We start from the raw sequence: 144,179 nt of genomic DNA on the forward strand, positions 1-144,179 counted from the left end.
GCGCAGGCTGCGTGGGCGTGTGCCAATACTTTGAGTGACAACACTTCAGCAATATCGTCCTAGAAGAGTTGGCACACTGCCAGGCTGGTGCCGTCTGTAGATGCTAAACGACTCCTGTCGTGAAATCTCGGGAAAGGGAACAAAAGTATTGCAGAAAGTGATCGCTTAAAAAAAAAAAAAACTGGAAAAAAAAGTGGCCTGGTCTAAATATTAAGGCCCATTATTAAAAATACGAGGCCTTGTATTTTGTACCATTTGGGAAATTTACACTAAACAAAAGAAAAAGCAAGCAAAGCAGTTAGTTGAAGATTGCGTAAATTGGCATGTTTTCAGCCGGAATGCAAGTTTGCACTCATTGGTTAATGTACAGAATTTGTTCTTCAGGACCATTTAATACGGTCTGCTGCGCTTTCTGCGTTATTCGAAAATTGTTATTGGCCAACATTATTTCTTGTAATTGTAATGTTCTTTTGACAAACATATATAATTTCCACCGATACTTTAATATTTAAAAGTTTTACAGTCTCTATACAAATTGCTTTCATTACCAGTAGATTTAGCTTGCACCACAGTAACCCTTTAACCAGGGCAGGGCTTGTGCATTTTGCCTGCAAGCTCACCTGATATTGTGCAATGCGGACACGAGAAATGATTGTCGAAATTTTGCAAAGTTTCATTCCTCTGACTTGCATGCCACGTAAAAAATTATTGCTCTGCTTGGTGATTTTTGTGCACCCTGAGCAGCTTGCATTTGAATCGAAATTACTACCTAATTGCAGTTAACGTGCTGCACGTTATTAAGTGTTGTGCAGCGCCTGGCAATGTCGGAAGAGCACCGGTGCATAATTAACCTTCTACACTGTCACACATAACAACTTGCACACTGTTATAACAGGTGACCCAGCATAAAACAGACTTTAGTTGAAGGGCGAGTGAGTGAAACGCTATATAGGGTGGCCTAGGTAGCGATCTTGTACATGCTCTGTAAATGAACGAACATTTTTTGCAGCACATGATTGGTCGAGCCTAGTGCGTACGGGCCCTGTTGCTGACGTTTGTACAAGCGCACAGTGCAGAAATGTTCATTTGTTTATGGAATATGTGAAAGTTGTGCACCCCTTTGCTGTTTGCATCGCTGGCGAGTTCTGGGATGAATGAGCTTATGCATTACAATGTACAAAGAATGTGAGGGTCTTTCTGGTGCACTGTGAATGCGCTTGCACACCGAAGTGATCATCACCCAACATTCACCGATCGTGCAAAATGTTTCCATCGCCATGCAGGCCGAGTATCACATTTCAGTAGCCGAGCTCTCTGCAGTGTGCCCAAGGTTGTATTTAGTTCAGCACAGTCGGTCCACGAGTGTAGGAAACACTGCGTAAAACTTACTCCATCTATATTTGCTCAACATTGAAGAAAACAGTGAGGATTTGCTTTATATTGCATAGTACAGATTTATTGCAATTGTGAAACTCAGATTGCTTTGGTAATGTGTACTAGTAATGTAGACGAAGTCTAAATGAAGAAAAGCTTTGTTGCAGTTAATTTTTCAATCATCAGCACTTAGTTGTTGCACACAACTCACTAGGAACACCAGACTAACGCATAGGTGTTGACAAAGCACACCGTTCTCATGAGGTGCTTCTGACATTGTCAGCTCGGTGCTTGCTTAGAGGCGTGGCATTCCCTTGTTAATTGCCAATAATTATCAGCTGTAGCTGAAATGCTACTTGCAAGCTGTTCTTGCGTGAATGTATCAAAAAAAAAAAGATTGCGAGAAAGAAAACAAAAAGAAAGGAAAAAAAGGTGTGAGATGTTACTACGTTGGCATACCTTTTTTTGGTTCCCACGATTTTCGCCCCTGGGTTCAAGTCTCTTCTTTTCCCCATGCATTTGGTTCCATTACCCTTTGTCTGTATGTGTGCGTGTGTTGTATACTCTTGCAGGTAGTAAAGCATGAGCCGTGTGTCGTTTGACCAGGTAAGAAAAGGGGAGGTCAGGCCGATTCCCCCAATTGGCCTTGCGCCTTTCCCTTTTCCATACTCATTCCCTTTTTGATTGATCCTGCCTACCTTGACGGTGTTGCTTTGGACTGGGTTCACTCTTACGCTTCACCATATTGCGACCACACCCATCTTGGTAACCTACACCCTTGTTACATGGGCAACTTTTAAACGTGGTCAAACCCAACGGGGGTTTACCTCGCCAGACGTAATCCACCGGAGTTATGCAAGCTATCCTGTGAATGTAAAGATGCGTCATGTCATCGCTTGCGTACAGCTTTCATCTTGAAACATTGTTCTGGAAAATTTCGTTACATTTAAGATACAGTATTTCTCAGCAATACAGTGCAATAATTGAGTTTCAATGGCCTGCATTGCACTTGGGCAACGCACCAAGCTCCACTTTGCTGGTTTGTGAAACGTCGGTTACACTGAATCGACGTTGCCGAGCTCAAATAGCAGTCGCCTGTGGGTTAGTGTTAGGTGCTGTTGTCATCATGCCATTAACCATGAACAAGATAGTCTGCATAACTGTGATGGATCGCGGTTGGCATTAGCCGCGGTCGCATGTTTCAAACTACCGTTAAAGTCGGCTCCAGTTAAGTTGCCTGTGTAACGAGGGTACTAGAAATGCACCTTGCTCTATGCACCCGATAGTCATCCTGTACTGCGCATGTTTGCAAAGCAGCAACAGTGTGCATTGCAAACATAAGTATTTAGTGCTGTCATAGCTTTTTTTTTTCCATTTTACACATAAGGGCACAACTAAATGACGTTTGAAAAGGCATTACTTCAATGCAAATTTATATATTTGAGCAGCGTGCTCACAATTTTGCACTATATCCTGCCTAATGGCGTATGTTGGATGAGGTGCACCATGATGGCTGTTTCGGCGTTTGTAGTAGGACTTTTTAGTAAGACCACATGTAGAGAAAATAGTTAAATTGCCATAGTTACAACAAAGTCATCAAATACTTTTTTTATGGCCTCAAAGGCTTTATAGTCACTATAATATGAAGACCGGATTGCTTTGTTGTTTTGTATTGCTGGAAAAATCTTCACGACAATATACCACTTGGTCTGGTAGACTTTTTTTTTATAATAGATACATAGATATACAGTTCTAGAATGTGAGATGCTATAGCGGGTAGCTAATCTTTAGAAATATCCGGCAATAAGACATACTGTGCGCCTAGTTCACCTATGATTGACACTTAGTGACAGTGATCTGAACACACAGGGGGCTCCTGATTATTTAACTCTGGAAACTTCGGAGGATCAGTTATGAGCACTGTGCTAATGCCACATGCTACCTTTTGGGCATCATCGTCATAATTTTGTGCTTTGAGCACTGCACGCAACTACATGACTGCTACGCACAATTGACGTAGTGCTACCTCATTTTTTTGCTAGCATTTTGTTTTGTTGTCATAACTTAGCACCGCACACTTGAATTTGCCGAAGCACTCAAAATGCGTGCAGTAAAACCTGCATTGCCTATACTGCATATAGCTTGCGCATGCGATACCTCCCCCCCCTTCTTTTTTTTTCTTTTTCTTTCAGCATTTCAGCACATGGTGTATGATTTCATTACATATTATTTACATATCTTGAGTGGACCCTTACTGCTAGCAGTTTAGTTTTTCATTTGAGCAGTATAATGACTCCTTTTTAGTGTTTTTCAGTTTTGCTAAGATTTCGTAACAATTTATTCATGTAAAATTTTTCCTGCTCCTACATGGAAGGCTGAATTAATTGCATGTTGTTCACTAGCGTGTTGCTTTGTTTTTGTATCTTTATTAACACTGTTTCAATGCCTCTTAGCTAACAATCAATATTTTTAATAGTAGTGCGGTTATTGTGGCAGGTTTCACTGCGAACACATTCAGTGTGCATGCTACTGTATCATGCAAACGTGCGTGCACGTTAAATATACTTAAATGAAAACCTGCTTCTATAATAAATGTTGGTTGCGTGTTTAGTCAGTGCAGGGCCAAACTCATGAATCCAAGAAAGCATAGGGGACATGTTTTGTAGTTTTTAAGCGTAATGTAATAATTATGACATAAATGGAAATGAATTATAGTGGACGATAAACACCTTTGCCATCGGTGGGGCCCGACCCTACAATTTTTTGTGTAGCATTGGCATTATCTCAATATCTTTGCATGCTTCACTAGTCATTGATAAGAAAGAGGGCATATTTTCAGTGTGTTGCATCTAACTGTGGTTGAATTTAAACTGGTAAAGGCGCTGCAAAGGTTAACTTTTATTTAAAGGTTAAATTTTTATTTATAATGCGCGGGTGTAACCCCACTGGTTCATTAGAAGTGCGTCCATCATATACTAACCTAACCCTGCACTGAGTGACCGGTAGAACGAGGCCAGTGTTTGATGAGACGATGCTAAAAAAGAAAAAAAAAGACACGCACCAAATGTCCAGGGATGATGAAATGGCGAAGAGGTTACAGCTGAGAAAGATAGGAGTGATCTTTGTTGACATAAGACACCTAGGTTGGTATAGTGTAGCGATTCCTTCTGCTATATTTTATGCCGCTCTCATCATCCACCATTCACGACCTGCTGATCCCATTGGTGACAAGAGACGGAGCGTCGCACTTACCACAGACGAAGCTGGACGAGGGGCATTGGAATGGAATCCCTACACTATGCCGCCCCTAGTTGGTTGTCTTACTGCTCCGGGACAGCGTGCAAAAGTTGTAGTAATGTAGAGAGATGGCACAATGTGTTGTAGTTGACCGAACAAGGGGATCAGTTTTTATAGAAGGCTTGCTTGTGCTAGTGAAATGCTAAGCTAACAAAGTATTGCTCCGTGGCTGTTTGCTATAACAAAGTCAGAATGCTACCTTGCAATATGCTACCTTGCATACAAAAGAACAGAAAAAAAAAAACCGAAGCTGAGAACCTACATTGTACATAAATGTAGAGCCAAGCAAATGTTCTAATCATTTAATAAAACAGTACTATTCTTGAATACTAGTGCAGTGGAGGTAAGCGTATTCAGCACAATTTGAGCAGAGACGTGGCCACTGTGATAGGTGGCTGCGTCTCGGATGCCAATCTGAAGCCATCGTATCTTGGCATTCCAACGCATACAAAACTGTAGGGCTGTTCCTTTGCTAGGTAACTGTAAAAAAAAGGTTAGTTGAAGTCATTTGAATTGAGGAAGCTTAGAAATGGACGATGTGTGCAACGGAGTGAAGACCTGCAGAAACGGGTCTGCTTATTGAAGAAAATGAAAGACTAGTGCCATGTTTCAGCATGCATTTTGATTGCAGGGAACGTAGCAGCTCTTATGCAATACACCAGCTTGTCTCTTGTGCTTGTCTCTACTAGGCTTTCATTGTAACTTTCTTCACTCGTGTGGGATGCTTTTGAAGTGTTTTCTTGTGTGTATGTGTGTTGTGTTGTGTGTGTGTGCACCTTGTGCCCGTCTGACCATACGCGTCTTCATCCCACTGTGTGAATAGCTCTTCCTACCAAAGGATGGACTCATGGAGTGCCTTAAAGCAGTGGGGGCTGCACCGGGGCCCTTGTCTTTATCACAGGTGAGTTTTTCTTTGGTTTTGGTTGTATGTACAGTTTAGAAAGTACAGATTCCATCACAAAGTAATTGCACATTTTCAGCATTTTCACTGAAGTTGTCGATGAACGTAGCTAGACATGTATATATTATGTATGTTTACGTATTTATTATGTGTGCATTACCTATTAAATTTTGCATTGTGTTCAAACTTTATGTACCATGTATAATACCGTATTTTCGCGATTGTAAGCACCCCCCGATTCTAAGCACCCCCCCTGTCTTCGCTAGAAAAAATTGGGAAAAAAGTTTGCTTGCGAATCTAAGCACCCCTCCCTTTTTTTTCTGCGAGCATGGCGCAGCCGCCATGCGCGCTTTCTCGCCGCCAATCTCGGAAGCCATGTCTTGTGTTGCTACGTTCAGACAAGAGATGGCGGCACAGAAGTCGGCGGCGCTTGGTAAGTGCGGCAAGTCCGGACAGGTTGCGCTGGCATCGCGGGTGCGGAGTCGCGGACGGGCGTCGTGCCGGCGTGAGTTGCTTTGTCAGTTGTTCGTTTGATAGCCCTAACGGCAGTATGAGTGCGAAGAGGGCTTCCTACAACTTGAAGTTCAAGCGAGCTGCCATCGCGTTTGCCGAGGACAATGGCAACCACAGTGCTGCAGCGGAATTCGGCGTGGATCGAGCCTGCATCATCAGGTGGAGGAAGCAGCGGGACCAGATTTTAAGGGCGCCGCGACTCGTAAAAGTTCACGGGACCGCGCAAGGGCCGACATCCACAACTTGAAGAGGAGGTCTGCGAGTTTGTTCGCAGCGAAAGAAAGAGGGGCTTCGCTGTCACTGCCGATGCGATCCAGACGAAAGCGATCGAGATCGCGAAAAGAATGCAGATTCCTCGCGCGGTGTTTCGTGCCAGCCGCGGCTGGGTGGAGCGCATGATGAGGAGGAATGGGTTTTCTTTGAGGCGCCGGACAACCATATGCCAAAAGCTGCCCGGTGACTTTGAGGATAAACTCATTGCTTTTCAGCAGTACGTTATGGATCTTCGCAGACAAAACTGCTACGATCTCGGCCAGATCGGAAACGCCGATGAGACGCCAGTGTTCTTTGACATGCCGAGAGCAAGCACTGTCAATGAAGTAGGAGCCCGGGAAGTTAGGGTAAAGACGACAGGATACGAGAAGCAACGTGTCACGGTGATGCTGTGCATCACAGCCGACGGCCGCAAGCTTCCCCCCTACATAATCCGGAAAAGGAAAAATATGCCAAAAAATGAATCCTTCCCGAAAGATGTCATCGTCCGAGTGCAGGACAAAGGATGGATGACAGCTGAACTGATGGAGGACTGGATCCGAGTCGTGTGGCAGCGGCGCCCGGGTGCACTGCTTGGCGGACCTTCAGGCACGCGATCTATGCTTCTTTTAGATGCATTTCGCGGCCACCTTACCCCCGAGGTAAAGACCAAGCTGCAAAAGACCAACTGCGACTTGGTCGTCATTCCAGGGGGCATGACGCCAGTGCTACAACCCCTGGACGTCTCGGTCAACAAGCCGTTTAAGGCCCACCTTCGACAGGAGTATGAAGAGTGGGTCCGGAACCCCGACCGGCAAAAAACGCCAACGGGAAAGCTGCAGAAAGCGTCCCCATCAGCGATAGCTACGTGGATTTCGGACGCGTGGAAGAAGATCAAAGTTGACGTTGTCGTCAAATCGTTTAAGAAGTGTTCTATAACTAACAACTTAGACGGCACCGAAGACGATCTGCTGTGGGACACCGAGAGCGGCAGCTCAAATGGTGCGACGGACTCGAGTGGTGCAACGGACTCCAGCGGCAGTGAGAGTGACTGACCGCAGACACAAGTGGTGGGTTCACTGCCTGCACTTATTTTTAGCACTTATATTTTTTATTTTTACTGTTTTCGAAATAAAATGTGATTTCTCACACCCATCTCGTTGAAATATAGCCGCGAAAAAGGGTTGCGCCGTGCGGTCATTTTTTTCGATTTCTCGAATCTAAGCACCCCCCTCACTTTTAGTATCGCGATCGTGAAAAAAAGGGGTGCTTAGAATCGAGTAAATACGGTAGTTTGTTTTCTTGTTTTGGTAATCTTTAATTTTTATATAATGTTGTTATTATAGCGCCCCCCTTAACAATGCTCAGTGTGCCTGTAAGGTGTTTCAGATAAATACATGAGTTACAGTTTTTTGGTGGACAGCAATATCGTTACAGATTTTCAGTAATTTTGTAACCAAAAGCGCATGAAATTGTTCAGTGGCAGGTCCAGTGGCATCGGACAAAACAAAAATGTGCACAAACGCCCAGAACTCTGGTAGAAGCTCTTCAGGTTTCTTAGTGACCCATTTAGAGCAGCTACTGCAGCTTTTGGCACGGTGTTCTGTTGTGTGAATGAGGTTCTGGATTGGATTCCCGGCCGTGGTAGCTGCACTTTGATTAGGCCCACTTTGATGTCCCTCGCAGCCTTTGCATTGCTTTGCATTGTTCTAAGAGCCAAAGCCAGCAGGTTTACACATAAAACAAGTTAAGCATGAGTTGTAATGCTGCAAATCGGGTCTGGATTTCTTTTTTAGAATTTATGCCGAAGTGTTATTAACTTTTTCTAATTTATTTTTTAACATGCATGCGATGTAACTGACATAAAATATACTTAAATTTGGCTTGTGATTGAATGCCTACAATAGAGAAAAAAAGCATTGGCAATAATTTTACTTTTGTTTTGACAGTCTGGATAACTTTTGAGATATTAATTGTAGTTATCTCATGTGTTGCCCTTTCAATGAATTCATGCTTTGAGGGGCTTTCTAACTGTCTTGTAGTAGGTTGAATAGACTGACAGTTCAAGACATCTTTGGTGTAGGTCAGAGTGTCGATATGAAGCCACTTAGTAATATTTTAATTGTGCAAAGAAATTACATCAGTGCCAACCGTATCAGCAAAAGTGGCGCTCACCAGAAGCATCTCCCACATAAATCGCTTCAGAACTCGCTCTTTCCATAATTGGTATAGAACAAAGTTGCAGGCAGCCACTACTGTGTCATGAAATCTTGCTTGAGATTTGATCTTAGTTTAGTTTTTTTGTACTCTTATATAAAGTGACCGGCAACCAATTTTTATGTTGCCCGTTTTTCTTTAGTGCCACAGAAAGCTTGCTGGTTGGAGTGTCTACTAATGTAGGAATGGTAATGCGGAAAACGGTGTGAAACATTTGTAATCTAAATTTTTTGATCTGCGGTGACTGTGAAGTCGTATACGTACAACTTGAGCTACAAACAGTGGGAGGTGAACACGAAAGTGGTTAGTGTGTGTGCGCGGCAGTTCTGCGGTCATTTGCTGCAGCTCAACATGTTCCACTAGTTGCCGCGAAGGAAGTGGTGCTGCTTCTCAGCATGCAATCCCTTTTACCTCTTAAGCAGCACAATATAGAGCAGGATGGATAGTAATATACATACTCTTAATCTTGAGCACTAATTATGGCGCGTGGAGAAGCATCAGACTACGTACAACAAACTGAATGACTCCATACTGCACCATCAAGGGTCTTCTGCTAGGCTGCTTGGTATACCAGTCTTTTGTGACCATTAAACGTAATTTAAAAATATAATCTGACTCAAATTGTGAAAAGGATGTTTGAGCCTGTCGCTATAATTCAGTCTTCACATTTTCACCAGTGTCTAATTGCATGTTCTCGCCAGTTGTCGGTCCCTTTGATGCAAACAGATAACGGTTGTTAAGGGAAGAAGCACCACAACTACAAAACACTGCTAGAGCACTGGCTGCTTTTTAGCCTGTGGCCACTGAGTATAGAAAAATGCTTTTCTTCTCACCTATGTACACTGGTCAGCAGCCTCATTTTGTGTAGGCTGCACACTCGTGAGTGTTGTTCAAGCGGTAAAACTTTCTCATCTCAGTGCACTGTTGTTTGTTTCCTCACCCTTTTTGTGGGGTGTGGCTTCATCTGTGTTACTATGGCAACGGTGTGATTCGTACGGGCAGCCATGCAGTGCAAAGTTCTGCTATGTAGGGGCTTTGAACTCTTGTCATTCACATTGGTGAGGCAGAGAAACGGGGACATGTGGGCCTGCAAAATTCGAACTTATGGGAGGATTTCCTTTTGTGTGTGTGTTGTGGATCTTCTAGACTAAATAACTTTGAATTGCATGCCCTTATTGACTGCTCCTCTTTCTTTGTTTACCTGCCCATCCATCAGCTTATGCAACCTGCAAATAAAAAAACAAACTAGGGCTTGAAAAGTGTTAGAGAACTCATTTATCAGTGTTAAATATGTTTGTTGCAAGTAGTGGGGGTGAGAATCATCTCCTCCTTCTAACGCTTTGCCTGCCTTTGCTTTCCTCCGTGCATATTTCCTATACCGTCGAACCCACACGTAACGAATTATTGTGCATATCGAACAGTTGTGAAATCCCTGTGGATGCGCACAGCCATGGTACTACCATAGCCATAAACAGGCATCGGCCTGTTTAATATCAAGGGCCATTAGTGTTGATGTGGAACTCTCGACAATACATAGACTTGAAGTTCCTCCACGTGCCACTCCGCGAGTCGCGTAAAGTGCCTGCCGAATGCATAGACTATGCTTCAGGTACCACATATAAAAGAAAATAAAAAAAGAAGAAGAAAGAAGGCATAATAGTCACACTGTGAAATGGTCGTCCACAGATAATGCTCGTGTAGCCTACAGCCATCACAAAGCGATGCCTCTTGTGTGTTTCAAAGTGCTCATGGCATGTTTTGATTACAAAACCAACGAAGTGCAGTGGCAAATCAGCATGTATGAAAACTGTGCTGCGTGAACGCCGGTGGCCACGAATAAAATGCCCTGCATGCCTGTTAATGGCGTTTAAACTGGTTTGAACCACGGTGTAAAAATATTCAGGTGTTGACACTGCGCGCGCCTAAGCGGCCAGAAAATGTTCGGTCGTCGGTCCGTTGAACGGTGCGCCATCTAGTGGCTTGAGGCGGAGTGCGCCGCGCTCGCCGTTCCCTCTCCTGTTGCTCTCTCAATTTCGCCCCTCGACGCCGCTTGGCGGATGCACATTATCCAACAAAATGGCACTAAAAAATGCACGTTATCAGCAGCATGCGCGTTGCTATGGAAACGACTGCCCCGCTTTTCGTAGCGCCCTCCAAGACGGCGCCGATGAAACTGCAAATCATCTGATAAGAACCCGAACATTATCTGGACGCGCGTGGATTGCGGTTTCCCGTGCGTTGGGGGAAGAGTGTCATCACCTGGGTATATTCTTACACCGTGCTTTGAACTATGGTCTTTAGTTTGAAGAGCCGATATCGTCTTCCATATCTCAGCTTGCAGGATTACTGAATTGATTCCTGCACACTTTTTACAGACCGCGATCACCTGCATGAATTACCAGCGCTCTGTATGCTCTGTCACCAGGGGTCCACGAAATGCAAAAATTTCTTGGCGCACACTAAACAAATCTTTAATGCTGCTACCGTGTGGGTCTCTCGCTAGCCGCAGACTGCCGATGTGCGGTTGCTGCATGCGATGGCTTTGTTAAAGCGAAAATGAAATGCAAATGTTTTTGTTTAAGTCGATAAAACAACAGGAGTGGGTCGCATTTGTTCTGACCGCTCAGGGATCCCTAAAATGCCCTTCATGGATCTCCTGGGTTCCGTGGAAACCATTTTGAGAACCTGTGGTCTAAACTGTTGCGAGCAAAGTTCAGCGTTTTTCAGACGGCATTCTTACCTTTTTTTTCTTTTTGTATGCTTTGGAAATGCAGAGCCCCCTTGGATTTCAGAAAAAAAATAGTGTCAGAAGTTTTCAACACTCCTTAAAACCTGTGGTACACGAACATGCTTTGAATTTCTCAGTAATTGGTGGTGTGCTGGTTTCTCTTATAACAATCGGCACATGTGATCTTATGGTCAGTTTTGAAATACTTCACACTTTACTTCATGTGGTGTTTAGTTCTGTAATGATGCAGTGCTAGAAAATAGATCACAACCATGTTACTGTTGGGATTGTAGATAGTACGAATGTCTAGATTCGGTGCTGCAGTGCAAGCTAAAAATGGCACCATTTATATTAGCTATAGGAAATACCATAGTTGCACTTTTAACGGGCACATTTTTTTTTTCTTTTTTGTGCTAAATCTAGACATCAGTATTGCGTGCGTGTTACAGTTGGGCTCAAAAGCGAAATCTACATCAAGTTGTTATTTTTTTAATTTCAATTTTCCTAGTGTAAAATCACCTGCGTGTTACAGTCGACGTGCTGGAATCATGCAAATACAGTAGCTCCTGGTGAACTGTCATAAAATAGTTTGGAATGGTTAACTCAGCTTGGCAAAAAAAGCAAACTTAGGCACGATTTTGGTGATTTTTGTGGCCTGTTCGAGCTTTCTTGAGGTTTACTACCCCATTGAAGTTCTTGTATGACCCTCGTACGCTCTGTCCACATGCAGATTGCCGTTATTATGTTTACTAGGGGCCCATGGAAAAGGAGTGCATGATCTTGGAAAATGCAACATCCTGTAACGAATCTTTTGCGTATGGAGAAAGTTTTATCTCTGTAGGATGTGAATGGAACATGACAGAGCACTCAGTATAACAACTTAGTTTACTGATCAGTAGGCAGGTTTATATGTGCATAACAGAAGTGAAGTGCATATGATGTGCAAGGTGTGTGTTCACTTTAGGAGGCCCACACATAGTGTGCGAGCTCCCATCTGGCAATTAGCTACGTGGCTGGTGTTCCATAGCTTAACAGCTGGGACAACACAAGTAACAACCAGGGTTTTACTGTATTCTGCGGAAAAGGGCAGCTTTTGTTTTTTCAGTCTATCGCTACGTTGTGATTGTAGACTATGCCTCCTGACAACGCAGATAATGGACCACTTGAAACAGTATATCATTGAGCGGCAGCTCGTTGATGCCAAGTTGCCAAGCGCAGTCATCTGTGGCCAGGACCCACTGGGCAAGGTGCTTGGTGTGGAACGTTTTCTAGTCAGCGAAGTCATGTAAGTGGTCCCCTCCTGCGGCTGGGCGGGACGGCCGCATTGTTTCTTTTTTTGTTTTTGTGCCTGTTATCGCCGCATCTGAGCCCAACAGCACTGCTCTAATGTTTGGTTGCTGATGCAAAATAGGACCAGGTTTTGTCTTTTTCAATCAGTCAGTGGAACTTTATTTCAAAAACAAAAATTGCATATACAAGGATTATTTGGACCGACAGCTCGAAGTAGCTAGTGGCCGGTCTAATACAAAATGCAACAAACTATGTACAGGTCAGCTAAAAGGAATGAAAAAGAACATTCTGACACACACACTCACATACTCGCAATACCCATATATATTTGCTCTTTTAGTACATAGGTGCTTATTAAAAAGAAGACAACATCAACTCAAACAATTTCTTCCCACATACACACAGGTATACATGCCTGGAATTGACGGAAAAAATGGCTTGCATGCTAGGCTGAAATGAGGTGCAGTTGTAATCTCAATGGGACCATGTTCCATATTTTAGTTCCAATAAATTCTATCAGTCTTTCACCGTAAACATTATGACATTTGGGCAGATTAAAGTTACCGTTTGAAGCATGCTGCGAAATCATATGAAAACGGAAAACAATATCAGTAGGGAGAGGCGAGTTTCTGTGAGTTATCTTATTGATTGAAGCGGTAATTTTCATAGTCGTGCAAAATTTGTAAAATGCATACGTAGTATGGATGTCAAATTGCATGTTCTTAGTGTTCGGAATGTGCGAGTCTTAACATATTCTCTATTGAAACAAAATGCTTAGGCGCTTCATGACTGCACTTTGCTTCATACATAGCAGAATGCACTGTCAAAGAAACAGATGTATAGTAGCCTCTCACTTCATTTCACAGTGAGGTCGTTTTTGAATCCTTGACTATTTAAAAGAATAACTGAGTCATATCAAGGTTACCTCAAACCACTAATTGCTTGTCCACGTTTACGCTTTTAGAATGTGACATGCCATGTTGTAGTCACGACAAGCAATACTGCTGGTTTGCAAAAAGAAAAGAAAGAAGCGTCATTTCACATGTTTCCTGATGGCCGATGAGTTCAGATCTTTGACATGCTGTGTGTAAAATTTTACGTTTTACTTTGCAAAATTAAGGTAAGAGTTAAGGTTACCTTTAATTGCTTGACACATATATAAATGTCTGTTTTAGTTGCGTCACATTTTGCAAAATTAAGGTATATGTGCATATAATTATTTCTTAAGCATTATGTAAGTTATATGTTCTTTTGTCATAAATGTGCTCGGTGGAAATAAATGTTTTGTACTGTGCGTGAGGCGGCAGTGTTTTCATTTAAATACCATTGACACTGTGCGGTTGCTTTCTTACTGTGGGCCGTACTAGTGTTCAAACAGTGGGCTTTTCATTTTTTTTAAGGTTTGAGGAGGTTTTTTTTTGCTGTGAATTGAGTCTACAAAATTATACTTCACCATTGTAATTTTGTGTGTCTTACTTTGCGACCTCAGAAAAGAATAAATTCAGACAGTAGTTTGAGGGCTTCGTCTTGTTCATACCAAATGAAAAAGCAGTAAAGAAAATAAGGAGAGTAATGGATTCAACAGTGCTTCTAGGCTTTTAACCCTAGTCTCGCTGATTAGCCGTCATGTTTTATTCCGTACTTTAGTGTTTAGGTAGCTGTGTTTTAGCACCTAAGATACATCCATTGAAGGCATCTGTGGGCTTTTGTAATTGGGACCAATCATTGGTAGTGGTGCTGTTGGGCTAGAATGACAACATGGTTTGGAATATCTACATGCGTTTTTTTTTCTTTGGTTGCTGCTGTGTACTCCAGACCTGCCAAATATCTGCATTGTGTTTGAGAAGCACTCTTGTCAATAACAAACAAACAAAAGACGTTTGTGTAGCAGGACTTTGCAACCATTCGTAATTACATGTGTCTTTTAGTGCAAATTTGTCTAAATGTAACCAGTTTATGCATTATGTAGAAATGTAGTGGTCTACCACAGTAGCATTAGAATTCTAGCTGTGATATCCTGAACCATAGTGGTGTGTTCCCCGAAAACTTCACAACTTGACACAAAAGAGATTTCAGTCTCGTAATCACTTTACGACAAACTTAGAGGACCTAGTAGCTGCGTAAATCGCAATCCCGCAATCCTGCATTTGATCCGTTCTTCATTAATATGATTGGCACTGCTAGGGCCCGTGGATTACTGTACTGGACTGCAGATGAGGCTGCACTTACTCCTTATTACGAAGGAACCTGGAATAGCTAGATTTGTTCATTGTCAGTATCCTGTGCAGATTCGCTGCAATTCCACACAGATACTGCGGGAAGCAAGTTAGATGTCGAGGAATGAAAGTCATCTTGGATGGTATGGCAGCAAGATTTTGTAGTGTAGAGCAGGCGTTACAGTTAAGTACTGTTCCGTGGAAGATTGTATTTGTTACAAGCAAGGATAACTTTCCATAGCACAGACGCTGCATCACACTATGATTAGAAAGCAAGCAAGCGACCGCCTAATTGACCTGAAAATGTGATCGCTCACAGGAATGTGCAGGTCTGGTGTGTACAGCATGCAGCAACCAAATATGGGTCACTCTGGTTGTCATCAATTAATTATGACTCGTTTCTTGTTCACATTCGTTTGTCACATCTTCGCTTGTTGCACACACAGCAAAAGGTATCGTGCTTCTAAAACAGTACAGTAGAAAGCAGAGGCTTGCACGTCAACTTCGAGAGTGCTAGGCAGCACTGCATGCCCATTTGCCTTGCCATGGGATCGCTTGCAAACATCGTACAACTCGTGTGCCTGAGACTTTAAAAAGAAAAAAAGAAGTTCAATTTCACATATACAATTTGTTAATTGATAGTCTGAACCCCAGAACTTTAAACATAAAGTAATGAGAAGGTTTGCAGTTTTGATGTGACTGTGGGTGATAGAAGAGCCATTGGAGTGGTCTACAGGTTAGGTAAGTAGGCAGTTTTCAGTAACTAAAGTAACGAAAGCAATTTGAAATTGTTTGCTAATGACAAAAAGCACATTTTTCATACTTGATAGGTAGCACTTGTACCAACTCACTCGCGCTATAAAGAAAAAGAAATGCCTAGTTTTATATGCATACGTATATATTCACACAAACAGTAGCAGCGGGCATTCTGATATGCATATTTAGCAGACAAACTGTTCATCATGTTAAGCTGATTTAGGCGGTGTACACAAGTTTCGCCTTGCGTTAATAATCGTCTGTAGAGACGCATTTACAATGCTAATGCTTGTCATACCAGGAATCTTAAGCAAACTTTGATAGGACCCTTCGTGCTTCGTTAACTAATTACTTCTCTGGCTCAGTGTTCTGGTGGTTACGTTAAATCTCGACTAGTCAAGATGCGGCAAATGAAGTGAACCTTGATGTGCACTGCCTGAGCGTTTTGTTTTTCAGTCTGCAGCAGGTTTGTATCGCTCTCAGTGCTTTGTAATTTTTTTTTCTTTCTATTCCTTGTGTTTCATACGTAGCCCAAGTCACGTCAGCTTCTCTGATGCCTCGGCATGGAATGTCATGAATTATTGGCAGTGATAAGAATTGGCTTTAATCTAGAATTTAGCTTGCAATTCCAGGTTGGTTTTGCTTGCTGGCATGTGCTCCTTAACTATGACTTGATGGACTTTTCTGTCGGGGCCTTTCAAGGATGCTGATGTGATGACGGCATGTTGTGGTGGGGCTTGCAACATGACAGGTAACAGATTGGCAAGAGCAGTTAGGAAACACTAACTGTTATGGAGCAATGTCTGTGTTAAAAGTAACCATCATGCATTGACACAGCCTGTTGGTCTTGCCTTCATTGATGGTGCTTCTGCCGAGCCATTTGAGTGAGCATTGAGTAAAAAGACGTGGCAATACATTTGTACAACGCGAGCATCTTAGAAAAGCCATTGAAATCAAATACAGTAAAAGCTCGTTAATTCGAACCGCAAGGGGAAGCCGCCTCAGTTCGAATTAACGAAAGTTCGAACTAACGAAAGTGAAGAACAACAACAGTACACTGCAACTCAGTAGGGCATAACAATTTATTTTTTGAAAAAATCTGTCATCGCGGTCTGCCTTCTTTCCTTGAAGGCAACAGCCAGCACTTTTTGCTCTAACGAACGAATTTGGCGGAAGGCCTCTTCTCCGCCTTCTTCAAAACTTAAGAAGAGACGGGCGGCATTCAATCCGGCCATGACTTCCGCAGCAGAGGGCCGCACTGGTGCTTCGTCCTCCTCCTCATCATCGTCACTGGCAGCGACAGGTTCTGCACTTCTCACCTGACATATTATGACGTCATCCGTCAGTGCACCACACACCACTGCACTTGAGTCCACATCGACATAGTCTGCAAAGCAGACGTCTTCCAAAACGTCCGCCATGGGGGCAGTGATGCCGTGTTCGAGCACCGGTGGCTCGTCAGCTTGCAGAGCTTCGGTGCTGAAGCCACAGTGGCGATAGCAATTTGCTATCGTAAGCGCTGTCACTTGCTCCCAAGCACGCACAAGCATGTGTAGTGCACTTAGGAGCGTCACTTGGTAGTTATTGCACAAAATAATTCGTTCCAACATTTGACGCCGATAGAATTAAAATTTTATTTAAATTTTTAATTATACCCTGGTCCATGGGCTGCAGTACCGCTGTCGTGTTTGCTGCAAGGAAGGCCAGCTCAATGGCCTTCGTCTCAACGTTGACTTTATGAGCCGAACAGTTGTCCACAAGAAGCAGGACTTTGCGGCCACAGCGTTCGAACTTCTTGTCAAGCTTCCCTAGCCACTGCGCGAACAATTCCCCCGTCATCCAGGCCTTTTTGCTGGCCGCGTAGTCTGATGGGAGGGACCAGATGTTCTTGAAGCAATGAGGACTTCTCGATTTGCCTATCACGAACAGCGGCAACTTCTCGGTCCCGGTCATGTTCACAGCAACCATCACAGTTATCCGTTCTTTACTTTTTTTCCCTCCCGTGCACTTGTCGCCTTTATATGTGATAGTCTTGGCGGGCAGCAATTTGAAAAATAAGGCAGTTTCATCCGCATTAAATATGTCATGCGGAGAATACTTTTCCATGTAGCCTTGAAGCACCTCGGAGCGCCAACCTTCACATGTTTCCATGTTGACGGCCTTCATTTCACCCGACACAGCACGGAAAACGAGGTCGTAACGCTCGCGAAAACGGTGCAACCACCCATCTGAAGCAGCGAAGTCGTCGTAGTCCAGCTGCAGGGCGAAGTCCGCTGCCTTTGCCAGTATGATTGGGCCACTCGGTGGTATGTCCTGCGAACGCATTTCCTTTATCCAAATGAGAAGCGCTTTCTCGAGGTCAAGATACTTTGCGGGCCGCAACCTTCTTCTTTTGCTCGGAACTTCTGCCTGTAAGGCATCTTCAATAGTCCTCTTATTTTTTATATAAGTAGATAGCGTCGTTTTCGGTATACCATGCTTTTTCGCGATTTCTTGCTTAGGCAAGAGTCCGGCGTCCACTTCCCGCAGGATATCAGCTTTCTCTTGAAGTGTTTTGGCACGGTATTTGCCGCGGGCACACGCCATCAAGTCGCAGCAGCATAATCGCGACAGACGGAAGCTACTCCCGGTGCTAACAACCTAGGCGTACGACGCACGCCCGAGACGGAGACTGCAGAGATAAAGGCTGGGCGAAGCTACGATGCACCCGATTTGCTGTGTGCTGGTCATGCCATCTGTCATTTAACAGCAACAGCTACGCAGGATTTGCTAAGGCTCCGATATCGGCGCTTAAAAAAAACAAATCTTGGAGGTTACGTAGGATGGAGAGGAGGCAGCCGCGGAGAGAGAGAGAGATTGTGGGGGGTGCGGGGGGGGGGAGGTTCTGCACTCTGGCCTCCACGCCAGTTTCTCTCCGTTTTTCTCTCCGCTCCCTGTCAACGCCGCCTTGTAACTCGACAGCCGCCCTATCGAGTGACTAGCCAAGCCGCCGGTGCGGTGGCGCGTAGTTCGAATTATCCGTGGCGGAACCTACTCGCGTTCGAATTAACGGGCTTTCTTATTCATAGGCTTGTATGGAGCTTGGCCGGACCATAACTTACAGTTCGAATTATCCATAAATTCGAATTATTGAAGTTCGAATTAACGAGCTTTCACTGTACTAACTGTGATAGACATGCAGCACTCACTGCATCATTTCTGACACACAAAGTATTGACCAATCTGATGCCTTTCTTGTTGCTTTGTACGTGTTGAAAGTTGAGGGGAGGAAAAGATGAAAAATAAAAAAGAATACTTGCACTGCTTTGTCTTGTGTTTGAAACGAACTCTTTGCAATGCACTCGTCGTCTTTTTTTCCCCCTGTGTTTTTTCCTCAGGGACGACGGGAAAAATGGGAAAAATGACGTTTTGAAAAATAATTCAGCAGACGACCCTGCTCTACTACCTGTCGTCTGCATCTTCTTCAGTGCAAACATCATCTTCTGTGCTGCCTTAGATGCTAATTTCTGTCAAATTAACTTTTTTTTAAAAGAAAGAAGAACTGCCTATTGAATTTGGCTCGTTGAAAGAATTTGTGGTGCTTTTGAATTAAGCGAGGGATGGAGAAGAAAGAATATGTTGACTTCTGTGGATTGATGGATTGAAGCCGTCGTCTGCTGTGTCTGCAACGCCTGCTGACGGCATTTAAGAGGGGACGCACATCATTTTGGAAGGATGGTGGGACGACGGGAGTGTGTGAACTTCGGGAGGACTTACGAAGAGAAGGAAACGAAAGATGTCACGTTCTTTCCATGTTTTTTCTTCTTCTTCTTTAGCGGTCTTCTAGTCAAACAAATGTATGCTGTACGACCGCAGCATGTAGTAACACAAGGTAACTATACACAAGCGGTGGTCTTCTTTTTTTTTTTGTAGCCGTAGACTTAGGAGTTTGAATTATCACCGTGCTTTGCTTGAGATGCGATGGACAGCCGAAAGTTCTGGCTGCGCCGTTGCTTGTGGGGCGCAAGACGGATGCGAGAATGTTTTCTTTTTTTTCGTTGCTCGGCTGTGGTTCGTGGTCTTAAGGAATCTCAAGGGCGAGCAGTAGCTTTTGTCTGGTTGGCGGTAATTTGCGCCAAACCATCGACAAGCGAGCACACTTTTGCTGCTCTCAACGCATACTGCATTGCGGTGGTGAGCCCTACCATGAATGAAAAGGGCAGGCAACATTGTGTCCTGGAAGGTATTGCGAGTATGATGCAGCAACCTTGACATACTTGCAAAGTGTCCCACATCATTGCAGGTATAGAAAAGGTGGATGTTGTTGTACAGTAGCATTCACCGAGTTGCGCTAGTGCAGATGGTAGGGTACAGTATCATTCACAGAGTAGAACTAAGGCAGATGATGAGGTGTTGTACCTTGCATTCTCTTAGTTGCAGTAAGGCAATAACATGGGGTACTGCAGCATTCACCAAGTGGTAGTCAGGTGTATGATGGGGTGCCTCAGCGTTCACGAATTTGCATCAGCCGGATGATGGGGTACCATTGCCACAGCATTCACCAAGTTGCAGTCAGGCACATGATGGGGTGCCGCAGCGTTCACGAACTTGCAGTAATATAGATGATTGGGTATCGCAGCATTCACCAAGTTGCAGTCAGGCTATTGATGGAATAGTGTGGTTTTGACTGAGTTGCAGTGAGCAAGTTACGCTCTGAGCACTCCCAAGTGTGGACTGATGATGCTATGTGTACGCGAAACGAAGCGTAAAAAGTAAATAAATATTTTGAGCATTTCACTATTGCAGCTAGGAAGGTGAAACCCCTTCCACTTATTTGCCAGGCGCACCAAACCGTGCAACCAGCTTGATTCTGAGAGTGTTTTGGGCCATGGCTTGTCACTGGAAGTCATGTTGAACAACATTCAAATGCGATCTCTCAGAACCTATCTTTGGCTCTCTTGGGTAATGGTTCCAAGTTTGCATAGGCTAAGGTTTAACTTCAGCATCACTGTTGCCTTCAATGATGAGTTGCACTACTTGCCACTACATCTGACAGAACTTGACTTCCACCGTTAGCTGCATTGTTTTGCATGTTCGAGTCATCATTGATGCTCTTTTCACCGAGTCATTTGACTTGTGAGCCCAATAAAGTAGGTAGCAGAGATTTCTGCAGAAAGCCCTGGTTAGAAGAACAGCTGCTGTTCCATCCTAGTGCAGACTCTGAAGCTGACGGCTCCCGATTTTTTTCTTCTGTTAATCGCTGAAAGCGTCTACCCTTCATGTTGAAGACATTCATTTGTTGCTGGGGAAAATGGTAGTGAGTACCTGTTTTCTTGCTGGTGCTCATTTGTGACATCTACTCCCCTCTCCTTGCCTGGCATGGGACTTCTGAATGTGTAGCTCCAGATGTTTGGTATTGAGGTCAAAGCGTTTTGGTTGAAGTAGTGATGCCTGTTAGCTCTTATATTTTTGTGAAATTCACACTGACTGCTGTCCATAAAAGGTGCCTTTCTTTATTCCCTTCCGTATTTCTTTGTCAATTGTGTGCTGTTTTCGAAGCAGGAGAAAGCTTTTGTGAGTGTGCTATCGTTTTCCTGTTTCATTTCGGTAGCAGAACATGGCTTTCTTTTAGTTCGCTTCATATCATTTTTTTTCAGCAACTTCCAAGCCGATTCCACTGTTCAGTGAGACATTACTTCAGGCCACTTAGTAAAATCCATAACCCTTGGATTTTCAGTGCAGAATAGGGCTGACGACAGCACCTGTGCCTTTCGCTTAGTGTTGTCCTATTAGCCACTAAAATTCCATTAAGTGCTATTCGGCTTTGTTCTGTCAAAGTGGACATGATGAGAGATGTTCACGAATAGCATCCTTGCAGCCTCTGCTAGCTTTGAATCTGTTTCATCTTCATTTGCTGTCTTGTTTTCCAAGTTTAGCGCATTGCCTCGTTTCGAGAGGGACAGATTTGCCTTGGAATTTGCATAGCCCGAGCTTCGCACATCATTTTATTTGTGCCGCAGAGCTCTTTGGGAGTCCCACGGGCCACGCACACGCCGAGTGACGAGCCGAGTTGTATGTTTGCCCATACCGTCAACGACTTGGTCGCAACGGTAGAAAACTTCCCGAGGCTGAGAGATTGACCGAGAATCGAACGCAATGCCAGGGTGAAATTTTCATTCGGAACTGCTTAGGCAGCACTACCCAAGAACTTAAAAAGACAGAAGTTCAGGGGATGATGAAAGCTTAAAGAGATGAAAAATTTGTGAACGTGGGATGTCACTGGAGCCAACGTTTTGACAAACAAACTTGTCGACTTTGAAAGAAGACAAGTCCGCTTGTCAAAACATTGGCTTCAGCGACACCTCGTGTTGAAGATTTTTTCGTCTACCCAAGAACTAGGAACTCGAGTTTGCTTCAGCTGCTCAAAAAAAGCACGATGAAGCTGGGTAGACGCCACGTGGCTAGCGTCAGCGCATCTGGTAAATGGTTTGAAAATTTGGAGCTTTTTGTTGTAGCCATGTCAGACGGGGTGCAGTAACATTGCGGGTGCTTCGAGACTTACAGAGAAGCCCAATGCTGCCATTTAACAGCAAATTCTCGGGGCCATCGACAGATGGAAAAGTCTCTAGGGAATTGGTTCTTTTGCCGATTTTCAGACCAAGTCGTTGAATCTGCCTGAGCTGTGCCTCTAACGGCTGTTATATTTTTGTGCTTGCTTTCTTTGTTTTTGTTTAATTGCATCTGTCTGTGCCCCGTCAAGGAAACACCCCTTTTCCTTTAGTGTATGTCTTAAATTTTGCGGCATCTTCATTGATTGGCTTGGGGAGTTAATTTCATAATTTTTTGACGTAACTTCTTTTCGAGACGTAAGCTTTGCGTTGGGAAGGGGTGTTGCCTCTCAAGCTGTGCACTAGATTTGTTAGGCATTTTGGGTGCCGAAGGCAGCAGAACTGGAAATAAACTTGGCTTTTAGGGAAAAGAACATTTTCTCCATTCCAATATAGTTCAAGCCCGATTGGTGAAACTCGCCTGCATCTAAAAAAAATGGAGTTCATTGTTTGCAGTAACCCTTATGAGATTACTTATAGACATACTGAATGTTGCTTGAATATAAGCATCAGGTATGGTTGACTCTCCTGGCTGAAGCACTAGCTTCTCACATATTGTGCAAAAGTTGCATACAACAACACGTACGGCTCAGCACCACATTTGAAGGTATCATATGCCCTCTTTGTGCAAAATAGGAAGCTTACATTGATCTGTGCCTCTGGGCATTTGAAAAACAGAAATGCCTCAGTGAAGAAAATGGTGGCACCATTTGTCGCTGTTAAGACGAAACATAACTGAACATGACAGAGCCATGCTGAGCATAGTAGACTGTTCTCAGCCATGATTGTGACAGATGGTGTCGGTGCTTAGAGAAATCATTGTACGTGTCATGTTTGGTCACAGCCACAGTAGTTGGCACCACTGTTTACTTTGCAAGCGTGGCACCATCTGCCAAAGCTTTGATGAAACGTGATGTGCGCGGTGTCACGACTGTGACATAAGTTGTCGCCATGTGTCACAACTGTGACAGACGCTGTCACTTGCTAACCCCTATATATATATATATTTTTTTTGATGGCATTATCTCTAAAATTGCGGACCTATCATCAAGGGATGTACTCAAACATGGTTAATTTCCTGCATACCGCGTAATGGCAGTTTTGTGCATTACTTGAACCTGAACTAGCCAGTGGTTCAGTTTGAAAAGTTCATGTTCACTGATGTAGTGCATCGTTCTACTATTCATAAAGAGGCTCGTAGAACATGCTATCTAGATGTATACTTGGCCTCAGTATAATGAAGTCTGTCTAACTGCAATTTTAACATAAGGAAGTAATTTTAATGTAATGTAATGCAAAGAAAAATGGAGGTAAGTGGAAACGTACCCTAGATGCCAGTAATCAAATGGTTGCATTACCACAACCACTTAGAATGCAGATATGCCTGAAACGTAAGTGGTGTTCTTGCCCTGGTGACTACTTTTGCTGGACAAGAGAACAAGATCTTGAAGGCTGTTATTTTGCTGCCTGCATATGCTGAAAGTGGTAAAGGAGCCAGTAACACGAATTATTCATGCAGTGTCATGAAGTACTCAGAAGGAATGAATATCAGGTCAAAACATGTGCTATAACTATCAGTTATGGCTTCGCTTGTCTTGGCTCCGAGCCATTTACTTAGCACGCAGCCAAGGCAAGCCAAATACAAATCAATATGATAATTTTATTTTTTTTAGCCTGCTGGATTGTTTGATATTACTTAATTTTAATTAAACCAATGTGCAGTGATGACAAGATTTCTTACTGCTCCATGGCATCTGGTTAGACTTTGTAAGTGGGACCCGCACACACAATGTCAGATAAATGGCGGTCATTAAGAAGATTTGCACCATTCAGGTTTCGTTGGTGAGGTGGTTTCTTGGTTTTCTGAAAGCCTTACAGCTGTTTTTAATAAGTCTGTGTCATCTTGGCAACAAACTGCAACATTGGTTGCAGACAGCTGGTAAAGCAGCAAATGGTAGGCCTAACACTTGAAGCACTGTTGCCCCGATTACAATTTGCCGCTGACCTGTGGGGTGGTGGGCGGGAAACCATTCAGAGAAGTTTGCCTTATCACGTGGCTCACCCATGATTGTGCCTGTGATCACGTGCTCATCTATTAGCAGAAGCGGTGGCATACCTGCCAGCTCTCCCGATTCGCCCAGGAGACACCCGAATTTCAGTCGTTCCTTCCAGATGTAGAGGCACCGCCACGAACCTCCCAAAAAACAGCTCCACCCCCCCCCCCCCCCCCCAGCGAAAATAATGAAATAATGAAAGAGCAAGGTTGTAAAATTTCCCGGCCTTTCTCCACTGCATGCAGAGTGCTTCTTGAGTCACTTTTGCTGCAGTACACTGGCGTCATGCGAAAAAGTGGAAGAGGCCACATTCTGTCTGGTAATTACACATGCCGTATAATTATGACTTCCAGTTAGATCGCTGACATCCAAAAACTTTACTGGCAATCAGTCAGAGCTGTCTATGGCGTTGCCACAGCCCCGAGAAACAATAAATAAGAATGTACGCCAATTTCTTTTTGTTGTGCCTCCCCACTTTACGAATCTCCCGAATTTCCAAGTCTGCAGGTTGGCAGGTATGCAGTGGTGTTCAGTTTCGTGAGTGTTGAGTCAAGAAATTGATGGCAAGTTGTCTTGCCATGTTCATTCACTGGGCGAAAGGAGTTGAAGGGCTCATGAACCACCCCTTGGGCTTGGTGAGAACACATCCTGCGGATAGCAGACACTGCTCTGAGCAGCTCAGCCAGATCTTGCTTTTGTGCGCAACAGAGGGAGTTTAGAAGTGGAGCGCGAAGCTGCCATTTTCTCAGGTGCCCTCTTTTCATACAGAGGCCTGTGCTTACTTTCTTCAGAGCTGCCAGAGCCTGCTATTTGACATCGAACAGCAGGTAGCATTCTATTGGCCAATAGCCGATGTAAATCAAGAGTGGCGTTTGGATCAGATGTGCATTTTGCCACGGGTTGCCGTCACCCGCGGTGCAGTACTCCATAGTCTGCTAACATTACACAGTGAGCCACACTTGTGCACGAAAATAACAACGGGAGAGAGCAATCGCATTTCATCACACTCACTGAAAGTCATGATGCATGCTGACATAACTTCTTTCCCCTGTGCCATCCGTCCTTGTGTAGCTTTTAGAGCTCCTGTCGGGATGAGAGAAGAGAGAAAGCGCCTGAAGCGCGTGACAAACGCCTGTAACTCCGCTCGTTCTTGACGGATTCATGAAATATTTGTGGCAATCGGTTCACGAGGCAATAAACTCCTATACCAGGGTCATTCGATGGTCACTTGGAAATGGGGTTCACGACCCCTTTAAAGGGACACTAAAGGCAAATATTAAGTCGACGTTGATTGTTGAAATAACGGTTCAGAAACCTCGTAGTGCTACTTTTATGCCAAGGAAGTGCTTATTTTGAAATAAAATTACGTGTTTAGTGGTCCGCATCGCGTTAGCGCGCTTCAAATCTCCCGCCTGAAAATACGACTTTCATACGTCACTGCTGCCGTGCCCAACGTTGCCTGCTTTTACTGCGCGGCCACCGACACTAGTAGCAGCAGAGCGGAAGTAGCGGGACCCACAGTAGCAACAACAGCCTTCGAAGCCATCGAAGCTTGCCGCAGTCCCGCAGTCTCGCAGCGTGCACACACGCAGAGGTTTTGACTGTTTAGCACACTGGTGCAATGGCATGACACTAAGCCACTTCGAGCGTAAGGGTTCATTCCGCGGCACCCAGTGAAAAGACACACCAGTTTCCTTGCTGCAGCACTGGCGTTGTGCACCATTCGGGCATCCGGCAAAATCACATGCATGCGGCATTTTGTCGAACTTGCGGTCAGAGCGACTTTAACGAGCGCGCAAAACACACGCGGCAGTACGCGATCCCGAAACTACCACTGAGACGCGACCAGACACGACCGCGTGAGCGAAGCAGGGCGCCGGGCGAGGCGCAGTTCGGCGAAAACGGAACCTTTGAACCACGCGCGCCGTTCCCCATATGGCAACGCCGCGGAAGTTCTTTTTTCTATGAATCAAGCGGAAACGAACAAACAGCATTTTATTACATCTTTTGATGCTCGGAAGGTTCTTTTTTTACTGCTGCTAGTTTGATTACTAGTGATTTATTGTAGGCCGACTTCCATATGTCATCGGGATCACTTCGAAAATGTCCCACCCGTGGCGCTCATCATGTGATACATTTAGCTTAATTTCTCGGTAAGTAGGGCACTGCTGTTGATAATATTGCCGTTTTAGAAGTTGTCATACATTGGGCTTTCACTCTGACATAAATTGTTATTTGCCTTTAGTGTCCCTTTAAGCTCGCACGCGGCAAGTGGAATGAGCTGGCAAGTTGGACAAACCGCAGGCTGTCACGGTTGTGGTAATGCTTAGTTCACAAGCTGTCCTAATAATGAAGTGTGAAAAACAAGCGCATATGAATACCTTTCTATGCACTTGCTTTGATGAGATGGGGCATTGTTGAAGGACAAATCCATGTTCTGGTGACAAGCAGGGTGTGAGATTGTGTATTAAATAAGAGGAACTGAAGTGCTTATTTTGGCAGCTTTGTTATGTGAGAGTTCAACTGTACCTGACGGTTCTATTCAAGCAAGTTTACGTCAATTTATTGGAAAGTTACTGTAGCTGACACTGCCAGCCTTGGAGATGTGCACACGCTGATGTGATATATTCCAAAACGGCCTGATAAGTGGCTTACGAACGATATGATAAAACGTCTGTGCAGAAGTTGTCTTTGTGTGCCATGCTGATACAGCCCAACATGTTCATATACCCAATGTGTCCAATGCAGCACAATGTGATATAGCCCAATATGCTCATTGTTGTCAATTTTACTTTCACAACCATGGGCTAAATGATGGCGAGGCAATCTGCACACACTGCATAGCACCTGTGACCAATTTTCAAAGTACTTTGGTCACAAGTGGGTCGTTGAAGCTCTGTGTGCTAATGCAGAGCATGAGGTGTACTTTTGTAATAAGCGTTTGAAAAATTTGTTTGGGAGAAGCCAAATCCAGTTTTGCTGCACGACACACCCACGAAAGTAAGATTTGACACCGCTACGTTTGCACAAATGTCGGGATTGTCTGCACCTGCGATGCTTGGAATCCTGTTTTCTAAAAACTAACCGCTAGAGCTGATTTTAACGTAAGGGACAATTTCTTCATGCGCGTTTCTCTTCTAACCGTGACAAGCAGGAAGCTGTGGTTGTATGAGAGTGTGACGTGATAGTGCGATGTGCGTTGGTCGTTTTCATTCTTTTTGACAAAAAAAAAGTGGAAGGTGGCTGGAAAAAAGAAACAGAGATACATGCGTCTGACCTCAAGGCCAACCTTGGTAATCGTTGGTTTGACATTTCTGTTCCCACAACGACCAGCGCACGCCACTTTTTTTCTGACTGGACAACTGCTAAACCTGCATTGCATGGTTGTGAATGAGTGAGTGACTGGTTTGTTTGTGCCTTCTCATTTTGCATGTCGAGATAAGGGAGTACATTGCTTCTCTCATTTCTCGCCGCACTGAGACAATGTCACAATGCTGTTCTGATACATTTTTTTCCCATCTTTCCTGTCACCTTCCCTCTGTGGGGTCTTTCGAACCTTTAGGAACGTTAAAGCGGGAACTTGAGTCCGGCGCCAACGGCACCAGCGACGCGCAGGCCTGCAAACGTGCGTGCGTGGAAGCGGATTCCACGAGTGGCGCAAGTGCTCAGGGCGTGTCGTCCCCCGTGCGCCTTCACATACCACCGTCTCCGGGCTATGACAGTGGCCCAGAGACGGAGTACAGCTATCAGGTAAGAACAAAAGGGAGATCGTTAGGTTAGACACCACCTAATGAATCCTACAGACAAGCCAAGGAAATCATAGGGGCATTATTTGTTGTCGCTTCTAACTGTGGTGTAGTAGTTATGACATAAACTGAGATGTATTGAAATGAACAAAAAAAAGTCAGTTTCGCCGCAACGGCGAAGCAATGAATGCGATAGCAATAAATTGGAATCTAACGCGAAGAACGGAAAGCAGCTCGAAATTGCCAGCGCGTCGCTCGAGCCCAAAGGATGCACGAAAAGAACGCACACAGGACGAGCGCAAACTGTCATGCCTCACAGCTCGACACTTGAAGTGCACTGCTCAAACATAAAGCGGGACGCATGAAACGAACAGGTGCACACAGGACGAGCGCAAACTAACTGTCACAGTTGTTACTTATTTCTGTTTGAACAACGCGCTCCTTTCGCGAACACGGCTGCTGCAGCGAGCAAAGTGACCTTCGTACGCTCTGTGACTTCAGCGCGAACGTCGCGGGGAAAGCACAAGACATACAACCCCCCCGCTGCCACCCCCTTCTTTCCTCGAGATAAGCACACGAACGCGACCACGCCCTGTAGGGCGAAGAGCAACAGCGTTCGCAGGAGCGGGGCGACAATCTTTAAAGCGTGCAATGCGTGCACGTCGCGCCATCTATGTGGTGACTAAGAAAGCATGCTGAGATACATGGTGTATATACGCCTCGCCTAGTGCACGCCGACGGAAGCGCCATAGGCGGCGAACTCAATCATTGCTCTCGGGAAAGCAAGCAGACGGGCGCCGTGGTTTCCTACGTCGTTGTACGTGTGTATCCGCGTTGTTCACGTTTCCGTAGTGAAATAAGCAACGTTCGTCGTGTGTGTGTGGTGGCCGAAACTTCAAGAGATGTCGAATAACAATTGCTGTGGAGTGGAGTGCTCAAACACCTACAAAAACGCGCCCGGAACACGGTTTTACTCACTTACCACAAGGCCTCCTGAGCAAGAGCGACGGAAGCAATGGATCGCCGCTGTTCGTTGGCAAAGACGAGCCGCTTCGTCATTGTGCGGGTTAACACGTCGCTTCTTGTTCTAATGCTTTCGTTCTGCCATATCGGTGCTCGCTGGATGCACTCGACCATGTTGACACTGGTAGACGACCAAAGTTATCAGCCTGAGCATGCGTTTGTTCGGTTCGACCGCCGTGCAGGGCACTTCGCTCAAACGTTCTATATTTCAGAAGTGTTGTAGTTCGGGCGCGTTGGTCATCCATGAACTTAGCTTGTACTAGCGCAGTACATGTACTGCGCTATTACAAGCTAAGTTCTATATTTATTATTTACAGAAACAGAAATGCAGTAATGGTTGACTTCAGAAAGAACAAGAAGTGATTGAGACGTCACCTTTGTAAACAAAACAAAGCGGATGTTCACCACGAGCTGCACCTCATAGCTGGATCTTGTTACGCTGGTCTGCGCGACGCACCTTTGATATTCACAGGCATGACGATTCACTCCATGCGGACGTACGTTCTCCTCCGCTGTCGGTCATCACATGTCTTCACGGCGACCCTCTTCAAAACTTGTCACTGTCGTCTCTTGATACTTAACTCACAGAACTAGATCATCAAACAACGCGTCTTCTGCGATCGAGCGAACGATGCTATCACTAGAACGACATAACTTCTTCGCCGACTAACTCCTCACTGACTGACTCTGGCCCCGCGCGCTTGCTGCGCTTGCATTGCCTGTATCGGCTCATGCCTGGGTTCGGGAAGGTGCGTAGGATTCGTCTGGGCGTAGCACAGCGAAAGCTAGGGAAAGGGCAAGATCCTCTGACGGTGCCGCTGGCTCGGCTTTGCTTTCTCGAATATCCCGGTCTTTCGCGTTCGTTGGCTGTGTCGGTGGCGTCTTCTGCGGAGAGGGTAAGAGCCGCACGGGCGCACTCCCAATATTTGCTGTGGCACTCTACTTATTTGCTGGCGGCGATGGCGTACGCTAGGAGATGCAAACTTGTACTTGGTGTTTAATGCGTACTATCGTTTAGTGCGTAGTTGTGCCGCGTTCCCGGCAGGTACGTATTAACGAGGTTTCACTGTAAATAGCTCGCCGTTAGCAGGCTGAAAGACGGTACTGTTTGTGGCCTAACCGTCTTACGCCGCAGCTGCGAAGCGAGAGGTTGCCCGTTCGATTCCGTGCGTCGGAAAGTTTTTCTGAATTACTTTTCTTTGTGGCTTTTATATATATATATATATATATATATATATATATATATATATATATATACACACACACACATACATACATACATACATATACGGTGGCGACGGTGACGGCAAAAATCAGCCGAGACTGTCCATATAATTGCTATCGCAATAAAAACACTTTCGCTGTAGCAGTACGTAAGCCCACAACCTTCAAATGACACGTCCGATGCTCTACCAATTAAGCGATGGTGGCGGACGTTTCCCCATTCACTTTGCTGGGTATTTATGTGCGTGTAATTCCTGGGAGTGTTAGCCAGTACTGTTCATAGCCAAGGCAGCGATTGTGGAACACTTTTTGCCGGAGCATTGCTTCGTATAATGTTTGTTGCGATCACAATAATTTCTTTGCCCTTGTGGTGAAACCTTCATTTCTTTTAATTTGTTCAGTATTAGGGGAGTTATAATTTCAGCCGACCCGTTTCTTTCTCCTTTTATTGCCATGAGTGTGCTGTAAGCTAACACCGGTGATGGGTGATGTGCTGCTCAAGATGCGCTGCCCCAAACCTCATGTTGCCATGCGTCATGGATTTTTAACATTTTCTCTTCATTTTTCTTCAAATGTATTGGTCGCTGCTTCTGGTTCCGATGTGTATGGTGCCCTCTGAGGGCTGCAGTACTTATACAGTGCCCCAGGGTTCGTCCGATAGCATGTTGTTAGTGAAATCAGCCAGTAATCTTGGGCTCGCTTGCTGTGTTGTTGCTGATGACATTAGGCAATCTTTGGGGGTTCTTGACGTGAAATTGTGAAATTTTCTGCACAACACAGTGAAAAAATATTGGGCTCGCATGTTCACAGGAGCACAGGAGCATTGACTGCAAATCGGCGTTTTCTGACTGAGCTCAGAAAGTGTGGCAGGGTCCCTTTAATCTTATTCATCATTCATGTGTGCAGACCATGTGTCCCCAAATGATGTGTCCTCTGACAGCATTGCATGCTGCCCTCTTCTCATGCATCGTTCAGGGTCACGAGACTGAGTTTGTCAAAGACACGAGTGACGACCTCTGGTTCCTCGAGGAATCCTCGTCGGACAGCGTCTCGTCTGACGGCGAGGCCACCCACCGCCGGCTCTTGCGGGTGGCAACCTTGGCAGCCGAGATACTGCAGTGTGAGGAGGAAGGACGCAACAGCGACGACTGCCCGTTTGAGGTCGAGTACGAGATAGAGGAGGAGTCGGACCACGGTGAGGCCAGAAAGGCAGGCAGCATCTCTTCCGACAGTGACATTGAGGTGAACGACTATTCTCACATTGTCGTGCGAGCAGTAGTAGTAGGATTTTTTCTTCTATGTGAGCGATTGTAGAAACTTCTTTCTGGCACCATCATACCCTTCGTAGTATCAGTCTGTAACCGGGACCCAAGCTAGTACCATTCGTTTTCTCTGCAATAGCTTAAAACTGATTGTGTTTTGCTGCTAACGTTGAAGTCGTGGGCTCGTAACTTCGCTTCCACAGAGAACACAGATGTTGTTCTGCTTGATGGTGAGTTTAACTTCTTTCAATCTTTAGTGCAACTTTGACGAGTGTGCGAGGTGATGTGCTTTGCACGTGGTTAGTATGACTACATATGTCACTGTATTTTTTTAGAGTAAAGTTACTTGTGAGTGGCGGCCTTTTATGTTCTGTCTTGAATCCTTTCTTGGTGGTTACGCATCCTTTTTGTATTTCACTACATTGGCACAATAATGACTGAAATGTAGTATGCCATATTTGTGCAAAAGGGCAGATCCATAGTGCTGTGACATATTTTTTTAGCATACTTCATACTTTAGCATACAGCATACTTTAGCATATTTCACTACATTGGCACAATAATGACTGAAATGTAGTATGCCATATTTGTGCAAAAGGGCAGATCCATAGTGCTGTGACATATTTTTTTAGCATACTGGTTGGTGTTGCTTGCTGAACCTGAAAAACCAATTGTTCATTCATTTATTCACTTATCAGTGATTCCACTCCTGCGCCAAAGTGCACCAAATTGTATTTACTGCGCCATCCTGATAATATCGACGAAATTTGCGCCAAACTGCGCCAAAGTCTCTGGTTTGGGGGCGTCTATCACCGGCAATCACATCGCCGGCGCGTCAGAACATGTGCAGCTCAATCTTGGGGCTGCCAATAAAGTCGCAATTATGGACCAAGAATTATTCCGCTGAATAAATAGCGCTCGCGCGTGCGTTCCGAGTAAGCCACGATGCCATGCACGGTGCCGACGCAGCTTCTGTTCTGCAAGTCGGCTCGACAGCAAAACGCGCTCTCCGCAGAGGCTCGTGACGTCTAGGCCTATCGGTATCGAGAAAGTGCGACGGCGATTCATCGGCGGACGTCGTCTGTTCCAGAAACGCTGCTGATAGCTCGTTTCAAGCGTCGCACGGCACATAAGGAAATCAATGTTGCAGTAATAACTGCATGAGTGCTGCTAAAATGTCTGTCACTTCTGTTTCCGGACATCACGGAATGAAATCTGGGATCGCTCGCAGTAGATATATGGGACAATATCGAATTTTCCTTGCTTCGCGCTTATGGAAGAGCACGCGAACAATGGAAACGCAAAAGTGCGGAGAGCTGGGCTTGTTGGTTGAACATGATTAGAAAACCAGCGCAAAACCACAGGACACACAGGAAGGGGACACACAGGACACACAGGAACGCACGAAACGCGTTGACACTTTTCCTCAGATATACTTTATCCGAGTATCTTCATCCAGAACAGCTTTTTCGTAATTCCTTCCGCCAGCACGTCTGAGTTTGTAATCACTCTGCGGTATATATCAAAACGTTTATTGAGGGAAAAAAGAAAAGAAAAAAGTGTTTAGGGAGCGGGTGGGTGGGGCCCCCATTCCAGGGCTCCACTGGCTTGAGCGGCCCGCCGCGCCTGGTCGAGGAGCAGAGGCGTAGCCAAGGGGGGGGTTGGGGGGGTTCAAACCCCCCCCCCCCCGAAAATTTTCAGTTTTGCTTGCGTATATAGGCATGCACACATACAAACGCACGCACGAACATACATAAAGTATGGTTGAACCCCCCCCCCCCCCGAAAAAAATTCCGGCTACGCCCCTGTCGAGGAGTGCTAGTTGCACCAACCGATCCCCGCTGGCGAGCAAAGTCTCCCACTGCTCCCTTCCGGAAATTTTGCCGGCTATTTGCGGCGAGTTAATTTCGGGTGGCCTGTTCTGGCAATCCCACGTTATGTGGGCGAGAGTGGGCCTGCCTCCGCACCACGGACAGCTATCGCTGTACATTGTGGGGTGAATGGCACGTTTCAAAGAAAGGTTCGGATATGTATGTGTTTGTACACGGCGCCAGTCGTAAGAGTCCCGCCCGGATAGATCAGGGTGGGGTGGACTGTACTGTCGTCGCTCAAGCCGTTGGTGCTCAAGGATGTCTCGCGGTAAGAAAGGGCTTTCGTTGGAGTGGTCGGCCGCTCGGCTGATAAAAGCACGAGCTGCGCCGTCCGCTCTCTCATTGCCATCGAGTCCTGCGTGACCCGGGCACCAGATGATCGCAATTCGGGGGAAATCCTGACACGGTGTACACAGATGTCGCCCGATCCGGTACCAACAAGTACGCCCTCGCAGTCGTAGGAGTGGCCGAAAGTCAAGGGCTTCTGACATGCGCCACTACTCGAGCTGCGTCCGCGAATACCGCAGAAGCTTCAGCCATCGCGCTAGCTATTAAAACTAAGGATATCCTGGGGCAATCATCACTTATTCTTACCGATTCCAAGGTCGCATGTAGACTCTTTCTCACCGGGAGACTACCACACAGCACCATTCGCCTATTAGGACCCGACCTAATGCAGGACTCTGCGGTAAATACCCCCTAAAAAGCCCTGCCCTTTCGAGCTCACGTGCTAGGGTTCCAATTCGAATTTTTTGCTTGCTTTTTTTAAAAATGTCATCTCATTAGTAAAATCATATCTCCTGATCGGAGCAGCCGCAAATGCGCAGCTGTCAGTAGCGGGCCCGTCGCTCCGTCGCTGACGGCCCACATTGAAGCGGCTGCGCCATGTTACACATCCGCCCCTCGCCTTTGGAGGTCAATAGCTAACGGTTAAAAAAACCCAGTTTCGCTTAAGAGCGAAGCAATGAATGCGATACCAAAAAATTGTATTGTGAAACGAAGTAAGACTAGCACCTAACTCTTTTGGATACGATCTCGCGTAACTCAACAAAACCCTGGTGTAAGGGAATATGGCCCTCCAGGAACCGAATCGTTTTCTTGCTCTGAGTTCTCTAAACACGAAGTAAGCGTTGAGAGCACAGCAAGTTTACGAGCCGTCTCCTGATGCCTCGAGATAGCGTGCGCGCAAGCGACTGCGCCCTTCGATCGATGCAGTCCCCCCCCCCTTCCGCTCCCCTGGCGTCCCTTCATGCTCCTTGCGAAAGACGGGCGGGGCGTTTCCTCTGTTTGATGAGCAATCAACGGCAGGCCCGCACGCGGGAAGGTGTTATCTCATGCGCTGTCCGTGCGACGGAGACAGACGGCCGGCTAGTTTAATCTCCGCTTCAGCCGCGTTCGTCGCCAGCGCTCGCGAGCTTTTACCCGCGGCTAGAATGCGCGTGGTGATATTATTAATTTGGACTTTATACGGAAAATTGCGGCAAGAGTGTCCATATAATTGCTATCGCAAGGGTCAATGTACGGGGCAGATTTTGCACCCCCCCCCCCTCTTAGGTGATTAGGGGAGGGGGGCGGCCGCCCCCCCCCCCCCTGTGCGCACGCCTATGTTCCTGAGATGATTTTTTCCATGAGATTTGCAATGAATCGAAATATTTCTAGCCTTCATAAGAGCCCCATAATAGTACTCAGGTGCTTGAATGTTAATGCAATATGCTTCTGTATTGCACTCCAGGATGTAAAAGTCGCTGCTCCAAAGTGCTCCCAGATGCAAAATTATCTGCTCCAAAGTGCTCCAAGATGAAAATTTTGCTGCTCCAAAGTGCTCCAAAAAGGAAATTTTGCTGCTCCAAAAATTGCTCCAAATCAGAAGTCCTCGGTAGCATCACTGACTTATGAATACCTCAAGGGTTTCAGAGGGTCATTACATGATTGATGAGCAAAGAAAAAAAGAACAGCAGCAGTTCACAGTTAAAATGACGAGTAATGGTTCTTTATGGCCATATTAAGTTGAGCAAAATTTGTTGACATGGTGATATGGGCAGGAATCTTGTTCTAATCTTGCGCCATCTGAAGAAAAAAGTATTTCTGGAAGGTCTTTGTTCGGGTGTGTACAGGATGGACGGCATTCGGATAACCGTGTCGCGATGTCCGATGTGCTGGTCTGATGACTGCATTGTCTGGTGGCGAGGAATGGAAGGACTTATAGTAAAGGCACAGGCATGAAATTATATGGCAAGAGGCAAGATGAAGAAGCTTTTAAGCAATGACACTGCTCTAAAAAATGTTTCTTTATTTCTTGATTGATTTCTTGATTTTTCTTGATATTTCTTGATTGATTGATGAAACTCGGCGACTTTATCTATATTAATGTGCTGATTTCAAATATGCAATTACTCTAGTATCATCGGTAGTTTTTAAAAATGCAAGACATTTCATGTGCCTGTTGGGGAACAAGATTATTTCTAAACTCGGTGCGTTACAAAGGAAATAAGCATTATCACGATAACCTGGAATCAGAACTGTGTGCAGTGCAACAAAATGGATGTTCTAAAGCCATTTGAACAAATGTTATGGTATGTTGAACATTTGTGAGTGAGTCAGTTTCAAGCTGTAATCTCACTCGTGAATGTTCAACATACCATAACTTTTATTATAATGGGTTTAGAACATCCGTTTTTGTTGCTCTGCACACAGTTCTATTTCTGGGTTATCGTGATATGCCCATTTGCTTTGTAAAGCACTCAGTTTAGAATTAATCTTGCTCCCCAAAAGGTACATGAAATATTTTGTAGTTTAAAAACTGCACATCATGCTAGAAAAATAATTGCATATTTAAAATTAGCACACAAATACAGTCGCCGACCGTTTATCCGGACGCCGAAAATACGGACATGCTCGTTTATTCGGACACCTTCGCGGCACCGCCACTCGTCCCATTGAAGTAATGTAAACTCACGACCGAAAATTCGGACGCCCCACAGCCCGCCGTTCGATTTTTCGGACTCCGGCTGGCTGATAGAGTGCGACGTTGAACGCCATAACAAGCTGTCAGCAATGTTTACAATATTTTTACTAGGTTGCCAGCACTGAAATGTTGCACTGGCTATAACTGGAGATCGTGCCAGTGTCAAAAATCCACGCAGAAGTTACCAATCTCGAAGGCTATGTTTGTTGGCTACACGTAACGGTTGCCTTTTGGCTTTAGCCAGTCACGTATCCATTGAACGGCTACCACGGCCAAACAGCAGGCCAAGCCAAGCCAAGCTTGGAATCGGCTCTGTGCGGCGTTTGAGGCGAATGACAGCGCGTACGAGTACGACGCGGATCCTAATTCGGACGAAGAGAGTACGAGAACAGATTACAGAAGCGCTGCAACATCAACTAGACCAACATCGTTTCCTTTTGGCGTGCGAGGGTTTGCGTTCTCATGTTTCTGTGGCTAGGCCTGATCTGCATCCCGAGCTTTGTGTCCTGCTCGTGCGAGGCCTGATCTGCTGAAATTGCTCCGACGCTGCCCGTTCCATGTGCGCCGTCGGAACTAAAGAAACGCGGCAACTACAAGGCCCTGACGACGGCGAAAAAAAGCGGCGATTATTCACCAGGTGGAAGTTGCTTGGGAGTTTTCGCCGAGTTGGGCGATGAGATCATCCGTCAGCTACTCGAACCAGCGCATGTGGACAGTGACTGCCGTGGTGACGCACCTACCACACCACAGCCATCAAATGCGGATTTTAGCGTAGGCTGTTGCAGTGCTATTGCCGACCCGCAGGGGTGGCCAAACATTGGCTGAAATACAGGCCGACTTGGTCGCGCGTAAGCGTACATGTGTACAGACGCGCACTAACAAGTTTTTTCCGGCCGCTGGGCCAATAAAAGTGCTTTTTTCTGGTGAATCCTTTTTTTCGGACTCCCGATTATTCGGACTTTTCAGCGGTTCCCGCCGAGTCCGAATAAACGGTCGGCGACTGTATACATAAACTCAGAAAGTTTAATCAAAATCGATCAAGAAATAAAAAAATTTTTTTGCAAGTGCCATGTCGCCCTTAAACTGAGACTTTGCTGTAGCCACACTTATGTCAGTTGAGTAGTTCGAGGTAATGAATCAGAAAGCACGGTTCCTGATGGATTCAGTTTAGCACTTAAATGGCTAATCGCACACCGAAGTCTTCTTTTTGGACTTGTGTGAACGGACCTTTTCATTTTCCTTCATGCAGGAGGTGGCCCAGGCAGAGATCCTCATTTGTGTCAACGACGACGACGCACAGTTCTGGGCTGACTCGTCGGACAGCTACTCCTCTGACTCCGAAATCGGGGATGCGGTGAGTTAGGCGAAACTGCGGTGTCCATTCACGGGACCTTTTTATGCGGTTAAAGGAATGCTGAACAAAACTTTTGCCGCCGAGACTTTCAGCCCAAATGAAAGCTTGGGTGCTGAAATTGGTCGACGCAGCCTCGTTTTCAGGTAGAAACTAGCAGAGAATAATTATTTTAATGCGTTTTTCACAAACTGTTATGTCTTGCGGCTGCATCTTGAACTAGAAGAGGAGACGTTTAACCTGCCAGAAACGGAAATGCCAACTATGCCAGCCATTGCTTGCATCTCTTAACCTGTTTAGGTCCCACTGTAGTCCCTAGAACCACTACAAACGGCATCACCAGTGAACAGCGCTCCTGAGTGGGGCACGTCTCAGCACCTGTGTGGATGGGGCAAAGTGGGATGCAAAGGAGAGGTGGAGAAAGGGAACCAGCAGGGCAGGAAAGTGTGCAACCTGCTTCCACTACCGGCACGTCTGACATCGCGACCGTTCCTTGTGTGCTGGCATGCAGCTGCTGCGCGCTCACAATCCTCCAACAATAAGGCCAACTGTTCAAAACTATGTGAAATGGCCTCAGTTTATCGTAACAGTCGCGTCTTTCGAGTTGTATTGAGATTGCCTTGTCATTTTTTCACATTTTTGTTCACTATCCTTTTAAAATCAGACAAGTGGTGCTATATCGGATATTGTCCAATTCCGCCTTATTTCAAGAAATTCTGTAGTGGCTGCATTTTAAGCCAATCAGAGAGGTCCTAGCAGCCCTCCTGGGCCAGTTGGAGCCCACAAGATGGGGAACTCAACAACACAGTGCAGTTCTCCAACAAGAAATATTTGCGAACTGCTTCCACCAAGCCCGGATAACAAAAGAGGTTTGGGTGGTTCAGGCTGAGGTAATTGACACCGGAGAGAAGGAGCCTTCAGGCCCGCCCGATCTCGCCGAAGCTTGGGTTTCTCTGCGCATGAATGGAGGGGCCCTGGACGACGTGCAGCATTGTGATTTTTGGATATGCGGACAACTGCGTCAACACTGCTGAGGAGATTATAGAAGGAGCTCTGGCAGAAAGTGTCCAAGACCACGGTGACGACGACGTACCTTCGGAGGCCGACTTGTCATGCGCTTCGCCTTCCGTGAAGGAAGTGCTGGATGCCATTGACGTTTTGTGCTGCGCCGCGGGCTTGCTGGATAATGACGGAGCAGCGTTGTGTTCCTTGATGTCCTACGAACGTGTAGTGCTGCCATCCATCATGAACAAGCAACAAAGCAAAATCGCACAGTTTTTTGCTGCAAAATGTTTTGGGTGAGCTCTGCCATCGGTTACTTTTTTTGCTTGTGTTTCTTTTTCGAATTTTCGTGCTGAAACTGCGTATAACGAAAACCTCTTCATAACGAAATCTTTCGGGAATATGACAATTTCGTTATATCCAGGTTTAATTGTACATCAGGAAACGGGAGAGATGAACAATTCTTCATTTTCGTTGTGAACTGTATGTGTGGTTCTGTGGAGTTCAAGAGGGCGAGCAGGTAGTGAACTTCATCAGACTTCACTAAATAGAAACAATTGTCCACATAGTGCACAAACAACTTATCGCTTTTCAATGTCTTCAATCAGGAGGGCTGCCACTGTGGCCAAGATTGCGGCCCCCATAGCGGATCCGCTGGTCTGCTTGTAGAACTGGTTGTTGAACGAGAATTAAGTTCTTGAAACGCAAAATTTCAATATCTGAAAGATCCGATCAACTGAGTGTTCTAGCGTTCAGGGTGGGTTTTGATGACAATGACTGTGTGGTGTAGTTCGATGTGGTTTCGCTTTTCACTAGCATGCCCGTCCCCATCGCCGCATCCATGACGCAGCGGTCGCTCGAGCACTACCCCACCCTGAACGATAGAACACCGCTTTCAGTGGTGTTCGGCTGCAGACCCTGCATCTGCAGCCGACACACAATCACAAACTGGTTGTCCTTGATGTATCATTTCCTCAGGCCGGCATGTATATAGACATATTTCTTTTTCACCTGAAAGATGTTGCCAGGATGCTGTCTTGTGCTTTTGCTGTCGCATCTAGCAGCCGGTTTATAAAATGCCAGTGCGAACCTCATGACGGGCGTGGTACTCGTGGGGGCAGGACCTGTGGCAGTGCAGACTGTGCGGCATGGAGTGCGAGCCCCACGGCATGTCGGCCGTGCAACGGTACTGCACCGCCTGCTGGAAGGAGCGGTTTGGGTGGTTGCCAGACCGAGAGGAGCGACACCCGCCACTGAAGAAGCGTCGCAGGGTGCAGCGCCGCAACAGCAAGGGAGCAAGGAACCGCCGGGCATCAGTCGTAGCGGGCATCAGTGGCGTCAACTCCTCGGACCGGCCACAGCTGAACAGTGCCGGCGAAGAAAGTCGGCCAGGGTCGTCTGGCGACAGTGCAAAGTCTTTCTCGGAAGCGTGTGGCAGCAGTTCGGTGAGTAGCGCATATGCTTTTTCAGTTGCGAATGATGTCACTTGAAGCAGCTAGACGCTAATAGAAAATAGCTGTAGCATACCATGAGCGAATTCCACCCCATCCTTCTATTTTCATCGCTGGAGAACCTCTCTTAAACTATGAATCGTTGTTCATAGTTTTAAACGATATATATAATTTTCATGATATATTGCCAGGGCATCTGTGCCATGGCCGTGTAATCCGTAGCATGCATACCTGCCAAGTCTCCCGGATTACCCGGGAGACTCCCGGATTTTGAACGTTTCTCCCGGTTGTACGGGTCATCGAGAAATCTCCCGGAAATCCAGTTTTGCCCCGCGCGTCCAGTGCTTTGTCTGGCCACATGAGCAAAGTTGTCTGGCCACGTAGTAGAAAGGATTCTTCTTTTTAACGATGGTAGAAAGGTTCAACTCAGTTTCATTGCGCATGAAGTAGCTGTGCACTTTGCGCCGCAGTCCAGCACTTAAAAGGGTAGCCGATGTCTGTCGAGATAGCGCGTTCGCCAGCGCTCGCGACCGTCCCCGTCTCAACTTATGGTCCCTTGCCCGACGAAATAACTGGTAAGCAAACGACGACAGGCCTCGCACGCGGAGCGATATCGCATGTGCCCTTCGCTCAACGGTGACGGCCGCGTCGTTTCATCTCTGCGTCAACCGTGTTGGTCCCTAGCGCTAGCGCGCATTTACTCGCACGTGAAACAGACGATGCGTAAGCAATGTTATCGGTTTGGATTCTGTACAGATTAGCGGCGACCGCAAAATCCCGCTGACAGTAGGCAGTTTTAGAATTGCGTACGCTAAGTTAGCGTTAGCGTTTGCGGCCCGCTATTTCCGTCACTTGCCGGGAGCCCGCAAGCGCTTAGCGTACGACGCAGGCGCAGTTGCGTGAAAAGCCAGTGCGAAGCTTTGCGTACGCTGTTCTAAAACTGCCTAATGTACATATAATTGCTATCGCAGTACCCCCCCCCCCTTGTTGAGTAAATCTCCCGGATTCCGTTTCTCCAAACTTGGCAGGTATGAGCATGGCTTCTTAACAGATGCTGCTGCTGCAGTGGTAGCTCCAGTTGAAAGGACTTGCCTCCGATCTTTTGGACTCGGAGGCCTGATGGAGGCATATGTGCTATTTCCACTTTCTGACATTTTAATATTATGGTCACTTCCCAATAATTTGACACCGATTGTCTACTACACATGTCACTGTCATTATTTTATAATACAGTAAAAGCTCGTTAATTCGACTCCCGTTAATTCGGAAAATCGGTTAATTCGGACATGTCATCTGGTCCCTGTAAATATATGCATCACTCTATGAGACTGGGCGCTCGTTATTTCGGACAGATTTGACCGCAAATCGGATAATTCGGCGACTTTCGGGCCGCTGGCGAGGCTCGAAAACGAAAAAAGAACCATTCGGAACAAAAGTGAAGCTGAAACGTAGCATCGCCATGGACATCAATTATCGGCTTGGCTTGACTTGACACTGGTTGAACGCCTTTTCTTCGCGTGTATTGTTGGCGGTGCCATTTTATTGCTTTGTTCCCGTTGGTGTGCTGCATCGTTGAACGTCGTTTTCTCGAGGAACGATTCAGTACGGCTCCTTTAGCTTGATTGTTGCTGGTGCTTTTGTGCTGACTTTTTGTGTGAACGCACTCTCCGCCGATGGCAACGCCGGCGAAGCGGCCCAAGTACGAGGCCAAGGACTTCACCATCAAAGTAGAAATTTTGTGTGCCCTGAAAAATGGGCTGTCCCGGCAAGAAGCAAGAAGTAACTCCTGTGCCATGACGTCGGCAAACAATACGACGTGAGTCTCCTGAGCGCAGTTAGCATTCTTCGCATATGTGTGCCAGAGCACGCCTGCGCACGCCATTGCCAACTGTTTCAGGCATAGTGGCTTTGTTGTACCCGACTCCAGCGATGCCGCAGTGGCCGAAGTGTCGCCGAACGATGACGGGCAGGATTTCAAAAGTGTTATGCCTGATGCAGTGACACTCGACGATTATATCGGCATTGATGGCGTTGCCACTGCCGGCTCTCTGACTGATGAGCAAATCGTCAAGGAAGTGATGCATGGCCACGAATCCGAGAACGAACAGCCTGAAGAGGAGCAGCCACACTATGAGCCACACAGGCCCCCTCGTACTGTGAAGGAAGCCGTGGAGGCCCTCGTCGTCCTTAAAGGGGTATTCAGACGGGGGAGGAATGCTCAGGGGAGACGGGGGGATTGCGTATCACGTGACCGCGACGTCACGGATTAGCGAGTGGGCGTGACCCCCCCGCGCCTCCTCGGAGGAGACGGGGACGTTTTCCCCGAAAGGACAAACGATCCCCCTGCGGTGGGGGATGTGGCGGAATTTCGGGCTCTTGTTTGGCCACATTGTTGCACTTGCTCCTGCAGAGAGCGGCAGTGGGTGTCCAGTCTGCAGCTGGATGGTCGTCTGCAGCTCGTCAAACGGGTGGTGCAAGCCACCAGAGTAGTCTAGTAACACTGGTCTCCCCCTTTGTTTGCCTTGTCTCGTGCCTTGTCCGTGTGAGTGGGGGGCATTTGTGGAGACTTCTCCTCACGAGCTGACGTCACTAGGCTCCGCCTTTACCCCCCGAGCATTTCTCCCCCGTCTGAATACCCCTTAAACATGATGCTGAGGGGAACAGCGCAAAAACGGGACGGAGAAAGATTGAACACACGACACAAGCGATTGTGTCGTGTGTTCAATCTTTCTCCGTCCCGTTTTTTGCGCTGTTCCCCTCAGCATTATGTACCAACTGGCCCTTCAAGAAACCCTTCAGTCCTTAAACAATTTTGTTTTGGCACTGCAGACAGCATGCGAGCTACTGAGCACCTTGAAGGGCTCAGAAAAATTGTATCCGCGCGAATTTCTGCTCGAAAACAAACGCATCCGTGATTACTTTGTAAAGTAAAGGTATGTTGAAAAAACTCTTGCATTTATTGTGTTTATTTCGACCATTCGATAATTCGGACATTCGGTTAATTCGGACATTTCTTCTGGTCCCTAGAAATCCGAATTAACGAGCTTTTACTGTATATACAATAGAACCCCACGATACGTTGTTGAAGGAAACATAAGAAATAAACTTAAGAGCGAGGTAACACAAGAGCCGAAAAACAGTTAAAATTGAAAAAATATTTAGTTTCAATGCTTACGTTTGAAAAACTGTTGCAACGTTGCCTGGTGAGTTTACTCATGCCTGAGCAGTACGAAAAGTTTTTCGAGTACCTGCATTGTCATAGAATAACAGAGAGCTGAGCTAGTCGCTAAGTGTTCATTCTAAAAAGACAGGGCGTGCACAAGAAAGAAGTCAGGACACCAGAAACGCCGTTTGTGGTGTCCTGACTTCTTTCTTGTGTCCGTGTTTGCACGCCCTGTCTTTTTATACCCCTGTCACACGGGCACCCGCTAACTCCGTGTAACTCCCTCGTCGTTACGTCAACGGAGATGCGGTCCGTGTCACACGGTCTCCCTTACGCCAAGGAAGTTAAACGGGACGTTTCGCAAAGGGAGTTCGGCGATCTCCATTAGCGGCCGAATGGAGTACTCTCGCTCCCAGTAATCTGTAGTTACGGAAAAAACCGCGAACACAAAACAGCCGCAGTCAACACAATAATGAATTTCATTAATTTTGAAAGATATTTCACTGCCTAATCCATTCATAACGTGCGTTTAAAGAAAAGAAATACGCATATAAGTGCACATACTCTCTGCACCATGCCTCGAGAAAAATCGTCGTGCCGCCATTTTGAATAAGTGTCTCCGAGTCCGTGTGCATCGTCTTGTTTACGTCTGTGCATCTCGTTCCCTTCTTATTGCGCTGCCCTTCATTCTACTTCAACACTACCAATAGTCATAATAGTGAGTGACGCGGGTTTTCTTCCTTCTTCGTCGACGCCGGCACTCGTGCTGGCAGTACATGCGGACTGTTGTGGGAGCCATGCGCAGCAAAGGCTTCGTGGACTGGACGTTAGACCTGTGCTCAACCGAAATTGGAAAGGACAACGTGATCTGGGTGGTAGCGCAGCTTCAAAGAGCTCGGCGACAACTTGCAGCGTGTTTGACAATCGGTACGCGTAGAAAAGACGCGTACCAAAACAAGCGTACAGTGTTGCCAGCACTCCTGTCAAAATTACTGCCAACATACTTGCAGGTACACGTTTATGTGATAAAGACAAAAAAAATTGTATCGGTGTGATTAATTTATTCTTCTATAATCACACATACCATTGAGAATGTTTTCAGCGTGATTACACGCGAAATCTTGCACGCAGACGTAGGTGCAGCAGCGCCTAATGGACCCCTTGCGGCTTCTGTCCGAAGCTCGTAAAACTGCCGTGTGACATGGGCACAACTCCATCTCCGTCAAACTCCCTCATGGAGTTTTACATTGATGGAGTTTAACGAAGTTCGGTGGTGGCCGTGTGACAGGGGTATTAGAATGCATTGCCATATCCTTTTAATAAATTTAGTGCCACCATGGCTGACACTTAGCGAGCGATCACTTTTGCGATACCTTCGTGAGATTGTCACTGCATGCTTCAGCATTTCCGAGCAATAATGTAGCCCTGTTGGCACAGTGTTGGATCACCGTGGCTCATACTAGAAGGTCGAATTCCTTGCTAAATGAAATTACCCCGGAAGCGATCGTCGAACAAAATGACCCTATCTCCACCAACACCTAAACTTTGTCATGGTTCACGCAATGGAGTACTCAGCCATGACCTCGTTGATGGATAAAACCGTGGAGCTGTGAGCTGTGAGATTTTTCTGACACCGACAGTTGTAGGCATGAAAGAACTAAGCACATGCAACACGACCAGCGCGACAAGCCCGACAGTGAACTCCTCCGACAAATAACGACAATGATGAGTCCATGCCAATGCGACGGTGTAAACAAGCTCCGAACTAGAAGGCCTTGCTTTTGCGAGCACTAAGAACAGTTTAAAACCAGTCACATCATAGATGCCATCTTTGCAGTACGAACCTCGAAGGTTATGCTTTCGCTTGCAGCAACAAAAAGCACATTATGCCTGTCGCTTGTGCTACTCGTACAGCTAACCTTGCAGTCAAGCCAGGCCAAGCTGCGTGAAAAGTAAAAAAGTAAACATGGCCTCTCTCTTTTGTGGTTGCTCGACCGGCTCGGAGTGCACTTTGCGATGTGTCATACGGGAATGGTCCTGCAGTTGCAACGTAAGAGGGGTTCCCAATACATGAGATCATATGGGAGCTATGCCGGGACCGGCGGAAAGCAACGTAACAGCCGGGAAAATGTAGCAATGAGCGTAACAGCGGGGCTCTACTGTATGTTTTTTACGCTTCCTTGCAGCACGTGTGTCTAGGCCACTTTACAGCCTTATATTAGATCCTATCATCCTAAATCACTGGTCACCCTAAACACCACATTATCTCATAGCTTCAGAAACCACAGCACAACTACCAAGATGAGGATAAAAATAACAAGTCGTCCTCATCTCTGTGATTGCACTGTGGTGCATTGTGCATCACCAACTTTCCCAAGTTTTCACGTTACTGTCATGGCGCTCGTTGGCCTCACCTAGCACCTGCGCCATTAAAAGCCACACATCATCATCATCATCATGTTGGAGGCAGTGTAGCGAGTGACATGAGTGGGTACTGTGCAATGACAGCTAAAACTGAAGCTAAGAATATACTGTGTTTAGATAATTTGTTCGCACCGCCAAATCTAATACGCACCTAATTTTCATGGATTCAAAGTGCAACCGCACACCTGAATGACCGTGTGCCTGATTTGTAAAAGGAGACTATGGTGTGCACTTGCATGTGAATACTCTTTTAACTCCCCCTCCAAGTGCTCCTCCAAGAATCCGATGAATTCTCGGTCCAGTGTGTGCGCTTTTATTCAGAAGTGCAGATGCTGATAAGCGTGTTTTGCAACATTTCAGAACACCGATGGTTCTCAAGAGAGCCTCAGTGGCGGGAGCGGGTTGGAGAGGTTGTCGGTGAGTGTGTCCTCATTTTTCCTGGCGGGGGTGCATGGATGCTCTGTTTATGTCTGTTTAATTGGTTCATCGGGGCGCCATTCTGAGTACTTTGATAAATGCAAGGACGTGGGGGGATGCCAGTAGGCGACTGCTAACAGAGTTCTTCAATCATATGAGTTGCAAAACTCCCCATAGACCCCACGTATCAAAATCCAGACTCGCCATTGGCCTAAATCGCGGGGATCTGCTGATTGTCGCGTCACCTGCTAACCAAAAAATTAACTAATATACGCTCGCAACAACGCCAGCACTGCATGCGGCGTTGAGCAACTTTCGAGAAGCGCAGGCATGGGCAGTGGTCTTGTGTTTTGTATTGCTGCTCCCAGATGACGCGCCAATCTCCAGGCCCCCGCAGAATCGGTCATGGCCATGTTCAAGTTTCAGAACACAGTCTTTCAACTGCTGTGATTGAAGAACTCTTTTAGAGCACAGCTCTTAGATGCCTGTTCGTACATTGGGTGTCAGCGTGTCTTGCCGTAATCGAGCAAACGAGTACAGCAGAAGATAGAAAGGTGAAGAGGAGCAAGTCGTGTGTGCATCCGTCAATCAGACTTCAGAACGCAGTCACGCGGCGTGGAATTTTGATTTCTTCTGATGCCACCAGATGGCCTTGCCCTTTGCGTATCACGGCGGAACATTTTCTCAGCGGAGCCCAGCGTGCATTGGAACCGCTGAGTGGGATGGCATACAATTGGCGCTAACATACGTTCATGTGTTGTGTTCTCTTTTGGCTTCGCACTGTCAGTGTATGTATACTGTTCAAAATGGATAAAGCAACATTCAACGATTACACGACGATCATCCTTATTTTAGTGTCCAGTAATTTTTAAGAGTACACTAAAACCTCATTATAACAGTCACATCTGCCACGAAAATAACTTCGTTATATCCGGAAATTCGTTATAAACATTTATTTGTAACACTGTAATTGTGACAAAACTATTCTTCATTTACTTCGTTATAACCGATAATTCGTTATATCCGTGTTCGCTATATCGAGGTCTGAGTGTATATTACCTGTGCAGGAACACACACAATTCATGTCATTGGGATTTATGTTGTCTGGCAACTTGAGAAACGCACAGAACCATGTTTAGAGTTTGCATTAGAAGTATCGCATAGAGTTTCATACTACCGTTTTTCGCAATTGTAAGCACACCCCTCCCCCTGCTTTTGCTAGAAAAATATTTGGGGAAAAAAGTTTGCTAGCGAGTCTAAGCACTCCTCCTTTTTTTTTCTGCAAGCATGGCACAGTCAGTGCCGTTAAGCGCGCTTTTTCACCGCTAATCTCGGAAGCCATGTCTTGTGTTACTAGGTTCAGACAAGAGATGGCGGCACAGAAGTCAGTGGCACTTGGCAAAGTCCGGACAGGTTGCGCTGGCACCGCGGGCGTGGTGTCGCGGACGGGCGCGCATTGCTTTGTCGGTTGTTCGTTTGGGAGCCCTAACGGCGGCCAGTATGAGCGCAAAGAGGTCCTCCTATAACTTGAAGTTCAAGCGAGCTGCAATCGCATTTGCTGAAGACAGTGTTAACCACAGTGCTGAAGCAGAATTTGGCATGGACTGAGCCTGCATCATCAGGTGAAGGAAGCAGTGGGACCAGATTTTCAAAAGTGCGCGACACATAAAAAGTTCACGAGACCGCGCAAGGGCCGACATCCCCAACTTGAAGAGGAAGTCTGTGAGTTTGTTTGCAGCGAACGAAACAGGGGCTTCGTTGTCACTGCTGACGCCATCCAGGCAAAAGCGATGGAGATTGCAAAAAGAATGGAGATTCCCTGCGCGGTGTTTCGTGCAAGCCGCGGCTGGGTGGAGCGGAGCGCATGATGAGGAGGAATGGGTTTTCTTTGAGACGCCGGACAACCGTGTGCCAAAAGCTGGCAGGTGACATTGAAGATAAACTCATTGCTTTTCAGCAATACGTTATGGATCTCCGCAGACAAAACTGCTACAGTCTTGGCCAGATCGGCAACGCCGATGAGACGCCACTGTTTTTTTGACATGCCGAGGGCGAGCACTGTTAAGGAAGTGGGAGCCCAGGAAGTGAGGGTAAAGACAACAGGTTACGAGAAGCAGCGTGTCACGGTGATGCTCTGCATCACAGCCGATGGCTGCAAGCTTCCACCCTATACATACCTGCCAAGTCTCCCGGATTATCCGGGAGACTCCCGGATTACCTGGGAGACTCCCGGATTTTAAACGTTTCTCCCGGTTGTACGGGTCATAGGAAAATCTCCCGGAAATCCAGTTTTGCCCCGCGCGTCCAGTGCTTTGTCTGGCCACATGAGCAGGGTTGTCTGGCCACGTAGTAGAAAGGATTCTTGTTTTTTTTTAACGATGGTAGAAACGTTCAACTCAGTTTCATTGCGCATGAAGTAGCTGTGCACTTTGTGCCGCAGTGCTGCCAACGCAAACGTGTCATAGCGCTGCAGCCGCGTCTTGCCTGTGATGCGTACATAAGTACATAAAAAAGATGCGCTCCGTTTTCGCTAGGAGAGAGCGCTCGCAAGAATTATGGCGCCAACACAAGCTCGTGATGCAGGTGGCTGTTGTTTGATGTCTTGACGCGAGGTGGGACGTTTCGCGTACAGATGCACTACACGCAATTTAAAAAATCTATCCCACAAGTTATCTGGCCTTCAAAATTTTGTGTCACTACTGCTTTAAGTGGAGAGCCCAGCACTTAAAAGGGTAGCCGTTACCGATGTCTGTCGAGATCGCGACCGTCCCCGTCTCAACGGCGCCCCTTATGGTCCCTTACCCGACGAAATAACTGGTAAGCAAGCGACGACAGGCCTCGCACGCGGAGTGATGTTATCGCATGTGCCCTTCGCGCGGTGGTGACGGCCGGGTCGTTTCATCTCTGCTTCAACCGCGTTTGTCCCTAGCGCTAGCGCGCTTTTACTCGCACGTGAAACAGACGATGTGTAAGCGATGTTATCAGTTTGGACTCTGTACAGATCAGCGGCGACCGTAAAATCCCGCTGACAGTAGGCAGCTTTAGATTAGCGTACGCTAAGTTAGCGTTTGCGGCCCGCTATTTCTGTCACGGGAGCCCGCAAGCGGTTAGCATACGATGCATGTGCAGTTGTGCGAAAAGCCAACGCAAAGGTTTGCGTACGCTATTCTATAACTGTCTAATGTCCATATAATTGCTGTCGCAGAACCCCCCCCCCCCTTGAGTAAATCTCCCGGATTCCATTTCTCCAAACTTGGCAGGTATGCCTATATAACCCTCAAATGAAAAAAAACATGCCGAAAAACTAATCTTTCCTGCTTCTCGTGCCCGCAAAGCTGGTTTCTAATCTCTCAAAGGGTGACCGCTTGTGACTATCTCGTTTATTGTTCCCCGAGACGCAATAGACCCTTTTCATAATCCGCAAGTGCGCTTCTCTGCGCTGCATATTTGAACAACTAATGGCGGCATCTCTCTTCCTTAGAGTGGAGACGAGGTCGTAGTTGCACGTGCTGAGGCTTGTCTATTATGCGTATTTATGTCAAGAGAGCCGATTCTACATTTTCCACGTCATAGCGTAAGCAAAATGCGCTTGAACACGCTGTTTGCAGTAAGTGACTAGCCGCCATTAGTTGGGCAAACTGCATGGCAGGAAAGCTAGCTTTACAATTATGAAAAGGGTCTATTACATCTGTTTATGTGCGGCGTTAAATTACATAAACTTCGCCGCCATGGTTGCGTTTCCTGTTTTCGAGAGCAGGAACATTTTTTACTGGAAAAGTACTGTGGTGCGCTTATTTTTGCATGTTTGTGAGCTATGTTTAATGCAGTGCATAATTTTTATTTATAAAAAAATGTACAAGTGTTTCTTTAGGATTTTGCTTGATGTAACAGTCAAACCCCACTACAGTCAAATCTCGTTACAACGAACACCACATTAACGAACATTTCAAATTAACGAACTTTTAAGAAATCCCGTGCCGACTGCTCATAGTTTCAATGTAAAAATATTTCACTACTACGAACTTCAGAATAACGAACATTTCAGAATAACGACCGTTATTTAATTCCCGTGTAATCTTAACAACACCTCAGTACTACGAACTTATATCCCGAAATGCGAGGATTCTTCGATTTCAGTGTATCGGTCATGGCAGTCGGAGCTGTAAGGTAGCAGACGACGCAGCGCGAAGAGCGGATGCCCTCCCTCTAAAACCTGAGATGGCACGGGAGGAGAAAGACGCGGGCGGAGAACTTTTTTTTTTTTCCCCTTCGTTGCGGAATGGTTGCGGGGGGCGACAACGCATCAGGTTTTGTAAAGGCCCAACTGCATGCATAGCACGCGGCTCACGAGCGAAGGCGGTTGCGACAAACGGGCTCCGTCGCGCTGCTCGATTGAAAACTATTGCGCGCGCGCAGGCAAAATACGAAAAAGAATTACAGAGTAGATGAATGACAACATGCCAAATTTATTAATGTCTTGTTTGAGATAAAGATGCCATAAAAGCGTTTCGGGACTTCCTTTTTTCGCAATCTTATGTTTAACCGCGGCAGTAGTATCTGCTGTGATCCCATGGGGCGCCCGGAAGCGTACGCTGCCTACGCTACGTCGCACTTTGCAAACTGCGTTATGTTGGGGTTAGTCCACGAGGCGCATCTCGACAACGTTTCCTCTTGCTGTCATAGAACGTTTAAGAAAAGCCGCAGCGCCTCACATCGTTGCTTCGCAGGGAGAAGGGCTACCTCACACGACGACGATGTTGACATTGCAGCAAGCTACCACCAATGCAGCAAGCTACCACCGAAACATCAAAACGAACCGTCGATCATAAATAACGACAAAATACGGCCGCTGCCTCGCTCTCCGCGTGAGATGGGGCTGTAAAGAAGGTAGTCTATAACTTGCATTCCTTGAAGTACGCGCCGATTGGAAGCATCACGAGCAAATTGCAACCGAAGCAAGGGTCAGAGATGCTGCCATGTTGTTGGATATCGTCATGCTCACTTCCGGGCGACAAGCGATGTTTTCTGGCTTTCCAGAAACCTGGGATGCCTTTCGTGCTTTTCGCGCTTGGCCAGTGGTCAGAACGACGGTCCGCTCGCGTTATCAGCGCGATCAGCCAGCCGTGTGGAATCGGAAATAGCATCGTTTCGCGATTGCACCCCTGCGACAAGCGACGGCGATGGATGGCCCTCCGCGACAGCAAATCCTGTCGGCCGTCGCTCAAAACTCGCGTGCATGCAGTTGGGCCTTAAAGGATTGCAGCGATGACATGGACGACGATGTCACGGTAGCACCCGAAGATCGCGACGAGTCCGTGTCGGCCACAGATGCGTTGGACTACTTGAGGAAACTCCGCATATTCATAGAAAAAAGCGGAACAGCGACCGAAGCGGCGGATAAAAATGCGGACGGTCTAGAATCGTTCGTGACGTAGAGTTTGTGCTGCACCCATCAAAAAATGATCACGGACTATTTCAAATAAACGTGCCTTGTCTGACGTTCACGTGTGCATTGTAAGAAACGAGTTCAAGGACGTACCGTTGCAAGGGTAGGACGTTTGCGTTACTGAAATTCTATTGTTATGGTAAATTTTTGTGCTTTCACTATAACGACCTTTCAGAATAACGAACATTTTTCCGCGGTCCCCTGAAGTTCGTTATACCGAGATTTCACTGTACAACCAAATTGACGGTGCTCGGAAAAAACTTTGTTGAAGCGAAGATTTCGTTGTAGTGAAATCGACAAAAATATAGCGGACCTGAGCTCTAGTAGAACAGAAAAACTTTTATTTGCAAAATTCAAAAAGTGTCGGCTGCTGCCTTTGTTTCCCCAGCAGCGTCGTGACGCAATTCTCATATATGCATAGCGACGCGAGGTTGAAAAGCATGCTGAAACAACGGCTTCCGCGGACAAACCAAACAGAGGCACGGGCGCGACACGAACTGCACAGTTGCACTAATGCGCTAACACTAGCTATTCGCCGATAACAAAATATCTGACAACGCCGAGATGCAGGCGTGCTATCGCGGAGCGATGACTTAGGCCTTATTCTATGCTGGGTGTGTACAGATAAGATCGAACACGAGGTCCCGGTCACTATCCCCAATTGTGATGAAATTTACTGTAGGTCTAGGCATTACACCCAGGACAATGGTCTCACAGTTACTTTTGCGAAAAAAAATTTTGTCTGAAAAAAAAATACAAATTTTGGCCGCAAAAAACGCTTTTCCGCCAATTTCGCGATTTCTGAATTTTGAGCGCACCTAGGGAAAAAACGGTGCACTTCTTCGTCGCAATATTTATTCCCCTTAAAGAACAAGTGAAATACAATCTTATGAGTCTATTATTTCCCTTGCTTGTCGATGCACTTTTGAAGAAAAAATTCACAAACTTGGCAAATCGCACAAAATACCTGTATTTCAGGAATTTATTGCTGCAAGAAAGTTAAAGTGAGGATAATAAAAATCAGTACATATTAACTTTCATACTTTCGCTCTCGTTTAAAATAATTTTCGTGCTTTTATCGCGCTCCGTTTTACTTGATAATTGGGCTGAAACGTAAGTGATTTACCAAAAACGCCGAACTTTGAAAATGATTTTTTCAAAAAGGCCATTTTTAATTTTTTTAAAAATCTCTCTGATTGAAGTCAAGGACGTCATCTACCATTGTGCAGAAAAAAACGTTGCATTATTTTGGTTGCTAAAAAGTTATAGTGCGTCAAATCTGACCATGCCAGCCTAGCGGCCGCGTCGTTCGTTATGGGCTGAAACTCGGATGTAAGTTGCTAAAAATACTTGTACGTGTCATAATCACAAATCAGCAGCTCCACACCAACAAATGCGTAGCCCGGTGTCATGGTTCAGCAAGCTTTGTCTTGGGTTCAGCCGCTTGACAAACCCGCAGCAGCGGCTGCTCGATGCTGCGGGCACTCACATTACATGAGTGCCGCTTCGACTGCGGATGAGCTCCGCTTGAGCGCCAAACTACGCTCAGAGGACAAATGAGAGAAGGAATGCATCGTTGTGAAAGTTAAAGGCCGTTAAGTGCCAACAAATGTCATAATATGCAACGGAAACTCTTTCCAAGGTCAAGCTTTTGTCCCTGAGCATCTTTTCTCGAAGCCTTGGCGAGTTTGTTCCAAAAACAACTTGGTCTCGCACCATGTCGTCCGCCATGGTCCCGAAGTTGCAGTGCTGCGCTTGTTTTCTCAGCTCACGTAGAAACAGCTCAAAAGGCTCCGCCTCACCTTGACTGCGGGAACGGAAAACGTATCGCTCGTGTACTTCGTTTTGTTGCTCCAGGCAGTAGTCTTCGAATTTGGCAATAACGGTGTTGAAGTCTTCCTTGTTTTCTTCGCCGCTGAACACAAAATTGTTGAAAACGTCCAGGGCCTCGTCCCCCGCCACGCTGAGGAGCACGGCCGTTTTCGCCGCTTCAGACCTCGGATTGGATTTGCATGCCGTCGCTTGCAGAAAAAACTCGAATTGCTGACGAAACCGCTTCCAGTTCCTTCCTCCATCAGCTGTCAAACGTAGCGGTTCGGGCGGCCTCAGGTGCTCCATGTCGTTGCTTCTTGCGTTCTCTTATCCCAGGAACGATTCGCTTACGCTGGACTGTATCCCGCTTCTGACACCATGTTTCGTTTATGTGTCGACTGAACAGACTGGACAGTGGGGATGTCAAGAAGCAAATGAACCCCATCGTTTATTCTGCGTTGGTAGTTATAGTTGAAAGTGGAAAGGGTTAGAAAAGGTGAGGGCCAGGTGGGTGTATGCACGAGGCAATCGTGCCTGTAGATAGCACATGTGCTTTCATCAGATATGATACAACCGGGACCTCGTGTTCGATCTTATCTGGACACACCCTGCTAGCTGATCCCGTTGATAACGTGGACGAATTGTTGCTCCAACCACCGGTCGCACTGGCCAAGCACGAAAAGCATTGGCACTGGAAAAGGCATCGTTCCGCGACTGCACCCCAGGGCTGCTCGCGTTGATAGCGCGAATGTGTCGTCGCTCTGACCACTGGCGAAGCACGAAAAGCATTGGAAAGACATCGGAAAAGGAATCGTTCTGTGATTGCACCCATCGTGGACAACTGAGCTTTGACTTCGGAATGTCTGTGACTAAGAAGCAACTCAAGCCAGTTGAGAAAGCAGGGCAGTGTGATCGCCGTCACTATCAAGCAATGGCGGCCCCCATGCTCAGTGAACAGCGGCGGTTTCTGGTGGTGCCAATAGGCGATTTAGACTTTTTAGACGTATTTTTATGTTTTAAAATGCACCAAAATGTTCAAGATTGTGTTTATTGCACGGCAAATTAAATTTTTGAGCCTGGATTTTATCGTCAAATTTCGTTCAAGCGGAGCGGCAGCAGAAAAAGTGTTCGTTGTGGCGAGCATATTTATGCATCGACTCCTACGGACTGTTGACGGGCAACCGAGAATTCTTCGTTGTACCAGAAATTTTGTTGAAGTGATGTTCGTTGTAGCGGGGTTTGACTGTGCTACAAATAAACCAGGTATATGTAACAACAAAAAGGATTTTTTTTTTGTCACTTTACGGTCACAAAAAAAATTTAAGACAATTTTTTTTCTTAAATAGAATCGTCTGAAGAATTCATTTCAGCAATAAAAAAATTACACATTTTGAACTGCATTTTGCGAAAAAAATTTGATTCTCAAAGGGTTAAGCACGTGTGCCGAACGCGCAGTGGGTAGAGCGCTCAGCACCTATCGTCGTGGACAGAGAGTTTGTGGGTTCGACTCCCAGGTCATCAAAATCAACAAAACATTTCCTTCTAGTTTTTCTTTGTCATCTCTATTTCACTGACATATTTCCGTGCCGGAAGTACGTCGATGAAGTCTTGGTGGATCCCGGCATAAAAGACTTGGTGACAGTTCATCAGCTAACGCAGTGCGATCTGAAGCCCGTACTTCCCATCATTCCTATGGTGGTTGAACGATCGCAGTGCCAGACTCCCCTCTAGTCATTATAATGTGAAACTTTATGGAGTATCGTAATCGTTGGCAATTGTTTTTGTTTACTCAAACAGCCCACTGATGACTGCGAAGACGGAAGCAGCTTTGGCGCGTCGACAACCTGTGAAAGCCAGGAGCAGCCCGACGACTGGTCGCAGCCCGGTTGTAGCTCGGATAAGCGGGACAGTGACGTGGTGGCACTTCGCAACGCAGCCACGGCCGACCTGTGCAGCATCTGCATGGCACGCCCCAAGTGCGGCATTCTGGTGCACGGCCGGACTAGTCACCGTCTCACCTGCTACAAGTGCGCGTTGCAGCTGCAGAAGCGTAACCAGCCCTGCCCTGTGTGCCGACGCCGGATCCAACGCGTCGTTCGCAACTTCGACGCCTGATCGAGCATCGGCCTTCGGTCGAGTGCATACGCACCCATTGGCCTCCTTATGAAGAAGCAGAAAAATATACAGTTGGTTGATGTGTATCATCTAAAGTGAATTAAGTGCACCACAGACAAAGGAAGACAAGAGGAAGACAAAAGGGCAAAGCAATAATCTCGCCACTGAAATATTTATTCAAAGAGGAAGCATATACATACAGAAAATAGGCTGACGTGTGCGTGTCGGGACAATAGTTCTTGCAAGCAATGGCAAGTCACAAAAAATGGGGTCTAACTATCATAAACTATGAAGAAAAATGTATTCCTTGTCATGTCGCGAAGCCGAAGAGTGGCCAACACAACGATCTCCTCTTTTTTTGTCTGTGTGTGGGCCTCCGCCATTTCTCGGGTTGTCTTCGCCTACAGATGATTGAATAGGCAATGGGGCTTGTTAGTATGCATAGTGTGAAATGTAGAAGTCTTTCAGTTGGAAGTGAAGTGCTTTGTCCTGTTGTCTTCCTTTCGTGTAAGCCTGTGGTGCGCTTAACCAATTTTACACTGATGCTTCTTGTGAAGTCTTCCAGTTGTGCGCAGTGCACTGCAGCATTTGGCGAGCTGTGCGCAACTTCAACGCTGTGACCAGACACGCCTTCTGTGGTAATTTAGCAATGGCACGGGACTGTCTGTCGTGCATTCTTACTGTTTCTCTCAACACTCCACATACTGCGAGTTGCATCTGTGAAGTTGAATTTTTTATTTGTGTGTGTAACGTGTTTGTGAAAAGAGCAACCCGTCTTGTACTTGGTGTTTGTCAAGAACCACATCCTTTTGTGTCATTATTAATATCTTGGAGCTGGTCCCACCATGTACTAGTGCAGTTGAATCCCACCAGCATGAAATGTATAGAATACTCAAGCAACTTATTACAGAAATTCTCTTAGTGTTGAAGTCTTTAGTGGGCGTATAACGTGTCACAAGTCTTTAGCTTAAGAAATTGTTGTTTTGCACTGTCCATGGTTTTGGACAAGCTGGGGTTATGACACGAGGCTCAAGTCTTTGTGCCACGTGGTAACTTTGTATGACGCTAATGATGTCTGCTACCTGTTTCTGTATTCATCTTGTTAGGTACGCCCTCGATTAATTTTTATTTGTTTTTACGCAAATTCATTTACGAAACGAAAGAGCACGCTTGTACACCTCATCTGCAGCAGAACACTGTAGCACAGTGCAATTATTTTTTATTTTACCGCATTATATAATTCCTTTCGAAGCCCAGTATCACTGTATGCAAATCATTAACCAAGTTGTCGTCACAAAATACAAGCGACATGCACTGCTGTTAAACGTTCACTGGAGCAGAACAGTTGGGGTTACTGCATAAAAGCTTATCAGCCAATCTGTAAATGCCATCATGAACTGAGTTTCGATGGTGTTGATTCTGTGAAAAAAAATCTGTCCACTGCATTTGATGGAACTGATGAAACTGATTTTTCTGAAGCGGAAATCACAATAAAGCGACACGCACGGCTTTGGGATTCAACTGCACTAACGGCAACACCAGCTTCAGCTCTTCTGTCTGATATGAGTGCATTCTGAAGTAAGCAGATTGTTTAATACATAACCATAAGTAATATATACCTGTAAATAAATAAAAAAAAACACGTAGCCGACTTTTGACAACTTGTCATTTGCTTTTGAATGCTTGTGTGATGTATATGAACGCACAGCATGACACGATCGAGCTGTCGTACGTCATGTCAAAGGCATTAGTATTTGGTGCTTGGCCAACAAGCGCAGCAGAAGCCAATATTCAATGTCTGTGCTATGCGGGAGCAGCAACTTCTCTTGTTCTATTGCGTGTTGAGGCTTGTAGTTAAACACATCACCTCATTTCCACCATCTTGCATGACATTGGCCTAGTTTTCACTTGCACACTTAATTTTGGTACTAAATACTGTCACAAATGACACTGTTGAGTTAGTGCTCGTGAGAAGATTTTGGCCGTATGCTTTTTCTCATTGGTTTCATTTGCCCACCATCGCTGTTATCTGCAGTTAATAATGTAACCTTAGCAAAGTTGCATGCTTTGGTGGATAAAGGTAGCATCTGCGTTTGGGGAATGAGCTAGTTCTTTTTTGTCATGTCTTGAGGTGACACTAGCTAAATTACCTTTTACAGCGGTAACTTAAAGGGTCAAGGCACTTTTAAGTGAAGTGCTTTTGCAACACATAGTTTCACTTGCAGTTATTTGCAAATTGCTGCTGTCAAACATTGTTTTCAATATGTCACCTTCTGTTTTGTTGGAACATAACTGAAGACCTCAAAACAAGCATGATTGCCATGCAGTGAAAAAGTATGCTTTTCTCGATGTAAATGTAGCACCAGAGCCTCGCACATCCAAGTACGCTTTTCGATTCACATGTGTTCCTTTCTGGGAACTAGAACTTGCGTTGTACATATCTGTCTAATATAGTAGCACAGGTGTCGAAGCTTCTGATTCAAGCACATTTCAGCATGTAGCTTGAAACCTTCTTCTGTACATATGTTCCTTGTCTTTTAACGAATAGACGAAGAGACACGTTGAGGATTGCGACTCCTGCGGATATCTTTAGCTAGTAGTAACGGTCAAGATCTTTACTTGTACATATATGGCACCGGAACAGCTTGTTTTGCTGCATGCAAGTTAAATTGCAAACTTGAATCACTTTTCAGTGATGGAAGCAGTAACACATCACAACTCTTGGTGTACCATCTCGTTGGGACATCAATTGAGAAACTAATTTCTTTAAATGAATTTGCTGCCATAAAAAAAGCGTTTATTGAGGCATTTTGTGGGTAGAGCCCTTTTTTTTGTTTCCAGGGTAAATGAAGTTGTTTTCTGTAGGAAGACCTGCATTTTGCAATCTTTTAGTTACATATTTTCAATAGTTGCTTGTGAAACATATTGATTTTTGATTGCAAGGAGGTTTTTTTTTTTTCTTTTTCATAATATAAGAATTGCCAAGAAAAGATGTGCTTTGAGACTCAAACAACTGCCTAAAGGTGTTAGTCCTAGGGTCATCTTCAACTTCATTTTCACTTTTAAAGCGATCACTTCAGGGTAAGGTTTGCTACACAAGTGCCTTCTGTAGTGCTCCTCCATCTCCTGTATGATGTTAAATGTTTCATTTGTGCAATAACACACCCTAATTGTTTATGTCATTGAGAAACATTATTTCTTTTTGTATTCAAGAAAGAGTCCCCGAGCGGGCCGTAGAAAACTTGCCAGCATTTTTTTTTTGGCATGTTGCGCTGCGTAATTTTGTGTGGTTTGCCTGCTTGCTGTATTTGAAAAGTTCATCAAGTATTAATGTTTGAGGTGAGTTAGTTGCAATAGATTTTTTTTCTAGAAAGTGTTGCGTGTGTACGTGTTAGGCTTAACAAATTCTGCTCAAAGTTAGCAGTGGTAAGAATGGGAGGCTACCAACTTAATATATTCTAAGTGGCACAAGCTCTTAGATGTCCTGCCACACGCACCGTCAAGCTTTACATGTTGTATGCTTTAGGCATCATGTTGAAAGACTGGGCGTGCAAACACGGACACGAAAGACATCAGGACAACACACGACGTTTCTTTTCACATATTTTCACATGAATAACCGTTATAAACAATGTTACATTGCATTCGTTAAGCTTTCTTATCTGTGTCGAGCTCATTTTGTCATGGCGTCAATAATAAAGGTTACGGACAGGGCATTTATTAGCAAGTTTTAGTGCTGCATGCTTTGTATACTCAACAACGCCGTGTTTTGCATTCTGCGCATGAGAAAAGTTTCACGCGCACACTCAGTACAAAACCCTGTATTCTTGCATATGTGATGCCTCTGTGGGTGCCACGTACGCTGTACTAAAACTTGCTATTGACGCAGGCACTTGGTACGCTGTATCAAAGTAAGGCTATTCGTGTGATGGCAGCCACAGAGTGTCCAATATTTTGTGCGACGAAAATATGCAGCAATTGAAACAGCGTGAACAAAAAGTGTTGCTTACATTACAGAGCATTGTCAACTGTTCCTCAAACGCCTCTGCAAATCGATCTCATACTAACGATTTTGGCATCCTAAGCATGCTTTTGTCGGGGCCTATTTTTTCCTTCTTACGGCGTTTCACGCTCACCTTGTAAATGTTCACTTGCTTTGCCATTGTGCATCATTACTAGTTGCTACGAGTTGCACTAGGTGCTCGGAAGCCTTCGACTTGATTCACCGCACCATTTTTGAAGTGTTTAAAATCTCATTGGTCTGCAAAGTTTGTACGGACCAAACGTCTGAACCTAGTGGTGCTTTGTGGCACGATTTACGTGCAGTGAAAAACAGCTTGTTCATCTTTGAAACTGTACAGTGTTCGCTTCACGGCAGCCACAGTGACCAGTATGTGCAGTATGCTGATGACCAGGGTTGTGAGAATGGGTGCACGCAACTATTCGTGTCCACTCACTTCGTGACTCGAGCAGGAATGTGCGTAGCATCTTGTGTAGCATAGCTGGATACCTTAGACACTTTTGAATGACTGATGTACATGTACGTTTTCTTTCGTCTTTTTTGTACAGTGTACAAAGTACTGCACGCAATACAGGAACTGATTAATTTTGTACAGTGCATTTGATGATAAGCTCTCTCTGTTCCCAGCAGCTGGATACTTTAAATGCCTTTGAACTCCAGATTGTGTAGATGTCTTGTACAGCACGAGAAATGCTACAGCCTACAGCTGTTTGTCTTGCTTTCTTTGCAACTTTGTCACCGTAGTATATGCCAGAGAAACAGAAATGAAAAATGCATCCTTGGCACAGTTTGAGGAATGCATTTGTGTGCATGAGATGTGTGCCAATGTGTGACCTATTGCGCCTTGGTTGAGGAACAGGGCTCTTGACACAGCTGTGTAAGTTTCGGTTATGTAGCACGAGCTGCATTGTGGTGCATCCGTAATTTATCTGCACGAGAGATTATTTTTCTGCACCACAACAGCTGCTTCACTGCTGTAATTTGCACAATCACCAGTGCCTGAGGTTCTGAATGAATGCCTGTACTGTAATATCTTGCGCAAAAAGTTCTGTTGTAAAGCTCTAGTTATAGTAATTTATTTCATCAATACGTCTTGTATCTAACGAGTTTTTCTTTTGAGGTGCGAGTTTGGCGGTTGATTTTACTACTGTTATAGACCATTCTGTTTGTTTCTGTTTGTTTTATTTTTTGCGATTCCTGCGTCTGTGTCCTAGGTTACATCTGAGGAATGTGACTTCAACACCAAAGTTTTGGGGTGTGTTTTTGTAGAACTGTGTCGTCAGTTTGTTTGGCATATTATTGCTTATGTTAATCGGGGATCGGTGTCTGTCTTTGCTTTCCTGCTGTTGGCATGTACACATTTTATGTGGTTGTGGATGTTTAATTCTTCGTGCTGGGGCTGTGTCGGCGAGATTTGCAAGAATTCTGTTGGTTAAAAAGCATTTGTGTTATGTAAAATGTATGTTTTTTCATTTTTTATATATATATCACAGTTTTTTGTGTTTGTGTATCATTCATAGTTTGGGATTTGTTGGCTGTGAGGTTTCTGGGCCAAATTGCTGTGCACTCGTCAATGATTAGTTATTGCTTTTGTCTGTGGTTTGTGCTGTCGAACACTAGTTCGAAGGGTGAGGGCCACAGTGACATCACTTCATTAGCTCTGGCTTTCAAATGCTTAGTGTTTCTGTATTGTGTGTCTGCTTCATGTTTTTCCATTCTTTAGCGTATTTAGTAAAGCTTGTCTCTTTGGGTCTGATACGCTGCTTCGGCGCCATGGTCCCATGCTATGATATCATGCATCAATGTGGGCATGGCAGTATTTATTAAACCACATTGCTTCAGCTCACGTCGGCCAGTCATATGTGATGTGGTGCTCATTTATCGCAACAGAAAAGTTTGACTGGTTCCTCCCGTTTGTCCTTAACTCTAAATGCACAGTCTTTTGCATTGCTGCGCTTGACTTGCCTGCATTGTCTGACAGGCCTAGAGTTTGTTCAGAAGGCCCATAACTCGTATTCTATTCACGGAACAGTCGTTTGCAGCACAAGCTAACTGCCCCTGCGAATTCATCAGCTTGTATTCTACTGATTGCGAAGACTTCTGCTGTTCACATGTGTACACGGTTTACACCTTGTCACAACTGTTCCTTGTAGTGCCTTAAAATGTGCGCTCGAAAGCTTTGTAACATTATTGCGGTGACTGGCACTGGCTGGGGACTAGGTGCATGAGCACAGTCACAATAATAATTATTGGGGTTTCACATCCCAAAACGAAGCTATGACTATGAGACGCCTTTGTGGAAGGCTTCAGAAATTTCGACCACCTGGGGTTCTATAACGTACACCTCAGTCTAAGCACACGGCCTCTAGCATTTTGCCTCCATCAAAATGCAGCCGGGATTAGAACCCACGACCTTCGGGTCGGCACTCAAGCGCCATATCCACTAGACCACTGCGGCGGGTAGGCATGTACATGTCTGCATACATAAGCAGTGACAGTACTTCACGCAATCTGCATATTTTTACAGGTACAACAGCGTTCTGATGTGCGTTTTTTTAATGGTAGCTGTGCAAAATGTGGCTGTTCTGTATTGCTGCTGTGTAACAATACTTTGTCCCATTGCCATGGCGTCGAGGAAGCAGTGTATTTTTGTGGCTAACAAAGCGACAGGCTTTTACTGTGGCCTTTATTGGTGGGTACCAATGGCTTGTTTCTGTTTTTGCTAATCTCTGTGTTTGTTTGTCAAGGGGATGTGTTAAGTGTATTGTATTTCTATGTCTGTGAGGGCTGTTTGCATGCCTCTTTAACCTTTTCTAGTTATTCTCTAGTTCAAAAGAGTCCACTGAGCTGTGCCAGACAAGCAGCTTTATTTAAGCACTTGTGACAATACTGCCGCTGATGGTATCTTTATAGGTTGTTAGTATATTTCTATTTTAAAACTCCACAATTGGCTGGGCTGTTCTCTGCACTAAGTAGGAATGGGCACATCACAAGGGAGTTTATTGTTGATTTTTTTGGTTTTTTCTATTAAAATTTTTGTTTTCCATTTGCTCCTGCTAGGAGTTCGTCAGAAAAGTATATTTTTGTTGTTTTACGTTTATGTTCGCCAGAATAGTGTCCTGGTAGGTTTCTAAAAGAAAAGTATAGCTTTTTTATTTACAGTGTTTTCATTTGAGCTAATGTTGCTTTTGTAGTGTATGATTGTGCATCTGTACATAGTTTATGTTCGTTTCATTTGGCTGAATGAAAAGGAAGAAAAAAAGCAGCTAGAGGTGGCCGGATGTGCAGGTGCTTAAATAAGACTGCTTGTTGTGGACAAAGCGTGCGCCTCTGTTTTTTTTTTCCACTTCATTGCTTCTGAACCTAAATGATTATCACAGGTGGGATTCGGTGCGGCATTATCTAAAATTGATGCATTCACTTGACAAACCATGGCAACCATGCCGTTAGCGTGACCTAGCTGCATACCAGGCATGTTTGCTTTGTGTGACGGCACAATATATGACAGTCACAGTGCAGGGATTGCCGATCGTGATGTGGATGCATCAATGCTGGATGCCATTGCACCTAACATTATTTTTAAATGCTGTCCTTCTGGCTACTTACTGCTTTACAGCTTGCTACTAGCTGCAGTCGTAGCGAGAGTAATGCAGAAGGCTTGAATGAGGAGTAAGTGACTGAAATGTCTGTGATACTAGTATCTTGGACTCTAATAACAGCAAGTGTCTCTGTGGTTCGTTCGGACGGCGGGCTGCAGAGTGCTGGCGTCGGACTCGTCTTGGCACGTTTCACTTTCGTAACTCCTCGCTCCCTCTCCCCATTTCATATCCTCGTTCCCAGGTGCCGAGGACGGTGCCTCTGGCACTACAACCTCCCCACCCTCCCCAAGCTCATTTCTTTTTAAACCTAATATTTGTGAAAATGTGTGTGCTGTTCGCAAGAGAATAAAGGAAGAATGTCGAACATCAGTGCGTCATTTTCTTCTGTTGCGGTAGCAAATGCATGGACACACTCGGTGCATTTTAAGGGGACACTAAAAAGAAACAACGAATTGGTTTAGAAATTGTACTTTGAGAACTATGATGTCGTTAATTTTACCATCATAGGTGTATTAAAAGAGAAAATGACGTTCAAAGTTTAATTTTTAAATTTCGCGCCAAAATCTCCACGCGTAACGTCACGGATTTCAAAGCGTATTTGTCATATTTTGGCGCCATTGGCTCAAGATTTCCTCAAACTTGGTATGTTAACTCTATGGCCCTCTCAGAGAACAGTGTACTTCATTTTTACCGTTTAGGAACTACGTAGGCCCTAGTAGGCGCCGTGAAAATATGTGACGTCACGGCGAATGGTGCGGAAAATTCAAGGTGGCGTCGCCACCGACATTTTTTTTTTTTTTGCGTGATTTCTTGCGGACGGCAAGCGTGGTGTTTTTGATATGTGAAAGAGTAGTTTACTAGCACGAGAAAAATCGTTTTGCTCTTAAGTGTCGTAAATGCGAAACATTTTTTAGCGAACTTCTGCGACTTTGAACGTACCTATCTATCTAGCCGCCTACGACTGTGCTCTCCTGGCCGTTTCGTTAATGCGATGTATACCAAAATTGGTACGGCATAACATGACTGTATGACGAACACAAATGATCGGTTATAACATGAAAGTCATTATATGAATGTAATGAACGGCATGATTTACATGCCACGGTCTTGGTGCTCTTGCGGCCGTTTCGTCAACTTGATATATACCAAAATTGGTAGGGCATGACAAGATTGTAATGCAAACGTGACAGGTCCTATCGTGCAAATCATGACACGCATGTCATGTACAGCATGATTTACATGACGGCCTCGGAGCGCTCGCGCCCTTTTAATTATATGGATATATACCAAAACTGGTACGACGAAGCATTTCTGTATGACGAACGTAAATGACGGGTGGTAACATGAAAATGATGACATACATGTCCCTGCTCATTGTGCATTTGCGGCCGTTTCGCCATCTTGACATGTACCAAATTTGGCATTGCGTGACGTGACCTTCTGAAGAACATAAATGACCGGTGGTAACATGACATGCATTTCATGTGCAGCATGGTTTACATGCCACGCTCATGGTGCGTTCGCGGCCGGTTCACTAGCTTGGTATACCCCAAAACCGGTATTTGGTGACGTAACTGTATGATGATGATGATGATGATATATGGTGTTTATTGGCGCAAGGGCCATTTGTTGGCCAAAGAGCGCCAGGACATGGTAAACAATGTGGACAATGGTTATGGTAAGTGGCTGTAAATGGGCCTTAAAATTCCTCGCGCAAAACGCGGGTAAAACGTATAAGAATTAAAACCATGAGAGTGATGCGAAATGTGTGTTATGAAAATGAATGGCGAGTAGTCGTAATAATAAGATTGCGGGTATATGGCATGAGCACGAATGCCTCGTCAATGCCCTTGAGTCCAAGGGATGCGAGGAAGGTGCTTTTGTTAAGTGTAGCTACCGCAGCAGCAGCCTCTGTTAGGAGGCCATGCTACGTATACCTGGGTAAATGACGTAAAAGTTATCCACATCTTTTAAAAACGAAAACAATGACTGATGTTTAAACAGCGGCTCCCGACCTATGAACATCGACGGGTGGAGTGGTACTTGTTGCCGGTAGGGCAGTGGAAAGTGTTTCCTTCTTATAGCGTCTAATTCTTTGCATTGCATCAGAATATGAAACACGGTAAGCGGTTCACCGCACCTCTCACACACGGGTGGATCATTACGGGACAAAAGGTATGAATGTGTGCTGTGTGTGTGTCCTATCCTTAATCTGCTAAGTGTGACTTCTGTGCGGCGTGACTTCGATACTGGTGGCCAATTTCCAAGACACGGTTTTATTACATGTAGTTTATTGTGTATTTCACCGTCCCATAACCGCTGCCAGTAAGCCCTCAGTGTTTTCCTCAGCAGGGGTTTCAGGTCCATTACAGGAACAGCTATGGATGAATCGCTGTTGTTTCGAAGGGCGGATGCAGCCAGTTCGTCCGCTAACACATTACCTTCAATCTCGCGGTGTCCTGGCACCCAGCACACCACCACATGCTGTTTAACTGCGTAGATTGCGCATAGTAGTGAGTAGAGCGTGACGACGACAGGATTTTTGTGTGTTTTGAGAGTCCTCAAAGCTTTCACAACACTTAAGGAATCCGTGTATATAACTGCGTGGTGTAATTTGGATTCTTTAATGTGTTTAACAGCAGCAAGTATCGCATAGGCCTCCGCTGTGAAAATGCTCGTGTTGGGTTGGAGAACACCAGCATCTGAGAAGGATGGACCGACTGCGGCGTACGACACACCTTCGTCAGATTTTGAAGCGTCAGTAAAAAATGCAGGGTAAGGATATTTCTGTTGTAGTTCGATGAAGTACATGCGGATGTGTGTCACTGGTGCATGCTTCGTGACTTCCATAAAATATACATCGCAGTCAATAATATGCCACTGCCATGGTGGCAGCTGTACAGCGGGAGCCATCACGCGGTGCTCAAGGAGTGGGACTCCCACTTCCTCGGCAAGACATCGTACGCGCAGTGAGTAGGGCTCTCTCAATGCAGGACGGCTACGAAAGAGACGAGAACTAGACAGATCATTTATAACACAATATGCGGGATGTTCACTGTTAGCATTGACTTTCAAGAAATATGCGAACGAAATGTAGGCTCTCTGCAAATGAAGCGACCACTCGTTTGATTCTACGTATAGGCTTTCTACGGGGCTCGTCCTAAAAGCACCCGTAGATAGGCGAATGCCTAGATGGTGGACAGGGTCAAGCGTTTTTAAAGTGGTTGGTGTCGCTGACTGATACACCATGGCCCCATAATCTAGCCGTGTGCGTATGAGGCTCTTGTATAAATTTATAAGACACTTTTTGTCACTACCCCATGTAGTGCGCGACAACACCTTTAAAACATTCATCGTTTTCATGCACTTCTCCTTAATGTATTTAATGTGTGGCACGAATGTCAGTTTGGCGTCTAATATTACCCCTAGGAATTTGTGTTCCATTTGGACAGGTAGCCGCTGACAATACAGGTTAATGTCCGGATCAGGACGCAGACCTCTCTTTCTAGAGAACAGGACGCATTTACTTTTTCGTGGATTTATATTGAACCCGTTCTCGTCTGCCCATTTGGCAACCTTGTTCAAGCCAAGTTGAACCTGCCGCTCACACATGGGAAGATTACAGGATTTAAAACCTATCTGTACATCATCCACGTACACGCAGTAAAACATGGTACGCGGGATACACACACGCAGGGAATTCATTTTTATCAGGAAAAGTGTACAACTGAGGACACCACCCTGCGGCACTCCTGTTTCCTGAACAAATGTTCGTGATAAAACATTTCCCACTCGGACACGGAAAGTGCGATCGGACAAGTAGTTTTCTATTATAGTCAGCATTCTGCCTCGCACACCTAAATGTGAGAGATCTCTGAGTATTCCAAAGCGCCAAGTCGTATCGTAGGCCTTCTCCATGTCGAGGAATACTGAGAGAAAAAACTGTTTATGAGCAAATGCTTCACGAATTTCAGCCTCAATGCGTATTAAGTGGTCGGTTGTGGATCGACCTTCTCGGAAACCACGCTGGTACGGGTCAAGTAATTTGTATGTTTCGAGGAAATGTATTAACCGGCAGTTTATAATTTTTTCGAAGACTTTACACAGGCAACTTGTCAGCGCGATGGGTCTGTAACTAGTCACCGAGGATGGATCCTTTCCCTCTTTCAGAATAGGTATCACAATAGCTTCTTTCCAGGAGGTAGGGATCTCGCCGGAAAACCATATAGTATTGTAGAGGGAAAGGAGTGTTTTTTGTGTTTCGTGGGAGAAGTGTTTTAACATATCGTATACAATACGATCAGAGCCTGGGGCAGACTTGTTGCAAAGGTTCAGTGCTGCCTGTAGCTCCGCTAGGCGGAACGGTGCATTGTATGCCTCATTTTGTGTAGATTTTCTTTCCAGCCTCTCTCGTTCCAACCTTGTTTTGTACCTTTGGAAGGTTTCAGAGTAATGTGTAGAACTCGATATGAATTCGAAGTGTGCTCCCAGGGAGTCAGCTTGGTCTTCCATGCTTTCCCCCTGGGTGTCCACTAAGGGTACCGAATAAGCTTGTAGGCCTCGTATTGACGTAACTGTATGACCAATATCAATGGCAGGTGGCAACATGGGTCATGATTCCATGTTGTTAGCGAACACGCACAAAGGACGACATACAAAGGTACAGGACAACCGCTAGCAGTTGTCCTGTACCTTTATATGTCGTCTTTTGTGCGTGTTCGCTAACAACATGGAAGCATACAATCAATACCAACTAGCCCAGCTTAATGCATTAATGAGACATGAGATGCATGTCTAGGACATGATTTGCATGTCATGCTCATGGTGCGCTCGCGGCCGTTTCGCTAGCTTGATATACGCCGAAATTGGTATTGCATGGCGTGACTGCACGACGGACATAAATGACGTGGTAACATGACAATCATGACGTGCCTTTCGTGTAGGGTATGTTTTACATGCCACGCTCGTAGGCGGCCGTTTTGCTAGCTTGACATACACCAAAATTGGAATTGCGCGACGCGACTGTATGATGAACGCAAATGGCCAGGTGGTAACATGACAATCATGACAGGCATTCCATGTACACCATGATTTACATGCCAGGCTCATGGTGCGCTTACGGCCGTTACCATAGCTTGATATACACCAAATCTGGTATTGCGTGACGTGACTGTATGACGAACATAAATGACAGGTCCTAACACTCAAATCATAACGTGCATGTCATGACGGCATGATTTACATGACACTGTCTCGGTGCGCTTCCGGCCGTTAACTGAATATGTACCAAAATTGGCATGACAAGAGTGCGTGACGAACATAAACGAAAGGTCATGCATTGCATATACCAGAATAGACGTTTCATTTAATAAAGATTGTACATGCATGATTGCATGACAAACATGCGATATACAGTGAACTAGATGTCATGACATGTATGCTTCATTTGCCTCAAAGACAAAGACAACGTATGCAGCTCTTTGCTGGCTGCTTCGCATTACATCGATTCCCACAGTGCGTGTGATATGCCGGTTGTTGCTATTGGCGTTGTTGTAATGTCCTGTCCAAATCGATAACATCACGTCACGCGTCGTGTGATCTGTGTGCAAGTGAAAACATGAGAGCGCAGGTGACGGACGTTTATGTAGCGGAGAGGAAGTGATGTGAGGGCGAGGAGGAGGGAAGAAGGTAAAGGATAGCATAGCCATGTATGGCGTCACAGGCAAAACCATGTATGGCATAACCTTATATAGTATCGTATAGTCGGGGTGCGCGAAAGGGAAGTTAGGAGGGGAAAGGGTAAAGCATAGCCTTGTGCAGGAAGTGAGGGTGATGAGGATGGAATAAGGTAAAGCATAGTTAAGTACAGCATAGCATAACCGTTTATAGTGCAGCACAGTAAAGGGGTGTGAAAGGAAAGTAGGAGGAGGGGAGGGTAAAGTATATCATAACCGTGTATAGTATGCATAGCGCGCGAGTGGAAAAGGGATATGAGGAGGGAAAAGACGAGGGGGAAGGTAAAACATGGTGTCACGTGGTTGTGACGGTGAAAAAGGCTGCAGCAAGACTGGGAAATACGGGACCTTATTTGGGCTAACTTGTGCCCGGAAAATGCAAACAGCGATACACGCTGTGTACTGATAGCGGCGAGAGCAGCCGTAGGCCGTCGAATAATCTGACCTGCGGTAATGCACGTCGGCATTTATACATGTGGCGTCGAACATTCGAGCCTTATCGCTAGTGACCGCGCTAGTTCCAGAATAAACTTGACTGTTCGCGTTTGCGCGCTCAAGATTTTAAAATAATCTTGAAGGTTCCTAGACACTAGGGCGTGGTTTGCGCCCAACAAGCGGGCAAGGCAGCTAGTGGTTATACGTGTAACGGACCGGTTGCATAAAAAGCATGTAAGGAACGCTGTTTCAGCTCCACTAACGTGAAACCTGTGGAGGGGCGAAGTATATGCAGTGGGCGTAGGTATTTCCCACAGCTAAATCACTGCTGATGGGCAATGAGAGACAGAAGAAAGATTAGACACAGAGACACGCAGTCCGCTTTTAGTTAACGTGCACGCTGCGAGTCTTTATTGTTAAACTACGCACAAGAGAAATCTTCCATCGGCACTACGTTACAGGTCAAGATCCAGTGCCAATATATACGGTGTGGCCGGTGAACGGCTGTGCAGCGCGAGCGGTCTGTTCTTTCAATCAAGAAACTCGCTAGCAGACGCTGCCTGTGTCGGCGTTGTCTCTCGCGGGCGAGGGCGCGTTCTTCCTCGTTCCTTGCGATCTGGTAGTTCAGCGTTCATCGCAGAAAGAGCGTTTCCATAGTCAACGCACGCAGTTCGCTCTCTCTCACCACACGGCGAGCGCTGAGGCGGTGACGCCCTCTCTTGCGCTCAAGCAAATGGACAGCTTCCTACAGCTTTCACGTTGAGTGCAACTGCATACATAATTTTTTATTGTACGTAGTACCAGCCATGGAGTTTCCTGGTATGTTCACTAGGGAGAACTCTGACGCTAGTGTCTATGGGAGCCATAGGTCGGCAAACTCACTCATGAGTCGACTCACTGATCAGACTCAAAGACTCAGATCGGGCCGTGAGTCTGCGTGTGGGTGAGTCCGGTTGCGAAAAAGTTTAATGAATCTGAGTCTGAGCGAGTCCATCTTAAGAAAATTTTAGTGAGTCTGAGTCCGAGTGAGCCCTCAGAGCAAAATATATTTATTGAGTGAGTCTGAGTGAGCTCCAATTTCTTTGCCGACCTATGATGGGAGCTGCAACGCATGACGGCGCTTCAGCCAGCATGTAGTAATGGGTAGAACACGAATTTATCTAAACCGTTCTTTCGGCTCCGTTTGGCTCCGCGTCGCCTGCATCCGCTTTGTCACAGCATGAAGTTCAGCAAAAGTCAGCAGTTCCACATCACCACTTTAACCTGTTTAGGCTCACCAATTCAAATCTGGTCACGAAGTTAACAACGGTATATTCTATTATCCGAAACGAACGCCGAAACACAGCAATAAACAAAGCCACAAGCTAGTTCGAAGCCGTAAGCACGAAGATGAGGAAAATCCGTGTACTATACTCGCGGACAACTTTTCTTGGCAATGAAGGGAATGCTAGAGAGCCGAACTACGTGTGTGCTACCGCTGAAGATTATAGTCCCACAATTGCGTCCGTGCTTTCTGCGTGAGGATAAGAAACAACAACATTACTTTATTTTCTACGGGGCACTGTTTCAAAAGAGGGTCAGCGCGCACTGTTGTGCCAGAGCACCTGACCGAACGGGGAAGCAGGGACTAACCCCTGCATGCTTTGTCTGCAATCCCGGAGAACGGCGTCTTCGCCCAGCCGGCCCCGTCAACTGACGCCAGTCGTTCTTCCAAGCTACCCAACTATGGAAAGGCTGCTCAACATCCTAAAAGAGTTCATCGTAATCCTAAAAGAGCGTCAGCACCTGCTACCTAAAGGGACGTCAACATCCTAAAAGGAGCGTCAACACCTGCGGCCTAAAGGAGGGTCACATCACAATGGACTGGGACCTTATTTAAGACCGGCCTGGTCCGTTGTTAGAGGAGACGCCCCAGCCGACTTGGTCGAGCTGGCAGGCTCTGTACTGCTATAACCTGCTATAACCTGCTATAACCTGCTATACCTGCTATAAACGTTGTTACTGTTTTGTAAACGTTTGGCCTCCTTGCTCTGCTCCTCAGCGATAAGTCCGATCTTCGGCATCATCGGCTCGCCAGCCTCCCGGCTTTCATCGTCACGAAAGCACCATTCGTAACAGTGGTTGGCAGCGCTGGGATACGCTATCCTCATCTCATCGTTGGACACGGTGGGATACGCTACCCTCATCTCAACGTTTGGCTTCGCTGGGATACGCTACCTCATCGCATCGTGGGACAGGCTGGGATACGCTACCCTACGGTTGGCAAGCCGGATCGGATCCCTGCAGGTCCGAGGAGCGAGGACGCTGAACCCAGGTAGCACACATAGTCTAGAAAACGTTTTTTTTTAGAGATGAAGCGGATAAAACGGATTCTAAACCAATTTCGACGTTTTAAAAACGTCATAGAAGATCCGTATTAAATCCGTTTTTGATAACGTCTAGAAAACGCATTTTTAAAGACCATTTTGGTCTGGAACGTATATTTGAAGACGTTTGTTCGATTCTAAACCAATTTAGACGTTTTAAAAACGTCACAGAAAATCCGTATTATATCCGTTTCTAATAACGAAAACGCATTCGTTACGACCATATCTTGGTCTGCAACGTATATTTGAAGACGTTTGTTCGATTCTAAACCAATTTCGACGTTTTAAAAACGTCACAGAAAATCCGTATTATATCCGTTTTTGATAACGTCTAGAAAACGCATTTTTTAAGACCATTTTGGTCTGGAACGTATATTTCAAGACGTTTGTTCGATCCTAAACCAATTTCGACGTTTTAAAAGCGTCTTGTTCGTGACGTCTAGAAGACGCATTTTATAAGACGTTTTGTCGCCCAGCAGCGGACCGCGCGCCACTTGGCCCATGGGCATGCATGAACCACCGCGAATTGAAATTTGAACTCGAGCCTGCGCATGCCATCTCTCATTGCGATAAAGAAAGTAACGCGCAAAAGGATAAAGGCGTGTAGTGTCTACATTGCATCAGCAATAATGAAAACTTCGAAGTTCGTTAACCAGTAAACTTTACGTCAGTTACTGTAATTTACTCGCAGCGATAACCGTCTAACTTCCGCACGAAGGCCTTAGCGCTGACTGTATCCATCCGCGCGGCCGTTGCTTCTGCAATGTCAGTTAAGCTCGCCGATTTCGCATGGGCGGTCGAGCTCACCGGTCATGCACTTTTTGCTATATTTCGTGCTTGTGTCGTGGTTCATGGAGGCTATAAACGCAGCTGTGAAGAAACTACTTCGCTGAGTGTTAAACTTGTGGACCCGAATGCAAGTATGTCTCTGTGGAGCGACTGTTGACGGTAAGAGTCCCGTAAGATTCTCTGCGGAAAAATTCACTCGTCAGCTTGCGCGGGACGCTCTCGCAACTTCCTTTCTTCTATGCTCGAGGGACGGGCGTGGTTATCTTGATGTGCGATTAGTTTTCTGTGGATTTGCGGATACTCTAAACCACAGGCTTCTGTCATTTTTGAAGGTAAGTTCATTTTTACGGCATTTGCGCTCAGTATTTGAGAACTATGGCAAATGAAAAAGCGTGTTCCATTGCATCACGGGCTGCATGTGCGACATGTTTCAGCAGTACGTTACTGCGGAATTCAGCATACATGATAAAGCTGTCTAAACGTAAATGCATGTCATGGTTTCCGTTCATGCTCGAACGAACATGAGCGAAAACCATATTTATATTTGTTAACCTAATTTCACTAAAATGACTGTCTTTTCTTGGCCGCTTGATGAGGTAGTTTCAAGATACACATTAGCTTAAGCTACGTGTGCCGCGTAAGAAGCAGTTTTAGAATAGGGCACGCAAAGATAGCGTTCGTTGGGCGCGCATGCTATTTCCGCCACTTAACGTGAGTACGCAAGAGGATGGCGTGCGACGCATGCGGAGTAGCCAGTTTTACAATGGGATACGCAGAGAGCGTTTGTTGCGTACGTAGCGCATAATGCATGCGCAATGGCGATGAAGGAACGCAGAGCTTCGCGCACCCAATTTTAAAACTGCATTGTTGGAAGTTACGGCATGTGTCATCTGTTTTATTGTGTCACTGAAGTTTGTGGATGAGAGAATCTTTGCAGCGACAGCGTACTGGTTCATGGTTTCTTCCACAGTACTAGCTGCATGTAACGAGAGGCTGGGCACGCTTTTCTGTTGCGAATTTCTGAGGGCATGAGAGTCAAAGACGCGTTTCACGGGGAGGAGTTCGGCATTTTTTCTCAGTGCTGCCTTGATTATCTCGATGCGCTTTCGGACTTGTGATTTGTTTCCCCTACTCTGTTAACCTCCTCCTTTCTCGGTAAAGCCTGCAGCTCTTAGCAGAGCCAAGAGGTTCTCTTGCGCGTCTCTTGTGCCTTGTTAAATATAGCAGGCTCGCTCTCTGTCGCTGTACGGTGTTATCGAGTTGTCATCTTTTCACACCGTCCTATAGGTGTAATAAAAAAATACTGAAATGATCTTTTCTCCTATTTATTGCAGGTGGTACTTGCCCCAGATGTTTAGAAACAAAGGCTACACCAACTAAATAATTACTTTCTTCTTTTTGATGGGCTGACTGACAGGTTTTAGTATGAAAAAAGATGAATATCAAGAGATTGACATTTTTCTCTTTTCCTTGGAAACTTTCAAAAACAAAAGGTCACAGTTTGTAAAGCAGTTAACCTTTTTGAGCGTGTTTGTCGGCATCTTCAAGAAACCGCACTAGGGCTATTGTGCTAAATATCTTTGACGTGGAACGCTGCCCCATGCTGCTAATGGCGCAACAACTTTCGTGTGTATGCTATTTGTAGTGTTCTTTGCAGACTTCCGGATGTGCCTAGTGATTTCCATGAAGTACCTGTCATGAAGCCATGTGTTCAGACTGACTTGCCACGCATTGTGATATTCTGACACTGAGCAATGTGATGTACGAAGTGCAATACCCTGACCTGCCTTTGACAATACTGAGTTTATAGCTGTGTGCCTATTGAGTAAAAAATGGGGAAGAGTCCCAATTTCTTTAGCTGATGTGTCTTATCACTATATTAATTTGTTCTTTTAGCGTGACATTTTCTAATACTGGGCATCATAAAAGAAAGATGCTTTTTTTATCAGGCTGGTATATTCATATTCCTAATTTTTATTTATTCATTTTAGTAAGTGGCTCATTCATTATAATTTTTGTGACCGTTTCGATTAGTTTTCTGTTCATACATTTTGTTTTCGCGCTACAGTTGGTTTAGTTGTACTTTTTGTTATATGTCACTGTAATTTACAGTGTTCATATTTTCTGCTAGCCATGGCACATTTAAGCTTAACTGTGTGCTCTCTAGGGATGTCAGACCATGATTTCTGTGATAAGTTTTGTACGCTGCATTTAGAAGTCTGAAACCGTTACTTCTTTAGTGGGCGCCGTTTGAAACACGGATGCTGCATCTACAAACATTTTTAGCTAACGTCTAAAATGGCGCCTTTTGTTCCCAGCGTCTAGTCTTACTTCTGTAATGATGCCAGAGTTTTTTGCCAACATTTTTTCAGTGAGAAATGTTCCAACAGAGGCATGTCGTAAGAACGTTCCTAAAAGTTTCATTTTGTGAGCAATACACTTCAGCAACAGTGATTTTGCAAGCAATTTACGTTCTCTTTTCATTACGCATTCTTGGATGGGTGGGCCAAATATTATTTTGCAGTTTTGTTTTGTTATTAGTGATTTCAACACATTGGAGTCGATTTCCACTAACTGTGGTCTTAAGTAGCGCTACTGAACGATTGTTTTGAAACGAAGGGAGACACACACCAGCTGCTTGATTCATGCCTCCTTTCCTGCTTAGAATGCTGTGTTGGAGCAAGATGGCGAGTTGGGCCTGTTGGTTTACGTTCATGTTTGGAAAATTAGGTTGAAGCACACTGAAAAAAAAAAAAAAAACGTGGACAGTAGAAGTGGACAGGAGTAAGCGCTGTCCTGTCCACGTCTTTTTGTTGTGTTGCTGTGCTGGCTGTGGCTCGGTGTAGCGTCTTCTAATTCATTCACCTATCGGATTGGTAGGGCAGATTCATCAATGTGCGATAACTGCAACTGTGTAGAGACTATCGATCATCATTTGTGCCGCTGTATGCTATTTCAAACACATCGCCGGTCTCTCCAGTGTGCCTTCAGGAGACTTGACGGTCGGCCTTTTCCCGAAGGAAAGATCTTGGGAGTCTGTCTTCATAGCACATCAGCCCAGAAAACCAGACGAGCCCTCCTGCAGTACTTCAAGGCAACAAAATTGAGTGACCACCTGTGATACACTCCTCTGTGTGTGTGTGTTGTGAAATGTGTCTCTTTCTCTCTATTTTTACTGTCTCATTCTCCTCCCATGAGTAGGGTAGCAAACTGGATGCTAGTTAACCTCCCTGCCTATCCTCTGTTCCTTCTCTCTCTCTTTCCTACAAGAAAAAAGTTCAACGGAAGATGAAGCGTTGAGGAAACTTCTCATCATGACTGCTTGTCTTCGTCAGGGCCCTGACGGCAGGGACGTGGGGGGGGTCAACCCCCCCCCCCCCCCAAATTTTCAATTTTGCTCCCGTTTATATACACGCACACATGCAAACGCACGCACGAACATACATAAAGTATGGTTGAACACCCCCCCCCCCCCCCCCCGCGAAAAAAATTTCTGGCTACGCCCCTGCCTGACGGAAACTAGTCCCCTTGTCGAATCGTTGGCTTCAGCGACATTCCCTTTTCGACAATTTCTCTTCACTTCATCTTTGCGTTTGATTAAGTAAAGCTAATGAGACGACGCTTACATATTGCAGAATGGCTGTGCCAGATCCTAAATATTGTCATATTGCACTGTTAGTTGTTTGACAACAATTTTGCCTATGATGAGTCGTGCAACAAAAGGTTGGATACTATATAGCTTCACTTTAGTTACCGTGATATTTTGCGTTCTTTTGCCGCTTCTGAATAATGTTATATAGTCGCATGCTATATCTCATTTCGTGGTTTTTACGTTTCTGTGCTGTACAGGAATCGTTGCTATTTTACATAATAAATTATGACATGACCACTTTTGTCTGTGAATCGACTGAGCTCTCACTCTGTAAAAGTAATTACAGAATAAAGTAGCTGTAATTACTATAACAGAGAGGGCTTCCTAAAAACGTGCACTATTATAATTGCATGCGCAAAAGCAAAACATCTAAAAGAAAAGAGAACCTGCATGACGTCTTAAAAACGTTTAGAAAACGTCTTTTCAAAGACGGTGCAATGGGATATGTTTATTTTAAAAATGGGATTTTTTGCGACGTTTTTAAAACGTTTTCTAGATCGTCTTAAAAACGTTTAGAAAACGTCTTTTCAAAGACGATGCAATCGGATATTTTTATCTGTTTTAAAAATGGGATTTTTTGCGACGTTTTTAAAACGTTTTTAAAATGTTTTCTAGATCGTCTTAAAACGTTTTTTAGATCGTCTTAAAAACGTTTTCTAGATGGTCTTAAAAACGGATTCTAGCCGGACATTGGACGAGATATAAATCGTTTTTTAGACCTTTAGCTTCTATTCCGTGACGTTTTCTAAACGTTTTTATCGTCTCGGATAAACGTTTATAAAACGTCAATTATCCGTTTTGTGCTACCTGGGAAGACACCGCTCGACGGCAGCCACGAGTTCCACCGGAGTCAGCTGCTTTGGTTGGGTGAGTGCCCAACGTTTACTGGTCATTTCGCCTGACCTCTCTAGCACAGGTAGATGTTAGGAGAGAGTTTTGTGTTTTTGTTTGATTGATTTTACTCACTTTAAACCATGGTATTCGTTTTAAAGTAGGAGTAAATTTGTAGGAAAGCATCACAAGGGACGAGATCGCGATGGAGAAGTACCTAGTGCAGGACCTCCTTGAAATTTGTGAGGACTTGGGCATTTCCGCCGGGTCCGCAAAAACAAAGGAAGCGATTCTCGAGGTGATGTGGGCGGAGAACGTGACCATCGAGGAAGCTGACGAGACATGGGAGGAGATTTGCGAGAAAAAGCGGAAGCTCGAGGAACGCGAAAGGCGCGAAGAGAGGCAGGCTCAGAGGTGTCGCGAAGAGCGAGTACATGCTCTTAAGATGAAGGAGCTTGATGATGAAATTGAGGCGATTAAGTGGCAGCGAGCACGATACTGTCTCCCCGTCTTCAAGTCAGGCTTGAACATTGAGACTTTTCTCGTTGGCTTTGAGACTGTCTGCGAGGAGATTGGCGTTAGCCGAGACCTTTGGTTAGAGAGGCTTGTCACGTTGCTGCCGCGCCAAACTGCATGCGTTTTGGAGCGCTTATCCGCTGAGGAAGCGCAAGACTTTGATAAGGCCAAAGAAGCCTTGTTGCGCCACTTCGCAGCTCCAGGTCCTGCTGACTGCGAAAGTCGAGACAGTAAAGACAGCGCTGAAGCGCGTCGTAAGGCGCTAGAGGCTGAGGCGCGCCGCAGGGCGATAGAGAAGAAAGCACTTCGTGATGCGCTCGAGGATGACGCGCGCCGTACAACACTTGAAGCTGAGGCCCGTCGCGAGGCGCGTGAGGACGAAGCGCGTCGAAAAGCGCAACAGGATGAGGCGCGCCGCAGAGACCAAGAGGTCGAGAAGCGTCGCCAAGAGCGAGAGGTTGAGGCATTTCGAAGGGCGAAAGCGGACGAGGCGCTTCGAAAAGCGAAAGAGGCGCGACAACGAGATGCGCTTCGCGTGGCGCGAGAGGCTGAGGCGCTCCGCAAAGAGCGTGAGGATGACGCGCGTCGCATGGCGCTAGAAGCTGAAACCCGTCGCGAGGCGCTAGAGGCCGAAGCCCGTCGTGAGGCGCTTGAGGACGCCGAGGCGTGTCGCAAGGCGCTGGAGGAGGAAGCGCGTCAGAGAGCGCGAGAACAAGAAGCACTTCGCGTGGCGCGAGAGCACCTCGAGGACAAGGCGAAGGAGGAAGAGGCGGTTCTTAAAGCGTTTGAGGATGACGCGAGCCGCAAGGCACTAGAGATTGAGGCCCATCGCGCGGCGCTACAGGCCGAGGCGCGCCGCGAAGACCAAGAGGTCGAGAAACGTCGCGACGTGCTGGAGGCTGAAGCTCCTCGCGAGGCGCAGGACGCCGAAGTGCGTCATAGTGATGAGAAGGCCGACTTCGAAGGCCAAAGAAAAGGTTGTACTCGTGACATTAGTACACCGCCACGAATTGAGACATCTCAAGGCGAGCCGGCGAGGTTAGAAACCGTCGGTACTGTCGTTCTGCCAGAAGGGCAGACACCGATAAACGACCCCGAGGATCAGCTGGTTGAGCAGTCTCAAGCTTTGGCAAAGCAAATCGAATGCAGCGTACTTGCGAGTACGAGGACCAATGCTGCGAGCGTTGCGAGCCGTTCGGACAGAAAAAGGCGTTGGCGAAAACGCGTGAAGGCGAACGCGAGAGCGACGAGTGGCGTTAAGCGCACTAAAGTGGCTAGGCGCGATGACGTCATCTCTCGAGACGCCAAGCTCCAGGTTGGGCCTAAGAAATCGAAAAAGGCCCGCTAAGAAAAGATGTAAGTTGAGACAGCTGCGGAGAGTTGGCGTCAGGCACACTAAAGTGGCCAAGCGCGATGACGTCATCTCTCGTGACGCCAAGCTAAAGGCAAGGCCTCAGATCACGAAAAGGCCCAGCAAGAGAAAGGTCAGGCAGCAGATTCCGAAAATGCCTGCTAGAAAAAGTCTCAATTATAGACTCTTGCGGAAACCGAGATTAGGCGTGAAGCGCGTCGCGAAAAAAAGAATTTCAGTGAAATTCAGACGCCGAAGTCTTCACCTGGTCTCATCCTTTTCACGGCCTAGTCGGGGCAGGAGCGCAGCGAGGTGTCGCGTACACCGGATTAGCGACAAAGGCTGTTCCCCACAGTGGCAAAAGGGTAACGGCGTAGCCCGGAGGGGTACAATGGGCAGACAAAACCGCTGGTACGCCGGTTTGTCTGAGTTCGGCGGACACGGTACAATGGTAGCCGCTACTAAGTGTGTCGGACAGGTTTGTTCCCTGTCCCTTTGTCGAGATCGGACCCCTCGAAAAGGGTGGAATGCGTGTCTCCCCAGAGCGCGTCTGAAGGGGTGCCGTATGGAGATAAGCACAGTAAAATGACGGATACCAAGACTTTCTCTTGTATCCAGTTTTGATAACCAATTTGTGTGCTTACGTTTGGTCGTCTGCTGATGAGTAAGGAATGCGTCAATGTTTTTGTACATTTTAATTTCCTCCTCATTGCAGAAGCAAACACTGAGATGTTTGTTTGGTTATTTGTTTGTTTTAGTGTTTAGAAACATAACTGTTAGCACTCGAGTTGAGGAAAGCTGTTCGTAGTAGTTACAGAGACGAAGGCTAAATGATAAAAGCCTCTGTTTAACGTACTACCGATTTCTTTTGCGTTACGTGTTAGTATGCGCGACAGTGTAATTTTGGTTTCTCCTTGTTTTGTGTTAAACGTGGCAGTTATGTTCGGGGGACGATTTCCCCGGTACGGATCAACGGTGACTAATCGCGGATGGCGCGTGACGGAAAAGGGGCGCTCGGAAGGGCCATTAGGCCGTTCGCCTCTACCCGCGCCTTTGTAGCCGAACCCCGCGACCTTTTGTCACCCGTACGGCGGAAGCGAGCTCACGGAGACTGACAACGTAAACAATGTGTCGCCGTCGCGACGGTCCTCACTGAAGGAGCACCGACGTGGTTTTGCAGTAATTGCAACAGGCGGCGGCATCTTGTCGCAGACAAGGCTCGAGACGGCAATGTAAACTGGGCACGTTGGTGTGGTTCATTTCAGTGTACGTTGACTGTGTATGTGATTGATGGCGTTTTAGTTGGCTTGCCGCATAGTGAGGGCAGCAAAGCGTGGGAACGTGGAGGCGGAGACACGTCTCTGAGAGAAACAAAGTTATCTGCTTCATTGGTGGAGTATCAAAAAAGGGTTGGTCCCGTAAGGCGGTCTCAGACGAGACAGGGTGGATTTAAAGGAAGAAATAGGAGAGGAGAGCTTTGTGCTCGACGGAGAGATTGCGGAAGGGACAGAGGTCGTGCTTGGCGCCGACTCTGATCCAGGGACGAAGGACTTAGAGTTATTCTCTTAAGGGCTTGAACGCTTGGTGCGGGCCCAGCCCAGTTGTTGTCGCGAGAGCTGTTCAGTGGCCGCCCCGGCCTTTGTTTTGTCTAAGTGTGTAAATAAACTCAAGTTTACCAGGATCTGAACAACCGAGCCTGTCCAGTCCTTCAACGTGTCGCCACGATCATCCGAACCATCGGGATCACCTCCATCGACCCAAATTTAACTGGCGCAGTCGACAGGATGACGTGGCGGCTTCCTGGAGGACAATGAGACATCCCACAGTCCTGTGTATACGCACATAACCTTAGCAAAGAGAGGTGGGGCGAAAAAAAAAAGGTACCTCGGAACGGCGCATGCAAGTATGCAGCTCGAGAAGGCTGAACCTGAGACAACACCGAGTGCGGCAGTCAACTGAGCTGCAATCAACATCGGCAGCGTCCTCTCCCCGGACATCGGCACCTCACCCGGAGCGGCTGGCGACTGCTGGAGCGACGAGTACTGCGAGAGTCATTGCACGACCGGCCGTCGTCCCAACCAAGAAGGCAGAGACTGAACGGTGCGAATCCGTCCAAGTACATCGGAAAGCGGCTCCCATGATCTGCTGACTGAGGCCTCGACGAGGAGTCAGCGTGGCGACGCAGCTACCGACAGAAATCACAGGTGGGTCCCTGTTCTGTTTTCTCCGGGAGCACCATGGCGACTAGGGTGACCAGAAGTCAGAGGGCAGATGGGACTAGTGAGAACCACGAGCTAGATCGTGATGAGGCATCGGTAGATACTGATAGCGCAGATGTGCGTGCTGTAGAAAGCGCTGATCCAGCTGTACAAGTTCGTGTAAAGGAGCTGGAAATAGAAGCGCTAAAGCTCCAAATCGAGCTGCAAAAATTGAAGCTTCAATCGCACGCGAACAATGAAGGGGGGCGGAGCGACAGCTGCGGTTTGGCGCGGTATGCGGATCAGTTGCGAGCAGTTCTTCCGCCAATGCCAGTTTCCGATGAGCTTGTGCCGGCGTGGTTCCGGAGCGCTGAAAACATGCTGAGAAGCTGCGAGATCCCTGACGAGGTACAGGGCGCTATCATTGTGCCGTTCTTGAACGAAAATAGCCGCACATTGGTGGCAAGTCGGGCAGATGACCGAGTGCTTTCGTACCACGAGGTTCGCGACCTTATCCTGCATGAATTAAAGCTCACCCCTGAGGAGTACAAGCGCCGCCTCTATGCCTGCCGGAAGGGAGATGAGACGTGGGGACAGTTCGCCACAAGGCTCGAGATTTTACTAGATTATTATCTCCGCAGTAGAGAGATTAGTAGTGTTCAGGAGCTGCGGGCATTGCTCATATCAGACCGAGTCAAGCAGCTGATGCGTGAAGACATGCGTGCGTATGTGCTACAGCACGAGACGGCAGAATGGCTGAGACCTCATGACTTGGCGAAGCTAGCACAGAAATATGACGAAAGCACGGGAACGAGAAAGTCGAGTAAAACAGTCACGGGTAGCTCGAAGAATGGCGAAGTGTTCAATCGCCGCATGACAGACAGGTCATTGCAGGGAAATGAGAGAATGGGTGTCCGATGCTATGCATGCGGCGAGAACGGGCACTATCAGTGGCAATGCTCACAAATGACAACTCCAGCCACGGAGCAGGGACAAAATCGTCTCCCTCAGGAGAGGCTCGCTGCGAGGGCAGCATGTGAACCGGCGGCGGAGAGCATAACAACCGAAAGGGGCACAGCTGGTAGGTCGAGCTTAACATGGATAGAGTTGGTAAGTGCGGGGCGCAGGTTTAACGCGTGCTTAGATTCTGGAGCAGACATAACAGTGATCAGGGGAGAGTTAGTTCCGGAAGTAGCGAAACTCCAGGGAGTAGGGAAAGTGCGACTGAGGGGAGCATTCGGGCAGGCTGTCCCCGCTGATTTGATGTACGTCCCTTTGGCACTGCACATTCCAGGGGGAGATACTACTCCGGAGCTGATGGAACTATGCGCGGTTACTGAAAAACTCGCTGAAGGAGTAGACGCCCTCTTAACGCCGGACACGCTAGAGAAGCTTGAGCAGATTCAAAGAAACTCGCGGGAACTGGCGATTCATATTGTGAGGGCGGAGCGGAATGCCGCTGAGGAAGTTGATCACGAAGATGAAGTGAGTGCTCAGGAGACGCCGGAGCACCGGCTAGATTCAATGGGGTCTACAATAGAAGGACAAGCAACGACGAATGAGGCGGGTGATGAGATGTTCGCAAAAGAGCAACGGGAGGACAGCTCCCTGCGATTGCCATGGGAGCAGGCACGTGAGGGTACACACGGAATGTTCATAAAGGGTGGGTTATTGTTCCACCGGGAACTCTTGAACGGGAGGCAGTGTAATCAACTTGTCCTACCTGAAACACGTCGCAGAGAAGTGCTGGAGCTCGCTCATGATGCACCTTGCGGTGGCCATTTCTCAGGAAAGAAAACGAAAGAGCGCGTTCGTAGTGCATTCTTTTGGCCAACAATGCCGGCGGACATCAAAAAGCATTGTCAATCTTGCCTTACCTGCCAGAAATTCGCGAGTAGAAAGGTGGCCGATCGAGTGCCAATCACCCCCCTCACACGACCGCAAACACCATTTCAGGTGGTATACATCGACTGTATCGGTCCCATAGAGCCTGCATCTTCACGCGGCCACAAGTATGCTTTGTGCATGATTGACTTATGCACGAGGTGGCCCGAAGTCATTCCGCTTCGAGCTTTGACCGCGAGTGCAACTTGTCAGGCGCTGTTAGATATTTTCTCGCGGTATGGGGTACCTGAACTTATATGCAGTGATCAGGGCACGAACTTTACTGCAGCGTTGACTAAGGAGCTGACAGAAAGATTGGGGGTGCAGGTGCGGTTTTCAACGCCAGAGCACCCACAGAGTAACGGATTAGTGGAGAGGTGGAACGGAACATTTAAGGCGATGCTGAGACATGTTATACACGACCATGCGCGAGATTGGGACCGCTATATACCATGTGTCCTGTGGGCGTATCGCGAGATTCCTCATGAGATAACAGGCGTGGCACCGTTCGAGCTAATGTATGGTCGCTTGGCCCAAGGACCATTAAACATACTACAGAAAAGCTGGACGGGAGATTGGCAGCCGCCAATAGGTCTAAATAAAAGTGCAACTGCATATTTGACGGAGCTCCGTGAGCGAATGACAGAAGCAGCGCGTGCAGTTGACAGCCGCGCGGAACGAATACAGCAGATGTACACTGAGAAGTATAACCTTCGAGCTAGGCCAAAAGAGTTTGACGCGGGGGAGCAGGTACTGGTTCTTGAGACAGGACACGTGGGAAAGATGCAGCCGAGGTGGAATGGACCCGCGGAAGTGGTGCAGCAGGTGCGGCAAGACAGCTACATCGTCAGGTTTCCGGAAGGTGCGGAAAAATGGGTGCACGCCAATCACCTCAGAAAGTACTACGTCCGGGTACATAACGCGGCTGTAGTGTTTGAAACAGACGAAGAGTTCGGCCAGTTGGAAACAATTCCGGAGCGTAAGAGGAGAGGCAATGGCATACTTACAATACTCCAGGAAAGTACACACCTGTCGAAAACGCAGGCACACGAATTGAGTAAAGTATTGAAGAGGTATGAGCACACCTTTTCAGAAAAGCCTGGAATGTCTAAAGTGGGTAAACACAAAATTACCCTGCTTCCAGGCACGACGCCAGCGAAGTCCTACCCCTACCGTGTGCCGGTAGCGCTGAGAGCGGAAGTGGAAAGACAGGTATCCGAGTTGAAGGATTGGGGCTTGATTTACCCCATCGAAAGCAGCTTTGCGCACCCGGTTGTATGCGTTTCGAAGAAAGACGGTACAATGAGAATGTGCGTTGATTACCGCCAATTAAATACAGTCACAGAACCAGACAATTTCCCAATGGGTAAAACGGCGGAATTGCTTTATGAAGTGGCTAAGGCTAACTACATAACGTTACTCGACATGACTCGAGGCTACTGGCAGATACCGGTCGAAGAGAGCTCGCAGAAGCTTACCGCATTCGCGACCACAAGTGGTCTATACGCGTGGCGAGTAATGCCGTATGGGCTGCGCAACTCTGCCGCGACCTTCCAAAGGATTATTAATGAAATACTCCAAAGGCATAGAGAGTATTCGTGTGCTTACATAGATGATGTAGCAGTGTACTCGGAAAGCTGGGAGTCGCATGTACGTCACTTGGAAGCGGTGTTGGCCGCTATAGCGGAAGTGGGTCTAACGATTAACCCGGAAAAGTGCAGGCTCGCACAAGCGAAGGTTAGGTACTTAGGGCACATCGTTGGTTCAGGGTCTCACTCCCCCGACCCCGATAGGGTAAGTGCGATAGCGCAGTTGAAAACACCGCGTACAAAGAAAGACCTGCGAAGCGCGCTGGGGCTCTTCAATTATTACCGGGAATATATACCCGCGTACTCAGAAATAGTGCGCCCTTTGACAGACCTGACAAACCGCCGTGTACCCAACATCATCCCGTGGAGCTTAGAAAGTGAAAGGGCATTTAATGCTATCAAGCTGGCCCTGAAGGCCGTGCCTTCATTAAGTGCTCCACACCTGGGTAGGGAGTTTGTGCTAACGACAGACGCTTCGGAAAGGGGTGTAGGGGCCTGTTTGGCTCAAGAGACAGATGGAGATCAGAAACCTATTGCATTCCTCAGTAAGAAGCTCACTCCTCAGCAGGCAAAGTGGTCGGCTATTGAAAGAGAGGCATTTGCTGTTGTGTGGGCGCTTGGACGATTGGACACTTGGTTATTTGGCGCCAGAATAAAGGTGGTGACTGATCACAACCCGCTGACCTACCTGACCCGCTCCATGTCATCCAGTGCACGCCTGACCCGATGGGCCTTGGCATTACAAAAGTATGACATCACATTTTCTCACATAAAGGGGTCACTTAATAAGTGCGCCGATGCCTTGTCGCGGTTGGACAGCGGGGATTGCTAATGGAAGATAAGGGTGACTGGAGGGGAGGCCGTTAATGTAAATTTTGTTTTTGGCTAGTACTTTAACACGGACCCCGTTGTGAAATAAGAGTATGTTAGTTGTTTTTTTTTTAGACTAGCCAGACAGCAAAAACATTGTGCCTAAATGTTGACTAATTGTCATGGTGCTTCAAGGAATGTACAGGACAGGGTCCAACCTGCGAGGGACATTCCAAACAGGCGCGGGTGTGCCTGCTTGAGTGCATTTGGTGTGTGTGTGTGCGTGTGGATGTAACAACCCCCCTCGTGCGATTATGCGTGACTTCATGCGTTGGACTGAACACAAACAATTGGGAAGGGGTGCATCCAGCATGACGCTCGGTAGTGATGTTGGGGAATCTTTTATAACGTGTTTAGTGTTTGTCTTTGTGCGATGTTATTTGCTCACTTGCCTAAGTGGTGATGAAACTGGACCGCAATCTCGAAACGTTGTCAGCGCCCTTGAGCGCGAATACCCCCCCCCCCCGCCCCCGCATGGAATTTTGAAGTTGAATGTACAACAAGCGTACATACAACATTCTTGGGTTGGAAGGAGTTATGTTCGGGGGACGATTTCCCCGGTACGGATCAACGGTGACTAATCGCGGATGGCGCGTGACGGAAAAGGGGCGCTCGGAAGGGCCATTAGGCCGTTCGCCTCTACCCGCGCCTTTGTAGCCGAACCCCGCGACCTTTTGTCACCCGTACGGCGGAAGCGAGCTCACGGAGACTGACAACGTAAACAATGTGTCGCCGTCGCGACGGTCCTCACTGAAGGAGCACCGACGTGGTTTTGCAGTAATTGCAACAGGCGGCGGCATCTTGTCGCAGACAAGGCTCGAGACGGCAATGTAAACTGGGCACGTTGGTGTGGTTCATTTCAGTGTACGTTGACTGTGTATGTGATTGATGGCGTTTTAGTTGGCTTGCCGCATAGTGAGGGCAGCAAAGCGTGGGAACGTGGAGGCGGAGACACGTCTCTGAGAGAAACAAAGTTATCTGCTTCATTGGTGGAGTATCAAAAAAGGGTTGGTCCCGTAAGGCGGTCTCAGACGAGACAGGGTGGATTTAAAGGAAGAAATAGGAGAGGAGAGGAGAGCTTGGTGCTCGACGGAGAGATTGCGGAAGGGACAGAGGTCGTGCTTGGCGCCGACTCTGATCCAGGGACGAAGGACTTAGAGTTATTCTCTTAAGGGCTTGAACGCTTGGTGCGGGCCCAGCCCAGTTGTTGTCGCGAGAGCTGTTCAGTGGCCGCCCCGGCCTTTGTTTTGTCTAAAGTGTGTAAATAAACTCAAGTTTACCAGGATCTGAACAACCGAGCCTGTCCAGTCCTTCAACGTGTCGCCACGATCATCCGAACCATCGGGATCACCTCCATCGACCCAAATTTAACTGTGGCAGTTTGATTTTCAGTTTATTTCGTATTTAGTTTGAAGCGCTTTGTTTTCTTGATGTAATACTCATTTGCCGAGTGCAATGAGCGAGAGCGTTTCAGCGGAAAACTATAGTCGGGTACAACTTTAGAAAAAAGCGGCATTTGCACCTCAAAGGCGGATGCACACGCGCTTCGACCAATGGGCGCGCGCTCTAGACTGACGTCACGAGCCGGACGGCCGGTGCCTCCGCTCAAGGAGAAGAAGCGGGACTATTTCTTTGCCGCGGAGGCAATCGGCTGCCGCGCTTCGGTCATATGGGCGGGGCCTCTCCTTTTTTCTAATGTTGTACCCGACTATAGTGTTGTTTATCTTGAGGTTTGTTGACAAGCATTCAGCACGCTTGCGAGTGGTGCCAAGGCGCACGATTTAGGGAGCACTTAGTGAAGTGTTTGTAGTTTTGGGGCAAAATTGAGTCTTCCCCAGCAGCTTCGATCGTCCCCAATCTGCCGATGTCACCATTGAGAATCGCTCGCGAAGACATTCTGATTGAGTTTAGCAGTGTGACGTACTGACACTTAGCTAGAGGCACGTCCTCATTTCCTGAGATACGTTGCTGGTGATGTTTTAATTTTAGCTTAGCGTAATCTCTAGGAAATGTTTTGTTCTTTTATGCTGGTCTGGCGATTTGATCAGCATTTGGAGGGCACTTGCTTCGCCGGAGTGGTTTGGCTTTGTGTTGAATCTTGGCAGTTCCACTGAACCGCTGCTGAGCCATGGAAGTCACTCCTCGAGGAAAGAGCGGTACGGCCACAGTTGAAAACGGTCAACCAGCATCGCATCATCCGAGCTGCGTTTGACAGCTCGAACTCTGGATGCATTGTCTTGTGGCGGGGGTGCTGTTGTGCCAGAGCACCTGACCGAACAGGGAAGCAGGGATTAACCCATGCATGCTTTGTCTGCAATCCCGGAGAACGGCGTCTTCGCCCAGCCGGCCCCGTCAACTGACGCGAGTCGTTCTTCCAAGCTACCCAGCTATGGAAAGGCTGCTCAACATCATAAAAGAGTTCATCGTAATCCTAAAAGAGCGTCAACACCTGCTACCTAAAGGGACGTCAACATCCTAAAAGGAGCGTCAACACTTGCGGCCTAAAGGAGGGTCACATCACAATGGACTGGGACCTTATTTAAGACCGGCCTGGTCCGTTGTTAGAGGAGACGCCCCAGCCGACTTGGTCGAGCTGGCAGGCTCTGTACTGCTATAACCTGCTATAACCTGCTATAACCTGCTATAAACGTTGTTACTGTTTTCAGTGATGCTACCGAGGACTTCTGATTTGAAGCAATTTTTGGAGCAGCAAAATTTCCGTTTTGGAGCACTTTGGAGCAGCAAAATTTTCATCTTGGAGCACTTTGGAGCAGATAATTTTGCATCTGGGAGCACTCTGGAGCAGCGAATTTTACATCCTGGAGTGCACTACAGAAGCATATTGCAATAACATTCAAGCACCGGAATATTACTATGGGGCTCTTATGAAGGCTAGAAATATTTCGATTTTCATTGCAAATCTCATGGAAAAAATCATCTCAGGAGAACTCCATACTTCACTCGCTAATGAAAAAATAAGGGCTCATGCAGTTGAGTGTTCTGAATTAACCTCTTCGGCGATTATTTTCGACACTAGCAAATAAACAGAATACCAGATCAATAAAATTGCACTTTATGAAATAACACTCTCAATACATCTATGTGGTTATCAGCAGACATTGTACACAAACGCCGTGATGTACAGCAGTGCCTCAATGCCAAAGAGCCACACTGTCCCTAGTGCATTCCCCTAAGAAAACTCCAAGGCGAAAGCCAGGTTTTTTTCTTCTCGATCGACGGGTTGATCCTCCCCCTCCTTCTCTGCAAGCTATCTGCACCTCACCTGGTTTTGCGCTAGCTCCATGATCGGCGCACCGATTACGGAAGCAGTGTAAAGCGACGATATCGTGATGGCGTCATGACGTGACATCACGATATATGACGCCATGATGACGCCACAAGTTCTGACGATCTATGACGTGATGATGACGCCATCACATGATTATTTTTTGCATCAATCGATTGACGCCGCGGACGGTCAATTTTCGTGTTTGATAAAGCATGCTTTCGCATTAATATTGCGTATTGAACGTTAACAACCTGGCCTTACATACCAAACTGTCCTCCACCATGTCACCTCCTTGCCATGCGCGAAACAGCTTCGCTTATCATCCACTTCACAGAGTGAAATGGCTCCTCAACTTTTTTTAATTGTGATAACAATTTTATGGACGCTCTCCGCGGATGTTTGCCGTCGCCATTGCCGTAATTTTCTGTATAAAGATAAAATTAATAACATCACCACGCGCATTCTAGCCGCGGGCAAAAGCTCGCGAGCGGTGGCGACGAACGCGGCTGAAGCGGAGATTAAGCTAGCCGGCCGTCTGTCTCCGTCGCACGGACAGCGCATGAGATAACATCTTCCCGCGTGCGGGACTGCCGTCGATTGCTCATCGAACAGAGCATGACCAGGATTTGGGGACATATGCACGTAGCGCCATTTGTCGTCGGAGACTGCGGTGGCCCGCCGTAACTGAATGGGAAATAGGCGAAAAAAATCGTATCTGACGAAAAAATACAGATATCAAAAACGACTCCCGGTTCTATACAGCAGAGACTTACTTGAACATTCTGTTAAAATTACAGTGTGGCGCTACTAACCGCCTGGCTTCCCAAAGTGTTTGAAATTTTACAATGGGGCCCCATGTATTTCTAATGGGCGGTGTTCAATTGCCCTGGGAAGCCACAGGCTTTGTAGTGCGATACTGCAATTTCATCAAAATGTTCCAGTAGGTCTCTACTGTATAGAACCCCGAGTCGTTTTTGATAGCTTGCTTTTTTCAAGAGATATGATTTTTTTTCGCATATCTCCCATTCAGTTATGGCAGGAGGCCATCGTCACCGCCGAGAGATGGCGCCACACACAGATGTCCCCAAATCCTGGGAATGAGGAAACGCCCCGCCCGTCTTTCGTAAGGAGCACGAAAGGACGCCAGGGGAGCGGGGGGGGGGGACCGCATCGTTCGAAGGGCGCAGTCGCTTGCGCGCGCGCCATCTCGAGGAATCAGGAGACGGCTCGTAAACTTGCTGTGCTCTCAACGCTTACTTCGTGTTTAGAGAACTCAGAGCAAGAAAACGCTTCGGTTCCTGGAGCGGCCATATTCCCTTAAACCAGTGTTTTGTTGAGTTACGCGAGATCGAATCCAAAAGAGTTCAAAAGAATCCAAAACCCTAATTCCTAACAGCACCAAGGAGATATTTATATTTGTTTTACTTTATGCAGTGTCATTTCGCGTTTTTGCACCTGTGAAAACGTCGCACCTTTTACGTGCACCTCACAGTCAAAATGGCGTCTTCGTCTTCAGTTGAGCGCTCGTCACCCTCCAGCTTTCCCGACGACTCGCCGAGGGAGCTTGTGACGAATTTCACTAACAAATGGCTGTTTAAGCCTGTGACGGCCGCTCGAATAATCAAATGGCCAGGAGGTACGGAAAGTTCACAAACCAAAACTAAATTCGAAATGCGCGCCGAACCGGACTACTTCGCGGAGCAGTACATGTGCAGTAGCTCCGCCCCCGTAGCCTTCCCTTCATTGCCAAGAAAAGTTGTCCGCGAGTATAGTGCCTACCGCGAGTATACCCATCATTCCCATGGTGGCCAGAGTTCCTTTAGGTAATTGCAGGAAACTATGGTACGAGCAGTGCCAGTTACGACACTTCCTCCCGCCTTAACACGACAGATTAACGGAGTATAAGCAGTTACAGTTCACGGAGAAAACCGAAGCACATAATGCATGGCGTTCCCTAGTGCTCCAACAAAGCTGAGGTGTGGGAGGAGGCAGGGAGCAATCTGTGCGTGGTGTGATGTTAGGGTGTCACTGGCCTCCAGTGGAAAGAGCTCGCCGGATGGGAGTAGTTGGCCTAAAGTCCCCAGAAGAAAGAACAGAGAAAAATCTAGGGACTTTAAGTTGGCCCACCAAACTTGTCGCCGCTTCGGGTAAACCACTGTAAGCTGTGCCTCCGGTCACTGAGGGCAATATCAAATGTAGTTCCGGATGTTTGGTGGATGGGTGGAGCACTGACGGTCGTACTATCGACTGTGGCCTTACATGATCGAGATGCCGGGTTCATTGTCGCACATCATCCAACTGTAGCTCCATCTGCGAATAGTGTTGCCTAGCGACTACAGCGGAAATCCAGCGCGGACCTGGCCGAAAATTCCTGGAAATTACTCTGTCCCCTGGTTGTGCTGGCCCCGTCGGTTTCGCTCTTGGATCTAACTCCATCTTCTGAGCGAGTTGTTTCTGAAGGGCTGTTTGAATTCTTACGTCCGGCCGCAGCAGATTCAATGCAGTCCTGAGCCTCGGTCCCATCAATAGCTCGGATGGGCAGCACACGGTGACCTCGTGGGGCGTCTACCGATACGCTAACAGTATTTGTGAAATTTGTGCACGCATGTTTCCTGGGCCAACTTTCTGTAGTTTTACTTTCATAGTTTGGACAGCCTCTCCGTAGCACCATTAGAAGCAGGGTGAAAATGCGGTACTAGCATTCTCTTCACGCCGTTCTTCTTCAAGAATGTCTCTACGCTTCACTTGCGAACGCGGGGGCGTTGTCCGATACCACTATGTCCGGAAGGCCCTGATTCGCAAACATAACCCACATGCACGCGATTGTACATTTCGCTGAAGGCGACGAAACGGAAAGAACTTCAGTCCATTTGGGGAATGCATCAATTTCAATTCCTGTGTGGTCCTGTAGTCCACGTGGATCCTTGACCAGGTCGTGTCTGGGAACGGCCACGGCATCATATACACTGATCTCGATGACATCTGTTGTTGGCAAGCGCAGCACTCTTGTACCGTGGCTACGATGTCGTTGTCTAACGACGGCCACCACACATGACTTCGGGCGATGACTTTCATTTTCGTGACCACATGAAGGGTGGCTCTCGTGCAGTAACATGAGGACTTCCCCATTGGAGGATGGAGGGTACTACAACACGGTTTCCCCAGAGCACACAGTTCGAATGCGCACTCGACTCATTGAATCGGAGCAAATACGGCCTCACCTCTGAAGTTGTCTTGCACATGACCAGACCAAAAATCCTGTAGCACTCGTGACAACATCCGTTCTCTTGCAGTAGCTTCTGCAACCACCTTTGATAAAAGAACACGCGTACACACCCCTTCAAGTATGAGTACCTTGTCAGGCGCTCCTGGAGAACATCCAGTTGTTGACAAGGGAAGTCTACTCAATCCATCTTACATGGCACATCAGGCCTCCAGGCCTATAGCTCAAGCTGTAGCTGTACACCGCCAGCAGCAACGCCCAGCGAAGAAGCCTCGGTGAGCATGTTTCGGTAATAGGCCTTCCAGTGCCTAACAGGCCCAAGAACGGTTTGTGGTTGGTAGCCGCTTCAAATTTCCGCCCCCAGAGACACTGCCTGAACTTTGTGACACGAAACACGAGACCAAGTGGCTCTTTACCCAACTGACTGTAATTCTTCTCAGAGGCCGTGTGGCTTCTTGACGCAAAGACTGTCGGTCACCCTTCTCCAGTAGTCTCTCTCTGTGTCAGGACTGCCCTCTGGCTATGAGAGGAAGCGTCAGCGAGGGTCGTAATGGGCCAAGATACGGGCGGATGTGCGAGCAGCTCCTTGCTTTACATGAATGCACCTTGCTCGACTGCAGTCCAGCGCCAGTTCGTTCCAGTGGTAAGCGAGCCGTTCAATGCTTGCAGTGCATCTGACACTGACAGGTTGGGGAGAAACTTCCTGTAAAAATTCACAAAACCCAAATAGCTTTGCAACTCTTTCACCTCTCGAGATTTGGGAGTTAAATTTTCTCTATTGCTTCTGTCTTGGCGGGATCTTGGACCGCCGAGACCGAAGTGCTTGGACCGTGGCGACACCCTTATAATCAAAGACGCGCAGTGAGCGCTCTTCGAGATTTTTTAATGGAGACGAGTTTAATGAACATTTTGTAATTGACAAGGTTGTTTCTCCATGGTATTGTGTTGTTCATGAACATGTCATAGTCTTGTTATATGTAAGTGAATGTAAAAATACCTGTACGGACTTTACCCGCGGTAACTTGTTCGTGCGTGATCACACCGTGTGCACGTAGAGGTATTTTTTATACGCCGGAGATCTCATGTGCACATAATATTTATGATTATTTTCCCTATTGTCTTATTCTTTTATTCTTTATTGTCGTTCTTGCTTATGTACGTTTTTTTTTAAATATTAATATTATGATGATGTGATAGCCGGACCTTCCCATGTTTTGCATATATAAAAATAAAAACAGAAAACTCACAGGGTCCCTCATGAATTCGCTTACGATGACTCGAACGCGAAAGCTATCTTCTCAGTCGATGTATTGATCTTACCCGCCCCCGTCCGAAAGCTTTCTGCACTTAATGTGATTTTACACTGCCTCCAGGATCTGAGGCACTGAAAGCTTTCTGCACCTAACCCGGTCTTGCACTGCCTCCGTGAACGGCCCACCTTTGACCAAGAAACGGTGTCATGTGATGAAGTCATGATGGCGTCACAAAATTTGGCGATATGTGACCTCATGATGACGTTATATGGTGACGTCATCACGTGATGATTTTTAGACGCGAAGCATCTTATGGCGGAGTTCAATCCGGTGGTGGTGGTGTGCGGCGTGACCAACCTTACTGCGTATGCGCAACCCCCCTCCCCACACCTCCTCTCCTCTCCCGCTCACCCTCTCCACTCCCCCTCTCGCGCGCCTCATTTTCTCCTGCGACGGGTAGGCAGCAGCGACGCCTCCGGCGTCTTGGCGTGGCACGAGCTGCCTATGGCCGCCTCTGCTTCTGTGGCTCTAGACGCGGGGTGCTGGTGCTCTCCTTCTCTCGCTGAAGAATCCCACGACGACACCAATGGCATGGACTGCAGAGAGGCAGACGCACATGATCTGGCGAATTTGCGGGAGTCGAATACCTCGGACGCCGGCAGTTCCACGCAGCGGGAGCTGGATGGAGACTGGAAGACAGCGCTGATTCTACGCCAGAGGAAGGCACAGGCTCGAGAACGGAAGAAAAAAAAATTACACCATCTCCCGCTCAAGCAACCATCTCCCAGCTGATTCGCATCCACACATGGTTCCTTTTAGCGGGAGCTGGCGTAATTTTTTTTGCATCACTCGTGTTGACGCCACCGACGGTCAATTTTCGCGTTTGGTGAGGGATATTACGCGAACGCCGCTGTTTTATATGACACGTGTGGTCGCGTGATAATATTTATGCTTTCTTTTTTTTTTCCTCACGCGGATGCCGCAAAGACGAAGTCGATGCGCAGCTCGCACGCTCACGTGATATATTGTGTACCTCAAAACGTGACCTCGAAGCATGGAGATTTAAAATTTATAGTATTATGTACTGTACGAAGAGAGTTTTATCCAGTCATCAGAACATCATAGTGCTGATGCGTCATTTGTGTTTTCCAGAAAAGGTGAGCGATTTAAAGCATCGTGTATTCTTCTGTATGTGGTACACAGCTGTGCCTAACAGCGAGGCGCGTCAAGGAAAATGAAGTCTACATTGGCTGCCACTGGGTATGGACATTGATCGCAGAGATACTGTAAGCGCGCATCGTTGCGTTCCTGGTTGTGGAATGAAGCCATGAGCTGCATCATTGATTTATTTTTTTTAGCTGACGACCACAATATTAATCTAACTCCGACATTTTCATCGGGAGTGCGCAGCTTTTATTTCGTAATTGGCCAAGTGTCTCTGTGAACGGGGTGAAATCGCTTAATCGGCGAGCGAACTCCGGTATAGCTGGCCATGTAGAGAGGTGTCTGGCGCCGTCAGCGTAAGGGCATAACAGCTTGAGTAATCGCGGTGTCTGCTCACCATTGAAACTTGAGCCTGAGGAAAGACGCAGCCAGCCTCTGTCAAAGAGAACTGACGATTGGTTCGCGCTTCTCGGGGTGAGGGCCGAGAAGTATAGTCTGTCGCCATGTCTGTCACACTTAACTCCGCTTAATTAACTGCCATAAAAAAAGAAAAAAGAAAAAAAGCCTTGTAGACTCACCTTTGGCAGTTGTCAAAGCGATGCGCAAGCCAAAGTCTACGGTTGCGGCCTCCCCTGAAACTTTGGAAGCAAGTAACATGTCCGCATACTGAAAAGGACATTACGCGTAGCAAGCAGTAACTTATTCCTATGCGCAGAACTCTTTGTAAAGATAATATGGACGAAATTAATAAGGGTGACCCTTTAGCGGCATGAACAACGAGCGACACTCTGGTTTCTCTTCCAAGCAGTACAGAATAATTCTTATAAACACAATTGGGGGACGCTTAAAGGGCCCCTCACCAGGTGACATAACGAATTTTAGTTAGACGCTGAATAGGTTCGCGCGCCCAATAAAGAGCATTATGCCACAAAAAATTTTCTAATCGGTCCATTAGAAGCTGCGAAAACCGATGTTTTGAGGCGGCGCGAAACCATGATGAGAGGAGGGGCTATGGAAACCCTTGCCGCTCGCGCCGTGTAGCCTTCGCAAGCCAAATACCTTCGCTCCCTCTTGGGCACGCGAGCAGGAGGATCACATGACGCATACGCATGAACACGTCATGCGCACACAATGTCACGAGCGCATGACGTTTGGAACCAGCCCGAGCCCACGAGACGCGAGCGGTGTTGTGGCGGCGTTCTTTGTGCTTCATCTCTGCAAGCTAGGCCGAATACGTCCGCACCGATCACTCGGCTTTCAGCCTATAACTGAGCACGAAAGCTGCGACATTTGTACGGATGCGAGACTAGCGGTGTGACGCATGAACATCTAGTTAGACGCGGGAGGATAAATGAGCCTTGAGCGCTGGAACGCTGTAGAAACATAGGAATCGGAATAACACGAAAGTAAAGCGCGCCCTTACAGAAGTAGCTGAATGTTTACAGAAGTAACTGAATTGACTTAAGAGAGTTTGCGCAATGTATATTGATGTCTGGCAGCTATAGCACCGTCTACCGTGTACTTAGCTTTCGGTGCACGTTAATGAAACTCCAGGTGGTCGAAATTTCCGGAGCCCTCTCCACTACGGCGTCCCTCATAATTACATCGTGGATTTGGGATGTTAAATCCCAGATATTATTGGTGGTACATCTCCATCCCGACGACTAACGTCCATGGTAAATGATTAAGCAAACCCTTGTGGTAGCTGTAGTAGTTAACGGTGAAAGCGTAATCAGAGAACGAGGTGTGATAGCCAGAAGAGCGTCGCATATTGGACGCTGAACTTGGTCGCCATCCCGCGGCATGTTAAAATGTGGCTGAACACCACGGCCGGACTAGAGGGAAACGCAAAGCGCGTCCTGCCGCCCCGGAAGCCCAGCGGCGATTTTTCTCGGGGCGAGCGCGTCAGCGGAGAACGCGGTGTTTCAGCCACGTGAGGCAGGCGCGCGTCGCAGAGATGCCGACGCTTTTACGACGCTCGGTCTAAGATCGCCACCTCGCGGTGTGTTAAGGCATTGACAAAATTGAACTTCTATTGAAAACGCCCCGAATGGGACGGACGTGTAATGCGTTGCAGGTGCTAATAGCGGAAGCCACAGTAATGACGAATTACTTTTTTTTACGGCTCCCAGAGGGCAACACCACCCCGCCGACCGGGAGAGTGGTAGATATAAAAGGCGCATTTGTAAAGCCTCTAGAGTATGTGGACTTTCGCGAATGTGTCTCTCGTGTTGTCGAAATGCAGAAAGTGCAGATGGATGTACCGGAGTGGGTTCCCAGAGTGGAGTCGTTGTTACACATGCCAAAGTTTTAACATGTAGTCAACTAACAGCTGTTGGTGTATCATTGCACTGTTCCCTGGTTTACGATTAGTGTATGAAAATACTTTTGTGAGGCAATAAAGAAAAAAAAAGTGGCCGTGGCGCAGTGGATAGCGTGCCCGGCATCTGTTGTTGCGGACCGTGAGGTCGTGGGTTCGATGCGCATTGACGGAACTTTTTTCTTTGACATCTGATCGTGTAAATTTTTTCTACGTCATTTCCGTGACGGAAATACGTCACTGAAATCTTGGTGGACCCCGGCAAATAGTTTCGTTGTAAGGGGTGGTGTCTGCACGACGTCTGCATTCAAAACAATCGAATGAGAAGAAAGAGAAGGTGGCTTTTCAACTTCGATTGTAAACTGAGAACCAGCCAACCAACCACCCAAACCTTCGACTGACCGACCGACCGAGATGGGTTGTTGAGGTATCCGAACATATGCTGACATACTTTAACTGGACATGAACGCACGGCGCTCCTTAACGTACGGAACACGTCACGCTATGTTTTGCAGTTGCTTAACTGAATGATTAGTCAAACTCTTTTGTAGTTGCTTAACTGAATGATTAGTCAAGCTTGATTAAAGACCATCGTCAATTAAATGCACTCTGTAAAGTATTGTAGGGAGTAGTGGCGCAATTTTTATCCGTCTGCTTAACTGCATAATTAGTCGAGGTTACGTAGTCAGAAGTTCGGCGAAAGTTCGTCTGGTCAGGCATTGGATGAGATGAAACACGGTCACTGACCACGTCTGATGAAGTTATCCGACGTTTCGGCATCCCCGAATTTAGCGAGCTGCTGCGGTTTTGTCTTAACAACACGTATTTTTCGTATGGTGGCATCATTTATTAGTAAACACATGATAGGGTGATGGGAGCTTCAACATCGGTTACCACGGCTAATCTAGTAATGGAAGACTTGGAAGGAAAGGTCCTGGCAACGTTCGCTCCGGCACCCAAAGTGTTTTACAGGTACGTCGATGACTGCTTCTGCATTTTCAAGAAGCAAGACATCCAACGCTTATTGGACTGCCTGAACGCCCAGAATGCGAACATACAGTTTACCGTTGAACACGAGAAGGACAACGTGCTGTCTTTTTTAGATGTTCTAGTTCACTGGGATGGGAGCGCCCTTGCCTCAGTACACAGGAAGCCCACGCACACAGGTCGTTATCTCAGTTTTAATTTGCATCATCCCATCGACCACAAGACGTCCGTAGTGTCATCCTTGATAACACAAGCCATACGGGTCTGCTCAGATGGCGATACACTGAAAGACGAACTAGGACGATCCATCAGGAGCTAAGCCGCAACGGCTATCCTGATCGTTTTATCTCTAAAACCGAGAGGCGGATACTACAGTGAAGCTCACAGAGCAAAGCGACAACTTGTGTACGTGCGGCCATACCTTACGTCGAAGTAATCAGCGAGGCACTTTCGCGCGTATTTTCAAAATACGATTTGCGCATTGCTCACGTCCCGACCTGCAAGCTCCGGGACCAGCTCGTGAATGTAAAAGACAGGTTGCCAGGTGAATCGTTCCCAAGGGTCGTGTATAAGATACCGTGCGCTGATTGCTGTCAATGTATATATTGGCGAAACAGGAAAGTTCTCCCGACGCCTCAAGGAACACCAACGTGACGTGACCAACAACAGTCATACGACGAACGCCATTGCTGGATAATGCCACTATCATAGTGAAGGAAAAGAACGTGTCATTCCGCCGGCTTCTAGAATCATTAACTAAATTCAGTCGACGTCAGCTACAAGGAATAGGACAACAGGGACTATGCCTGCCATTGACGCCCGCTCATTGCGTCACCTGCTGGCTTCTTAACTGAAGACTTCCAGTCCAGCTCAGTGAACAAGGACCACCTATGTTAGGACCACCTGACAAGGTTCCGAAACGTCAGATAACTTCATCAGAATTGGTCAGTGACCGTGTTTCATCGAGTATTGGTTAGCTTGCGAAGTTCACGAATATTAAAGGGACACCAAAGAGAAAAACGATTTTTCTCACAATAATAAGTTACTCTTTTATAATTCGAAAATCACCACGCTTGCCGCGAGAAGACGCTTGGCGAACGAGAAAACGCGCAAAGAGGAAATGTAAGCGGCGACGCCACGTTCAAAATTCCCGCAGCAAACGTCGTTACGTCATAGATTCTGACGGCATCTCCTAGGTCCTACGTCATTGATAATAAGTGAAAATAAAGTACATTGTCCTCTGAGGGGGCCTTAGACTTAACACATAATAAGTTTCTGGAAACTTGGTTGAGCCAATGTCACCAAAACGCGAAAAATGTATTTTGAAATCCGTGACGTCACGAGTGGAGATTCCGGCGCCAAATTTAAAAATGAGTCTTTGTCCTTGACTTTCTCCTCTATTCGCAAACCTATGATGCTGAAATCAACGACATTGCAGTTCCCAGAGTACAATTTATCAATCTAAATCAACTCATTGTTTAATTTCAGTGTCCCTTTAACTACATGAAGTAAACCTTCCAGTGACATTCCAGGAATTGAACCATTCAGCAGAATTGGAACTCCTTACTTGTCACGTGGTTATGTACGCGAGAATTTAGTAAAGAAGAAATGGTATAATAAGGAGAGTGGCGCCTTCTCCGGTGCCTCCCTGTCTTATTTCCATTTTAATGCGCGACGCTTGCCACGTTGTGAGGATCAGTTGAGTTGTTTATGGAAAGAAGCGGTTTAGGTAAATTTGTTTAGCTATTCCATCAAGGAGGAAGAGAGCCACAATTACGCCGCAAGGGCGATTTGATTATTCTGTTAGCAAGAAATTAGAATGTTATACGAAGTAAGGCTAGCAGCGCTGGGGACAAAATTAGTTAGGCGGCCACACGAAGTAAGGGAAGTATATGTAGCTAGTGAATTAACTTGGAAACATTCGCTTAGTAACTACATTTGTAAGCACAGTGTCAGTGGGAACGTGCAAGTGCGACCGCAAAACACAGGCACGATGGCAGACACTCGCTGTCGCAACGCATGGCGTAAAGAAACGGGGCCGCCGTAGTGAGGGAGCAAAGTGACCTTCGCGCTGTCTATCGCTTCAAAGCAAACTGAGCGATGAAAACAGAACACGTACAAAGGTATGAGACGTGTACGAATTCCTCTTCAGATAGTGAGCACGAGACTGTGTCTGGCCAGCTCAAAGTACGCGGTTTCTGTCGGTGCCACGCAACCTCGCCTCCGGGACCCCCATGCGCCGACCGTCTTCCGACCCTCATGAGTCGGAAGCCGGAGGGCGCGTTTCCTTTCTGCTTGAGCGGCGATCGGCGGCTTCCCTCGCGCGCATTCTCTCGCACGTAGAGCATACGACGCTCGAGGCGATGTTATCGCCCTTGGACTTTACACGGAACCTCACGGCGACGGCAAAGATGCGCCTGGTGTATGCATATAGTAGCTGTCGCAGTAGGACATGTTCCATGTATGGGTAACTTCGCGAAATGAAGCAAATATAGGCTGGCGATGGATCGCCATATGTAACGCGTAATTTACGCAGGCCAGGTGACTATTCGCTGCAGCCACCATGCAGTGGTGCAGTCTGGCGTATGGTGACAGAATTAACCCGAATGAACGGGATGTTCATCAGAGCATTTCGTACGCATCTTTGATGCTGGTGTAACGATGTACATTGCCTAGCCCCCGACTCTTCTCTCCTTATGCTTAGAGAAAAGGGACATCTTTGGATTGGTTCTTCCGTCTTGAATAAAAGAACGAAGAAGAAACACTACGGAGACAACAAAAATCTATCCGCAGAAGAGTCCCTTCCTCAACGTAATATGGTTCTGGACGACTCACTCAAATTGCACGTAATATATGTTGTACAAGAACACATAACTCTAAACAATAGCCTAAATAGTCTCATAATATTTAAAGCAGAGCAGAAGACGGGACGACGGACAAGAAGTTGACACACGAACGCTTACTCGCAACTGGCAGGTTTATTAGAAGAACCAAGAAAAAGAAAAAGAAAAAGAAAACATACAGAAGGTGACTCATATGATCTGTGCAATCGCCGCCACGTGGGGAGCATGCTAACATGCGCAAAGGCAAGAAAAACCAAAAGAACCAAGCGACAACGATAGGTAAACAGACTTCCGTCTTAATACCAGGTAGTCAGCAACAAGGTAAGCAAAAAACAAACACACAATAAAATCCAAAAAAAGACAAAAAAGCCAAAAGCATCTATCTACCCCGCCTCCAAAAAACTAATTTCGGTTCGCAACAGCGCCACTGAAGGAGAGCTGATGCAAATATCCCCAGCATTCTTAATGAAAAATGCTTCCATAACCTCATGTCCGCATCATCCCTGTGCCTAAATATAACAGTAGTTTTATGAAAAAGAGACGTGCATTTACAACCTTTACAGTGGGCAGCTAAATGTGAGCCATAATTGGTACTTAGATTATTTTTATGCTCTCTAAGACGGGTGTTTAGGCAGCGTCCCGTCTGTCCAATGTAACAAAGCCCGCAAGTCACTGGAATGTTGTAGACAACACCTCAAGCACACGGCACAAACTGGATATGATGCTTCGTGCTGCATTCCCCTTTTCGTGAGGTAGAACTTCTTTGAGGTTTATTGTGAACAGCAGCGCAAATCTTTCCAAGTTTGTTAGGGGCGCTAAACACCACTTGCACGCCGTAGCGGGCACCAACTTTTTTTAGACAATGGGAGAGCTTGTGCGCAAAGGGAATGACGGCGACGCTTTTTTCTTTTTGTTTTCATCCTTCTGTTGTGACACAAACTTCGCTTTTACCTGCTTCAGAAGTTTTTCACATTGGACAACCAAAGTTTGAGGCGGGAAGGCAGAACCCAACAGGCTATCTATTTGAAGGGAGAAGCTAGTGCTAATGAGGTGGCTACATGATTTAGTGAGCGCTGAACGGAGGCAGGAAAGCGCAATGCCGTCTTTGACTGTTTTAGAATGTGATGACTTGTAATTTAAAAGTGTTTTTTTTTGTTCTGGGGCAGAACATCTAACACGTGTGGTCATGGGAAAATGCTAATTTGAGATCCAGAAACTGTAGGCCTTGGTCTTTAGGGAGTTCACACGTGAAGGTGAGACCAGAACTAACTTCCTTGAAAACCTTCAGAATATCTACAACGAGCCTACAGGTGTCAAAATTTGGAATGAAAATAAGAAAATCGTCTACATAACGGAAGATTCGCTTGCTTAAGCCATTCAAATTATGTTCCAGCATCCTGTCAAATTTGCTCAGATAAATGTCACACAAGATGTGCGCAACCCTAGATCCTATACAGACCCCCGACGACTGTAAGAACAATTTTCCATCCCATCCTACTAGGGTCGATACGAGGTAAAAAGACAATAATTCCATAAAACCTTCAACACTGATGCCAGCTTTATCGTGGAAACGAACTTCGTCGTTATTCTCGTAGATACATTCCTTGACATTTTGCAAAAGACGTGCATGTGGCAAGGAATAAACATCTTTGAAATCTATGCTGAAAGCAGAGCATGCACCTGGGTTTCTAACCTTAAGATACTTTTCTTGACTTTGCGCATGTTAGCGTGCTCCCCACGTGGCGGCGATTGCACAGATCATTTGAGTCACCTTCTGTATGTTTTCTTTTTCTTTTTCTTGGGTCTTCTAATAAACCTGCCAGTTGTTCGCTGCTTTAAATATTATGGAACCTTACCAACTAGCCCAGCTGTCGACCTTGCTAAATAGTCCCTTTGATAATCTTCCACCACCTCTCTACGAATAGTCCATCCTGACTCCATATTAAAAGCATGAACGATCTATTTTCGAACGCCTTGAAGTCTTTTCAAGGGCGTAGCCAAGTCCAGGGAGCAGTTTTTCTTTCTCTATTTCCATCAGAAAACTAATGAAAGAGAAATGAGCCGCAGAAAGAGCGTCTTGCGGTATGCGAACACGCCTACAGAACGCGCACGATTATCGTTGTTTCCTCCACAAAAGAGACACCTACACGCTGTTGAGTGTCATTTCAGGATTGAGCGGTTAGCGATAAATCAACGGAACATTATAAACAGCGATAAATGTCTTACTAGGCAACGAGGTCTTATTTCTCGGTCCTCGAAGTGGTCCGGTCTTTTTACGAGTGTGAATCAAGAACTGCAAATTCACACGGAACCATATGCATTTTCCCAAGACGACTGGTTGGTTGGTTGATCCTAGAGGAATGGCACAACCCACCACGGGGGATCGGCCACGAATCGTGCGGCAGTAGGATGTGTGAGTGGGGAAAAAGGGGGGGGGGGAGAAAAAAAAAAGGATAATTCTAAAGAGATAATTTTAGGTAAGCGAAAATGTTATTTGTGTTCGCGGTTTCCCAATTGAATGCTAAAGAGATAGAAAAAAAAGGAAGAGAAAGAGTTAGTTAAATAAAAGCATTGAATAAATAATGAACGATAAATGAAATAAATAAAATAAGTGTGTACTAGAAATATTAGCATGGCAGTCTTTTTGATTCGTTTATATAGTTAATTACTGCCTCACATATGTCCCTGTTGCAGTGACTCAGTGCCGACGTCCCCAGGGAGAGTAATGCCGTTACGGAAAGCTCAAGCCCAAGTTTTCAGAAAGGAGGTTCAAGAAATTTTTGGCTTAGATGTTGATATCTGCGACATTCTGTGAAAAAATGCTCTATGGTTTCTGCTTGCGAACAATAACAACATTGAGGGGAAGGAACAAAACCAGGCCTGTGTAAGTAAAAATTTAAAGAGGGAATTCTGCATCGCAATCTAGTTAACGTAACTTCTAATTGTATTGTGCCACACCATGAACTATGCCATGGAAACCTAAGGTGCTGAAAGTCTGCCCCGTTTAGAACAGAAGATCGTGTGTGTTCCTCTCCAATACAAAAATATCGAAATCGTGCGATAGTATTTTGGGAGGAAGGTCTTAGAACCTTCAGGACCGGGCCCTGAATCGATGCCGCCGCTAATGTGTCCGCTGCTTCATTTAGAGTTATTCCAGTATGACCTGGTACCCAAACCAAACGGACAATACGTACATGATTGGGCATATATGTATATAATTCTGACAGGCAGCTCGATGCCTTTGTACTGTCAAAGCAGCGCAAATTGACAAAGAGTCGGTCAATATAACCACTGAAGAAATAGATGCTGGGAGTTTGCGTAATGCCAGAATAATTGCCATTAATTCTGCCTGGAATATTGGCGTAAAATCGGGCAGTCGAAGAGAAAAGGACCAGTTTAATGCTGTTGAATAAATGGCCACTCCTGCCTTCTCATCTGCAACGGAGGCATCTGTGGCTATGACTGAACTTATCCGTAGATTCTTAAGGTGGTCGTTCAACAACCCGTTTAAATATCTAATAGGCAATAGCTTAGCATTTTTTGGAAATATATCATCAAATTCTATTATTGATTGAGTACACTTGGGAAACTTATTTCGCGCATTGTGACTTGTAGCGGATCCAACAGCTGCTGTACGAAAATTATTTGGGGACGATGTAACCGAGACCACTCACAATCAAAAAATCTGGACGGCTCGCTAAGAAATATATATTGCGAGCTTCTCTGTGGGGAGGCATAGATGTTTAAAAATGTCTGGACTGTTAGAATACGAAACCTAATTTGCAGAGACGGCAGGTATGTTTCATGGTAAAGAATATTATTAGCTACGAACTTAGGAAGACCTAAACATATCCGTAATGCCTCACGTTCTATAGTTAGGAGAGGGCGTAATTTATAAGCGGGTCCCCCACAGAATAACACACATCCAAACTCTAATATTGGTCGGACGTACATGCTATATATCATTAACAATGTTTTTCTACGCATTCCAAAACGAACGCCGCTGATTCGCCTTAACAAACCAAGTGCACGTAATCCTTTGGATGCAATATACTCAATATGTGGGCTCCAATTAAGATTTGTAGTGTATACTATGCCTAAATATTTTAATGAATCTACCTGTGGGATAAAATCCTGCCCATACATCAGTGCCATTCGCACAGGAGAAGTCAACGGGAACGCGAGAAGAGCACTCTTGTTAACATTAAGGGACATGTGCAGGTCACTAAGCCATACTTCAATCTCATTCATATATGATTGTAGAATATTACATAGCAAGTGTATATCATTAGAAGCTGAAAAGAATGCAATGTCGTCCGCGTATACATACACTTGCACATCATTGTGAGAAGGAATAGAGCTTAGTAATATATTAAATAAAATAGGCGAGAGAACCGATCCTTGAGGAACTCCCCTTGTTTGTTTGTAGTGTTTAGAAGATAAGCCATTCTGCGAGCAATAAAATGTGCGTCCGCTTAAAAAAGTTTGTATCCATGCAATTATATACTCAGGAACGTTAACATTTCGGAGTTTATTAATCAAGATGGCGTGCTCTACACTGTCATACGCCTTAGCAATATCTAAGGTTACTAGTGCGGCGTACTGCTTTTTGTGCCGAGCAAGCTTAATTCTGCTTTCTAGATCAATATGTGCACACCATATACAGCAGCCAGGTCTGAATCCAATTTGGGAATCACTCAATATATGATTTTCTTCTACCCATTCTTCAATATGCCTATATAAAACCCGCTCTATTAGTTTTAAAAGGTTTGAAGTGAGCGAAATAGGTCTAATATTGTCGATTGCATAGCCAGCGCCCTGTTTTTTAAGTAGTGGAATTACTTTGGCGACTTTCCACTCGGGATGAATCCATGCGTTTTCTATAGAAAAATTTATAAAGTTAAGAATATCGCTGGGAGACAAATCAAACAAAATTTTTATCATGCCTGTAGTTATATTGTCAGGACCTGGAGATGAAGCTGGCAGTGACTTTACAATTTCTGATATCTCTTCTAATGTGGTTGCTTTATATTCATTAGCTTTTCCTGTAACTGACAAAGGATAGGGTAACAACGATGCAAAGCGATCTTCCAATCCCTTCCCAATGGCTTCCAATGACTGGAACAATTCTGCGGGTGATAAACAAACCGATTCTATATTTACTGGTGGCGGAACAATCTTTCTGCATCGCAGAAACCTAAAGAGTGCTTTCTTATTTTTGGTCTTTGACATATAGCTGTAATGTTTCGAGTTATAATCTTCTTTTGCTTTTTCAACCATTTGTCTAAACGTGGCAGCGGTATATTTATAGTCTTTCCAATTACGTGGGTACTGGTTGTAGAGTAACTTCTTCCAAGCTGCTTTTCGTCGCCTATAGTCGCGAGCACAGTCTGTGTTCCGCCATGGTGAATGCGTTCTATTTTTAGTTGATTGCATACTGAATTCGGCTTTTTTCCTACTGTCACCTAATAGCTGACATAGATGAATTGCCTTTACCTGATCGCTTAATCCTGTCTGTTATTTAAGCCTGATCGTAGTGAATCTTTAAATTTGCTGTAATTAACATAATTTCGAACATGTTTGGTTAACGAAGTGAGTGGGCACACTATTTCAAGTAATATTGGTAGGTGATCACTGTTTGTGGCCGATGTGATGGCAGACCAGGACGAAATTATGCAACTCGAGCTTGAAAAGGTCAGGTCTATCACAGAACGTGATAGGCCAGATACATAAGTTGGAGTTTTGGAATTCGCGCAATGAACGTCATTCAAGCTGGTCCATTCTAACAACCGTTTACCACACGCATCGGATCGGTAACCCCACGAAATGTGGTGTGAATTGAAATCTCCTGCTATGATATATTCTTTCTACATGCTGCTACTGTGGAATCAAGTAGTGTTCAGAACACCTGTAGGGAAATAAACATTCACTATGGAAAATGGTGTATATCCAGGAATAGCTACGTCCAATGCCAAAATTTCACTTTCTGCCGACGTTGACCGATATGAAATTTTCGCTCTATGGCCAAATTTCGTAGAGATGAAAAACGCTAGGCCCCCTCTACCAGAAGGGCGATCCAACCGAAAACAGTGAGAATTATTTAGATTAAAACTTTTTTCTGTAGATAACCAGGTTTCTTGCAATAGAATTAAATCAGGAGTAAGTTCTGCACAAAGTTGTAACAGGTCAGTTGCAGCAAGAAGTGAGCGGCAATTCCACTGAAGCACTTTTAATGACCCTATGTTGAAGGTAGGCCGGCGGTCTCAACTGCTTTCTGAAGAATGTTGTCTTTCAAGAAATCATCCTTCGTTAGTGGACCTGACATTTTTTTGTCTTCAATCTATGTAGAAGAACAGATTTCGGGGAGTGGGGGGTAGCCCGATGTTTAGTGGCTCTAGTGTCCAAATCCATACTTTCACTGCTTTGTGAAGTGGTCTCGGAGTTATTACCATCCTCCTGTTCTAAACTAAATGTGGGAGAACCAGTGTAGGCAAAACTGCCAGACGCAGTTTCTGTCGTGGTTTTTTCATTTATGCCCTCAGGAATGGTTTTTTCATTTATGCCCTCACGAATACCTGCATCAGCAGATGCTCGCCCTGCAACCTGCAAAATTTGTGACATCTGAGCCGACAAAACTTGTCCGATTGTCTCTGAAAGATTTGAAAAAATTGAGTTCAGTGCTTTCGTCATAGCCTTTTCGACAGCAGCTGCCACGACTTCCCCTATAGATGCATCCATGGCTTTAGAATGCCGAGCAGCAGCTTCAGCATATCCACAGGATTTCTCTAATACGATAGCCCGAGCTTCACGGCGTGAGCATCGCTGCCTGTCTATGATTTCTAAAATTTGAAGCTCTTGAGCTCTCGCCAGGCAGTTTGCATGATCAGCAGGTTGCGAACCTTGACAAAGACAGCATCTTTCGCTTTGGGAATTACATGTTCTAGTGTCATGGTCTTCTCCGCATATGCGGCACCTAGGAGATGATCGGCAGCCTTTAATGGTATGACCATAACGCCAACACCGAACGCATTGCAGTGGACGTGGAGTAAGTGCTTCAACTCTATAAATTAAGGGCCATGCCTTAATCTCGGTGGGCCTATTTATGCCTGCAAATGTCACAATGACCGACTCTGTGGGGACTCTCTGATTATCAGAGACGCGAGAGCATCGGTACACTGATGTTGTCCCGGCCGCTGAAAACATTTCCAAAACCTCTGAAGCGCACAGGCTCGAGTCAACACCGCGGACTAAGCCTTTAACGCAAGCGATATGAGCAGGAATAAATGGGCTCACCGGGTGGGATGCAAACGTTGAGCACTTTAAGAGGTCAGAAACACAGGCCTGGTCCGGAGAGCAACACAGAACTCCGCCCCAGCCAAACTGTCGGACATCGGTGATGTTTTGGTAGTGTGGGGTCGCTTTCCGCAACTCCTCCTGAATTACCTTTGGGTTTCCGCAACTCCTCCTGAATTACCTTTGATAATTTTGGTTTTACTTCGCGATGATGCCACCGACGCTGACGATCGCTTTCGGTATTTAATGAGGCATAGGCGGAGAGTTTTCATTTTACCGGAGGGGGCGGGGGCCCGACTTGCTTTTCCACATTTCTCTCTCACTCTCCCTATATATATGTATATATGCATATATATATATATATATTATATATATATATATATATATATATATATATATATATATATATATATATATATATATATATATATATATATATATATATGTATATATATACAGAGAGAGAGAGAGAGAGAGAGAGAGAGAGAGAGAGAGAGAGAGGGAGAGGAGTCCAACTTCCAAATTAAAGAATTTAATGTAACTTTAGTATCTTAGGTGCCCGCGATATTATAATAAAGATATATGTAAGTGGAAGACCCTAGATTTATTTTTCAGTTTACACAAAGACATCGATCCACCTCGTAACTCTTGGCTCGAAGCGGAAAAGGTAGCGTAGGCGACCTTTTTCGTTGACTGCGTCGCGTAAAATCGATTCACGCAATGAGTGGGGTTAGGCTTCACTTTGTTAAAACATGCGCCACACAGGAGAGAGTAGGCTAACGCTATCACGGGAAGCTTTAATTATATGCCAGTGAGTTCAATTCAAGATAGCCGAAAGTAGTTCCGAGATGGTAGCAAATACCATTTGCTACCACTACACCTTGTGCGAAGCTGCGGTTATGAATCTGGACGAGTAATGGAGTTGCTCATTTGGGGCCGAACCTTTATTAAAGCCCTTTACTGATAAATCAAAACTGCGTACAATCTTTTCTCGGCACTTTTATAAGCGGGCATGTCGAAGGGTACTAATATGTAGGCAACCAAGAAATTACCCGTTTTTTTATTGGCGAGTAAGTTTGCGCGAAAGCGTTCACTGATTGACTGTGTCGGGATTGCTTTGTATTCTCAGTATCATTTTTGTGTTCTCAAAACCATTCACTATGGGGGTTCAAGACAATTAGAGCGCAGCTCTTAGGCGTCCGTTCCTGCGTTGAGCGGCATCGCCGTTGGCGTCGGCGGCGTAACCGATAGCGCGAACGAGGACGGAAGAGAGCGAACGCGGAGTCTGTCGAGGGATACTGGCCTCTAACCTCGCTTTCTTCCTCTGTCGCTCGTGCGCATGCAGGGCTGGCACGTGCACTGCGGTTGGCTTCGCTTGTCGTAACGGGGGCTGTGGGCGTTTCACTTGGTTCGCGACAGCTTCAATCAGGGTTGCCACTGACTTTCGAGTAAATGTCGCCAAACGGCGAGCAGAAAGTCGCCAAAAGTCGCCATTTTTGTTACGAATTTCGCCAAAAAAGTCGCCATTCTAGATATGTGCGGCATATCCTAGTTCCACTGATGTATAGCCCCGTAGAATACAGTGCCATTCAAAGCCCTTAAAGTATATTGACATTTCTCAATGCCAGGCGCATCGCCCCTTCACCATGGGAGGTCTTGGTGTACCTGGTTCTCCGACTAGCCGCAAGGTGTGCGCGGAGGCGCAAGTATGAAAGGATAAAACGCTCATGATATCCTTCCATCTCTGTCCGCTCGTTTCAAAGGTAAAAGTGTGGTAAACCTTACGCGAAAGCCGCGAAGGCGTTGTTTGTAGACAGCTTTACATCCCCTCATATGAAAAAAAGGATTAACAGGTTTATTGAAAGTAGTAAGACAGAATTCTCAAAGGTATCATTCATTAGTGAGTCTTATGCCTTTCAGTGCGAACTAATGTGATACCGGACGCCACTGTCTCTTTCATATATAATCACTTATATCTACCCGCGTCAATCCAGTGCGTTTTAATTGAACAGGTAGACATTGTAAAATGTTATATAGCAATTGTTTTCATTGCACACGTCCACCGAGAACAGTAGAAAATGCCTGAATAAATCATTTTTTATTGCACGAACACCCGCGTATCCGCCCATCTTTGCTATACGAGCTCGATTAGGGGATACTTCAGCGGTGAATATAGGTCGCCAAGCTATTCAGAATAGTTGGAACTTTGGCTGAACAAATGGCCGGAACACACGACCAACCCGTCATCTAGCCCCTTCAGAAGCGAAACTTTAGCGAAGCTCTGAAGCATCTAGATGAATCTAGATGAATGGAGGAGATACACACGAGTTACAGGACGGACATACAGAACGGCGCGCAATGTGCACCTCAAAACCCAGAAAAATACAGAGAATAGTGCCGTTCATTCGTTGGGAAGGCACTGAGCTTAGGATGCATAACTCAGTGGAGACCTAAGCTGAAAATCGCCAAAAATTCGCCATGTCGCCATTCATAATTTTAGGTCGCCACGGGCCTCTCAAATTCGCCAATTTGGCGAAAAGTAGCCACCATTGGCAACCCTGGCTTCAATGCACAGAGTATATTCGCCTTTTCGGTCGGTTTCAAGATTGAGATAACAGCCGCACGTGTTGCACCCCAAGAAACTACCGGTCACTTTAATTATCACTCTCTAAGGCCGAAGCAGAAAGCGTGTCTTTTAAGATGGGCCAGAGTAAGGAAAGACTATTTTTGCGCTTTCAGGTAAAAGTAAGGCCCTTAAAGTTAAGGACTAACTCCTATAATGTTGGGTGTGTAGCTTAGAAGAATATTTATTTATTATATTTGGCCAGACACAGGGAGAAAAGTGTTGAAAATGTGCGGGCTACTCGCTAAGGCTTTTGTTCCCCGCCAATGCTACTTGGCTAGCGCCGGCGCACAAAACCGGAAGCCATCCAGCAGCTGTGTTTGTAAACAGCGAAAGGGTCTATAGTATGCGTAGCACTCGAGCGCTGGCAGTTTCTGTGGCAATATGTAACGAATGTTACATTGCTACAACTGCGGATAGTCAAAACTTCAAACACAGCTGGCGTTGCCCGAACACGAGGCTGCGCTCAGTGAATGAGACAGTATCGTAATCGCCGGTGAATTTTTAAATTTGTCATAGCTTAAGTCGTCGCTTCAGTTGTTCATCAGCACAACATATTCTGCACGTAAACATCCGTTTGAGAGGCATTTTTCCATTGAATGTTTGACTTGTCACTGGCCCATGTGCCGAACTTTAAATGGCTGAAATGAAAAAGACGCGGGCATAAACATCCTCCTGTGAAATAGCTGCCAGACAGGATGACCCGGGGACCTAAGCCAAGCTCTTAAAAAATACCCTGGGCCGGCACCAGGGGGGGCTCTGCCCCCCCATGAGGCAGTCCGGGGGGGGCCTAAGCCCCCCAGCCCCCCCGTACTCTCCGCCTATGTAATGAGGCATCTAGGCTCTTTGCCTTGATAGAAAGGATAAATTGCAACCTGCAAAATTTGTGAAAAAAAATGTTTCAGCCTAATAAGGTGGACTTTATATCATACTCTGGTGTTCTTGCAATGATCTTGAAGTTGAAAACTAAATCATCTTGTGGTCCAGATAATATCCCTAATGTTTTTCTTCGCCGTTATGCAGAAAATATTGCTCACTTTGTGATTGTGCTCTTTCGATGTTCGCTGTTGAGTGCTAAACTACCCAGTGATTGGAAGAGGGCTCGTGTTGTTCCCGTGTTTAAGAAAGGCAACCATTTACTCGTAGAAAACTACCGTCCCATCTCATTAACGTCACCAATATGTAAAATGCTTGAACATGTAATATCTAAGCGCGTTGTGGAATTCCTCGAACAAAACTCTATACTAACTAATTTTCAGCATGGCTTTAGAAAAGTATATTCAACTGTAACTCAGTTAGTCTCAGTGGTTCATTCATTTGCAGAAACTCTGGATAAAAATGGTCAAATGGACGTCATATTCCTTGATTTTAGTTAGGCATTTGATAAAGTTATTCATCACAAACTAATTACAAAACTCAGGGACATCAATCTACCCGACATATTCATTGCCTGGATTCAACACTATTTAACAGAACGTTCACAGTTTGTTTCAGTAGATGGGAACAATTCGAGCTCTCTTCCTGTAACATCAGGCGTGCCACAGGGTAGCGTTCTGGGGCCGCTATTATTTTTAATTTATGTAAACGACATTGTTAACACAGTACTACCAGGAACTCAAATAAGACTGTTCGCGGATGATTGCGTGCTCTTTCGTCAAATTACCTGTTCTAATGATCAACAGAACCTGAACTTAAGTCTTAATAACATACTAAACTGGTGTAATGACAATGGTATGGCACTTAACGCACAAAAAACTGTTTATCTTTGTGTAACACGTTCAAAAACACCTCTTTATTTTACTTATAACCTCGGCTCATCATCACTACAACAGGTTAATAGCTACAAATATCTAGGCGTAACAATAACTAATGACCTATCTTGGAACTTACACATAGACAACGTATGTTCTGCTGCCTTCCGTAAGCTGTGTTTCCTAAAACATAAACTTAGAAATTCTCCTTCTAACATAAAACTACTTAGTTACTTTACATACATAAAACCAAAACTAGAATACTCTTGTGTTGTATGGGACCCCTTTACTAAATGTAACATTAGAAAACTGGAAGCAGTACAAAGAAAAGCTGTTAGGTTTGCTTATTCTAAGTTTAAAATTACGGACTCACCGACTGAACTCATGACTGCTAACAACATCGAAACACTTGAATTACGGCGAAAAAGAAACCGGCTTAACTTTCTCTATCTTCTTGTTAATCATAAGTTAGCCCTTGACCCGCATGCATATGTATCTCCTCTGTCCACTAGGCATACACGCCATCATCACGCCCATTCTTTAACCCCGTATTTTGCTAAAACTAACGCGTTTCAGTTTTCCTTTTTTCCGCGTACTGTATCAGAGTGGAACTGCCTGACTGATCTTAGCCAATTTTCTGTTGCTTAGAGCTAAAACATGCACTGTTAATTTGTGTTATGTATCCATTTCATGTAATACTTTTACCATGTTATCTTTTATGCGTTCTGTTAGTAGGTGTTTCGATTCCATTTCTCGTGATATATTCATATGTTAACACATGTGTTTTTGATTATATCCTGCCTCTTGTACCTGTCCTGCTTGGACCAGTTCTTGGTCTGCAGTATTCAATAAATAAAAAATAAATAAAAATCAATAAATTACCTTTTAGGAAGGCAGACGAGGAAGTCTTTCATCACATTGGAAACATTCCCGTGGCAGCAATCAAACGCGGAAGCTTCTGCGAGACGCCACTTACAAATGGTAACGGTGTCATATTATCATCATCACATTAGCATCTTGTGTTCTTTTACCGAAGTTCCAGGATGTACTTCTACTTCTACTACGTCTGCTTTATCCTACGGCTTTTTGAATTTCTTAACTCTCACTTTTTATTTACATCGCGTTTCGTTCTTTTCTCTTTTTGATTTTTCATAGAGTTTACATTTCCCTTTATAATTGACACTGTTGCCAATCCCCCTCGTGGGTATGAGCCAGTCTCCATTAGGCGACAGAACACAAAACGAGCAGTGCTACCGCCATCAAGAAGGTCTAGTGGGCAGTGTGACACGCCGTCTTCATTGAAACGCGCCGTATTCCTAGAGGTCGCTGCCTGTGCCTATACAGCATCGAGATGGCCCAGCTGCCCGAGATCCCGCTGAGCCCGAACGAGACCATCAACGAAATGCTGCGCGACCTTCTGCACGGGAACACGTCGCTGTCACAGATCCAGGTCAACAGCGACTACGTCATCACCTGGAACGGCTTATTCAACGTCCTCGAAGTGGTACGGCACTGAGGCACAGATTTATGAACGACTGCGTTCACCACCGTTTGGTCAGAAACCGTTGAATATCGCTGAAGCCAATGTTTCGGAAATAGGACTCGTCTTCGTCGGGGAAGCCACTGCGCTGTCGCCACCCCGACGATGACAAATGTCGTCGAAACGTTGGCTTTACATTTCTTCTTCAACAATATATCATCATTATGGGATGATTTCAGCGCGCACAGAACAGATAAAGACGAAAGGACGAAATACCTTTCGACGAAGGACCTTTCGTTTGTCTGCTCTGTGCGCGCTGAAACCATCCCATAATGAATTCTCAACAACTCCACCCAGCTTTCATCAATTTTACAATTTCTCATCACCTCAGGCCTTCAGCTTTCACAGAATTTTTGTCGTGTTATAAAGGTGAGAGCCTTAAGTGGTTGATCAGACGCAGGGCTTGAAAAAAAAAATCGGCAGGTCCCACGCATTATGGGAATCGCTTTCATGCGAAGAAGTCAGCGAGTAGGTGTTTATGCAGCATTTTTTTTTTTTTGGGGGGGGGGGGGGGTTACGAAGTGTTACGAAGTGGGCAGACGTCAGGGTTGTCGTTGGTGGCCACATTGTTCCAAACTGGCTACTTTACAACCCTGTCTGGCGACGAAAATTCTCGGTTGGCTCTATGACTGCTTTTTGGTTTCTTTTGAGCTTCTATTTTGGAGCTTTTCATAGCCATATTTTATTAGTTGCAGACGAATTAGCAAGCACCCCTGAAGATGAACCATTATTTCCAAGCTTTTATGCCACGTTGGCCGATGTGCGCACCTGCTCTCACCCCGCTAGTGGGCTAGGGCGCATCCAAGGAGGTTTTTTTAAAACCTCCTTGGGCGCATCGAGGCATCCATCGCGTGGAGTGACTGCAAACACGGACTGACGAAGTTGCGCGCATGTAGGCAAACGCATGGTTAACACTCCGCTGACGCTGCGCGCCGTCTACGTTGACGCCGAACACCAGTTTATAACGCTGAAGCACAGCACGCGTTCGCGTGTAATCTTTACAAAAAAATAGATATCCGCAACAAGTGAAGCTGTACTGTTCATTTTCGGCCAGATTTCGCTAAACTTGAAGTTGTACTAATATTACGGTAACTTTACACTCCCAGCGAAAAAATATTATGGTTAGGTTACTTGCCACATACATAAATCTATATAATAATGCGCCTTAGCTCTCTCTTGGAGATCATCATACTCTCTTCGGGGAGTCCCAGAAGAGAGTTACCGTGTGTCTTTACAGATGCAGGGTAAACGCAGGACCCACCAGAAAGCAACAAGTAATGTTTTTAGTGTCACGAGTACCGAGTGACACCCTTCGCTATCTTCCACACAGCCTTGCCAAGCGCCGGTGCAAGTTGTCCGAAAACCCCGATAAAAAAAAAACAAGAACAAATATATAAGACAGATGGAATGGGTTAATCAAGGGTTGTATATGATAGAGTGGACGTCAAGGTTTGTCGTAAACTAAAATTGGAGTCGTGTAATTAGTAGACATTTGTATAAACAGCAATTACATATCAGAAACCTGTCGGATGTAGGGAGCCTACATGAACGGCCGTTTATCATGTAAGCTTTTTAGTCGGATAGGGCTCGTTGCGGCACCTGACGGATAAGATCTCAACCACGTGCTTCGGCAGCGTGCGAAACACAAAGTTCACGCACACGAACGCCGCAAACGTATATAAAAGGGATGGGATGTGTTGGAACTTAAAGGAACATTAAAGGCAAATATTAAGTCGACGTTGATTGTTGAAATAGCGGTCCAGAAACCTCGCAGCGCTACTTTTGTGCCAAGGAAGTGCTTATTTTGAAATAAAATCACATTTTAGTGGTACGCATCGCGTTAGCGCACTTCAAGTTACCCGCCTGAAAGCGGTCTTTCTGACGTCACTGTTGCCGTGCCCAACGTTGCCCGCCTTTACTGGGCGGCGGCGTGCACTGACGGCGAGCACCATTTGGGCATCCGGCAACATCACATGCATGCGGCACTTTGTCGAACTTTCTGTCAGAGCGACTTTCACGAGCGTGGAAAACACACGCGGCAGTACGCGATTTCGAAACTACCACTGAGACGCTACCGCGTGAGCGAAGCAGGGCGCCGGGCGAAGCGCAGTTCGGTGAAAACGGAACCTTTGAACCACGCGCGCCGTTCCCCATGGCAATGCCAAAGAGGGTCTTTTAGATGCCAAGCATCTTATGGCCGAGTTCAATCCGGTGGTGGTGGTGGTGTGCGCCGTGACCACCCTTACTGCGCATGCGCAAACCCTCTCAACACACCTCATCTCCACACACCTCCTATCCACTCCCGCTCTCCCCCCTCTCCACTTTCCCTCTCCACTACCCCTCCCCTCTCCTGCGCAATGCCGCGATGAGCGCCAGCGAATGCGCGTCCCCTCCCAATCTCTCTCCTCTCCTACGCTCCCCCCACCCCCCGGCATTTGCGCACCTGTCGACGCGTTCCCCGCTCGCCCTGTGAGAATTAAAGGCCCGAACACACGTACGCGTTGCAGCGCGTCAACGCGTGACTTTTTGACGCAGCGTCGCGCCCTCTCCCTGTGGAGAGGGAGGGCGCACAGCTTCGCGTAGCCGCGAGCCCTCTCTCCCCATAGGAGGAGGGCGCGACGCCGCGTCAAAAAAAAAAAAAAAAAACGCCAGGTCTGCGCTAAAACCGCAGCACAGTCACAGCGAAAGCTGGAAGAGCGGCGTTTCTAGAGCCCGTTAAGCTCTCTTGGGGCTACAATACATGTACACTAGAAAGGTACCTACTACGCCATAAATCACAATTTTTGTGAAGTTTGGAAGCACCTACTAAGCCATTATTCGTCATTCTGCGGAGAAGCGAGGCACCAGCTACACGTCTGTAAGGCATTATGTGCACTTTGTTCACGCGACGACTGATGACGATGAAGAATTATGGCTCAGCCCTTTGTAATGGGTTGGAATCTTTAAACGGCCCACCAGTTATGTAATTTGCATTGGGTACCGCCCGCTCGCTATTTCCCTCTCCCGTCATGCTGTATGACATACGTTGACGTGGGAAAGAGACGGGGGGGGGGGGGGAGCGAAGAACTTTACTGAGACCCCGAGGAAATGGATCATACCCTTATGGGCTTCCTTGGCAACCAATACAAGTGCCCTTGCGAGGAACCCACTACGCTATAAATCATTGTAATTTTACTGAGACCCAGAGGAAGTGTATCATGCGCTTATGGGCTTCCTTGGCAACCAATCCATGTGCACTTGCGAGGAACCCACTACGCTATAAATAATTGTAATTTTTGAGAAGTAGGCCAGCAGGCACTCTGCCATTTTTTGTCATTCTACGGAGAGCGTTCGTACCTGCTAAACCCATGTAAGGCATTATGCGCACTTTGTTGATGCTGTGCCTGATGAGGAAGAATTATGGCAGGGTCCTTTGTAATGGGTTGGAAGCATTCAACAACCTGCTCGTTGCGCAATTCGCATTGTGTGACGCCTTGTTACAGAATTCGCGTTGTGCTACGCTTGGTGCTTATTTTACTCATCTACCACGCTATATTGCATATGCTAATGTGGTTCCTTTCCGACATGAAGCCTGTATAGGACCTTTTAGCATAGCAGTTTCAAGTACCGGCATGGCTCAGTGGTTGAATACTGGGCTCCCACGCAGAGGACCCAGGTTCGAACCTCGTTCCGTCCTGGAATTTTTTTCTTATTTCGAGCGATACTGGTTACGGACACCGGCGGCGGCGGCGGCTGCGGCGGCGGACAACTACGGCGCCAAAAACGGCCGGTGAAATGATCTCATAACAGCTTTCGCTGTAAAAGTCACGCGTTGACGTGCTGCAACGCGTACGTGCGTTCGGGCCTTAACGGCCAGACTAGTGTGAACACACGACACGCGTAGCGTTCCTCTTCGCGTTCCACGACGTGAGGTCGGTAGCATAGCGTTTCCTAAAATTAACTAGAGGGAACTCTGGCGCTGCGATCGTTCAGCTACCGTGGGAATGATGGGTAGTACACAAATTTGCCTAGTCTTCGTGCTTGCGGCTTCAAACGTACTTGTGACTTTGTTTATTGCTGTGTATTGGCGTTTGTTTCGGATAAAAGAATAGACTGTTGTGAACTGCGTGACCAGGTTTGATTTGGTGAGCTTAAAAAAGTTAAAGTGGTGAAGTGGAACTGCTGACTTTTGCTGAACTTCGTTTTGCGACAAAGCGGATGCAGACGACGCGCAGCCAAACGGAGCCGAAAGAACGAAGTTTAGACAAATCCGTGTACTACCCATCATTCCCATGCTGGCTGAAGCGTCATGCGTTGCAGCTGCCATAGACACTAGCGCCAGAGTTCCCTCTAGTAAGTATTGTAGGAAACTCTATGGTCGGTAGCATGCCCAACGAACGCCAACGGAACGCGATCGTGCAAGTGCTCCGGCTTCGCATCGCCTCATGGTCCCCTTTAGCGGGAAATGGCGTAATTTTTTCCATGAATCAAACAGAAACGAACAAGCAGCATTTTATTACGACTCTTGATGCACGGAAGGCGTAGCTCCTCTTAAGGCCTGAACACACGTACGCGTTGCAGCGCGTCAACGCGTGACTTTTTGACGCGGCGTCGCGCCCTCTCGCTATGGAGAGGGAGGGCGCGCAGCTTTGCGTAGCCACGCGCCCTCTCTCCCCATAGGAAGAGGGCGCGACGCCGCGTCAAAAAGTCACGCGTTGACGCGCTGCAACGCGTACGTGTGTTCGGGCCTTTAGTCTAACCTTGTCACGCGTCCGTTGTCCGGCGTATCTCCCGGCAGCCGGCAGTAAACGGCAGTATCTGTCCGGTGGTGGTGGTGGTGGTGTGCGGCGTGACCACCCTTACTGCGCATGCGGATACCCTCTCCACACACCTCCTCTCCAACCCCCCTCACCATTCCCCATGTCCTCTACACCTCTCCCCTTTCCCTCTCCACTCATCCTCTCACCTTCCCCTCTCCCATACCCCTCTGCACTTCCCCTCTCCCATACCCATCTCCACTTCCCCTCTCTCCTCCCCCTTTCCACTCTTCCTCTGAAACGCGGGCTAGACATGCCGAAATTCTCTCCTGCGCAACGCCGCGATGAGCTCGAGCGCATGCGCGTCCCCTCCCCTTCTCCTCTCCTACGCTGCCCCCCTCTAGCCCGCCTGTCGACCGCGTTCCCCGCTCACCGTGTGAGAATTAACGGCCAGGCTAGATGGAAGATACGACGCGCGTAGCGTCCCTCTTCGCGTTCCACGACGCGAGGTCGGTACCATGCCCAACGAACGCCAACAGAACGCGATCGTGGAGGTGCTCCGGCTTCGCATCGCCTCATGGTCCTCCTACGGTCCCCCCCCCCTATCTTGCCTCGCGGCGCGGCGGCGCCGACGCAGGCAGCGTCGCGAGGCAGCGTCGCGGCAGCGTCTTGATTGAAAAAACCGAGCGCTCGCGCTGCACAACTGTTCACTGACCACCCCGTATATATATATATATATATATATATATATATATATATATATATATATATATATATATATATATATATATATATATATATAGGCACTGGATTTTGACCTCCAAGGTAGTGCGTGTGTGCGATTGCTCCTGTGCGTGATTAAACAATGAAATTCACATCGTACATGTAAAATGAAAGTGAGCTGCAAGTCGTCATAACTCTCATCGAACCTTTAGTATAAACGCGCCGGATCTCACGTCGGTGATGATGTACTGGGCAGAATTCACGGAAGATTCACGGTTTACCGATGAACCTCCGCAGCTTCGCCCACTCATCATAATTCACTCCGTGGATATGCTGTGATTTTTTTTATTGCAGCTAGTTTGATTACGAGCGATTAATTGTAGTCGGACTCTCTCACGTCATCGGGATCATTTCCAAAATGTCCCGCTCGTGGCGCTCATCGTGTGATACATTTAGCTTAATTTCTCCGTAAGTAAGGCTCTGCTGTTGATAATATTGCCGTTTTAGACGTTGTCATACATTGAGCTTTCACTCTGACATTAATTGTTATTTGCCTTTAGTGTCCCTTTAAGAAGGACGCAAACCAGATGAACTTGACAGCAGGGTACTGCTTTATTGCGGAGACGCATCAGCGGCGTCTCCGTTGAAGGCACAAAACATAAGACAGCGATACAGATAGCTGCCGGCATTTTATAGCCAGCGCACAGGTGCTACATCATGGACACGTGGGTAGGCGCGTAGGCAGTCAGCATAGTGCCGTACGCACTGATCTTATCAAATGATAGCATCCAGCTTGCGCAATGCCGAACGGCGTCATTGAGCTGAAGTATTCGGATGTAACTGGATGATATGGGTCAAGCTAAGGTTTGCATATGATAGAGTGGACATTAGGGCATGTCATAACTTGAAATGCGCTAAAGAACAGCGAACACACGGCGTGTTGACGTCCCATCCTCCTCGGCGCACTCTCTCTCCCGGTCCTCCCTGCCGTTACGCAAGCTGTGCACCGGGTTACACAGCGTTCGCCTCACGTACATGACAGGACAGGGCTCTCGAAGGGTGCACTTGCTCCGGCGCTCGCCAGGTGTCGTCCGCCTCGCCCTTCCTTCTCCCCTCCCCCATATAAGAGCGTGCGCCTGCTTACGTCACCAGTTGCTCCTCTGGGTGTGCCGTGGTACGGTGAACTTGAAGGGGGTTAGCGGGCTCACTGGCATCGAACGCGTGACGCCCCCGATGTCTTCTTGGGCACTAAGGAATTCCCAACTTTCAGCAACTATAGGGGGCGCCACAAGAGATCCAATATGGCTGTCGATGCGGTGATCACCCGCACACGTGGAGTGATCGCCGCATGGGTAGTCGCTGGTTGCTACCGCTTGCCAGCTAGGTTAATTTTCCACCGCATTGAACTTCCCATTCATGAAGTAGCTCACGCTTGAGAGCATAAACTGCGAGACGCACGGCACGATTTTGCATCCGGTTTGACGTCCTACGCGCTGGTGTAGCAGCCGGAATGGGGATGTTTCGCCGTATGGTGTCGCCGGATCGGGCGTCTGGCGTGCGTCAAACTCGGGAGATTTGTCTCATCCACCCGGTCTGGCGATCGCACGGCCGTATAGCCATAGTGGCAGCAGCACGGGAGACAGGCAACGTCGTGCCGCTGCTCGGTTCCTTACCGCTCCCATCATGTCCGAGGATGCCGAGGTATTTGCCGGTATCGCCGCTATCGGTGGCATGAAAAAGACGTGCTACAATTATTTTATCATGCAAACTAATTCCTAATTCAATAATGCGGTGCTTCGAGTGTGACACCAAAAAAAGCGCCGGCGTCCACACCACTCGCGAGATCAGGAACCACGATGCGAAGGCACCTGCGATGCATTCGCAGATAAGCAGTGACACTGCAGGCCATCTTACCCAACCGGCTTGCTTCGCTTTCACCTTTGCTCTTAATATTGAGGGTGTCGAGAAAACTGATTGCGTATGTCGACGCCTGACAAAAGAGTACAATATCAATCGTGTTAGCAAAATTTGCTCACTCTACGGCGTGCTCGCGCTCGGTCGCGGACGGCAGCGGCGTCTGCCCAGCAGCCGCTCGCCGGTGTCAGTTGCGGCAGGCTGTTTTGATGTGGTTTTCGCTCGCGAAGGCATAGTTTTATTGGCCGTCGTCTTCTAAATTAAGGAAAAAAAAACACTCGCCTGCTGTTTTCCTAAACCGTGGTAGCGCAATACGTAAGGTGTTGCGATGCATGTTCACGCGGGTTCAATTCATGGCCACAGCGGCCGCATTTCGATGGAGGAAAAATACTAAAGATGACCTGCGTGCTTAGATTTAGGAGCACATTAAAGAACCCCAGGTGGTCGAAATTCATCCGGATTTCCTCACTACAGGGCGTCCCATAATCGTATCGTGGTATTGGCACGTAATATCCGAGGAATTCAGTTGCGTCCCAAAATTCAGCCGATTTGAGAAGCACGATGGAAACCACCATTTTCCGTGTGACAAGCTTCCCGATGCGCACGTGGATATCCCATTGCTTTTTCTGCCGCCGGTCCAAGGGAAAACCAGCCACGTTTACAACGCCTTTCACAGTATACGGTTTGAGCATTTTGGCACGCAGAACACGCGATTTCTCTTGTGCTGTTTACCCATTACTGAACCACAAAGCTTCCACAATGTTGCACCAACAAAATCCATCGTAATTCACTGGCCACACGCACAACAAGTTGCAGGACACACCGACGACGAAGCACAGCCCGCACGTTGTCGCCAGGCAAGTTTTCGTTCTATCACCGGAACGCGGCTTTCACCGGTTGCCGCGTGGCGGCGCCACTGTAGCTGAAAGTTGCGAATACTCCGGCGCACACGAACGCCGATTGCCACTACAGATACCTAAGCCAATGATTAGGCTCGCTTCCATGTTTTATTGCGATAGCAATTATATGGACAGTCTCGGCTGGATTTTGCCGTCGCCGTCGCCGCCGTCATGCACCGTATATCTATAAGTATGTATATATATTGTTACAGGTAGCTTGTTTAATAACTATTCACAATGCACAGCGCAGGGTGGACAAGATGGCGACAGTCCAGCAACAACCAGAAAGCGACGTCGTCTTCCTCTTTCATACAGCCACGCTGTCTGGTATCATAACCCCCCGACGGTAGAAGCACCGTCTCGGTGCTTAATCTACACAGATGTGGTCGAAGGAGGGTAATAAGGCTTGAGCCGAGACACGTGAACGATGTCGCTCGTAGCTGACGATGACGTCTTTGGATCGGCTGGGATGATCTCATACGTGACGTCAGTCACCTGGCGAACGACAAGGTATGGTCCGGTGTACCGTGACAGCAGTTTCTCAGAAAGCCCCACACGCCGAGTGGGTGACCAGAGAAGCACAAGAGAACCCGGGGAAAAGTGCACGTCTCTATGACGACAATCATAGAGCTGTCTTTGGTGCTCCTGCGAAACTTCTAATCGGTTACGGGCGAGTTGGCGCGCGTGGTCGGCGCGGGCGATGGCTTCGGCGGCATATTCGGTGGCGGAGGGCAGCAAAGTGTCCAAGGGTAGCGCGGGTTCTCGTCCGTATAGGAGATAGAATGGCGAGTAGCCGGCAGTGTCGTGACGCGAGGAATTGTAGGCGAACGTCACATATGGCAAATGAATGTCCCAGTCCTGGTGATCAGCCGCAACTTAGTTCGCGAGCATGTCGGTTATGGTCCTGTTGAGGCGCTCCGTGAGACCGTTCGTCTGTGGATGGTACGAAGTTGTAAACTTGTGCTTGGTATTGCAAGACCGCAGGATTTCTTCAACGACAGCTGAGAGGAAGGTGCGGCCACGGTCAGTGAGAAGTTGGCGTGGGGCTCCGTGCACAAAAATTATGTCGTACAACAGAAAGTCCGCAACGTCGGTAGCGCAACTCGTCGGAAGCTCGTGCGATAGCGTACCGCGTCGCGTAGTCTGTGGCGACAGCAATCCATTTATTTCCGGAGCTGGAGAGTGGGAAAGGGCCAAGCAGGTCGAGACCGACTCGAAAAAAAGGTTCAGCGGGAACCTCGATCGGCTGAAGGCAGCCAGATGGAAGGGCAGACGGCTTTTTGCGGCGCTGGCAGGGCTCACAAGCGGCGACATAGCGTCGAACAGAACGGGCAAGTCCAGGCCAAAAAAACCGACGACGTACACGGTCGTATGTGCGGGAAGCGCCCAAGTGGCCCGCCAAGGGAGCGTCATGAAGTTGGTGAAGGACAGTCGAACGCAGATGTGCCGGTATGGCGGGGAGTAAGTCGGAGCCGAGTGGATCGAGGTTGCGGCGGTATAGGATCCCGTCTTTGACGAGATACATTCGTAGAGGCGCGTCACGAGGTGCTGACTCAAGTTGGTCAATGATGGCTCGTAAAGATGCATCCCGGCGTTGCTCTTCGCCAATTTTGAGCAGCTGCGACACAGAAAAAACGTCTGCGATGGTGTCAGTATCGGCTGCTTCCTCCACAGGGTAGCGGGATAAACAATCCGCATCCTGATGCAATCGCCCTGTTTTATACGTTACAGAGAACGTGTATTCTTGCAGGCGTAGTGCCCAGCGAGCAAGTCGTCCTGTGGGATCCTTGAGTGAGGCTAGCCAGCAGAGCGCGTGATGATCGGTGACGACACGGAATGGGCGCCCGTATAAGTATGTACGAAACTTGGCGACTGCCCACACAAGAGCGAGGCACTCGCGCTCTGTGATTGAATAGTTGCGCTCGGCGGAAGATAGCAGTCGGCTTGCATAGACTATAACACGGTCGTGTCCACGTTGGTGTTGCAGTAACATTGCTCCTACGCCGTGCCCACTGGCGTCAGTGCGGACCTCGGTTGAAGCTGATGGGTCAAAGTGGGCCAAGACTGGCGGAGTGGTAAGCAGGGTCGTAAGTTGAGAAAAGGATGAGGCTTGATCAGGGCCCCAGTAAAAAGGGGCGTCTCTCTTCAAGAGGTCGGTGAGGGGGCGTGCAATGGTTGCAAAGTCCTTAACAAAGCGCCGGAAATAGGAGCACAGCCCCACAAAACTTCGAACATCCTTTGGGGACCTCGGAACAGGGAAGTTTGTAACGGCGCGAATTTTCTGAGGATCTGGGCGCACGCCTGTGGCATCGACGAGGTGGCCAAGCACAGTGATTTGACGACGAACAAAGTGGCATTTGGAGGAGTTCAATTGAAGTCCGGCTCTACGGAAAACGTCAAGAATTGCCTCTAAACGATCGAGATGCGAGTCGAATGTGGGTGAAAAAACAATAACGTCGTCGAGATAACACAAGCAGGTGGACCATTTGAACCCTTGGAGCAATGAGTCCATCATTCTTTCGAAAGTGGCCGGCGCATTACAGAGACCGAAGGGCATCACCTTGAACTGATAAAGACCATCAGGAGTGACGAATGCGGTCTTCTCGCGGTCCATCTCATCGACGGCTATCTGCCAGTAGCCAGACCGAAGGTCGATAGTTGAAAAATAAGTAGCACCATATAGGCAGTCTAGGGCGTCGTCGATGCGGGGCAAAGGATGGACATCTTTTTTTGTAATCTTGTTGAGGTACCGATAATCTACACAAAAGCGCCATGTTCCATCCTTCTTTTTGACAAGGACGACGGGAGAAGCCCAGGGGCTGCACGAGGGCTCGATAATGTCTTTCGTGAGCATCTTCTGGACTTGCTGTTGTATTACTGTACGCTCCGACGCGGAAACACGATAGGGACGCCTGTGAATTGGATTCGCATCGCCAGTATTCATGCGATGCGTAACGACGGTCGTTTGGCTTAAGGATGTACTGGCAAAAGCAAAAATGTCGCGATAGCGCTCCAGAACGTGGTAGAGAGCTTCAGCTTGATCTGACGTGAAGTCCGATGAAACCATCCGTTTAATGTCGACGCCCGAGGAAGGTGATGAAGTTGAACCACGGGCTGAGCTGCAGCAATCATTCACTCTGAAGGGCTCGACATGGTGGTCCTGAAGAGCGGTAATTTGGGCCAAGTTCTCCCCCAGAGATACCCTGGGGGAGAACTTGTGCCGTCAGCGCGAAATTGACAAGGGGAAGGCAAGTGTGGTTTCCCGTAATTGTCAGAATCGTGTGCGGAACAGCGACACCACGCGTATGCATCACGGCAGAATGCGGTGCAACCATGTAATCGCCGTCAGGTACAGGTGGCGTGGAGGATAAGTCGACGTGTGTAACAGAGTTCGGCGGGAGGCGTATGAAATCGGTGCAGCTGACACGACTTTGAGGTGGCTCGGTCGGATCGGAAAGGAGGGGCAAATCAAGGTGAAGAGAGCCGGCTGAACAGTCTATGAGGGCAGAGTGAGTGGCTAGAAAATCCATACCGAGAATGAGTTCATGAGGGCAATGTTCAAATGCCACCAATATTGTTACAGGTAGCTTGTTTAATAACTATTCACAATGCCCAGCGCAGGGTGGACAAGATGGTGACAGTCCAGCAACAACCAGAAAGCGACGTCGTCTTCCTCTTTCATACAGCCACGCTGTCTGGTATCATATATATAAAAGCCCCAAAGAAAAGTAATTCACAAAAATGCTTCCGATGCGCGGAATCGAACCAGGGACCTCTTGCTCCGCAGCGAGTGGCGCTATCCACCACGCCACGAAACGCAGATCCTCCACGTAGCTAACGGCGAGCGTTATATACACAACGTTTACCGCTGGACGGACTCAGAGACGGCAGGCGATAATAAGCGTTTTTTCATTACCAGCGAGATGGCGCTAGGAGCGCGACGGGCGCATTGAAAAGTCGTCGGCGAGCTCGCTCGCTTCTTCTTATATTTGCGCAGGTAGAACCTTGCCCTTCCGCTGTCTGCTCGCGCCGTTTTCTCGTGGTGAGGAGAAGAGTAATGTTTCAAGCTTTCACCGTGATGTCCGCGCTCATGTTACGGAGCGTACTAAAGTCACTCGAGCTGAAGGGACGCCGCTAAACGAACAAACAGAAGATGAGCGCGAATTATCAAGTGTCACAGCTCGACACTTGAAGCACGCTAGTTTCCTTCGCTGCTTCGGCCGCCTTTGCAACAGGAGCTCAAACTGAGAGTATCCATTGGCGAGCCTCACTTCCTATAGTATTAATTTCTTGCTATCGCATTCATCACTTCACCCTTGCGGCGAAACTGTGACTTTTTTCATTAGGCATCCTCCTTACCAGACGAACTATCGTCGAACCATCGATTTCATTAAACCTGTAGTTAATCGCGCACGTTGCCTGGTCTGTCTTCCCGTTTGTTTCGTTGGAAGCGCCGAATTTAAAATAATTGCTGGTGTTTAACGTTTCGAAGTCATGATATGATATGAGGGACGCTGTAGTGGAGGGCTCCGGAAATTTCGACCACCTGGGGTTCTTTAACGTGCACCTAAATCTAAGTACACGGGCCTCGGGCATTTTCGCCTCCATTGAAAATGCGGCCGCCGCGGCCGGGATTCGATCCCGCGACTTTCGTGTCAGCAGTCGAGCACCATAATGCGCCAAATTTTCAACGTGATTGAATTCGTCTATGTATAACGGACTATATATGTAAGGCAAGGGGTTGATCTGCAGGTGCTGGCCGCCTCGTTGTTCCTGGTCGTGCAAGTGCTGGCGGGCGGCGACTCGACGCTTCGCTGCATGGCTACCGTGGCGTTCGCCATGGCCATGCAGGGCGTCCATTTCCTGCTGTGCGGCCTCTTCTCGCCCGTCGTCACCACCAGCATCGCCTCCTCTTTCTACGTAAGTGAGACCCCTATCATCGGTGCTTAAAGTCTGGGGGGTCTAGGGGGTCTCCGGCCCCCCGTCTGTATTTAGAAGGGACCTGGAACCTCTTTCGCTAGCATGTAGGGGTGTATGTTGGCACAATGTAAACTTCAGTTTATGTACGAGTGCCTCCGTGCGCACGACCTCGGCCACAAAGGCAGAGACAACGGCCATAGCCTTAGCCGTAAGGTTTCAGGAGCGCAAAGGCGAGCCGTCAATTATTCTATCCGACTCCCAGGAGGCCTGTCGGCTCTTTTTAACCGGCCGCCTTCCCGCTATGGCGCTGAGGCTGCTAACGCCCAAACTCACTCGCCACCATCGGTTGATCTGGTGGCCAGGGCACGCAGGGCTCGAGGGCAACGAAAGAGCGGACGCTCTAGCTCGCGCATTTTGTAACCGAGCGGAGAATCCCTCTATTCGTTGACCATACCAATTCTACCTAGGGAGATTCTTGCTCACCAGCGCTTCACGCGACAAAAATGTGGCACGCCTCACAGATCCCTCAATGGGGAAGAGGCCGCTGACCTTCGAAAAATTCAGACGGACGTATTCCCGCATCTACTTAAGTTACACGCGGTACATCCAACGCTTTACCCGGCCGTGTGTCCGTGGTACGGCGGCAGGCCGACTCTATACCACATCTCGTGGGGGCGCGATCATAAACCAAGTGATTTAGCTAATTTTCTCGGCAAACCTCTAATACCTAGTACGGAGCAGTGGGAGGCACAACTCGCCAGCTCGGACCCGGGAGTGCAGTTAGCGCTCCTGGATCACGTCCGGCGGGCAGCTAAAGCCAGTGGAACCCTGGACGTAGGGCCCCAGCCATAGAAGCTCCAAGATCCGCCTTTCCCCTTTCCCTTGAATAAAGTTTCACTCTCTCTTTATGTAGGAGCAGTCGTGCGCTATGACCGTCAAGACATTTCAGAGACTCTTTAAGAAGGGGAATTTAAGGGCTCGTTTTTCTTTGGTAGACACAATTTTAATGCAAACCAACAATGAAGCGAAGGAACGTCGCTATTCGTAGTCTTTTATCTGTATTGTAGCAATTGTGATAGAAATGTAAAGAAATTAAAGTGGACGAAGAGATAACTTGCCGCCGGTAGGGACCGAACCTACAGCATTCGGATAACGCGGCATGGATACGAGCAGCGCTGGCTAAAACTCTCAGGTTTAAGTGCACAGAGATGCCCGATAAAGGGCACGGGAGGATGGGCATCGGACGCGTTTTTCAAAGTTTGCAGGTTCTTTCCCTGCGGGAGGCAAGTTGCATTTTCATTATACTTTAATTTCTTCACATTTGTGCCATAATTGCTCGAACACGTACAGTTAAAGGGCCCCTAAACTACCTTGGATAATTTTTTTTAACATTTCAAGTAAACGCGCGCATCCAGTTCAGAATGGCGTCACGACCAACAATGCCGAACGCGGCAGCGCTACGAGCCGCGGCCGCCCCACAAATTCCAAGGAACAGCCCCTTCTCCTCTCCGTGCCTTTCGGCATTCCTCATCCCCTCAACGGTTCGCCGTGACGTCAACACGTCGTGTGCTCGTCATCTACAACACCTGTTTGTGTGCTGGCAGGTACGCGCGCTTGCTGCTCTTCCTCACTCGGCCAGGAGTACACAGGAGCCGACGAACGGAGCATAGCGAAGGAAAGAGAGAAATGAGCCAGGGCGTCTTTCGTATCATCAAACGCATGTAACTCTGCCGTTACGGCACCGTTTCGAAAAATTCTGCAACAACTGCAACACCAAAACTAAATTTCAAACTCTGGTTGGTTTAGGGGCCCTTTAAATTGGGGTCCTGTAGGGGCCCTATAAATTTCGTCACGTCATCGTCACGAGTCGTTCCGGCCTGACGTAACGGAGCGGTCGCGTTTCCTGCACGACGGGCGCGGTCAGTTTGGATATCGGCTTTAAAATTCTATGAGTATTATCTCTATAATTAGTGCTACTTTTGTCATTTCTAAAAGAAAATGCGCATACTCTAAATTGTGATGGCATACAGCTTTCCCATATAAAGAATTCCCCGCTAATTAAATTGTTAATTCACTAGTTTGTGTTAATTAGTCAATTTGGTTTTCAGCGGCGGCAAGATATTTCCGCCTTGACGTAGAGTTCGTGTGCGAAAACGACAGGAGCCTGGTTGTCATGGGACTTTTATCAAGAATCCGTATTGTCTAAAAAGAAAACACGCTGTATAAAAACATGCAATAAAGTAACCACCAATAATGTTACCTAAACGATGTTTAGGTACCTGGAAAAGGAAATGGCAATGTGCGAGCATCACATTGCACAGGGGACCAGGGTCGTTTTCACTTTCAAAGCACTTAAGAGTGCTCACCTTGTGAGCATGTCAAGCAGTTCATATTTTGCTCCATGATAATTTTTATGAGTGCATTACCAAACGCATCTTCAACGTGTCCCAATAACACGCAGTTATATTAATTTGTTTTAAAAGGGTAATGAAGGCTATGCTATAGTTACTTCTCGTTTTGTAACTTTCTAACGAAGCACACACGGCCGAGGACGATTTGCAGTCGAAAACTATTAATATTGCCACCTGGTGTTCTATGCCAGTAAACCTTGGCGCGCGAGAAGAACGAAGAAGGCGAGGACGAGATGTTCTTTCGGATCTGACATTTTGACAATCGCGTCTGCTTGTTTCTTTGTTCTTTTGGCCGCGAGACCGAGCGGAGTCGCCGCCTGGCGGCTACTGGCTGAAGCGCGCCTAGCGTTGATTGCTCCCTGCGTCGTCTGCTAGCCACGTCGTGTTTGCATGTGCGCGTACGTCACACACGTTCTCAAAGGGCTGCTTGTTCTGTTATGTTAGCGCGAGCTATACTGCTCGTACGTATACCTAACATGGTGTACAGAAGCAGATGGGCTTGCTCGGCTGCATGCGCATTGTAATAAGATCAGTGAGTGCGACTTTCGAGAGGTATTGGTGTCGTACCCTTCGTTGCCAGAATCATTTCAGTGTTGGTGCCGCTTTCTGGTTCCAGCACATCCTAAAGTACGCTTGGCATAGTCCCAAACATGAGGAGCATTAAAAAGTGTGGGAATGCAGCGTTTTAGCGACTCGGTGGTAAACAAAAACGAGTTTCATGCACTTTCGCGTTGTTGTTACGCGTATAACTGCGGCACTGTAGTTCATGATGAGCTTCAGTTGTGCTTAAGATGTCCTTTTATTGTACGGTCGTGGTCCCGCTACAACGAAATATTTCTATCAAGTGAAGTCTGAGACTTCGGTACTCAAACTGTCCCTAGAAAAAAGAAAAGAAAAACAGACAATGGAATGACACGACAGCAATAAAACGGAGCTGCCGCGAGCAATTTTAACTTGGGGCGAAATTTATGCAGAATCACCCTTGTGCTTAGATTTAAGTACGCTTTGAAGGACCCAGATGTTTAAAATTAATCCCGACGGCGTGCCTTACATTTATGTCGTATAATTTCACGCAGAACCTCGTGCTTTATTTTTACATTATCTTGAGCGTTTGTGTGGAGTTTTTATAAATTGATGGAAGGCAGCGGACATTATTAGTATGAAAAAATAAGACAATTGTTCCATAAAATAACCGGACCTTTGTTGCATCATTGTCGTGCACGTAATCAATCGATAAAAGCTTTGTGCTAAACTTTTACCTGCCTATATATGCGTATTCGCGTGAACAGTGCTATTGAACTCATTGCACATGAATATGGGCTGGTATACAAATTAACAAGAAGTAAACACTAAAGTAGTTCAGTCGCGCTGCTGCAGTGCGTAGTACACAAAACAAAAGCTAAACACGTACAAAGAAAACAACCAAGAACGCCATATAGTGCGTAAGCGCAGACTGTCATCCAGGGCGAGCATCCCTTTCACCGGCAGATTGCGCTTCTCTCACTAGTAATAGTAACGTTGGATGATCTTCGTGCATTGATTCTACAGTGAAGAGCGTATACCAGTAAGCTGCAATCAACGCATTTTATTCGCCGACAATCGGCTCAAAGCGCCCACAACGAAGCGCCGCTCTGCGCATTTGTATACGCGCCTCCGACCGCCTCTCCACAATAACGCAGCGACGGTGCTGCCACCTATAGGTCGATCTCGCGGCCAATATAGCGCGTGACAATATTCGCACACTCCTGGTATCAAGTACACATCGAGAGCTCCAGGTTGCAAATGTTTTCACACACCTGCGTGGTGGTAATGAAGGGACCCTAAAAAAATTTATTGAATTAGCAACTTGCATTTTTAGTCCATCAAAAGCACGACTCTGGCCGCGAGAAGGCGCTTGGTAAGCCAGAAAATGTGCAAGAGGGAAATGACGATGTCGCCTTGAGTATCCGGCATCCAATTTTCGAGACGTCACAGATAAGGCTTACGTAATTATTTATCAATAAAAATGAATTGCATTGTGTTACCTCGCGTCATCCTCAGAATTCGTTTGAAGCGTACGGTACATTTGAAGTGAACGGCTACATTTGGTGTACTGCAACGTGTGCAATGTGATGAGCTTCGAAATCGATTGTTCAAACATCCTTAATTACATAAATGCCCATTTCGATATTTGTGAAAATAGTGTGCGCTTCACAGAGTAAGCTGGATGATGAAGTAGAATTGTGCTGGTTGCCTATAGGGTGGTTTCTGAAGATTCTTCGACGCACTCACGCACGCAGACGTACGCAAGCAAACCGTACATATCTGAAAGGTTTTCCCTTGACTCGATATTTTACATAAGTTAACGCGTACGGATCATATGTAAACTTCTCAAGCAAAACGTCGCTGTGACTGCTACAGTGGCTGACAAGCCTCCCTCCGTGCTTGCAGTACGTCTCCTTCCACTTCATGGCCATGTTCTTCTACTTCGGTCCCGGCCTCTGCAGCGTCATCAGCCTGCGCCTGAGCATATGCCAGTGCGCCGCAGGAGTCATCGCCGGGGTATGCACTAACACGCGCTTCTTTCTTGTCATATGAGGTGTGCGCGGAATCAAATTACTTTCTCTTCACCTTCTCTGCCTATTCACGGTGCACTGTACGTCTCGGTGGGCAAATGATCGAGAAATAAAATAAGATGAAGAAAACAAAAAGATAAAAAATTAGCCGAAGAATAGTTAGAATAACAGAGAGCTGAGCTAGTTGGTAGGTATTCATGTTAAAAAGACAGGGCGTGCAAACGCGGACACGAGAGAGAAGTCAAGACACCACAAACGCCGCGGTGGTATCTTGACTTTTGTTTTGTGTCCGTGTTTGCGCGCCCTGTCTCTTTAACATGAAAAATACTACGTGACAGTCAATTGCTTCAAAAATACCAAAAACGTTTTCAGCCTTAATGTAATGATGGTGTCGCCTGCGAAATTTTTTTACACCCTTGCTTCGTGGCGTCATTTCCGGTCTGCAGATAACGGCCGTGGTATTGTCGGGCGTTCACCTGGTCCACGCCATCTACTGCCTCACGGGCACGGTGACCACTCACCACAACATCCACGTCGTCGACGACATACAGGGCACATTCTCCGACCTCGTCCACTGAAAAACGTGTGCGAGCTGCCAGTACCGAGCTCGCAATTTCACCGTCTACATTTGTCGACGTTCGAACATAAACCTCCTCGCGTATTTTCTTCGATGCTAAGCGTCTGCGCCACTTCACTGCATCATGAGAAGCCCATACAGAACGCGTATTTTTTCGCCTAAAGGGACGGTGCCATCAAATTTGTGGCTTGCGCGTTCTCTGTTGCAAACGTTTCTTATTGCTCTAGGAAGCATGATACACGCTCCAAGGTTCATGTATTCTCCATAAATAATTTAATATCGCCTTATTTATGTTAGCAACTTTCGGTCTCGGTTTCTGGGCGCCGAGTGGGACACTGACGTCACTGTGTAGGAAGCTTGAACACGTGGGCCCACAAAGATGTGACGTACGCAGTGCTGCATCGTCTGCTCTCGCACACACACGCGAGCAACCGTTCGGACGCCTTCAACACTCGCTAAAGTTCTCGAATAGTTCTCTCGCTTAAGTTCTCTAATATTAGGGAAATTAAGCTTGTACGTATACTACTTAACGTTATCGTGTTACCGGAATACCGGATTGCGTTTACCGTGTTACCGGAACGCATGTTTTAGAAAAGTTTAGCTCCCCACGCGTAGACGTTTACCCATGTACGTAAATGTAAACTTTTACGTTTGCGCAAACTACTGAATGGTGGTGATAACTGCATTTAAAGTATATTAAATGTGATAATAATGAATTACCGCTGCGGCAATATCATAAGAGATGTTTTTAGCGTGTCCAGTATCCTGGTATACGCAAAGGGGTGTAGGAATACCGGGTTACCGGACGATGGTTCGACATCTTGTGACACTTCATGCAACCACAATTATACGTACGTTTGTTTGTTTTCACTGAGTGATCGTGGCGAAAAAAATGCTTTAAAGGGCCCCTCACCAGGTTTGACAATTTTGAGCTGACGAGCGCAATGCCTGCACTGGGCGTTCACGATTACGTCTGCCAAAATTTGCAACGCTACGCGCCGCGTAAATGGGTCAAATTTCAAGCTGAACGCTGCTTTCCCTTCTTCTCTCGTCCGCGCGCCCAGAGAATGAGGGGATGACGTACATGAGAGAATGGCCCTACGTAGATGGTAGTGCTGTGACGTCGCTCCTCTACGTAGACGACAGTGCTCTGACGTCGCCAACAGTAGCACGTGACACTGCGATAATTATTTGACACGACGTGTAGTTTGTGTAATTTGTTGCTTGAATGGATGAATAAAACTTGAGTGCAATAATAAAACACACAAACGAAACGTGTGCGTTTTCTTTTTTTAATTTTTACTGCGAATCGCAGCGAGATTCGAGACTAATCTACCTCCGTTTCGCACGCGTTCGTGTTCTCGCGCTTTGCGCATCGTGCAGACGCCACCCTTTGCAAAGAAACTAATTTTCTACCGCGTTCCAGCGCTCATTAGGCTCATTTATCCTCCCGCGTCTAACTATGTTCATGCAGCACACCGCTAGTCTCGCGTCCGTACAAATGTTGCAGCTTTCGTGCTCAGTAATAGGTTAAAAGCCAAGTGATCGGCGAGGGCGCGTTCGGCATAACTTGCAGAGATGAAGCGCAAAGAACGCCGCCACAACACCGCTCGCGTCTTGGGGGCTCGGGCTGGTTCGGGCACGTCATGCGCTCGTGACATTTTGTGCGCATGACGTGTTCATGCGTATGCGTTATGTGATCCTTCTGCTCGCGTGCCGAAGAGGGCAGGGGAGGGATTTGGCTTGCGAAGGCTACACGGGGCGAGCGGCAAGGGTTTGCAGCTCGCTTCCTCGCATCATGGTTTCGCGCCGCTACAAATTATTGTTTTTCTCAGCTTCTAACCGACCGATTAGAAAAATTCTTGTGGCAAAATGCTCTTTATTGGGCTCGCAACAACTTGCAATGTCTAACTAAAATTCGTTAGGTCACCTGGTGAGGGGCCCTTTAAGAGACAACGCATTCGAACACGGCGCTGGCGAGAATTTACACCAACAGGGAAGTCAAATACATTAGGTTTCTGCAGCAGCAATGCTGTGCTTGCCTGGTTCATATTAGCGCCACCAGGTGGCCCCACCTATCCGGCCTCTCACGTTTAAGGCTGCGGCAACCCGGTATGCTAAAGCAAAATAGTGTGCGAACGAACTAAACTTCTCGAATGTTACGTTCGCAGGTTCGCGTCACGATGCGTAGCACTTTGTAAATGCGAGCACCTTCGGCTACTTCGGCAAAAAGCTCAGAAAAAAATGAGTGTAGTTAGCTGCCGATGCCCTATCGGCTTGCCCGGTGCAGCGGAGCTGTTGGTCACCGCTCATTGCACGTCACTCTAATGTGGTCTGACGTCACTAAAACTTTCGTTACGCTTCCTACACAGGGACGTCGGTGTCAGTGGCGCTAGCGATCGGTCGCGATCGTGAGAATGAGCATTTAGGCACACTTTGGAAGCGAATTAAACTATATTCTAAACGTTTGCTGTGTACAACACTTCGTGCTGAGTATCCTTGCATACTGAGGAAGCCTACGGCACGTTTTTTATGGCATCAAAGTTTGGTGGCACCACCCCTTTAAATTTCTAGCAAAAGAATGTTTTGTGCCTCATTCACTGTTGTTACTCAAATTTTGCAGAAAGGTCGCATTTGATTGTCATGGTCACTTGGGGCTCGTTTTCCTCGTGAATGAAATCAACTTTTCATTTTCGACACACAAGTAATCGTGCAAAGCGTTCTAAGAAACGACCAGGACATAAATGGCTGGGTCCTTAGGTCTTTTTTTTTTGGGAGACATCAAGGCGCAAACCTTTTCACGTTCCTTGACCCTTCACTGAACTCTTCCTGTAATGTTTCGCTTGCCCTTCATGTATGTGGATGTTAAACCTTACATCGTTGATTTTTTCATTTCGAAAGCCTGCCCTTAGGCATATAATACGTGGTGTCAAAAATACACATACAAATTTGCTTCATGTAGGAAGTCTAAGAGTGAGTGGAGGTGTGGTCCATGAATCCAGCCATAGAGGCCGTTTGGTCAGCAAGCCCCGTGTCCTGTTGCACGGAGGTCGCGACTGCTGAAGTGTAGGCCTGTACAAGTGCACTGCATGTGGTTCGCAGTCACATCGCGGATTGGGGCGTCACAAAATATGCGCGATTCACCATATGGACCGCGGTAATGTTGCGCCCCAGAGAGTGATCACTGATGGGGTAAGCGTAACCCCGACACGAAGCCTCCGCAGCGTAACCTCATCTCGACTACCTGGTGGTTCAACCTTGCAATGTTGGCTCACACCTTGGACAAAAACTTGAACTTCCTTCTTTTTCTTCTTCTATTCTTGCTCAGTTCATTGTATTGATCCTTAGCAATAATAATTTTATTAAACGCCCGAAGTAACAAGCAGCAGCAGGTTGCGGTGCCTACGGTGCATTCCACTGATGTCCTGCGCGTCGAGGGACCGAGGAAGCAGCGGCGGCCGCGAAGGGCAGCAGGCGCGCAGCAAACCGACCGGTGGTGAGAAAAACACATATAAAGAGAATAAGGACAACGCGCAATCGCCTCCTACTTAGCGGGCGTATGCATTCTGCTTTAGCACAAAATTACTTGGGCCCAAATTTGCATTGCCAAGCCCGGCGTGACGAGAGCGGTGGCGTCAAAATTTTGGTCTAGGTAGCATGATGTCAGAAAGCAGAGCGCACAGGTCTGCTGCCTAGAAGGCGACGGTTTAGCCCAGTGGGTGAGACACTCAGCTTCTAAGCGTGGGGTCGTAGGTTCGTAACGCAAAGGTACGTCATCTTATATAAATGTGAATGCACTCGGCCACAAAAAGAAATGCTAAACGCGCCGCGCGTTAGTGCTCCGCTGTTGTTTCCTTCGCCCTCTTACGTTTGTGGTAACGCTAGAGTCTTCCTTGATTGTACCACCACTCCACTGCATTTTCATTACCAGCCAGGTTACAAGCGCTTGGAAAGAAATGCGAACATCGGGGTGCATGGCTGCTGCACTGTTCACATTTCGTTTTATCGCGGTAGTAACGAAGAAAACCTGGAAGGGCGTCTTTTCTCATGTCTTATTCTTTGTTCTGCTTCGGTGCTCGTAGTTTTTCGTGTTCGTGCACTGTCCTGTCTATATTTATATGCCTTGTGCGGCACTCTCGTCATGGTGCAGCGCAAACTACGAGACACGATGGGGGAAGGAGCACAGGACAGCGCTGTCCTGTTTTCCTCTCCGCATCCTGTCTTCTGGCGCGTTCACACTGAGACATTCGGTGGCGAGAGCGCACGGAATCCACTTCGGCGGCAGCGAGATCCGCCGGAAAAGCCCTTTCCACGCCGATCGTGTCTCGGACCGATTTTTGCGGCAGCTGCCGCCGGATCCCCGCCCCCTGCGAACCGATCGGAGCGAGAGTCGAACATTCGAACAATGGTGGCGCGCTTGTGATATCGCAGTCGTCGAATTCCGTAGCGACAGCAAAGTCTTTCGCAATCATCATATAGTTCTCGGCATGTGCCAAGTAAAACGCAATGACTGTTTCACCAGTAACATTATTACTTTTTGCTGTGCATCATGTTGCGATCTCGCAGAACGGGTAGTATTATCTCGGCGCGACCAAGCTTCTCGCATTTTCCAAATCAGGGCGAACCAGCCACCACTGCTTGCGTCGTTTCTTCTTTGGCAAATACATGTTTCTACTCGTGAGGCATCACCAGAAAGTTGCTTTCCAGCAGGCCCAGCAGTTCGACGACTCTGCTCCTGTTTAGGTGATTCGCCATAACGAAACGCGAACGCAACGCAGGGTGCCTCGATGTCAGCTCGACGGTGTGGTTGGTACGTAGTGTGAACAACGCGGAATTTCGGCGGCAGGAGAATTTCGCTCGCTCTAGACAGTGAACGTGGCTTTCATCTTTTCCATTAAGCCATTAAGATGTTCAACCGGCACCAATTCACCCAGATGTCGATTTTCCGTGGTAGTCTTCGCTGCGCAACAATCAACTTACCGTCACGGCCCAACTGATCCAGCAAACAGCGTGTTCCGAAACATGTGAAACCCTGCGGTGTCCATTTGTTTATTAATAATAATATTTGGGGTTTTACGTGCCATAACCACGATATGATTGTGAGGCACGCCGTAGTGAAGGGCTCCAGAAATTTCGACATTCTGGTGTTCTTTAACGTGTACTGACATCATACAGTACTCGGGCACCTAGCATTTCGCCTCCATCGAAATGTGACCGCCGCGGCCGGGATCGAACCCGTGACTTTTCGGGTCAGCAGCCGATCACCGTAACCACTGCACCTGATGGCCACCTGTTTAGGCGAGGAAGCACGAGAGTTTTGAAGGCATTTCTTTTATTCATATAGTATAAGTCACTGTGAAGCAAATAAAAATTGTGAAAAATAAGAACAAAAAAGAAACACCACTTCGCGCACATCTTCGTTGTCCAAAGAAGGGAACACACGTCTTAAATTGGCAAGGGGGAATCTACGAGGAAGGACAGAGAGGAAATGTTTGCTACGACTACGGAAGCACGCTGGGAATGATAACTACATCGAACAACGATACTTTTAATTAGTTAAAACCCGCCTCCCCTCTCCCGCACCACAACTGCATTAAGTATAAGAGTTGGAGTATGAAAAGCCTCAATAAGAACAATATAACTTGGCTGGGTCAGGCTTATCCACCGACCCCATCGCTCCCATCTCTTCCGCCTGGAATGACACTGAAATGCTCCATTGGCACATCGAGTAAATGTGATAAGATCAGAAAGACAACCGCGAAATTGTTAGGTACGCCTGTGTGCGTTCTATGAAGCTAACGTAGATCAACGGCAATGATAAGAACAGTGAGATGTCAGCTCGATAAAGACGAGTGGTAGCACTCCTTCGAAGATTGGTCGTAAATGCTAGAGCAATCGTAGCCTACATGCATGTCGAGGTAACTGCATGGTCGGAGCCGTACGGTTACATCGTGCATTCCGGTATTCCCACTAGATTTTCCTTTGAGTAACCAACTTGTAATAATTCGCCAGCAATGGCTTAAGCATTACGTAACGTAAGACCGTCGTGCGCTGCAGTATCGCCTGAATGAACAAGACCAATAAGTAGTGTTTCCACTCGCAAGTCTGGGCGGCAGGCAACTATTACTGGACAGCACAACCATACCTTGCAGTAAGGAAAACCGTCCTTGAACAGCATTCGAATTTGAGAAAAATATACAGCGTTGACAAGTCAACTCAGTTTACTTGTCAACTACGTCCAGTACTATATGGTTGTAGTCTCATGAATTCGCAGAAGGTTGACCAGATGCACTATCGTAAGAACGCTTCGTTCCAGATATTCATCGCTAAAATCCAAGGCAAGTAAGCTTTTGATCGTTTACAAGATACCACGGGAAGAAAGATGTAATCTTTGCCAGCCAGCCTTTATCGTTAATGAGTCGGTTAACAACATCGGCGAATCACCTGTGCATGCTGCTTTTGACGCGATTTTTTACTCCTCTTTATACGATGGAGGTTCACTACCTTTAGTCACGCCACACACTTTCCCCAATGACGAATTCACAGCGAAATGCAGCGCGTGATTATGACATCTGAGTCACCCCGTGTCGCCAGATACAATGAGAAGGCAGAGCGCGATGTGTGAAAAGGAGATTAAGCAACTTAATGCTGATCGGAAGAATTTAAGAAGGATAGATTCCGTGCTTGGCTTTCGAGTAGTCTAAGAAACTGCGTCACTGACAGTGCCACTGTCTCCGAGGATCGCTAATTAATGATAATATCTGGCGTTTTAGATGCCAAAACCACGGTATGATTATGAGGCATGCCGTATTGTGGAGGACTGCGGAAATTTCGACCATCTGGTGTTCTTTAACGTGCACTGACATCGCACAGTACACGGGCCTCTAGCATTTCGCCTCCAACGAATGGATTGCGAATTCTATTTGAAATTTGTTCCGCTTGGGTCAAGTACCTCCGTGCCAGCATACACGTGACGTAACAACAGGACCACTACAAAAGCGACATGGCGACGGTCCGAAACGAGTATTTCTTTGTATGAGTATCCCTTGGTCGCGCAAGGGGATGCTGGAGTCTTTGATAAATCAGTGGTTCGAACAAAGCAAGTACAGAATACGAACGAAATTTGTTACGGCTTGATTTATGTACGCGTAGACAGGATACGAGAGGCCCCCCGAGGCAGTTTGATATCGATAATAATTCTGCAGAGTAAGTCACACTTTTTGAACAGTTTGAATTTCGGACAGCGCCGCAAGATGGGGACAGAAGAGCATGCGCACAGCGGAGCTCCAACACTTCCTTCGTCGCGCCGTTCTAAATTGAAGACGTGCAAACTGCCAGCCCTAATTCTGACGTCAAGAATGAACAGGTTGCCCCGGCCGCTTACATTTACGACGACGCAACGAAATAGACCGCGCGCGTTTTTTTTTCTTTTTTGACGGTTGTGAGGATTCGCAGAACGCAGGTATCCCCTGACCCCTATTTTGATAGCCTGCACGTGACGTCACGGACACAGCTGATGACGTCAGTGCAGACCATCTTTACATCCGGCGGCGCGGGTCGTCTTGCGTTGGAAGGACACCGTGCTGGCTTCAAGATGACGACGTTGTTTGGAATAAACAGCCCCCTTGTGCCCACGTATCTTTTGGAAGGTCATCTCGGCTGCCTTCTCTCCACAGAGCCAAGGCAGCTCGAAACAGCCGTCCACCTGTATTATATTCACTCGTCCTCCTCCTCCTCTTCTTCATCTGAAAGGAATGAAGACATGTTATATAATTATAAACGTATACAACAGTATTACTATATACATAGTGTACTATATACTGGTATAATGTATATAGTATATAGCATGTACAATATACATAGTACATGTTTTATACTATACTATAAACACTATAGTGATTTGTACCAGAAATGATTCTTACAAGATAGAACAGAAGATATGGCAAAGTATTGTAACTGCACTTGCAATGCGTACAATCTTCACCAATGTACGTGTTTAAATAAAAGCAAACGCGGAGTTTCGTAATGGCCTTACATTGTTGGAACCATCAGAAAGATAGCTTCGCTCAACACGTAGAAATAGATGTACCCTTGGAGAAGGAAGCCGTGTTTCCTTTTTCTTTTTTTTTTCTGTTAGAGTGCAACGGCAACACCGAATCACTCAAGACAGCGTAGTCTACCTTTTCGCGTACCGAAGGATTCCGAATCGATATGTTCGTTTCTTTTCGGTTTAAGTAATGTTAAAGCCGACATGTTATCTTGCTTTTTAGGTCGAGTAGTCGATCGCTAACGCGACCCTCTTCACTGCGCACTGCGATTCGGTCGTAACCCAAACAGGTTTTCTTCGATGTTTGGAACAGCCTCACTTTGCAATTAGAATTCGATTAGACACCGGCCTCCGCGGCAGAGGTTCGGCAAATGTGCACTCATCGGAAGAGTTCCACAACGTTGCGATCGCGACAACCCGGATGGCTCCGTGTATTTTTCTGTTTCGGTTTTCGGTTGATGCAATGGCGCTTTGATAGCACGACGTCAACGTTTAGAAAGAAGTTAGTACACAGTGAGCACTGTTTCAAGGTCTCTCTCGCGCCATACCCGCCTCGGTGGTATGGTGTTTGACTGCTGACACAAAGGTCGCGGGATCGAATCCCGGCCGCGGCGGCCGTATTTCGACGGAGGTAAAATGGTAGAGGCCCGTGGGCTTAGATTTAGGTGCACGTTAAAGAACCAATGGTGCTCGAAATTTCCGGAGCCCTCCACTACGGCGTCTCTCATTATCATATCATTGTTTTGGCACGTTAAACCCCAGCAGTTATCATATCTCTCACGAACAGCAGCCACGAGCGAGTTGCTATATAGTATACTGTGACATATACGGCTGATTGGTTGGTCTATGGGTGTTTAACGTCCCAAAGCCACGCAGGCCCTGAGAGAAGCTGTAGTGGAAGGCTCCGGATAATTTCGACCACCTTGGGTTAACGTGCACTGATATCGCACAGTACACGGTTATCTAGCATATCGCCTCCATCGAAATGCGACCCCCACGGCGGGAATCGAACCCGTGTTTCTGGGGTCAGCAGCCGAGCACCGCAACCACTGGAACACCACGGCGGCTAGTGTCACGTACTCGCCCGAGAAATGAATGACACAGCTGTTGTATTGCTTCAGCGGTATCTCAAAACATTATTAAAAGGGTATGCAGACCCCACGCACGGTAGGAACCAGTGTAGGCTAATAATAAGCGGCAAAGCATCCGATACGCTTCCCTCTTGGCGAAGGAAACACAAAGCTTCCTCCTTTCTTCGCATTGACAATGGAACCGTTTCGTATCAATATCAGGCCTAAGATTCGATAGACCTTTAACAGTGGTGTCGTTACTCCGTTTCTTGTACTCTCATGGCTGCTCACTGTAGTCGAGTATTTTCTCAAACCTGATGTAATAACAAATTCTAGGGCTTTACGTGCCGAAACCGCAGTGTGATTATGAGGCACGCCGTGGCGGGGCACTCATGGATTTTAACAACCTGGACTTCTTTGACGTGCGCCTAAATCTAAGTACACGGCTGCTTTCTCGTTTCGCCTCTAGCTCGATTTACCGCCATTGTGATGTTTCGCCTCTATCTGACTGCGGCCACCGTAACGGGCAATCGAACCTGCGTCCTCGAGCTCAGCTGCGCAACGCCTTACCAACTAAGCCATCCCCGCGGTCCTGCCTGATGAACCTTATTCCTGTGCCTTAGGTATTCCATACATCTGTTTACATTACTCAGCTGTACTAAGTATACTACTGCTACAAAAAAAAAAAAAGACATCGCGACAGCATGCGACGAAAGAAAGAAAAATGCCCACCCTGCTTTGGCTTGCGCTTCGCCTGGCGCTGGTCCCCGTTGGTACGACAAGGCTTGGTGACCACCTTGTGGCTCTCGCATGACGCGCTGTTGCCACTGACCAGCGGCATGGTCTTGGTCCGGGTCTGCGTCGTAGGGTCGCACTCGCTCCACTTGACGCTGCGGTTGTAGCGGCAGCCGAGACCTGCAACAGGCCACGCAGAGCGCATTCGTAGAGTTGAAGAGGTCGCACTGCTCGCGTATTGTGCCAGGCTTGGCCCCTGGTCGAGTCCTGTGATCTTGAATCTCTGTTACTAAGAGCCTCATTCGTGAAACAAATGCAGGTTCTGTGAGGCCAGGGCAACTCCGGAGCACATGCTACGGGATTGTGAACAAGGGGGTGGGTTGGGGTGGGGTGGGGGGCGCAGTTTCAAACCGAACACGCTTGGAGACTGCACTGCTCAGCTCCGCCCTAGACGACCAATTCTGGCCGGTCCAGCGGGCCAAGGAAGCCGCCAGAGCTCAAGGGCTCGTGGCCTAAGCCAGGGGCGTAGCCAAGGGGGGGGTGGGGGGTTCAAACCCCCCCCCCCCCGAAATTTTTCAGTTTTGCTTGCGTATATATGCACGCACACATACAAATGCACGCACGAACGTACATAAAGTATGGTTGAACCCCCCCCCCCCCCCCCGAAAAAAATTTCTGGCTACGCCCCTGGCCTAAGCCTATGCGGGAATATTCGCTTAAGTTCCCGAATGACTTGCAGGACATTTCAGTACAGTTATTTGTTCTGTAGTCTTACGTGCCTAAACCACAATATGGTTACGAGGCTTGCGGTATCGGGACACTTCAGAGTAATTCTGGCCGCCAACGGTTTTTTAACGGGCACCTAGGTCTAAGCACTTGAGTGTTTTTGCATTTCGCCACATCGAAATGCGGCCGAGTGCGCGATCGAGCTTGCTTTACCTGCCGTGGTAGCTTAGCCGCTGAGCAACCGCTGCAGAAATGCTACATGTGCAAGATTGCCAGCTCATTGAGAAAAATAAGTTGATGCTGGACGCTGCCTCGTAAACGTTTTCCATGCAGAGTATCGCTGTAAGAGTGAAGCTTCTCGCTTGCAGCATTACCCACGCTTTAACTCGGACGTGAGTTGCTGGCATCCTTTATTGCAATAGCAATTATATGGGCACTCGACGCGCATTTTTGCCGCCGCCGTCATGCTCCGTATAAATTCCACATCGATAACATCGCCCTGCGCGTCGTATGTTTTATGTGCGTGTGAATGCTTGCGAAGGCTCAACAAGACCAATTAGGTACTGTGCGAAGTTCGACCTTTAGATACAACACCAACAAGAGGGGAGCTCGTGGCGGTAAGATTGTCCTCGATCACGTGACTGATCCTTTGCCAATTCTCCCAAGTGGTTATGCATCCCAGTTTCTGAAATCATCATAAAAGCCATCATCCACAACTCACCGGACTTGCACTTCTTGGTGACTGTACGGTTAGGCTCGCACGTGGGGTCGCTTCTGGGCTTGAGCTTGTCCACCCGGGTACGCGTGTTGGCCGTCACGTTGCACGCATTCCACGCCCCCTTCTCGTAACGGCACGCTGCAGAGGAAAAAGAAAACAATACATGAGCTTAATAAGGTGAAATAGGCAGACCGAAAGAGCGGAAAAGCGAGGAAGTCAAGCAAAGCAGAAAACTCGGTTTCCTAAGTGTGGCATTATAAGTCCCGTTATTCATCCCGAGGTGCAGTGGAATACAATCGCCCTCCTCGTAACATCGTTACACTCATTCGCCTCATTATTATTGCGATAGCAATTATATGGACAGTCTCGGCTGGATTTTGCCGTCGCCGTCGCCGTCGCCGCCGTCATGCACCGTATATGTATAAGTATGTATATATCTATAAAGTCCCCACAGAAAAATAACTCAGAAAAATGCTTCCGAAGCGCGGAATCGAACCAGGGACCCCCTGCTCCGCAGCGAGCGGCGCTATCCACTACGCCACGAAACGCAGATCCTCCACGTAGCTAAC

The 144,179-nt window shown here is 46.9% G+C and overlaps 3 protein-coding genes across 6 annotated transcripts in view; 2 read left to right on the forward strand and 1 right to left on the reverse strand.

Moving 5' to 3' along the window:
- The first annotated feature begins 1,839 nt into the window (after positions 1–1,839).
- LOC119402388 (E3 ubiquitin-protein ligase Mdm2) lies at positions 1,840–63,443 on the forward strand. 3 transcript variants are annotated; one of them, XM_037669525.2, is made up of 10 exons: positions 1,840–1,980; positions 5,495–5,572; positions 12,434–12,567; positions 19,360–19,415; positions 27,748–27,935; positions 31,154–31,420; positions 37,526–37,630; positions 39,751–40,074; positions 46,028–46,084; positions 55,140–63,443. In XM_037669525.2, exons 1-10 carry the CDS (start codon positions 1,957–1,959, stop codon positions 55,455–55,457), a joined length of 1,551 nt encoding a protein of 516 aa, XP_037525453.1. In that variant the 5' UTR covers positions 1,840–1,956; the 3' UTR covers positions 55,458–63,443. The 3 variants fall into 3 exon arrangements, with proteins under 3 accessions (XP_037525453.1, XP_037525455.1, XP_037525454.1); XM_037669527.2 differs by having other exon boundaries at positions 1,961–1,980; positions 19,077–19,415; XM_037669526.2 differs by lacking the exon at positions 1,840–1,980 and having other exon boundaries at positions 18,922–19,415.
- A 49,975-nt stretch (positions 63,444–113,418) lies between these two features.
- LOC119402998 (uncharacterized) lies at positions 113,419–132,455 on the forward strand. Its single transcript, XM_037669981.2, has 4 exons — positions 113,419–113,543; positions 126,604–126,771; positions 131,613–131,723; positions 132,184–132,455. Exons 1-4 carry the CDS (start codon positions 113,442–113,444, stop codon positions 132,313–132,315), a joined length of 513 nt encoding a protein of 170 aa, XP_037525909.1. The 5' UTR covers positions 113,419–113,441; the 3' UTR covers positions 132,316–132,455.
- Positions 132,456–139,764: 7,309 nt separating this feature from the next.
- The window catches only part of LOC119402389 (basic proline-rich protein), a 77,772-nt gene continuing 73,357 nt past the window's right edge, over positions 139,765–144,179 (reverse strand). For both annotated transcript variants that reach the window (XM_049418621.1, XM_037669530.2), the window contains 3 exons: positions 143,614–143,748; positions 142,164–142,346; positions 139,765–140,059 (listed from right to left, as the gene is read on the reverse strand). In XM_049418621.1, coding sequence (XP_049274578.1) covers positions 140,031–140,059; positions 142,164–142,346; positions 143,614–143,748 — 347 coding nt within the window. In that variant the 3' untranslated portion in view covers positions 139,765–140,030. The remainder of the gene's footprint in view (positions 140,060–142,163; positions 142,347–143,613; positions 143,749–144,179) is intronic.

Source organism: Rhipicephalus sanguineus, chromosome 8 (assembly GCF_013339695.2).
Source record: "Rhipicephalus sanguineus isolate Rsan-2018 chromosome 8, BIME_Rsan_1.4, whole genome shotgun sequence".
NCBI lineage: Eukaryota > Metazoa > Arthropoda > Arachnida > Ixodida > Ixodidae > Rhipicephalus > Rhipicephalus sanguineus.

What these genes read in the sequence shown, in the direction of transcription:
- LOC119402388 (XM_037669525.2), top strand. Translation starts at nt 1,957, where the DNA reads ATGAGCCGTGTGTCGTTTGACCAG. An exon ending in GGCCCTTGTCTTTATCACAG is followed by an intron (nt 5,573 to 12,433) that starts GTGAGTTTTTCT and finishes CTGACAACGCAG; the next exon opens with ATAATGGACCACTTGAAACA. An exon ending in GCAGCATGTAGTAACACAAG is followed by an intron (nt 19,416 to 27,747) that starts GTAACTATACAC and finishes TCGAACCTTTAG; the next exon opens with GAACGTTAAAGCGGGAACTT.
- LOC119402998 (XM_037669981.2), top strand. Translation starts at nt 113,442, where the DNA reads ATGCTGCGCGACCTTCTGCACGGGAACACGTCGCTGTCACAGATCCAG. An exon ending in TATTCAACGTCCTCGAAGTG is followed by an intron (nt 113,544 to 126,603) that starts GTACGGCACTGA and finishes GTTGATCTGCAG; the next exon opens with GTGCTGGCCGCCTCGTTGTT. An exon ending in CCGCAGGAGTCATCGCCGGG is followed by an intron (nt 131,724 to 132,183) that starts GTATGCACTAAC and finishes TCCGGTCTGCAG; the next exon opens with ATAACGGCCGTGGTATTGTC.